This window comes from Lygodium microphyllum, chromosome 24, assembly GCF_053477565.2.
Source record: "Lygodium microphyllum isolate KBCC chromosome 24, Lygodium_microphyllum_v1.1.10, whole genome shotgun sequence".
Lineage (NCBI taxonomy): Eukaryota > Viridiplantae > Streptophyta > Polypodiopsida > Schizaeales > Lygodiaceae > Lygodium > Lygodium microphyllum.
The window spans coordinates 111,208,458-111,352,636 of NC_141158.1; the positions used below are offsets into that span (position 1 = coordinate 111,208,458).

Consider the following 144,179-nt stretch of genomic DNA (forward strand, 5'->3'; position numbering starts at 1 on the left):
AATTCCACCTTAGATTCTCATGATTTGTTTCCCCAATGTTTAGATTCCTCTCTCAAGGAGTTTGATATCAAAGACCTTAGATTATTGAAGTGCTTTTTGGGCATTTAAGTATTTGACACTCCACATGGAATTTGGTTGGTGCAAAGGCAATACTCCTTGGAAGTGTTAGAGAAGTATTGGATGACCGTGTAAACTAGTTGATATACTAGACTAAAATATAAAGTTGGTTGATGATGGATAGTATGTTAAGGATATTACCATGTTTAGAAAGATTATTGGTAGCTTGATATACTTAACCATAACAAGACCAAACTTGAGCTATTTAGTGGGAGTGATAAGCTAATTTATGCAAAGGGTATGCAAGTCACACTTGGATGCAGTGAGGAGAGTGTTGAGATACGTCAAGAAGATAATTAGTTATGCTTCTTCTATGAGAAAGGAATTAAGCCTACATTGTTTGGATGCATAAATGCGAATTGGGCAATAAGTATTATGGATAGGAGACCCCTTGGTGATTATTCTTTTTAGTAAGAAGCAACCCACATTTGCTTTGTCAAGCATGGAAGTTGAGTATAGAGAAATATCATTAGCACCATGTGAGTCGACATGGCCGAGACTACTTCTATGTGATATGGGGATTGTAATAGATAGTTGAGTTATGTGATGGTATTAGTAGCATTATGCTTGCAAAGAACCTAGTCCATCATGCAAGAACAAAGCATATTAAAATACATTATCATTTCATTAGAGAGAAAGTCATGGATGGAGAGATAGACTTGGTACACATCAAAACCAACCAAGTCATGGATATCTTTATCAAAGCATTAGGTAAAGATAAGCTTGAGGACTTTAGAAGTGCAATGGGGTATTATATTTGCAATATCATTTTGAGCTTAAGGGGAAGTGTTGAGAAATAAAACATAGGTCAAGTCATATCCTCTAGTTGTACTAAAGTGAAAAAGAGGTTGTGTAAAGTATCCTTAAGTCAAAATTATCTATTCATTTTGGGAGATACTTATGTGTGCATTGAGAGAATATACGAATGAAGATCAAGATGTAGAAGATGGATTTAGCCTCCATATCTTGTGCCATCTCCCTTTTGTTGTGTATCTAAAGTAAATCTTTTCATTCATGAATACTAGGGAGGATATCCCTAAATTTGTAGATTTGATTTTTATATTGAGATTAAGGAGAATAAGCTTGGCTTGGATTGCTCCTCTTCTCAAAGTGAGACCAAGTCTAAGTAAGTGTGTTTTACTCTACTAGAAAAGATAGAGGTTACAGCTAAGGCCAAGGTGGTGGCCATGGTAAAAAATATGATGCATAGAAAATAGGGGGATGGTCCTTAGGAAGAGAAAGCTAAAGAGAGAAAGGTGTAGATTTTAAGTAATAAGAGGCGACAGTGAACAATGTTAGCATTGTGGTGAGAAATGCCACATTTCTAAGAATAGCTTCAAATAAAAGGTTGACATTAGAAATGGGACAAAACAACAAGGTAATTATACTTCCACCAATAAAAACAATGACGATAAAAATGAGTAACTCTTTTTCATGTAGTATTTAATAATACTACGATTGCTTGTGGTTCATCTAAGAGTTATGTATAGAGACTCATGTCTCTTCAACCACATGACTTCTTATGGAGAGTTGTTTAGGAAGATATGTTATCTAAAGTCTCTAGGATATATGGAGATAGAGAATGATATAGCCCATCCCATTACTCACATCGGAAATGTTTCTTTGAGTATGTAAGATAGTAAAAAATAATAATTGTTGATGTGATGCATGTATTGAATATAACCAAGGACCTCATTTTTGTTGGAAAGATGGTGGAATAAGCATTTCAATTTTGGTTCACATATGACGGTTATTATGTACAAGACCCTCGAAATAGTTGTAGTTTGATTGCAAAATGTAAGCATATTAGCATATTGCTTACTCTTAATGTAGGTATGTCTGAAGTGGATGCTACTATATTTGCACAAGTTTGGGTGTTCTAGCTGACAATGAAATTTGGCATAAGCAGATTGGTCATGTATATGCATAGAGACAAGTGAAAAATATACATTCAAAATAGATTGTGGATGGCTTACCAAACTTCAAAGTTCATAGGATGCATAAAGTATGTATAGCACCTATGAAGCCTACAACTATGAATGGTTACAAGTATTATGTCTTCTTCATTGATCATCATACTTAAAAACTATGGATTCATTTTATGCATAAGAAAAGTAAAGTGTTTACTCACTTTAAATGGGTTTATTTTGTTCTTGAGAAAAGTGAAGTTTTCACTTATTTTACAAGCCTTGAAGCTTTGGTTGGAAGGATATATGGTTGCATATTAAGTACTTAAGGTTGAATGGAAGGGAATAATAATTCTTTAATGATTTCTCTATTTTTTGTAGAGAAATGGTATTTGTAAAGAAATCTTATTCTTCAAAGATAGTTTACATGTAGGTACACTCCTTAGCAAAATGGAGTTTCTTATTGAAAAAACAAGTATATTACAAATGCAATTTGAGAATTGATATATAAAAGAGATTTGCCTCATTACTATTGAGTTAAAGTACTTCCTACTTTCAATATACATTTTGAATAGGATGCCCACATTTGTTGGATATGATATGATACTTGAGGATACATGTAAAAAGTAAAAATTGTCACATCTGTGAAAGTGTTTGGATATATTATTTATATGCATATTCTAGATGAGTTGCATACTATATTGTATTCCAAAGTAGACAAATGCATATGTTTGGGTTACTTCCTTGAGTAGAAGGGATATAACTACTATAACCTTGTTAAATATGAGTTGGGAGTTAACAAGGATGTTGTATTTCATAAAATAAGTAGTTGATATAGTAATATATAGGATACGATTTGGGTTGATGTGCATGAGGCATAGGTGTGTAGAAAATAGGTCAACAATCACAAACATTGAGTAGGCCACAAGAGTCTCCTAGTCATGGGTCTATTAATAGACCTTGAAGTGGTAGATTATGATCACAAGTCGCTCCACCAAGTACATAAAAAATATCAAGGAAAGACAAGGAGAAGGTTGAAGACTCACTCGTTGTTATTTATGTATCATCAAGTTTCCCTCATATTGATGGATTCTAATCGCTTTGATCAAAGCTTAGATTAAGAGTTTGGGATTCTATCTATTAACGCCTCGTGTGTGGAATTGCAAGAAAATGCTACGACACTTGGTAATGATTTGGATACATGCAGGTCAATCAAAGTGAAAAACTGATGCAACAATTGATATATAATTGCTATGTAGCTCATGACTATGCATGTCTATTTAAGATTGTGCAAGATGTTGATCCCACTACTTTTGAGAATGCAATGGTAATGAGCATTGGAATCATGCTATGGATGAAGAAATGCTAGCACTTAAGACAAATGGCACATAAGATTTAGTGCTTTTATCTGAAGGCAAGAAAGCTATTGGTTGCAAATGGATTTGCAAAGTCAAGCATAAGCTTGATGGATCTATTGAGTGCTATAAGGTGAGATTGTTTACTAAAGGGTATATATGTAGGTATTATGATTATTACTATAAATGTAGATGACTTCATTATTTTGGGTGATGGTGAGACAAAGGTAAACCATGTAAGGAGTCTTATCAAGGTTGAATTTGAAATCAAGGATTCGGGAGAGCAATGTTATTTTCTTGTTATGGAGATAATCATGAATCTAGAGGGCATATGGTTATTGCAGAGATAATATACTTTGGATATGCTGAAAAAGTATGGTATGGTTGATGATAAGACAATCTTGATATATTTGGATATCAATGTTAAACTTAGTGCATATGAGGGTAATGCCATTGAGGATGTCACATGTAAAGGAAGATAGTGGGTAGCTTTATTTATTTGATGATCACTAGGCTAAACCTACACTATGTAGGTAGTTTCGAAAGTTAGTTAACGCAGCTTCCATGGAAGTCACATTTGGATACAGTGCAGTGCACATTGTTGTCTTATGTCAACTCTATATTTGACTATACCTTATTCTATGCTACAAGTGCTTCTAGTAGTGTTGTTAGTTGGAGTAGCAAGAAATAGCCCACAATTGTGCCATCTAGTTCCAAGGCAAAGTAGGGGAGTGCTAAAATTGCAAGATCACACGAGGTAGCTTGGCTATTTGAGCTAGTTTGGTGATTTGGAGATACATGTGGACAAGAAGGTGATCATCTATTGTGATAACCCTAGTAGCATTCACTTGGAGAACCTAGTGTATTATGTGTGGAACAAATACATAGAGATCCATTACCATTTCATTAGACAACAGGTTTTAGCAGTGATATTACCTTGCTTTATGATAGCATAAAGGATTAGGTTGTAGATATTTTCACCAAGGCCTTAAGAGATAAGGAGCTCTAGCAATTCAGGACTATGCTTGGAGTGCATGAGCTCAAGCTATATTCTTAGGCTTGTTGACACTCCTCTATCCACTTAAGCATAATCAAAATTTTAAATAGAAATCATTGACAATATCTTATATGACCTAGGAAGCATTGAAATCCCTTATATTTAGTCAAAGGGGGGAGATCCACGATCTCTTTAACCTTCAAGAAGCCATTGACAATTCCATTTCTTAACGCAATGTACCCTAGTATGCAACCATGTTCAAGGGATTCAATGAGAGACCGTAATGTCTACATCTCTCAAAGACAATGCACAACTTTTCTAGTTGTTTCCCCCAGTTGGTAAGTGCTACCCTTGCAATCAATGAAAACTTCATCCCTTTGTTGTGGACAAGCAACCTTGCTCTTGCCATACTGTTTAGCAAGAGCTGTAATTGCTTTAGAGCATTCTAGTCATTGATGTTGATAGACCAGTATCCCTAGCTCCACTCCAAGTCTCTTTGAGAGCATTCTAGTCATTATGTTGATAGACTAGTATCCCTAGCTCCACTCCAAGTCTCTTTGAGAGAGTAGATAGGAATTTCTTGTCTTCCAAGAGCTGTAATTGCTTTAGAGCATTCTAGTCATTGATGTTGATAGACCAGTATCCCTAGCTCCACTCCAAGTCTCTTTGAGAGAGTAGATAGGAATTTATTGTCTTTCAAGAAAGAGGTATTAAAATGGAAGGGGCACGGACCATTCATAGACTAATTGGATAGCACTACCCTGAAGGTACACATTAGAGGAGTGTGATCAGAAGAACAAATATTTTGTAGTCCTCTTATCTTAGTGTTCCCATTAATCCATCATGCATTATGGCTTGCACATATATGGTCTTGTTCGGTAGCGCACCATGTATCCCTTGAATGCCTATTGTGCTAAATAAAGGAGATATGCAATCCATTCCTCCTAACTAAGGTAAGATATTGTAGCTCATGTGAGAAGAGAAGTTGTCCCACATAGCCATTTGTTCCACCATCATGAATCCACTCCCATGTGACATGTTACTTGATCCAGTACTCATATTCCAATCTTCAGTATGGATGGACACCTCACTTCTAGCCTTCACATAAATTTGGCTCCATAATGTAGCTTCTCCTCCCCAACCTAGTCTCTTGCTCCACCAAGTTGTCAATGAGGTTGATTAAGTTGGGCAGTGTTGTGCCTCCAATGGTGTCGATCCTTTTATGTGTCTAGCTTTTTGTGTTGAGTCTCTCTCCTAGTCCTAAAAATTGGGGTTCTTGATCACTCGTCTAGGGAGGATCATCTCCTATTGGTGGGTTCATTCTACTTGTTTTGAGTGTGGTGAAAAGTGTGCGAGTGACCATGTATCCAAATGGGCCTACAAGAATTCTAAGGCTAAAAATTGCAACATAATTGTGCTTGAAGATGTTGATGAGAAATAAATTCATAATCAATTTGTGGGTGTACATGCCAAATTTGAGAATCATGAAGAGATTCTTGAGCAAGGCTCAATTCTATGACCTAACAAATAGCCTTCCATTTGACCTAGGTGGGTATGTACCATTTGGTTCGGGTAGGACTAATCTGCATACTGCTTCCACTACACTTTATTCTACCGCCATGGATGCTCAGACAAGTTCTATGAGCCCTCATACACTCCATATGAAGGGTACTATTCATGGACAAAATGTGTTTATCCAGAGATAGACAATGACAATTGACATAGTTTTGTAAATAAGTCAATTGTTGATAGGCTGAATTGTCTCCTCACTAATTTAGAATAGCCCATAAAAGTTCAAGTAACCAATGGCAAAGAGGAAATCACCATCTAGATGTGTCCACAAGTTCACATATAGTTGGCTGAAAACTATGAAGTAAAAGTGAACTTGATCATCTTAGAAATGGGATCCATAGATGTAGTGCTTGGGTATGATTGGTTGATGACTTTGGAAGGATTACTATAGATTTGTTACAATTGTATATAGAGTTTTCCATTGATAGTCAACCTAATATCCATCTACATGGAATCCATAGTAACTTAAATTTTCAGCTTATCACCATTAAGCAACTCAAGGAGTATAAGAAGCACTCTTAGATTTTCACATTGCACATGAATAAAGAGGTTCTAGATCAATCTAAGAAATCAATTTTGATAAATCAACATTGAAAGCTCTACTTGAGGAGTAAAGGGATTTGTTTCAAGTGCCTAGAGCACTACCTCCCAAGAGAGCAATGGATCATCCTATTGGCCTAGAGTCTCACTTCAAGCTAGTCAATAAGCCAGCCTAAAAATTATCTAAATGCGAGTGCAGGGAATTGGCCAAGCAAATCAAAGATCTTTTAGAGATGGGCTTCATTGAGCCTAGTTATTCACTATATGTTTCACCAGTCTTATTAGCAAATAAGAAGGATGGATATTTTAAAATGTCTATAGATTACATAGATCTAAACAAGATCAAAATGAAAAATAGGTACCCTATTCCCAAAGTTGATGATTTGCTTGATGAGCTCAAGGGTTCTACCGCAAGCTCATAAAGCATTATGTGACTATAACAACTTCTTTGATGACTGACAAGTTGAAGAAGGAAGCTTTCTTTTGGGATGTCATTTTGCAGATAGAAGCTTCAATCAGTTAAAGGAACTCCTCACATCTACTCCTACCTTAGTATGCCCAGACTTCTCTTAGGAGTTTACTATACAGTGTGATGCCAATGGTAGGGGCATAGGGATTGTTGATATAGGTGCATAGTGTCATTGTCTTTGAGAGCCACAAGCTCATAGATGCTTATGAATGTCTATGACCAAAAGATGTTGGCTATCGTCCATGCAATCAAGAAGTGGCACCATTATTTGCATCGCAACCAATATAGGGTCAACGATGATCAAAAGATCCTTAAGTACTTTCTTACTCAGTCAAATCTCACTCCTAAGCAGCGTAGGTGGATAGCTACCCTAACAAACTATGATGTTGACATCACACATACATGGGGCAAGGATAACATAGTAACTAATTATCTTTCTAGGATGTGGGCATCTAAAGTTTTAGCCATGATTGAGCTATATAGTGACTGGGTTGAAAAGCTATAAGAAACTTACATTTTAGATGAAGAGCTCAACCATATATTTTAAAAATTACAGCAAGATTTAATGGAGAAAAACTCACATTTTCAACTTAAGAATGGCCTCATTTGGTTTAATGGCACGATTATTATTTCCTCTTCTTCTCAATTCAAGCTGAAAATGATAGTGGAGATGCATTCTTTGTCCATTGCTAGACACTTACATGTGTTCAAGACCTATGACAAGATCTCCAAGAGTTTTCATTGGAAGAGATTGTGAAAAGATGTGAAGGACTATGTCATGAAGTGCATTCCATGCAAACAGACTAAGAATAGCACTCATAAGCCAAGTGGTTTACTATAGTCATTGCCCATTCCAAAAGAAAACATAACCATGGATTTTATTATTGGCTTGCATATGACTAAAAAGGGATGGAACAATATCTATGTGGTGGTGGATAGACCCACCAAGGCATCCCATTTTATTTCCACCATGAAGACACAATTCATTGCATCATAGGTGGCTGGTCAATTCATGAAGCACGCTGGTCTGTGACATCGATATGGTTTGGACCATGGAGAGGAGGCCAAGGAGGAGGAATTAGGAGAACCGATCCAGTTACATGGATTACCGCATGTGCTTGTAGCGCATGACAAGGACTCTAAGTTCATAAGTAGCTTCTAGCAGGTGATATTCAGCCCCATGGATACTAAGTTGGCTCCCTCTACAACCTATCATCTGACCACAAACTGATGGCCAGATAGAAAGGGCCAATAAGTGGTTAGATACCTATGTTAGACATTCTTGTCATGATGTGCAACATGCATGGAACTCCTGGTTACACTTGGTTGAGTTTTCTTATAACAATTCTACTCGTGCCAATATTGGAGTTTCTCCATTGATGCTTTGTATGGCTATAAAGTGCCCCTTCCCATAGTTCTTTTCAGTGAGAAGATAAACCCTCATGGGAAAGAGGAAATAGAGAGGATATAGACCCTTTTTTGGCACTGTAAAGTGAATCTTAGGAAAGACCAAGGGCAGATGAAGATTGATTTTGATAAGAAGAGGTGTCCTATGGAGTTCTAGGAAGGAGAGTTAGTTTTGTTGAAAGTACCTAAGTTTCACTACTCTATCTTGAAAGATGGCTTCAGTTACAAGCTTTCTCATAAATTTTATGAACCATATAGGATATTAGTGAATAAGAGACTTTGCATATACACTAAAACTATCCTCTTCCACTAAAGCTCATAACGTGTTTCATGTCAATCAACTCAAACCATTTTATGGCACCAAAGTTGATATAGTGGATGAGCTATCTCCCATTGAAAAAAAAGATCTCATAAAATATATCCCTAATAAGATCATAGGACATTGTGAAAAGAAACTTTGCTCTAATTCTATCATTGAGTACTTGATTAAGTGGTAATCCATGAGTTGTCTCCCATTGATGAAGGCCTCATATAGTACATCCCTAAAGAGATCATGAGATAGCATGAAAATAAGCTTTGCTCCAAGTCTATCATTGAGTTTTTAATTAATTGGAGAAGGATTACCACTAAAAGAAGCTTCTTGGAGGCATGATTCTATTGTGAATGAGTTTTCCTAACTTTGAGATTCTTTGGTGGCTAAAGTATAGCTCTAGTTGGCTCTTGGGCCAAATTGGTTGCACAAACATGACCTAGATTGCAATCTATTTTAGAATAGAGTATATTCTGTCCTATTTTTAGTAGAGTGCCATTTACAAAGGCCAAAGTACTCTTTGAGAACTTTGTATCAATGTGTAGCATGCCCCATTTGGACTACCGTATGTAGAGTTATGGCAGTTTTTGTCCAACAACAGGGTCTATTCTTACAAACAAGCTATGTATTGATGACAACATTGGTCTTTTCTTGAAGACTTACGGCTCAAACTCTCTTGAAGACATCCAAATGCTGACGATTGCAGAGAATTCTATATGTGCCTTCATCTCAGTCAAAGATTTGATTTTTCTTATTTATTTTCGTCCATTAGTACGGTTGTAAACAAAGTAGTACTCTGTTATGCCCATACTCTCAGCCATTGCAATAACTTTCCAATTTTGGTTTTGCGGGCAAAGGGATAGAATGTAAGAAGCTGGAAAGAGACATTATTTTAGTATGGTTTATTAAGTAATACCATGCCACATTGGCATAGATATATAAGGTATTGAGACTTGTAATTTTTCACCAATTCATTAATGCAGATTACAGTGACGTCATCTTACCTTCTCTCTCACAACTTTCATGACTTCTCTCACCTCTATTTTATATTTCTAACATTTCTCTCTCATCACTCATTCTCTCTCGTCTTTTTCTCTCTTTTTCACATTTTTCTCTCACCTCTAAGTCCTCTTCTTGATAATTAAGAGATTCACCTTTGATGTTAAGGCATGTTCCCAAGGGGATGCATATTTTAAGTGGTTCTTCCTTAGGCAGTGAGTTGCCAATTATCCTTTTTTGTCATTTGACAATCATTAGCATATGCATACGTGATACCACTATGTGATTATGTAAAATCTACATTAGCTATTTGATAAGTCTATGTGCTTTGGATTATGCATACCATACTACTTTTGAATTTTCTTAATTATTGATTTTTTATGGCTAGATTTCTTGGTTTTACAATTATAAATTTATTGTGGTAAAAAATATTTAATTAATCTATTGATTTTCACACTAACTTATAATTGTGAATGATTCAACCTATACGTAGGTGTGGTGGATATTGGTGGCCTAGCCAATATATTTATTCAATGGATTTTACTTGGTGGCAATTATATGTTTTTTGTCCCTCAAAGATTATGTGCATCATCAACTATGGTATTCAATAAGGGGTTCCAACTATTGAATTCATCAACCTTAAGAAATTAATCCATCTTTCAAAAACTTCTATTTTGCTCAAAATCAAATAGTGAAATAAAGCTAGACATTATGAGAGCAAGTGCATGAAGATATTACTTTGTGAAGAAGACTAATTGTAAAGGGCTTACTTTGAAAGGATGATCTAATACAACTCTAAATGAATGCATAGAGAAAAACCCTCTTTATGCATGGGAGAATATTTTAACGAATCACATTAGACTCTACTTTTCTTTTTACATAAAGTCTGTTTCAATCTAGTTTAGAGAGAGAGAGCTTGGGCTTGAAGACTACTCTAGATACTATTATTCCAAGTCATGCGAGGGTTTATTCTTTTCACCATATTTGCTAGTACTTTTGAGTGCCTGGAGGTTATAGGCTGATCTAGTCAACCTTTGAGGACGAGCTTCAAAGTTACTCTCCCTTGCCTACTTATTAGCCACCACTATGGTTGGATTGAGGCTTTATGAAACTAGAGGATTTTCTAAAATGGTCAACTAATCAGATTTATCACAAAATGGTAGAGAATAAGAGATGGATTATTGATAATGCTAATAAAATTTGGTCTATTCATGACAATACGACTAAATGGCTTGATTGATTGCTTCATCTATGGAAGTCTAATCTTTCCTATCATCAAGGGAAAGTTTTAATACGGAGGCTTCTTATTGGGGGTCTACCCACTAGCAATGTGCTATGGCCTTGCAAGATATCCCATGGAAATGTATTTTTTGTACTACTTCTAATGACACCGCAACTCATCCTTTCATTTCCATGTTTGGGACTTCATTTCCACAATGTGGACCTCGCTATGTGATAGGTTGGAGAATGCCCATCTATTCTTGGGGTCTTGGACAAGATGCCATCCATGGCCAAGTTGTAGTCTCATCATCCTTGCCTCTTTCAATTCATATGATGGACTGGTCTTTGGCACATTTGGCAGACTCATAATGCTTTTACCTATGATTCAGCCTCAAATAGCTGTGAGGTTTAATATTATGGAAAATTTCTTATATAATTTTGGTTGGCATCATAATTGGAGATGTGGTTGCTCCATGTATGGATAGTGTTTGCTCCACCCTTCTACCCAATTCATGATCCTCTTCTTTTGTTTCCCATAAAATTGTATTTTCAAAGCCTTTTGGCTTCATGAGTGTTTGATGTTGGTGGGCTCAGTTGGCCTGAAGGCCTAATGTAAATATTTTAATACATTAATTTAAACTTCTTAATGAGAGAGGGAGAGAGGATCGATCAAATGCTACATGTGCATCTTGCATCCATGGTGCACATAAGTGGTACCAAAGTTGAGCTAAGTCCTTCGGCTTCCAATCATCCAGCATCTTGCATAAAGGCAAGCTCTCAGGATTGCTCACGTTTCACAAGCCACCTTGTAGCAATGGTCATCATACTCACAATCAAGTACTTGAAAATCCTAAAGCCCTCTACTTTAGTATCAAAATCATTGAGTTTTTCCCATCTCCTCCTCATGGAAGCATGCACTATCCAAATATGCTATATCTACACTTTTAGTTAAGAAGTTATGCTTTAATTAAAACTTGATCAAAGCTTTGATTTTTCCCCCTTAACATTCACAATATATTTAGAGCCATTCAACATAGATTTGGAGAGCTTATTAAGATGCTATGTTAGGTATTATTTCTTTTGATTTACTTTAAATTTGGGTATGATGTGAAAAGGAAAGTTGTGGATCCTAGAAGGATTTATAAGTTTTACTTGACATGATTTTATTGGATTCTTAATAGGCTCAAAATATAGACATGGCATTTCTAATACTTAAGCCAACAACTTGGTCATATTCGCCTTCTTCATGGAATTTATAATTGAACAAATCCAAGACACTAATTTAAAAATGTAGGGTTCATTTCTTTAAGTTCTTTTTAACATAGATTTTAATACTTACACATAAATAATTCTCAAAAGCAATGATTGTCATATTTATAACATATATTATCTCTTTGGTGTCTTTGGCAAATGATGTAGAGCAAAAGGATAATAATGATACTGATCACCACAATAAATTCAGGTAACTATAATTGTAGACTTTTGGTACTTCCAATGCTTCTAATTATAAGAATGTCAAATTCAATTGAGGTCATAATTACCAACGCCATTGGGATCCCAATGGCAACTTAAAGTTTTGGAAAAATCCAACTAATTCCAACTCTAAACCATCTATCTATGATGTCGCCCAAAACTACTAATGTAAAACTCAAGCCTTTTGTTGTAAATATTTCTTTTTAGAGACTATCATATCCTATTAATAAGGAGACCGATTTGGAATATATAGGGATCTAGATTATAGTCCAGATTTCAATAAAGAAGAGTCACATCAACACTGAGAGAGAGAGAGAGAGAGAGAGAGAGAGAGAGAGAGAGAGAGAGAGAGCGAGAGAGAGAGAGAGAGAGAGAGAGAGAGAGAGAGAGAGAGAGAGAGAGAGAGAGAGAGAGAGAGAGAGAGAGAGAGAGAGAGAGAGAGAGAGAGAGAGGGAGAGGAAGGAGCAAACAGGGGGTCCCTCTTTACAGAAACAATAGGGTAGGCTGTGTGGTTTCAGATATAGATTGAGAGTAGTAGTGTGGCTTTAGATGGGGATTTGTTACACTTGATCACATCTTCACCTGGAGGAGCACGATTGAGCATGCAAAAATGAGGAAGAAGAGACTCTATTGCTGCTTTGTGGATTTCTATAAAACCTTTGATACAATTCCACAAGATAGACTACTATAGAGGTTCTAGACATTGGAGATCCCGTTGGACATGATTTGGGATATCTATGCACTATCATCAGCCTAGTCACAAGTGTTTGGGCACCTTACTCCAACTCCAAAGAAGAATATATATGGTTTCTAGATTCTGGAGCTACTCATCATATAACTTTTTGCAATGAATGGTTAGTCGACTTCAAAGAGATCTCCACCCCACTCAGTGTTGCCATGGGGGACAAGAGCATTCAACAAGCTCAAGGGTATGGAACAATTCGAGTGGAGCTTCCCTCCAATCACATAATCAGGGTACATAAAGTCTATTATGTTCCCAATCTCAAAAAAAAAAAAAAGTATCAGTGAGCTCACTTCTCAATCCTCTCTCATTGCTCACTTCTACAAAGATCACTGCATCTTGCAGCTACTTTCACCTTCTCTCAAACTTACTTGCCCCCAAACTAGATCGACTTTATACACTTGGGTATTCACTTCTACAACTTCCTTCAAATGCTTCAAGTAACTCCACTTCACTCACAAGTATACCATAGAACACACTCCTATGGCACTCTAGGCTTGGTCATGCCTCTCAAAATGTTCTCCAACAACTTATTTACAAGAAGCTTGTCCGTGGCATTCTACCTTCTCTCTCTAAACTTCCATTTTGTCAAGCTTGTGCTCTCAGTAAGGCCACTAATCTTTCTTATCCCAAATCTTACTCCATTACGACTCAACCACTTCAATTAGTACACTCTGACATTTGTGGTCCAATAAATCCTCTATATCTCACTGACGCAAAATACTTTATGGTGCTTATTGATGATTATTCAAGATACACTATTGTATATTTTCTCACGAGGAAGTCACAAGTATTCTCAAAGTTCCAAGAATATAAGGCAGCAGTTGAAAATAAGCATGAGTTACAACTCAAAGCTCTTCGTACAGATAATGGAGGAGAATATACTTCAAATGAATTCGAAGATTATTGCAAGGCTTTTGACATTCAACATGAGATTACCATACTATATCATCCATAGCAAAATGGAGTTGTCGAACGCAAAAATCATACACTACTCAATACCGTCGCAAGAGCCATGATATCACTAGCTCGTTTGGGAAAAGAATATTAGGAAGAAGCAATTGCTACAGCAACATATATTCAAAACAGGTTGTACTCAAACTCTCTACACAATAATACTCCTTACGGATTGTGGTTTGGTCACCCTCATGACTTATCACATCTTAAAGTCTTTGGATGCACTGCATTTCTTGTCAATCAAGATTACAAATCCAAGTTTTCTCCCAGAGCCACACAACTAATTTTTATAGGATATGGTGAGCCACATGGTCACAAGGCCTATCACTTCTATGATCCAACTGACAAGATCTTTATTTATGGCCAAAGTGCCATCTTTCATGAAGTTAATCTTCTTCCATTCAACACAACACAATGTCCATCTCTCACACTTTATCCTGTCAACGAATCTCCAACATTAGACATGCCTCATACAAGGCCCACCTCAATAGAATCCCCTCCTAGGTCTATCCATACTGAATCTTTACCATTATTATCATACTTATCTCATTTTAGAGGTCCAAAGTTTTTATGTGAACAACCCTCACCTCCAAAATATTTAATTCTTAATGCATCATATCCAACCTTAACCAAAATTTCAAAAGTTATTAATTAGCGTACTCACAAGGAACTCATGCCACCTAACGCCATCAAATCAATTAAAACAGCGCCATTTCAACAGCAACTTACACATTCGCTTCAAAAAATGTTTAATTAAAAGAAAAGCTTAGTCTAACTAAGAGAGAAACTTTTAATTTTTTTAAAAATTTTGATTTAATTAAAAGAGAGAGAGAATCCACGTCCTACACATGAGAGAAAGAGGGAGAAGGGAAGGAGGAATTTAATTAAAAATAAGAGGAAAAAAATAAAAAGAAAGATTATACGTGAGAGAATGGAGGGGGTTTTAAATTGAGAGAGAGAGAGAGAGAGAGAGAGAGAGAGAGAGAGAGAGAGAGAGAGAGAGAAGGGGGAAGGGGTTTTTAATTTTAAAAAAGAAGGAAAATGAGAAGAGCAGAGATTACACGTGAGAAAAAGAGGGGAGGGAGTTTTAATTAAAAAAGGGAGGTTTGAAAAAGATTGTAAGCTTGAAAAGCTCTTTGGAGATTGAGGTTTGGGAAGCCCTCTGTTTTGCTCTCTCTCTCTCTCTCTCTCTCTCTCTCTCCCTATTTTCTCTCTCTTTCAAATTATATATTTCCTCTCTGTCTCTCTCTAAGTAAAAAACTATATCAAAAAAGGTTTCATGTGAAAAAGAGAGTTTCAAATTTTATGGGAGAGCTACTCATCTCTTGACTTGAGGACTCATCTTCTTAGGATGCCTCCAAGAATGTCATACAATAGGAATCATCTAAGTTCCGTTTAGGCTACATGACTAGCATTTGTAGGCCAAGTGCATCATCATTATCCTTTTTTAAAAAGGATAAAATAGGACAACAAGAACCACAATTAAAGGAAGGCTTATTTTTCTTAATCCATTTCTTATGCATATTTTTTCATTATTATCTTTTCTCTTTCTCTCCCTCTCTATATCTTTTTCTATTTCTTCTTCTTTTTATTATCATTCTCATTTTTTTTCTTTTTCTATTCCCCTCCCAAAGTGTATGAAAAACTGTCCAAAAAATGTTAATTAAAAGAAAATTTTAATCTAACTATGAGAGAGAAAGAGAGAGAGACTTTTGATTTAATTAAAGGAGAGAGAGAAAGAGAGAGAACCTAGGCCTTACACATGAGAGAGGGGGGAGGTGGGAGAAAAAAAAGACTATTTTCTTTCCTATTTTCTCTCATCTCCATCTTTTTCTCTTTCTTTTTTTAAAATCCTTTTTTCTTCTAGACCCTACACATGAGAGAGAGAGGGAGGGAGAGGGGAGAGGAATTCAATTAAAAAGGACAAGAAATAGAAAGATTATAGTGAGAGAGGGGAAGGGGTTTTAATGAGAGAGAGAGAGAGAGAGAGAGAGAGAGAGAGAGAGAGAGAGAGGGGAGGGGAGGGGAGGGGAAGAGAAAAGGAAATATTACATGTGAGAGAAAGAGGAGGAAATGGGATTTTAATTAAAAAAGGAAGGTTTGGAAAAGGTTGTAGGTTTAGGAAGCCCTCTCAAGGTTTAAGAAACCCTGTCAAGGTTTAGATGATACAATCTCTCTCTAAGTCAAAAACTATATAAAAAAAGGTTTAATTTTAAAAAGACTATTCTCTTTTCTCTTTCCCTCCCTCTCTCCATTTTTTTCTCTTTTTTCTTTTTCTTCTTTTTCTTCTCTCTCCTTCTCAAAGTGTGTGAAAAACTATGTCCAAAAAATATTTAATTAAAAGAAAAGTTTAATCTAACTAAGAGAGAGAGAAACTTTTGATTTAAAAAAACAATTGATTTAATTAAAGGAAAGAGAGAGAATCTAGGTCCTACACATGAGAGGAGGGGGGAGGGGAGGAGGAATTTAATTGAAAATGGGAAGGGGAAAAAGAAAGGGAGAGATTATACATGAGAAAGTGGAGGGGGTTTTAAATTGTGTGTGTGTCTGTGTGTGTGTGAGAGAGAGAGAGAGAGAGGAGGGGGCGAGGGGCTTTTAATTAAAAAAAGGGAGGGGGAAAAGAAAATGAGTGATTACATGTGAGAGAAAGAGGAGGGGAGGGGGTTTTAATTAAAAAATGGAGATTTGGAAAAGGTTGTAGGTTCGGGAAGCCCTCTGGAGGACAAGCAAAATAATATAATAGTAAGATTACAAATCATGATGCGACTATCATGCCTTTGTCAAGAGGTTACCATAAAAGTGTAGGGTGCAAGGTGAATGAACAACCAGAGTAGAGAACTGTTATACACGCAAAAATTGTAAGGAGCACACCTCATTAATGAGCTCAGAATATGAGAACGTTTCTATTGGAAGAATGGATAAAACTTCCTAGTGTGCATATGCAGAGATGGGTCACAACAACTAGTGCAAAATCTGAATATTTTATTAACATGTTGGCAATTGTTTATAGTGTTATTGCTTTATTAGGGGGGTGGGCAGGGAAGGGTAGGAGAGAGGGAATCAGTGATGAAGTCACTGAGCTCGACAATGTCTGTCATGAAGTGAGCCACATGGCAGAGCATCCTATTAAGAAGGGTCATTAAAGGAGAACAGTCCCATTGGAATTCCAGGGAAAGAAGAAGAAGGTACCAGACTGAACCCTGGATCCTCATTCTTATTTTATGATCAATAGCCACCTCAAAGCAACCAGAGTAGAGTAAAGAGACTGTAAAGCATAACTGAAACAGGTGATCTGCAGCACCGTTATTGGGTCCAATCAAAACAACTTCTCTCTAAGACAGCGTCATAAGCTGCACAAGTGCCAATATGATGCATCAAAATCGTTTACATAAGCACAAAGTACGATCATTCAGGTGAGTTTATGTACCAGAACTGCCATGAGAAACCTCAAGTGCTCTTTTTTGAAGGATAATCAGAAGCCTGATTATATAACCATATGTATAAGTTAAGGGTTGATGCAACAGAAACCCTGCAAAGCATGCCATTAGAATGTTATACCCGTTATGGCATTTAAGAAAAATGATCTCCCTCCCTCAAACAAATCACCCCTCCTACAAGCCTAGAGCAATATTGCGGAAACTCCCTCAGGATTGGACGCCCTCTGGATGAATTTCAGGCCCACACAGTTACTCTTCCGTTGCATACAAGTTACATAAGAGATCTCAACATTCAGAAGCTCATTCAGTTACTCTGTCAGGTCTGGAAAGTCATCTTCCAAAGCCCACATATTATGAAATTACAAGATCACATCATCATTCATAAGAAGTAGCCAGACCACAAAGGATGAGGTGATAGGAGAAACTTTCAACTTCAGCCCAAGTCAAGAGGCTACCTAATTTTGGCATGTGGTGGAAAGCAATTACTTCAACTTAAGTTGATAAAAAGCATAGATTCAAATAATCGCATGATGCTAGAATGTGGTACTAACAGCCTAAAATTATGTACGTCAAATACTAACAACTTGACAGACAACAACGAAATTGTAGATTTCCTAATGGTTATGTGCATGCACTAGACTTCAGTAACATCCAAAATATGATTCATGCATAGAGAACCAAAATCCTAGAATATACACAGCATGAGTGATTCAAGTACTCCATACAAGAAAATAAAAATAGGCATCTAAAGATGCTTCATTCTGGTACCTCTAAAGCTGCTGCAATTTGCCAAGTGCAGCTGTAACAGCAGACGTGCTCCATGAACATGGTCAGGGAACTTGGGGCAGCAGGCTTGAATAGAGTGAAATAGATGATCAATCTCTAAGCAGCAGCCGAAAGAAGGCCTCTTTCATCACTAGAGCTTTGTACATGCGTGCATGCATGCATGCGCAGGTGCACATGCATGAATGTGTGCATGCGTGCGGCTTTTCTGATGACTAGCAAGACATTGTTTTTCATCACCAATCATGCTTCGCACCCAGGGTAACTACCTTCTCCACAGCATCCATTACCTTAATGCTGTTGCTTATAAAATTGTTACAAAACAACTGCTGACAAGTTCTTAGGTGTCATTCATTCTGCTTTACATTAAGCACCAGACCATTTTACACCTAGAAGGCAAATGACTGACAATTCGGCGAGCCATGCCGAGATCTTTTGAAATTGACCCTTAAACCTACAGCCAATTCAAAGATTTCTAAAGCTCTCATGATGCAAGAGAAATCTTCTTGTCCATTTGCAGGTAGGGATAAAAGAGTCATCTGCATGCATGAGCCAGAAAAGTAGAGCCATCAAAAAGTCTCAAGATCTGAAGCTAATTAGATGCTGTTAGATGGTCAAGATAAGACAATGGATGAGTAGCAGTTGCATAAAGCATAGAGCTAAGCAGACATCCCTGTCTCGTTGACTCACCTGAATTCCAAGATTCTGTCAGATCAGATCCAAGAATACAAGTCATTGCTATGCTGATAGAGCCAATGTATGATGTTATGCAATTTTAAACCAAAGCCCGATTCAGTCATCATCTGAGCAGTGAAATCCTAGTGCATTAAATCAAAATATTTCTCCAAAAGTCAATCTGAAGCAAGAAGACATCCTGGTTTGTTAGCATGTCCAATAACAAGATGCACATGGAGGAAAACCCGCCAGATAGTTTCACAACACAATAGAAACTATGGTTGCAACTTGTGGGCAATAGCTTAGGTCAGTAACAGAGGCAGATATGAGGATTTTCAAGGGAGGCACCCTTTCGTCATTGTTGGCAAAACATTTGAGCAGGATCCCCACTCTAGATTAGGTTGCAAGCACAATGGATTCAGGGACATTGTCAGAAACAGGAGCTGATTGCTAGCATCATGGCTTCGTGCATTTGGATTACGAGGTGCAGCCATGCTATTGACCTCCAAGATGTTTCCACTATAGAGACTCTTAATTACAGCAATCAGCAAATTAAAAAAAATTGAAAATGCACACTTTACCACTTTAATCTTAGACATTGGACACCCTATTGGCTCCAAAATTGGCGCCCCTTGCGGTATTTCTTTATCTTATATTGCAAACGGAAGGAATACAATTGAGATCCTCTGATCTCCTCCGCTAATCCAAGTGCCTCTTGCTATCAAAACTGACCAACAAGCCTCCAAACCAATTTGCCCCTTGCTTTGCTTAGGGATTGGCCTTCACCTTGCTCCTTGAAAGACAAATTCAGCCGTAAATTTGATATTCCCTAGCTGGCCTCTTGAATCTCCCTGAAATTTCTCAATTTCAATTGCTAGAATTCGAGTCCTAGGTCCTCAATTTTGAGCATGCATCCCGAGGTGATTGCTAAGTTCTTAATTTTTGCTGTAAATTAGGGTTTATAGCAAAGATTGACTAAAATCTCTTCCTCTGATGGCTCAAACTGCTAGAAACGTTGAGATAACTTGAGAGATAGTTAGGGGATGAGAAAGAATGTTGTAGAGAGAAATTTTAGAGCTTCATCATGGGAAATGCTGAAAAACTGCTGCTGCCTTGCTCAAACAACCATGGAAGCTATCATCTATAGCTTAGGGCCACCAAAAATACTGTTGCTCCCTCTTGTATGCTATCACTTGCACCTAAAGGACCTTTGGCTACTGTTACTTGCTCTTGGAGGCCTCCAAATTGCTATCACTTGCTATAGGACTAGTCCATGGTGGCTGCAAATCACATTAACAATATCTCCTTACTCTCTAACAACCTCCTTCTCTCTCACAATGCTTGGAATAAACTCCACCAGCCCTAAAACGTTTTTCCGGCTTACATAGGCAAGTTTTGCCAAGTGGCAACCTTCTAATCCCATTTTCTAGCATTATCCAAGTTACTAAACTAATTTTAAAAATTAATTTAATAATTATTCTAGTGCTCAAAAAATTAATTTCACCTACCAATAATTAAATTAGCTAGGTCAATTTGTCTTCCAAGTATCCTTGAGTAGTTATTAGCTCTTAGACTAGCATTAATTAATTAATTAATGCTTAGTCTCTCATGTTACCACCGACATTAGTGGCCAATAAATTGGTCTAGGCCTAAATCTGACACTAGGTACCACCTAGTACCTGTCAAACATAACTTGTTACAACTTTTGTCTTTAGCACCAACTAATATCTCGGGGTCTTGGGTCCCACACTATGAAATAATTAACTTGCACCTCACATGTACAAGTCACATTAGCACATTTGATTAACTTTTAATCAAATGCTAAGCAAAGCAATTAAATTTTACGTCCTCATGACAATTACTTCATTTACTACACCATTGTATAAGCATATGCCCTAAAGGGCAATACTAACAAATGTCAAGATGAGTTTTGGATAAACTAACGGTCAAGTGTGATTATTGGAAGTTATCTACTTGGCCTATGCATGTTCGATTGTGAATTGTACAATCCTTTATTATGACTCACATCCAGTTCATTTTTCCCTTATTGTGTGATCCAAAGCTAATTTTATATTTTCATATCGATGGCAATGGAGTTTTTGTCAAAAATTAAGAGGCATAAGAAAGACATTAGGCTTCTAGTTATGAAAAGATCTCCTCACTGAAATTGCATGGTGGATTAAATGTTCTCAGCATTCATTTTTGTGTATTGCATGCAAATTGGCTCTAGCAGAAATTTGCTCATGTATACTAACCTTGCACTAAAATGCTAGCTTTCTTGTAATCATCATACAAATGCATTTGGGGATAATCCATACTCAGGACCGGATTTGGGGGGGCAATTTCAAGGATCTGTTCCTACATGTCCTGTTCTACCAAGTTGGTTGTTAGTTGGAAAGAGGCTCTTTCTCATATTAAATGGATTGGCCAGCACTAAAGGTGATTCTCTTTCATAATGAAATTCTGCATTGAAGTATTTTGATCCTGCATTGACTGTTCTTGAACCAAGAAAGGCTATTTTTTAGCAATGAGAGGCATTTCTAGAGTGGTAGATGTGCTTTCTCCTCAGCGTACTATTATGGCTTTTAAGCTCAATGGATGTCTGTCTGCCTTGGGTCATCATTATAAGCCGCCTGTGAGCCTTTTCAATCATTTCCTAATCTCAACTTTGAAGTCAAATTACATGATTGGAGCATTCCATATAATGGCAAGGGCTATTCTCTTTGTGAAATGACAGCCAAGAGAATATATGCCATATTGCAACCTCAACCTTGAATATCTGAGCATGCCAATGCACTTTGGTACCATACAGTACCCTAGTTCAATGGCGTTGAAGACTTTCAAAAATTTGGGCCATCAAATTGTCACTTAAGGAGCCTCTCTTACTGAGGTGTATGGTTGGTGTTGTGACCTGAGTGTGACCTGTCCCTTCAACTTCCATTCTTGCCACCAAAGGATTGCTTCTACATGTCATAGATGCACTACCTTGAATGAGACCCCTCTATATATGTTGGAGATTTTTTGGATCACAGAAGCTGATTCAGAGAGTACCTACTACTCTCATACTTTACTTTCCTTCTTTCAAATTTGGCAGGAATTTTTTGAGGACTTGGCACTTATCTTCAACATCGGCATCCCTTCCCAATTGTACCTCCCCATTGCATTGCATAATCATCATCATCTCTGTACAAGGGCGCTTGGGCAAGTGAACTATTTGCCCATGAGGGACATTGTTCAAGTGGCACCTACTGCATGCGCATTCTCATCATGTAGCACTCTATTCTATGCATCTCATTGTGGACAGTACACTTGGGCAGATCCTAAACTATCTCTAGTGGTGGTTCTTAACCACCTTACCACCACATCACCATACTTCATCACCCTTTCCCTTGTGCAATGATCTGCATGACTACGTTTGAATCCATGGCTGAGCATAAAAGTATCAAACTTTTTATACCACTGTCTAGGGGCTTGTTTCAGCCCATATAAGCTACATTTCAGCTTACAAAGTAAATGCTCTTTCCCTAGAATAGCAAAGCCTTCTCGTTATTTCATGTACGGCTCTTCATCAAGGTCACCATGAAGAAAAGTAGTCTCCACATCTGAAACGAGCCTTCCTTCTGTGGATGGGTGGTAAATCCCTGATTACAACTTAATTACAGCAGCAAACAATTAGTGCAAATCTGAAAATACAAATTTATCTACTGATCTTGGACAATGTACACCAGGTTGGCCCCAAAATTGGTGTCCCTTTCGGTATTTCTTTGGCTTTATTGAAGAAGAAGTTGATTTACAATGGGATTCTCCCAATCCCTTTCGGTATTCCAACTTTCCTTGCTGTGATGAATCACTAGCAAGTCTTTAATCCGATTTGCCCCTTGATTCGGGCAATCAATAAGCCTTCACCCACTTTGATGGTCCCTTCATTTAAATAGGCTAAAAATAGCTTCAGCCCTGTTCAATCCAAGTCTTGGACCTTCCAATTTCTGGCACGATTTCCAAGGCTGCTGCTAAACCCTAATTTCTGTTGGCAGATTACGGTTTACAACAAAGAAATCTGAAATTTCTTAGCCTCCAAGGGTCCAAATGTTGAGATCTTTGGAGCAAGGCTGTGAAATGGCTGGGAGATGAGAGGGAAAGCTGTACGAGAGAAAATTCAGAGTTTTGTCGCGAAGAATGACTGAAAATCAGTCAAATGCAGCTGTTGTCCTTCCACAATAGCTTGTAGATGCAAAGAATTGAAGAAAATCAGTCATTTACTGCTGCTACTCTATCTCAACAGCCAGTAGATGCTGTCTCCTACTGTTGACTGGTCTTCTCTTATCCTTGGTAGCCTCAGAAGGTCCTCCAATAGCTGCAAATCAGACCAGCAGCCTCCCCTCCCTCTCTCTTGCAAGCTGAATTTATAAAAATGCCTCTCTCCAACCTCTAAAGACGTTTTTTAATTTTGCATGGGCATTTTTGACAAGTGGCAACCTTCCCAAATCGTTTTTCTAGCATTTTTCATAATTAAATATTAATTTTCAGCCTTTAAATACTGAAAATTTATCTAATAATTATTTCGCTACCCTGAAAAATAATCAGAATTGCAAAAAATTAAGTTGGCTAGGCAACTTCCATTTTCGAGTATCTCTGTGCCATCTTTGACCATTAGTTTGGTGTTAGGTACCATTAAACACCACTTCTCTAGTATTACTAACTAACACTTATGGCCAAATAGATGACCTAGGCCAACAACAGGTACCAGATGTACCAAGCACCTGTGCAGCATAACTTATAGTAACTTTTGCCTCTGATATCCCGTGATTTCTTCACGTCTCGAGCTCGTAAATTTACTTTAATCCCAATTGCATCTCACATGTGCAACATTTACTTAATCATGTGATTAAAAATTAATCCACATGTTAAGTGAGGTTTCAAAAATACATGTCCTTATGACAGCCCTTCCCCTTGAAATCTTTGCAATTGTCCTCGATTGCATTGCCAAATGCATCAAAAGCAAAGTACTGCATTGGAATTTTCATAGGGCATCATAGTCAACACAACATTGCACACTCCTATTCAACCATTCCTATGCCCAATATATGCTGAAAATTACCAGCCAACATAATATAGCATAAGACTCACAAAGAATCTAAAAAACATTGCCAGATTATCATGTGACATGTCCATTTCTCATGAGCTCAACTCATTTGGCAAAACTAACTCATAGCATAGCATAACCAAGCATAAAACATGGCTAAAACATCAATGGCATCGTAACATATATTGTTGTCCATGGAACTAGATGTAAACTAGTGAAAACTGAACATAATTTGATCATAAACTCATCACTTACTGATCTGCGAACTGATCACAAAGTGCTGCAAATGTGATCCCAAACTGATAACAAACTCATTGTAAAAACTGATCCACAAAGTGACCATAAACGGTTCTCAAGCTGGGTGATAAAAAACTGATCAGAATTTTATCTCAAAATTGAAGAAAAATTCGTGCTAAATTGATCATAAGCTGATGCAAAAGTATAGTTCCAGTGCCCAGGTGAAACTCATACTCATCTACATACATCTCACAATGACTAGTATACTAAGTAGTGATCTCATGGCAAACATGCTATCAGCGCAGTATCTTGAATGAATGTTGAATACATCCGAGATCCACTCATCCACTACATATGAGAGCTGTCCAAAACTGGAGGAGGGGAAGTGCTACCTCCCCCTTGAGCATCAAACAATACTCCAGACCCTTGCTTTGTTGAACTTGACGGAGCCCGAACTAAAGTTGACTCTAAGTGAAAGGTATCTAGGTAGAGCTACAACAATTGAGGATGGTTTGCCAAGTTATCCTCTTCCATCCATTTGGCATCCATTGGTGAATAATTCTGAAATTTCACCAAGTATCTCCTGGAAACTTTACCTTTGACCTTTCTTTCCTTATGTGCCAAAATCTACTCAGGTACCAAAATCTCATCTAGCTCCTCAACCTTAGGCTGAATTTCAGCAGACATATCCTCTCGCACATCACCATGAAAAGGCCTCAACAAATTGACCTGAAAGGCATTGTGTATCTACCAATGTGAAGGTAATTTCAGCCGATATGCCACATCGTTGATCTTCTCCAACACCTGGAAGGGCCCATAGTATCTCATACTCAACTTCAGATACAATCCTTCTCTTCCTTTCATCTTTTTCAGCTTGCTTTTCAAAACACAGTAATACATAATCACCCTTTGCAAACTGCAAAGCATGATTGTGGTGATCAATTGCCCTCTTTTGCTTCTCTTGCAATCTCTGAAGTGTATATTTTATCTTTGCATAGGCTATATCCAAGTTTTCCACCTAACGATCAACCTCAAAGATCTTATCCTTAGTTTGCAGAATAGGTGGTACCTTCTTGCCACCCTCAACCACCTCAATTGGAGCTTTGCCCGTAGAACTATGCACTGTGTTGTTGTAAGTAAACTCAACCAAGGGCAAATACTACTCCAAATGTGTCTTGTGGTCTGAAACATAGCATCTCAAAAGATCTAACACTATGGAATTTGCTTCCTTAGACTTATCATGTGTCTGCGGATGGAAGGATGATGAGAACTTCAATGTGGTACCCATATTCTCAAACAAGCCCTTCCAAAATAAATTGGTCATCCGGTGGTCTCCATCACTAATGATCGACTCTGACATACCATGATACTTAACGATGTGCTACAAAAACAATCGTGTCATATGATCAGTCTTTATTTTCTTCCTCACCAGAATGAAATAAATCCAAAATAAAGTCCATTGCAATGCTCTGCCAAGGCCTATCTGGAATAGGCAAGGGCTGCAATAAACCCGACATCTTTTGCCTATCATGCTCTACCTTCTGGCATACGATGCATGTCTTAACAAACTGTTCTACATCATGTCTCAAAGCTGACTAATAAAAATGCTCCACTGCCTTGACCGTGGCATCAATACCTTTGTGTCCTGCATACGGAGGAACATGACTTTCAATGATAACTCTAGGCCTTAACTGCTTTGTGACACATAGTCGTCCATGCATCTTTAGAAATCCATCTCTTAGCACAAAGTATTCATGTCTTTGGCCATTGCAAAGCTGATCATAAACATTAGCAAAGTCCAAATCAGCAACATATTGCTCTTTCATGGCATTCAACTCAATGTGATAAACCATGCTAACAGCTGAAATTTGTGGCTTACGCGACAGTGTATCAGCCACAACATTCTTTTAATCATCAATATGTACAATCTGAAAATGAAACATAAAGAGAAAAATTTTCCATCTCATATGCTTCTCTGACACCTTTGTTTGCGTTAGAAAGTACCTCAAAGTTTGATGGTCTGTCTGACCTGTAAAATGAGTCCCCCAACAAATAACGTTTCCATGTAGACAGTGCAGGAATTACAGCCAAGAGCTCTTCTCATAGACCTACAATTTATTTTTTGCACTGTGGAGAATTCAGCTCTCATGAGCCACAAGTCGGCCGTCCTGCATAAGAATAGCCCTTATGTTGTTACCACATGCATCACATTGAACTATGAATGACTTTCTTAGATTGGGCAACACAAGCACAGGATCTGAAGTCATCTTTTCCTTCAACTTTTCAAATGTTGAAATTTCCACTATTGTCCATCTAAATGGCAAATCCTTCATCTGCAAGGCATGCAATGGAGATGCAATTTCAGCAAACCCGCATACATACTTCCTGTAGTAAGAATATAAACCCAAGAAGCTGCCGATCTCATGCACATTCCTCAAAGGTGGCCATGATCTTATTGCTTCAACCTTTGCAGGGTCCAAGCAAATACCATCAGCCGATACAATATGCCCCAAAAAGAGGATTTCATACAAAAAGAATTCACTTTTCTTCTCATTGATAACTAGTCTATGGTCACGTAGTTCATTGAACACAATATCCAAGTGTTTTCTATGCTTCGCCTCGTTCTTTGAGTAGACAATCATGTCATCAAAGAAAATGCCCACAAATCCTCTATGTGGCTTAAAGATACGATCCATAATTTGATTAAAAGTGGCATGGGCATTCGTAGGTCCAAAAGGCATAACAAGAAACTCATACAATACAAAAGATGTCCTAAAACATGTCTTAGGCACATCTTCTGGTCTAATGCATACTTGATGATACCCACTTTTCAGATCTATATGGCTAAATATGGCTGCCCCTTGCAAGCTATCCATAACATCATCGATCCGAGGAATCGGAAAGCGATTCTTTATTGTGATCTTGTTCAAAGCATGATAATCAATGCACATACGCCATGAACCATCCTTTTTCTGCACCAAAAGCACTGGAGAACAAAAAGGAGATGAGCTGGGCTGAATCAACCCTTTTTCTAACAACTCATTTACCATACTCATAATCTCCTCTTGTTGGGCTGCACTGACTCTGTAGGGTGGCTTATGAGATGGGCTACTTCCAAGGATAAGATCTATGCCATGATCTTCTAGCCTTTCAGGCAATAGCTGCCCTGAAAGTTACGAAGAGAAGCAATTAGCATATATTTTCAAAAATGACATGCGATCCTTCTCTAACTTAGACATGTTTCCAACATTCTCACTATCATCTTTATCCTTAGTAAAAACCAAGTACGCTGAAAGATGATTTTTCATTACTTTAGAAATAGCAACTGTAGATACAACAAGGACAGATTCACCTTTCAACTTTACATCAAGTGTGAGTACCTTTCCCTTATGCTTAATAGTGATCCTTTTTTGCACGAGAATCAATCACTGTATGCATACAGTGACACCATGGCGTACCAAGCAATACATCGCAACCCTCAAGTGGAGCAATGAAGAACTCTTCGCTGTCCACATGTCCTTGTATGTGCAACCAAAGCTTTCCAATGAGCAGTGTGACACGCTCTGTATGGCCTTTACATGCCATTCCAACTTCCCCCATGGGTCCCATCTTATCCTCTCTGATGCCTAGACGGGCGGTCAAGTCAGCGGAGATAAAGTTGGCTCATGCACCATTATCAAAGAAAATCAATGCATGTTGATCCCTAATTTTGCCCCATGCTCTGCACAACTCAGTAGCATCATCATTGGGCTAATCACTAACAACATCGGGTACCAATCCCACTAACGTTTTGGACTTCTTTCCTTTAGAATCTCCATGATTTTCTGATTTTCCGACTTGCTGCCTATTGGGACAGCTCCTTGCAATGTAACCCTCCTATTCACAAATAAAATATTTCTTTGCAACCATCAATGCCCTACGTTGTGCCAATGTTTTCAAGCCCTTTCTTTGTTGTTTGGCCTCTTTTCAGGCTGATTTTCAGATCTGTCCTTTTTCTCAGCCTTAAACAACTTTTTATTCGGCTTCTCCCCACTCTCTAGGAAGCCCGAATCCTTCCCACGTACCAAAGCATCGACTGTAACAGCAGTCTCTATAAGCTGAGACAAGCTGGACACGGTGGATTTAATACAAAAATCCTTGATTCCTTTGGGCAGGCCACAGACATATTTTTCCACTTGCTCATGAAGGGGTACGGGGCAATAAGAAGTAATAGGCAACAATGCATCCGAAAACTTCTTATTATATTGCTCCAAATTCTTACATTCCTTAGCATTCAGCTTATTCCAAGTTGTCATGATGTCCACCTCAAAGGTACTTGTCAACTAATTCGATGCAAAAATTTGCTTGAATTGTACCCATGTTGACAGTGCTCATCAAAAGAGTGGACCACCACTGTAATGCATTTCCTTTCAAGAAAGTGGCTGCCTTTCGAATCTTTGAGGACTCCGTGAAGTTCCTCCCCGAATAGGTTGCATCGAACTTTTTAATGAAAGTTAAAGCTTTCAATCTATCTTGTTCACCACTGAAGGACTCAAACTTCACTCCTTTTCTAGCCTCGTTCTTTTGCTCCCCTTTGGATGTCAAGTTGTCATACACTGGCTGCTGCAAAAAGGGTACATTTGCTGAATTTACATCAAAACCAACGCCAAACAAAGCATTTGCATGACCAACATTCATTCCTTGAGCCCCATAAGCATTCGGGGGTACAGATGCAATATCAAACATGCTACTTTGTGCCCCATGCATCAAGCCAATGCTGCCATACATAGGGTGTTGCATATTTCCAACCATATGCAGATACATTGGACCTTGCACACCATGCATTGGTTGGTGCATACCATTGGGATTTGTGCCATATATATCCGTATGCGGTCCTTGTCCAACCAAAGCATAAAAAATCGTGCTTCCACCAAAATATCCTGGCTGCCCCATCAGAACATGCACACCTGGCTATCCAAAATCCATCAGATTGGCACTTCCGTGATGGCCTTGCATTTGCATTCCTTACCTCATAGGTACCAACTGTTTTATTTTATTAGCATCAATGAAGGGCTTGGCATTATCTTCGGTGCATCTTGTTGTTCCGAAGGTGTAGAAGACGTCTTCTTCTTCTTGCCTTTGCTGTCCTTCTTTGAAGCATTCAAAAATCGGGTAAATTGAGGATCCTTTGCCAACTCAGCAAAGAGATTTGTTGCTATCCTTATTCAATTCTTGAATTGGTCATCGAGTCCATCTCACTGTATGAAGGCATACTGCTGTAGTTTCTCAGCTGAGAGTAAAAGTCAGCACTAGCACAAAGCTTTGGCTTGCAATCAGGTGCCTCGGGCCCACGAAATAAAGGGATTGAGTGGTATCCCGGCAATGGAACCATGAAACCAGCCTTCCTTCTATGGATGGGTGGTATATCCCTGATTACAACTTAATTACAGCAACAAACAATTAGTGCAAATCTGAAAATACAAATTTAGCTACTAATCTTGGGCAATGCACACCCGATTGGCCCCAAAATTGGCACCCCTTTCGGTATTTCTTTAGCTTTATTGAAGAATAAGTTGATTTATAATGGGATTTTCCCAATCCCTTTGGGTATTCCAACTCCCCTTGCTATGATGAATCACTAGCAAGTCTTTAATCAGATTTGCCTTTTAATTCGAGCAATCAATTGGCCTTCACCTACTTTGATGGAGATGGAAAATGCCCCAAATTCAATTATTTGCTGGTCGCTCCACTTAAATAGGCTAAAAATAGCTTCAATCTTGTTCAATCCATTCTTAGAGCTTCCAATTTCTGGCATAGTTGCCAAGGCTGCTGCTAAACCCTAATTTCTGCTGTAGATTAGGGTTTACAGCAAAGAAATCTGAAATTTATTAGCCTCCAAGGGTCCAAATGCTGAGAGCTATAAAGCAAGGCTGTGAAATGGCTGGGAGATGAGAGGAAAAGTTGTAGGGAGAGAAAATTCAGAGTTTTGTCGCGAAGAATAACTGAAAATCAATCAAATGCAGCTTTGCCCTACCACAACAGCTTGTAGATGCAAAGGACTGAAGAAAATCAGTCATTTATTGCTGCTGCCCGGTCTCAATAGCTTGTAGATGCTGTCTCTTCCTGTTGACTGGTCCTCTCTTGCCCTTGGCAGCCTCAGAGAATCCTCCAATGGCTGCAAAATCAGACCAGTAGCCTCGTCTCCCTCTCTCTTGCAGGCTGAATTTATAAAAATGCTCTCTAGCCTCTAAAGACATTCTTCAGTCTTGCATGGGCATTTTTGACAAGTGACAACCTTCCCAAATGGTTTTTCCAAAAAATTTTCATAATTAGATATTAATTTTCAACCTTTAAATATTGAAAATTAATCTAACAATTATTTCGCTGCCCTGAAAAATAATCTAACTGGCCAAGAATTAAATTGGCTAGGCAACTTTCATTCCCGAGTATCTCTACGCCATCTTTGATCATCAGATTGACATTCAGTAACATTAAACGCCACTTCTCTAGTGTCACAACTAACACTTATGGTCAAATGGATGACCTAGGCCAACAACTGGCACCAGATATCACAAAGTACCTGTGCGGCATAACTTATAGCAACTTTTGCCTTTGACATCTTGTAATTTCTTTGGGTCTCGAGCTCGTAAATTTACTTTAACCCCAATTGCACCTCACATGTGCAACATTTACTTAATCATGCGATTAAAAATTAATCCACATGTTAAGTGAGGTTTCAAAAATACATATCCTCATGACAAAATCCATCTGATTCAACTCTAAATCCAAGGATGCAGTGAGAGTAAACAAAACACGGAGCGTAGTCATCTTCACCATTGGTGAAAAAACCTCCTAGAAGTCTCTGCCTTCCTTTTGTGTATAGCTCTTAGCAACCAAACGTGCCTTGTATTTGGGCTTCCCATCAATGCATTTCACCTCATAAATCCATTTATTAGGAATAGATTTCCTATCTTTGGGCAAAGATACAAGCTCTCATGTGCTATTTGCATACAGAGACTTCATCTCTTTCCGCATAGCAAGCTCCCACTTTCTCTTGTTTTTACATAACTCTGTCTCTTTAAATGTCAGAGGCTCACCTTCATCAATCAATAAAATGCAATCCAAAGATGGCTGAAACCTCTGTAGTTGCCTTTTTGACACATGTAGACCTTCTTACCCAATGATCTATATTGATAGGAAATGGGCCTACATCCTCAGGTATGTACACACCACCATCTAGAGGCTGGTTTTCAGCATTTTCTTGCTGTTGTAACCTGTTTTCAACATGTTCTTCTTGCTATCCTATTCCATCATGTGCATCAATTTGCTGTCCATTATCTTCTGGCTGTAGCACAATAGGTTGCTGGTCATTTTCAACATCAAAAGGGACAAGATCTTCAGCTAATGGTTACTGAATTGCTGGCTGCTCATGCTGAAATTTGACCTTCTTCTTGTCAAGGTTACCATGTGTAGCATTTTTCAGCAACTTTGCCTCATTAAATACTACATCTCGGCTGCATACTATCTTCCTACCCTGAGAAAGCCAAACTCTATATCCCATCTCACCCTCATCTCCATATCCCATGAAGATGCCCTTGATGGATTTCATGTCTAGTTTAGTCCTCTGATTTATAAGAATATACACAAAAGCATCACAACCAAAGACACGCAAATGGTCATATGAAGCAAGTTTGCCAAACCAAACCTCTTCAAGAATGCCATTTTCCAATGCACGATTGGGAGAGCGATTACACGCATGAACTGCAGTTTTAAGAGCCTCTTCCCGAAATTGTTGCGGAAGATTAGTTGTGGACACCATGCATCTAACTCTCTCACAAAGTGTGCGATTATATCTTTCAACCACGCCATTTGATGCAGGTTTGTAAGGAGCTACTAACTCCCTCTTAATACCATGTATCTCATAAATTTTTTTGAATTCATTAGAAACATATTCACCCCCATTATCAGTTCTTATAGCTTTTAACTTAAGCCCTTCTATGTGGTAACAAAAGCATGAAACCTTTTAAAGGCATCCAACACTTTTTGCTCTTTAATACATATACCCATGACTTTCTACTGAAATCATCAATAAAAGTGACAAAGTACCGTGCACCCCCATGTGAATTAACAGACATAGTGCACACATCAGAATGTCGTAAGTCTAGAGCATTGGACTTCTTAACGACACCAGAGTAGTAAGGAGACTTCACATGTTTTCCATATATGCAATCATTACAAAAGTCAAGACCAGAGCCTTTTACATCAAATCTCCTGGAGGAGAGAACCTGAAGGCCTTTCTGGCTCATATGGCCAAGTCTTTTGTGCCAAAGTTCCATCTATGAATGAACTTCAACAACAGCCAAAAACTTGCCAGATAATGCTTTACAATGCAAATGATATAAAGTCCCCCTTTTGCTATCTTTAACAATCAGCATGGAGCCCTTGTGGACTTTCCAAGATCCACCACCAAAGGTAGTAAAATATCCTCTTCCATCAAGCTGCCCAACTGATAGTAGACTTTTCTTTATGCCAAGTACATATTTGACATCTTGCAAAACCAGCTATTGACCATTTTCAAGGGCCAAGTGAATGGTACCCATACCCTTAATTTCACATGCATAGTTGTTGCCCAAGTAAACCTTGCCTAGGTAACCTGCATTGTATTCAGAAAATGACTCCAAAGAGGAAGTAACATAAAAAGAGGCATTGTTGTCCGCTATTCATGATTGAGACAGCCCATCTTGAGCTAAAGGTAAGGCATCAATTACCTCCTTTTTAGTGATATGCATATTACCCTGCTACTTCCATAACATCTGCATCATTACATGAGGCTGCAACAAGTATCTCTCTAGTATCAAAGAGCTCTTCAATGACCACACTAGATGCAACATTTGCCTTGCAACTTCTTTTATGGGAGAGCTGTCATGATCTTTCTTGTCATCACTTTTTTTCTTTCCTTGTTGTTTCTTTCTTTCTTGCTTTTTACATCCACATTGATAGCAAGTGATATCCTGCTATTTGCCCTTGCTTTTACTCCTGCTTTTGCCTTCATTTCTTGTATTACCCCTCTTTTCTAACGTACCTCTAAGATGATAGGTGTTGGGAATAAAGGCCTTGTGCCTTTAAATGTGCTCGGGTATGAACACACCCTTAGCACTTGTATTTACACATATATATCTATCTAAAAACCTAAAGGTATACACTCGTCATTGTACCTACAAATGTGCACTCTCTCTGCTCTGCTCTATCTCACTCTCTCTATCTCTCACTGTCTCTCACTGCACGTAACAACTGATTGTCTCAATCTCCGTGCCTAACCCATCACTACAAATTGGTATTAGAGCTACGGTTAAGGAGTTCGTACTTCTCGGAGTTCGAGCAGGAGTTGACAAGCAGGTATGCAGGTTGTGAGGTCGGTTTCTAACCTGGCAAGCAAGCGGGAGGCAGTCGGTTACAACAATTGACAGTCGATTGCAATAGCTGACAAACGACAGGCGACCCCAGACGACACACTATAGACGACAACTAGACCAAACGATTGGTCTAGCGTAGACCAATGGGCAGCAATGTGCTGCAGCAGACATGACGGGCAATAGTTGCGACCAGGCGCCAAAAGGCACACGCGACTAGGGCGACACGGCTTCACGGCTATGCTGACGACCAATGGAGCGGGACCAACGGGCGCTGACGAGCACCACCAGCACGGACGGAACCGGCAGCGGGGCTCACGACGCTCTACTGACGGGTCAACGGACCCGTCATCTATTTCTTTTTCTTCTTTTTTTTTTGAAAAGTCCTCTTCCTTCTAATCAAGGTTCGCGGATGCAAGCATAAAATCTCAGATCTGTGCAAAATTGAGCCAAAAATTTGGGGCTTTTCTTGAATTTGGGGATCTCAACACAAAATTGGACAATCTGACTACTCAGAAATTGCAAAGTCGGTGCACATTTGCCTGGGAATTTCGGGGCTTTTCGCATTTTAGTGAAATTCTTTCAATTTCACTGAAATTAGTGCATGCAGGACTTGGAAAATTTCAATATTTGTCCAGATTTGGTGCGAGCAAGATGCAACAGTGATATCTGTCTCTAAAATTGGAGGAATTTGTGACATTTTGTCCCTGACATTTGGGGCTTTTAATGTACATGCACAAATTGGGCTGAAATTTACCCAATTTCTCGACATTGATGCACATTGGACCCCGTGCAATTTAGGGCTTTTGCAGTTTGGCAAAATTTGTGCAGCATTTGGTTAGTTTATGTACATGTAGGTTGAATTCCATGCAATTTGGACATCAACACTTGGTAAAATTTGGGGGTTTTACTGAAATTGCTCTATTTTGGCAAAATTGACTTGTTCTATGCATGACAGAGAAAATGCAGATGTGTGGTTGATGTTTTGAGCACAAAAATTTTGGGACTTTTGACTGTTTGTGTCAAATTTTATGCATGTGGATATATGTACAACAGAAATTGCGGCTAAAATTTGGAGTTTCTCATGTAATCTGATGCATATTCCCTTGGAACAACTGTAATCAGTTGTGGAATGTTGTAGCACATGGTTTGGTGGTTTTGAAAATTTAATTACAGATCTGAAATCTATGCTTCTGCGTGGTCATTTATTGCTGGTTGGTACTTGTTTGTACCTTGGTCACTTGGGTGATAGTTTTGGGCCTGCATTTGTTTACCAAGAAGGCAGCAGATGGCAACCTGATTATCTTGGTTTTGTATGTTGATGACATGCTAATTGCTGGCAGGGATACTCATGCCTTGGATTCACTAGAGCAAAGTCTTCATGGTAGTTTTGACATGAAGGATCTTGGTGATGCAAATCACATTCTTGGCATGCAAATACTCAGAGATAGGTCGATAGGCTTACTCTATCTATCTCAGCAAGAGTATATCTCCAAGGTTTTGCAGCGTTTCAATATGGAGGGGGGGAAAACAATTGGGCTTCCATTGTCTCTATATGTGAAACTCAGTGCAGAGGATAGCCCTACATCTGATGATGAGAAGGCTGAAATGGCCAAGATACCATATACTTCAGCTGTTGGTAGTTTGATGTATGCTATGGTTGCTACACGTCCTGACATTGCCTTTGCAGTGGGAGTGGTTAGCAAATACATGGCAACCCCTGGCAAGAAGCATTGGGATGTAGTGAAAGGTATTATGAGATACCTCAAAGGCACAAAGGAGTTGCACATCTGCTTTGGACAGCAAAAGGCATTTGTTGTTGGCTTTACGGATGCAGACTACGCTGGTCATGCGGATTGCAGAAAGCCCACTTCTGGGTATGTGTTTACTTTCACAGGAGGAGTAGTCTCTTGGATCTCCAAGCTACAAAAGTGTGTTGCATTGTCTACTACAGAGGCAGAGTATGTGGCTGCCACTGAGGCATGCAAGGAGGCTTTATAGCTTTCACGTCTGGTGGGAGAGCTTGGCATCACAGAGTTACCTGTTCTCCATTGTGATAGTCAGAGTGCTATCATGCTAGCATGGAAACCTATCTTTCATGCAAAGACAAAGCACATACAAGTGAAGTACCACTTCATTAGAGATGTACTTGACAGCAAGAGCATTGAGCTTGTCAAAGTGCATACCATAGTTGCACTCGTACGTAGTACAAATTGGTTCGTACTATACGGTATGGTACGAACCGTACCGTACGAATTCGTACAAAAAAACAAGCACTTTTTTTTTTTTTGCTTGCGTGGTTGTTGGTGGTGGTGGTTTGGGTTGTTGACTGTTGTGGTGGTGGTGGTGGTGATTTTGTAGCCTTGATCGATCAACCAAGAAAGGGGATGGAAGCTTGATTAGACTCGTCACTCCTCATACATGTTTTGTTATGATTTATCCTAAAGCCAAAGGCCATACATAAGGTATTCAAGCAGTTCCAAATGTTTCTAATTGATGGCCTATCATTTTTCACAATATGTTAGTGTCATCAATAAATAAATTCAGCACCATTTGAGAATCATCAAGTAGCTTAATCCTATTGATTTTACCTTTGTTCACACCTCATTTTGCACCACCCAACCCAAAGCATTAGTACACATTGCTAATAAAACTAGGCCAGAGGATAGCTTGGCCTAATGTACCTTATGAGAGTACATGAATTAGTGAATGTACCATTGGTAGCTATTTTAGCCTTAGCAATGCCAAACAAAACCATAACAAAATTCATAAATCTTTTACCAAAACCTTTGGTGGTTTGTTTGGTAACTGTTGGTCTCACAGGTCATTTTGGCCTCTTGTAGACGTTAATAAAGCATCTCATGTGATTTCATCTCTCTCTCTCTCTCAACCTTCTCTCTCTCAAGCATACATGCCTCTTATTTGTATGATCATTCATGTATGATGTATCCACTCCTATGTATGTACTTGTAAGTTCTAGCGCATGTTGCGCATGCGGCATATGCCAGAGGTTTTGGCGTGTTACCCTCAAGTATTCATCTTATATACTCCAATAGCATTGCTATTTAGACTTTAAACATTTGTTCTATCATCTATAGTTTAAGATAATGAAGTTAATTTTTTTTGCGTACTAATATCGTACCGTATCTTATAAAATCTTAAGGTACCATTTAGTACCGTATTTTATCATACTATATTGTACCGTACTTTTCGTATCTGACAACTATGGTGCATACAGATAATAATCCTGAAAACAATCTCACGAAGAGTCTTCTAGCAGAGCGGTTTGCTCATTGCCAACAGATGATGGGAGTTGGATAGATATATGTATTTCAGCTTTGTACATACCTAGACTTAGCTGATTTTTTTTTCTCCTCTTAAGGCACATTGCCTTTAGGTGGGAGGTTGTTGGGAATAAAGGCCTTGTGCCTTTAAATGTGCTCAGGTGTGAACACACCCTTAGCACTTGTACTTACATATATATATCTATCTAAAAACCTAAAGGTATACACTCGTCATTGTACCTACAAACGTGCACACTCTTTGCTCTACACTATCTCACTCTCTCTATCTCTCACTCCGCGTATAACGACTAACTGTCTCGATCTCCATGCCTAACCCGTCACTACAATAGGCTAAATCACTGCTTTCTCCACTGGACTTTCTTCTAAACTCCTCATTGAGAATAGAGCCCCTAACACCATCGAAGGTTAAAGCAGGGTTGTTGCTCAATGAAACAACTAGAGACTCCCAGCTATTAGGCAAAGTCATCAACAAGAAAATAGCCTTCAATTTATCATTGAAGGGCTATAAATCAAAGTCCTACAACTGGCTCAAAATCCCTATGAAAGCACTCAAATGCTCCAATGCTGGCTTAGACTCGTCCAACTCCATGTTCACAACCTTTGTAAGTACATCATCAGATACATCCATTTTAATGTATGCAATGGCCTTCTTGTTGAGTCTAGCCCAATCCTCATCTGTCATAGCTGCAGGCTTGACTTCCAAAAGAGCATCATCACAATCCTTGAGAAACAAAATGCCTTGCATCCTGTCCTTCCACAAATCGAAACCAATGCAATCAAACCTCTTGGTTTCAAGCGAGGATTTAGTGTCACTGCTGCTTAAAGCATTTGCAGCCATTTTTCAGCAATGTACCCAAAGATCAATACTAGAATTTATGACAGTAAACAATGAGCTGAATATTCAGCTAATATCAACCCAAATTTTCAGTCAATGAGAGCAGGGTTCAGTCCAAGTGCATGTACAACAGTAGAATGGATGACTTTCAGCAATATAACTGAAATTTCAGTATATACTCAAAGCATACATCACTGCCAAGTGACTTTCACTTTAGCAATATCACCAAAAGTACATCTGTAACAATCCCAGATCTGCAAGTGATCACTAAGACTGCTGCAACATGACTATTCAGCAATACATCAACTCAATGGGAGCTACCCAACATGTGTATTGCATACATATGTGACCAAGTACTTTTGATACACAAAAAAAAACCAAGATTCTTTGCAATTTCTTCAAAATCTCACAAGTGGAAGATAAATTTCATTGCTTACAACACCAAGATTGCTTCAGCAATATTCCCAATGTACATTTTAGAAATAATTTTTGCAAAAATTCTCAAATTTCAGCAAAAGCCCCGAAATTTTACTAACCAATCTGCAGCACCAATTACATTAATACATGAACCCAAGAGCATAAAACAAGAAAAATTAGCAAAATTTGCCAAAATCTTGCAAAAGCCCCAAAATTGTTAGGTCAAAATGTGCACCAATGTCAACAAATTTGACTCATCTAAGCAAAATTTCACTAATATGAGAAAAGCCCCAAAATTTTCGAAGCCAATGTGCGCAATTTCTGCAATTTCCTTGTCAAATTGTCTTGTTTTGGATCAAGGTTTCCGAATCCAAAAAAAAACCCCAAAATTTTCAACCAAAATGGTGTTGTGTGCTTGTGCATGCAAACACCCGATAGAGAAAGAAGAGAAAAAAAAATCCAAATTTTAAACAAACTTCAATTTGTTGACCTGCCCGTCTACCGCTTGGCCCTATCGACCCATCATGCATAGCCTACCTGGCTCATCGCCCCGTCATGCCAGTCAACCTAGTCGCCCTGTTACCTGCGACTTGATACCTGTCAACTGTTACCCACGACCTGCTACCTGTCGACTATTGCCCGCAACTTGCATCAGTCATAAAGACTAGTCGCCCGCTGGTTTTGGTCGCACTGCTCACGACCTACCCCGTCTGCAACACCCAGCCACGACCTATCAACTATTGCCAGTCTCACGACTTGGCACACTCTTTGGAAGCACGAACATTGTAACCAATGTTCTAATACAAGTTTGTTGAGTGTGAGTGCTATGAAGTGCGAGACAGAGATGAGCAAAGATAGAGCTGAGAGCTGAGAAAATTGAATGTAAGTGTACCAATGTGTTGCACCGTACACAAAGAATAAAAATGCATTTATATGTTAGGGTACAAGTAAAGGGTGTGTTTACACCCGTAAGTTTATATACACGGGATTAATGGGAGTTTACAACCAAAGGGGCTTTACACCCAACAATTCCATTATCCTTTGCAGGTCCTAGTAGGTCATTGGGCAACTGACAAGTACCCTTTACCCGATACCTTAGCCTCTTTGGGGTGAAGATTGTCATCACCTCTATAGCATTGGTAGGCCACTAGGCAACCGACGTGCAGCCTTTGTCCAATGCCCTAACTACTTTGGGGTGGGACATCTTGAGATAGCACTCAGCTTGAGCTTTTCTAACAATCACTTTTTAGTTCCAGTTTTGAACCTGAGAGGGTGTGTTACCCTAAAAATGCATTACAAACTAGCTAACTCTTTAAAACATTCCAAAACATGTAAATTACCAAAAGTTTCATTAAATTGGGGTCGGTTCTAGAGGGCTTCTATGTCCCATAAGAAAAACCCTAATTTGGGAGAAGTCTTCTACATCTATAAATAGACAAGCTACCCACCATTAAGCCTCATCCTTGTGTGCAAGTTTCTCACTCTACCATGCAGATTTCATGAAAGGTGAGAAGGATCGAAGCTTGCTTGGAAGTGAGCTATGGCGGAGAGCAAGAGCAAGAAGAGAGAGAGACGCAAATGGAAACTCCAACAGTCACAATGTGTGACCGGGCCTTCCTTTATTCAAATTGTCACTAAAAGAATAAAGAATAAAGTGATGATGACGGACGCTTGCCACTTGCAGTGTGCAATGGTGGGTACTGTCAGTGTAGTAATACACGGGCGGCTAGGCAGAGGCGCCTTTACCCCCAACAACCTCCCACTTAAAGGTGAATCAGTCCCAGTGAGGACTGATAAGAAAAAGAAAAAATAGTACAATGTACACATGTACACTTTTCTGTTACAGGATGAGGAAAAACGTCATCTCATCCAACGCCCATCAATCTCCTGAGTAAGGCAAAGCGCTCAGTAGTGAGGCTTTTCGTTAGCAAATCTGCTGGATTTTCGTTAGTGAAGATCTTGACAAGGTCAACAGACTTGTCCTCCACGACCCCACGTATGAAGTGATACCTCACCTCAATGTGTTTCATCTTCACATGGAAGACTGGATTCTTGGCTAGCTGAATAGCACTCAAAGAATTCGAATGCAGCGTAGATATAGTATCAATCCCAAGGTCATGAACCAAACGGCCCGATCATATGGCCTCCTTGCAAGCCTCAGTGGCCGCAACATACTCGGTCTTAGTGGTAGAGAGAGCCGTACACTTCTAAACCCTGGACATCCAAGAAACAGCACCTCCAACATAGGTAAAGACGTAGCCGGAAGTGGACTTCTTACTATTTGCATGTCTTGCATAATCGGAGTTTGTGTAGCCCACAACTCCTATATCCTAGCTGCCATAGCAAATACACATATTTGTTGTGCCCTTCAGGCATTTCATGATACCCTTTACGGCATCCCAATGCTTTTTGCCAGGTATAGCCATATACCGTGCCACAACACCAACTGCAAAGGCAATATCTGGACGAGTGGCTATCATGGCATACATCAAACTGCCCATGGCTGATACATAAGAGATCTTGACCATCTCGGCCCTTTGCTCATACGTCTGTAAATAATCGGCCTGTGAAACCTTCACATAAGAAGATAATGGACAGCCAATAGGCTTTACGTCTTGCATGCGGAAACACTCAAGGACTTTATGAATGTACTCCCTCTATGAGAGGTAGAGTAGTCCCTGATGCCTATCGCGCTTAATGTGCATACTAAGAATGTGAGAGGCCTGTCCCAAATCCTTCATTTCAAAGCTCTTCTTTAGCTAAGATTTAAGAGCATCCAGCTCATCATGAGCTTTTCCTGCTATCAACATATCATCCACATAAAGTACCAAAATAAGCAATGAGCTATCACGGGCTTTCTTCGTGTAAAGACACGGATCCATAGCACTTTTACTATAGCCTTGTGACTGTATAAAGGCATCAAACTTATGATACCACTCCCTAGGTGCCTGCTTTAAGCCATAAAGACTTTTCTTCAACTTACACACTAGGTGCTCCCTGCCAGGTTCTACAAAGCCCTTAGGTTGCTCCATGTATATCTCATAATGCAAATCCCCATGAAAGAATACAGTCTTGATATCCATCTGGTACAAGTCCAAGTCAAGCTGCACAAGTAAGGCCAAAACCAAGCGTAGAGTGGTCATCTTAACCATAGGAGAAAAGACTTCATCAAAGTCAACTCCATGCTCCTGCTTAAAACCCTTAGCAACAAGTCTTGCCTTATAAGCAGGCTTGGGGTTTCCACGGGTACTTTTCAGCTTGTACATCCATTTGCATGGCAAAGCCTTCTTGCCCTAAGGCAGTGCAACCAAATCCCAAGCCATATTCTTGTGCAGAGAGTCTATCTCAAACTGCATAGCCCTCTCCCAGGAGTGATTGTCACCCCTACACAAAGTCTCATCATAGGTGAGAGGCTCTCCTGTATCTATAACCAAGACATAATGCATCGAGGGCTCAAATCTATCAGGTGGATGTCTATCTCTAGTAGACCATCTCACGGCAGGCTCTGCGGCCGGTACAACATCCTGGCCATGTGTACTAACTGCTGCTGCACGTTGTTCAACTGGCAGGGTAGGAGCACGTGGCTCCTCCTAGAATATAACCCTATGTATCTCTACCGCCTTCTCAGGCTGCCTATGCATCTTGTCTTCATGAAAGACTACAGCATGGCTGCGGATGACTTTCCGCGCTCGCGGATCCCAGAGACGGTAACCCATCTCGCTTGTATCCCCATAGCCAAGGAAAATACATTTGACACTCTCAGGATCCAACTTAGTACACTTGTCTTTGGACATATGGTAGAATGCCTCACATCCAAAGACACGTAGATGCGCATAAGATGGAGGTTTCCTAGTCCATACCTCCTCTGCAACCTGAAAATCCAAACTACTAGAAGGTGATCTATTTATGACATGCACAACTGTACTGACTGCCTCAGCCCAAAAGCTCTGTGGTAAGCCTGTATGGCTAAGCATACTCTGTACACGCTCTTGGATGGTTCTATTTATCCGCTCAGCCAAACCATTTTGGGGTGGGATATAGAGGGCGGTCAATTGATGCTTAATACCCCTCTTGTCACATAGTTGCTCAAAAGTATGTGACACATATTCTCCCCCATTGTTAGTCCTAAGGCATTTCAGTCTATACCCAGCCTGGTTTTCAACACATGCAAGCCATCTCCGAAATACAGCCAAGACATCAGACTTAAGCTTAATGGGGTAAGCCCAAACTTTACGCGAAAAATCGTCAATGAATATCACAAAATACTTTGCACCACCCATAGACTGACAAGGCATGGGCCCACAGACATCCGAATGTACCAATGCCAGGGGCTCACTTATGCGTGTTCTACCAGACTTCTTATGTGTATTCCTAGTCTGTCTATCATAAAGACAATGCTCACATGAATCAAAACACGCGTAGTCAAGGGGTGGTAAGTACTGCAAACTAGAAAGCATTTTCAGTCCCTTCAAGGACATATGGCCCAAACGGACATACCAAAGAGATACATATGGAATGGAATCCACTGACAAGACATGGTCAACAGAGGACCCATCAACTACAAGAGGATAGAGACTGCCAGCTTTGGCACCTCTAACAAGCACAAGTCTGCCACGGGTAATCTTCCAAGCAGAATTCCTAAAAGAAACATGAAACCTAACATCATCAAGCTGCCCTGCAAACATAAGACTGCGTGTAAGCGTAGGTACATGATGTACATCCTGTAAGAGAAAGCTACTGCCAGTAGAGAACTGCAGCCGTACATCCCCAAAGCCAACAATAGCAAGTGACCTATTATCACCCAAGTGAACTGAACCAGAGACAGTGTGGTAGGAGTGGAACCACTCACGGCATGGTGTAACATGAAATAAAGTATCAAAATCCAAAAGCAAGCACTGCGCATACATAGAGTGAACATCGGTCAACGACATAGCATCACAAGAACTAGTCGCAAGTATGTACTCCTCATCAAAGTCATCAGTTTGTACGACAATTATCTCCTCGATTTTCACACAGGATTTCGCAGGCATAATGCTGCGATTAGAGGACTTTTCCTGTACTTTGTCTTTCCCCTTCTCTTTGCACTTCTCATTGCGCAACTCATGACACTGTGGACGTATATGACCCTTTTTGCCGCAATGATGACATGTCACATTAGCATTTCTCCCATGAGACTTGCTGCGCGACTTACCACACGACTTAGACCTAGACTTCTGCAAGTCTCTGCCACGGCCATTCCCACGGTCATTCTTGCCATTACCATCTCTGCCTCTAACAGTCAAAGCATGCAACACAGGAGAGGTATCCAAGTTCTTACGGTTAATCTCTTTCTGCAGAAGAGCACTCTCTACATCAGGCAAGTTCAAAATAGTAGCAGGAGCACATAAGACAGTGCAGGATACATCCCATGACTCACTTAGAGTCCCAAGCAAAAACAATGAAGTAACCTCATCATTAAAGGTAATACCCTGCGAAATCAAGTTCTTGAGAATAGCATGGAACTAGCTCAAATGAGCAGGCATTGTCATATTCTCCTTCATGCACAGGTCCATAAGCTGCTTCAGCCAATACATCCGACTTGCTGGACTTTTCTTGTCATAGAGGTTCTTAATTTTATCCCAAAGCTGCCAAGCACTCTGTGCTTCCTCAACCACATTGTAATGCACCTGTTCAATGAGAGACAAGATGAGGGTGGACTTGCATAACTCATCAAGCTCATCCCATTCGTTATCAGTCATAGTTTCAGGCTACTCACCATGGATCCTTAGTGGCTTTATCTACGATTTCTGCACCAATACCTACTAAACTTGGCTCTTCCAATAGGCATAATTCTTACCATTAAGCTTAGTGATGTTGAAGATAGCACTGTCTGTGGAAGAAGAACCCATAATGCAGTCCAAAACAGTGTAGACAGTTCAAAACTGCTTGTTATTTTCTTCTGTAAATTGTCAAAAATACCACCAAAACCAAGGCAAAATGACCACGAACTGATAGCTAATGATGCTGCCCACTAAGTACCATCAAAAGTACATAAAATTAAGATGATTCAGCATAAAAATTCCATATCAGTCCATACACAACTGCTTGCTATAATAAATTACAGCCAAGTACAATGAGAGTAAACTGTAGGCAAAATCAATGCACTAAGTCAACCACTGATTGTTAAAGCATAACCTACATCAAGCAGGCATAAATCAGCATATGACAGTCATACGGACATTGAGCAAACACCCAAGCATGTCAAACGAATCAGTCAATAAGCCGGCACATCCCCTGTGTAATAGGGCAAAGTGTATACAACACTAGCAAGACCTGACACAAAGAGATGTATGCTTAGGAAGTACGAAGCCCAAATCAGCCCAAGTACATGTATGCGGACCATGGCATATCGACCATGCAACATCCAAGTAAAGAAGATCCTAGTCTTAGAAGACTCAAAGCTCAATAGCATAAACCACCTGCTCAATGTCTGTCAAACATTCAACGATATTCCTACTAGCATAAAAGCCGTATGGATCAAGCCAAGAAGCTCAAGAAGGGTATATGAGAGCACCAATGATGAAAGATCCAAGACCATACATCAATAAGACATCATAAATATATAGGCTTTGTAGTCTCCAATTAGAGCATCCATAGATATCAACTGTATCCCAAATACAACTCTGGCAAGCCAAGAAATATCCCGAGTTCCCAGAAACTAGATGCAAGCCAAGATAAGACACTAGTAACAATCAGTTCCAAACAATGTAAGTAGCATGTAGTAGTGGCATGGGCCAAGCATGTCAAGACCAGTCAGACATAGGTAACATTTATGCTATATGTACATCCAAGACGGAGCATCAAATGCATTCCAAAGTCGAGCTGCTCAAGCTTAAATGAAGATTCGGAACCAAAGACAAGCTCGATGTTGTACCCCGAAGGTCAATACTTCATTGCATATCCCAAAGACATAGCCCGAAACCAATAGACATAACCAAACTGGAGGTAAAATAACATGTCAACCAAGGTAGCATAAATCCCAACCAACAACGAAGTGTCCGCATCCAAATCAAGGCTCAATAGCTCTCAAATAGCATATCCGAGCATAAACCATGATGATCAAGCATCAATACATCCAACAAGACACCCGAATATCAACAAAGAGCATTATGCATAAGCCATCCCTGATAAAACCTTGCTGCCCAAACAATGTACAATAGTAAATCCCTGCATAAATCGAGCTATGGAAGCTCAAACCAAGTCCCAAAGCATCTCAAAACATTGGGCAAACATCCCTAAAGTATTTGGGCATCAAATACCAAGCCTCAGGAGCATCACATAAGCTAAGAGCATGATATTTTCTTGCTGTAAATCAACTCAGATCTTGTCTAAATCGGGTTCTGGATGCCCGAGATATGAGAAAAAATGGGATTTTTTATCTAGATTTTGAAATACGCATAAAAAAAACGTGAGCTAATTGTAGGGCCCGCTGATTATGTTCAGGATAAGGGGGCAAATGGGGACATACAAGGTGCCCAATGAAGCCAAGGAACACCTACAAAGAGCCTATGAGGGCTGGGGAGAGGTGGGAGATAGAATCTTACCTCGTGGGGAAAAAGCCATGGCTGGCATTGAAGCTCCAAGCTCTAGGTCTTCAATCCGGGCTGAAGTAATGCCAGGCCAAGCTCCATGATTAAGCTCTAATCCAAAGATCTGATACCAGTTGAAAGGTGAGAAGGATCGAAGCTTGCTTGGAAGTGAGCTATGGCGGAGAGCAAGAGCAAGAAGAGAAAGAGACACAAATGGGAACTCCAACAGTCACAATGTGTGATCAGGCCTTTCTTTATTCAAACTGTCACTAAAAGAATAAAGAATAAAGTGACGGTGACGGGCGCCCGCCACTTGTAGTGTGCAGTGGCGGGTACTGTCAGTGTAGTAATACACGGGAGGCTAGGCAAAGGCGCCTTTACCCCCAACATTTCAACCATCAGCCAGCCACCATCTGTTGTCTAGCCATCATCGACTGCAGCCCATCACCATCCAGTCCCAACAAGCGGACTGTTTCTAGCCATCGTCTTGTTGTTCTAGATGTTCCTAATGCTAACTTTGCTCTTACTGAAACCAACCTTCCTTCTTGGAATGGGTGGTGATAACCTGATTTAAGAGTTAATTACAGCAATAAATAAATACACATAACATGAAATACACACTTTACCATAACGTTCTTGGACAGTAGACACCTTGTTGGCTCCAAAATTGGCACCCCTTGCGGTATTTCTTTAGCTTTCATTCAATTGGAAGAAGTACAACTTGAGATTCTTCAATCTCCTCCTGCTAACCAATTGCTCTTGCTGTCATAAATGACCAGCAAGCCTTTTGGGTCATTTGCCCCTTGATTCACCTAGGACTTCTCCAATTTGACCCTCGGCTGGCCAAATGCTGCTCCAAATCAATTCGGGATGGACTAGATCCTGAAATCCCTTGATAATCTTCAATTATCAGCTACTGATTTCAGTCTCTTAAGCCTTCAATCTCTGGCATGGATCCAAGGTGGCTGCTAAACCCTAATTTCTGCTGTAAATTAGGGTTTACTGCAGAAATTGCAAATCAACTCACCAAAAATGGCTGAAATTTCCTCCAAATGGCTAAGAATTGCTGAGAATGACTGAGCATAGGCTGAAGGAGATGAGAGAATGCTGTAGAGAGAGAAAATTCTGAGATTTGTCGCGAAGAACTGATCAAAATCAGCAACTGCCCTACTGCACCAGCCTCAAACGGATGCACTAACAACAATAGGAGTATCAAAGACTGTGATCTTCAGGAGAAAGTGCATCAACAGCAATTGCTAGCTTCCCAAGGTCAAGAATATGCAATCTCCATCCCAAAATAGTCTCCAATGACTAGGAAATGGCCCCAAAAGGTGGCAGCAACAGTCCAACACCTCTTCCCAACAGCTCCAAAATGAAAAAACGAGATTTCCCTTTCCCTTCAGCCCTATTTAACCTTTTCCCCACTTGCATGGGAAAGTTTTGCCAAGTGGTAGCTTTCTTGATCCATTTTCAGCAATTTCCAGCCATTTAATTAATTTTCAGAATTAATTAATTCTGAAAATTAATTCAGCCCTTGATCCATGCCCAGAAAATTGACCTTGCCTATCCAAAATTAATTGGCTAGGCCATTTGCAACCCAAAGTGGTCCCATGCATTAATTGACCCTTGGACAAGCATTAATCCATTAATTAATGTCTAGTTCCTAGTGTCACCACTGGCATTTAATGGCCAATTAATGGTCCTAGGGGCAAATTGACACCAAAATTCACCTAGAATCTAACAAGTGTAACTTGTTACAACTTTTGCCTTTGACACCCATCTTTTTCACAGGGTCCTTCGGTCTTCAACTGTGAGAAAGTAGCTTGCACCTCACATGTGCATCTTTTGATTGCACATTTGATTAATCCTTTAATCAAATGCCAATTAAACATAAGCAAAGCATCAAATTTTCACGTCCTCGTGACACTCACTAATTAGTGCACCAGTAGTCCACGTCATCATTGCAACAATTTGCCCCACATTCCCTACCCTAGCTACTAGGCAACAAGCTGTTCTTCACTCCTCCTACTCTGGAAAGACTCCACGACAATCTTCAGCCCTTGATCAGCCATTTCTAGCTGCCATCCTGATCAACCAAGTGCCAAAATTGCTGCCTTTTGCTGCTACCCTGCTAGCACTACTCTAGAGGTCTCCATGAGCTCCAACACACTAGTACAGGCTATGTTTTGCTGCCCGCCCCTCTCTACATCTCTGACTGGTGGATTTCAGCACTTGGGATCCTTCTCTGGTGGATATCACCCTCTGAGATCATTCATTGTGCAGCCTTTGAGCATTCTATACACTCTTTCATTCATATACAGCATTGATTCATTCACTTCAAAATTCTCTTCTTTCTTTGTTTGTGTTTGTGCTTTTGCATTTTGAGTTTAAATTATGAGTTTTGTTTTTAGGGTTTGCATTTATTGCATTAATATCTAAGTTATTGTGTTTTAGTCATGGTTGTACATTCCGTGTTTTCTCTACGCAAACCCTAGCATATCTTCACATACCTTAGGCTTTATTTGTTTTAGCTCTTTTTGATATGGTATGTACTCATTTTGCAGCATCAAGAGGCTCTGTCTTGTCTTCAATCTTGACATTGACACTTGTATCAGCCTCGGCCCTTTTTCATATATACTTCAAGCTTTGCCTACATGTATGGCTTAGGCCTTCCTCTATATAGCTCCTTTTAATGTAGTATGCACTCATTTTGCAGAATCAAGTGACCCTAATATATGGTGCACTATTCATTTTGTTTTTACTAGTGCAATATGATCTGAAGGATGATGCTTTAAGAGTGTCTTTGAATACTTGAGAAGTACTTACCTTAGGACTAAATATTTTTTAATGGGACCTTCTCGTTCCCATTCCCAATTGTATGTGGCTATGAGGATATCCAGACTGTATCTTTCCTCATCTGTGATCAGCATTGTGAGCACAATTCCTACTCCAGATTTTTCGCAGTCAATCCGGATTGATAGGCAATGTCATTGATGGGAGATGATCAGCTGCATTATTGCTTTGCTCATCTGGAATCTGAGATGCAGCCATGCTATAGACCTACATGATGTCTCCAATATACAGTTGGACAACAATATTTCACACTCTTCATGAGAGATTGGATAGACTACAGGGTGACTCAGAGAACACGAGAAGGAGATAAGACTTTTCTATGGACGTGGGATTCAAGCACCTTCTTCCATCTTGAGCCACACATGGTTGGCATTTTAGACTGCTAGGCTGGCTTTTAACTCAGCCCTTGTATAGACTTCCTTCAATGTTTGAATTTTATTTTGAAGCCCTATATAGGGCTCTTATTGTATTAATTTTACCTCAGGTCATTTTTCAAGGGATTCATTATTATAGAAATTTCTCTCCTTTTCCAAAAATAACTCTTCAACTTGAGCCATATTGTTACTCAAGATGGCTTTTCAGTCAGTTCTTATTGATGCACACCTAGTATTAAGGCGCTGGAACCCCTGGTGTGGGTGAGCCATTGGATGATGGTTATAGGCAAGTTGTTTGTCCAACTTAGTTCTCTAGCATGCCCTGTAACAGGCGGCTGCATTCGCACTTCACTTCACAAATCACACAGCAAAGAATGGTCAAACATCTCCAAGGGTAATCAGCAACCTTACACTCAACCTAAGGCCCCATGCTTTGATGCTTGCATACCCACTCAAGAATGTCAATCTTGAAGGATACCCTAGATCCACTACTGCCAGAATTATACCTCTGGCTGGGTTGATCAATAACTGATGAGTTAAAATGTGCAGATGGGATCCTCCATGAGCATACACCAAGGGTAACCCGCTAACATAAGCCCTCCCTTAGCCACCCTTTGCTTGCAAGGCTACTGTAAGGTAAGACTTGAATAGAAGATTGCAGCCCAAGGCAGAGATGCAAACAAAAGATCAGACACCTCTAACAGAGATGCCTTCAGCCTTCTGCTGGACATCATCAATTTATTAAGAGAATATTCAAAGAGCATGAGAGAGAGCCAAGACGCTTTTCTTCAAATGTGAAAGATGCAACTTCCCTTCCTTCGAAAAGAGCCAGATTCATTGGCATCAAAGGCCACTTGTGTGCCTCCCAGCTACAAAGCAGCCAGCTTGGGAGCATCAAGTTCCCCTTTCAGTTTTCTGTTATCCCCATCTAGTCAAAATTGTAGTCCTAACACTTAACTAATATAAACTTAATCCAGCTAGGCGTCATTGTTCCCAACCAAGCAAAACAATCATTGTGTGGAAAACCGTTGCCAACACAAATGATTGTGAGCATGCAAGTTTTTCTTAAGTGATATTTTTATGTGCATCTGAATGAAAACTTGTTACATAATATTAAAATGAAGTCTTGTTAACTAATTTTGTCACAAAATCAACGCAGAAATATAAACTTTATGACAGGACACAACTGATTAACCTCACTAGTACACACTTTGAAAGAGAACTAACATAGACCATGTACTGAGCATGAACAGATGATAAAAAGTACCTGCATGGAAGGAACTTACCATGCTACATACGGTAGAAGTAACTGTCCAGCAAGAGGATTAACATGCCAAAACAGATAAATAGTCACCACAATCGCTGTCCAAAGTGCAATTATCTCAACAAGTGCAAGCCCCTGATAGATGAAAATAATAAATCAATCACTTGGCCCAACACCCAGAGCCATATACTCCAGGATCCATTGAAAACCTCCATGCAAACTTTTACAATCACATTGCTTTAGAGCTCATGCATGCTTTTAGGAAAAGAGAGCCAAACAACAGTTTGGATGATTTCACAGTTACACATATAGGCACTAAGTGAAGCCTAAAATAGAAAGTCTATAGTACACAACAGAAATTAGTGTCTGCAGCTACTGGAACCAGACAATGCTTGAGACACACCTCAATTTTTTAGGAATTTTGCCACAAAGATGGGTGATTTAACAACCCTGGAGAGGATAAATTTTGTTTATTCAAAATATTCACTTAATTTCATAAGGCTATCGTTTCCATTACTAACTTTTCATTCAAAGTTTCACACAACTCCAGGGATTAATCTATTCCTCATGACAATCCGCTCAATTTGCTAGAGTTCATAGACAGTGATTGATTGCTAGTGATCCACCTGCAGTTATGGTGGACTCAAATAATTAATCTACACAGTATCAAACATCAGTACCCTTAGCTTCAGCCTATGCCTATCAAAGATCCACACCTTGGGAGTGTGGGATAGATCCATGAAAATGCATAAATTGTCAACATGATTGGACGAAATGCACATCTTTCATAAGACTATTGTTTCCATTACTAATTTTTCATTCAAAGTTTCACACAACTCCAGGGATTAATCTATTCCTCATGACAATCCACCCAATTTGCTAGAGTTCATAGACAGTGATTGATTGCTAGTGATCCACCAGCAGTTATGGTAGACTCAAATAATTAAACTACACAGTATTAAACATCAGTACCCTTAGCTTCAGCCTATGCCTATCAAAGATTCACACTTTGGGAGTGTGGGATAGATCCATGAAGATGCATAAATTGTCAACATGATTGGACGAAATGCACATCTTTCATGTGGTCCTAACATTGTATTTTCATAGTTTATATGGTGTAAATCCATGCCTACCAATATCATTGTAATATAATGAGATTAAGCAATATAACGAAGTAAATTCCAACTTTACAAGAGTCTAAAGACCATTTCCAATGTCAGAAGTAGGGGCTACCAGGTGTAGCCATCAGAGTGACCTAGCCTTTTTGGGCAATATTAACATTTCTCTACTTGGCATTGTGTTTCAGCTGCCCAGCCAAGTCACTTTCGACTTATGGTTTTGATCCATGTGCCTATATCTTGAGCAGCCTCTTATACTTTAGTCTATTGAGCAATCAAAGTCATGACATGCATTGCTCACTCATTTTATCAGCACTCTTCATCATTCATTACTTCATTTAGTTTCCATGTTTCTGACTTTTGTGTCTCTTTGTTTCTCATACACACTTTGTGTTCCTCTCTACAAACCCTACCCTTTCTTTACATGGTATTAGAGCATAGGTGTCACATAGCTAAAAGTCATCATTCTCCATGAAGGAAAATAAAGGAATTATCTTAGATTCCTAATTCTTCTTCATTCCACTACAACATTCAAGAGATACCATTATCTTCTTCTTAGTTCATTCAAGTGATACCATTATCTTCTTCTCCCCCCGATTCGCCCATTACAAGTTTGACACGCTAAAGTTATGGCTTCTTTTCCAAAGGAGAAGCATGGACCACTGGATGCACCTACTACGGCAAAAACGGTCACTCCATTGAAGCTTGTCATCATCGACCTTTGCTCCCTACATCGTCAAAATACACGCGTCTATCCCCAAGCACTCCTTGTGCCACCTTGTCATTCTAGCTAACAAAGGCCATTTTGCATCGGCTATTGGTTTCTATGCTCAAGGCAATAAGAAGCATATGACGCAAATTGAGCCCTTGCAAGCAAAAAGAAAGCTCTAAGACCTCATGAGACAATAAGCCCTCCTAGAGATCACCACAATGTGTTATAGAGGCTTCCCCCACCTACTTTTGGGTTCAATGGTTTTCACAACCCTCGACTTCGAAATTTGCTCCATCAACAGACAGTGGTTGTTCACCATCACTCTCAACTCCACAGTCCACTCTACCCGTGGCTCCATAGGAGCTACACATTCCTCGTCCCTTGTATGACTCCATGAACACCAACTTTGATGAGGGAATTGAGGAAATCATATGTGATAAATATTGATGAGATTATTCATGATACTTCTCTTGTTTCTACAGTCTTGGCACACATACATGAGTCTTATCAATGTTTCACCACTACACTTTGCTTGCTTAATACTTATACAAGGAGATGTTGATACGTACACACTTGATGCATTGGTGTCATTGTTGTTGCAAGAAGAGTAATCATGGGTGAATCGCTCCAATGTAAGTATGGAAAATCAAGCATTTGCAGCCCACACGGGAACAAAGGAAAGTCATGGCAGCCATCCAACTCAAAAGGCAAAGCCAAATCAACCTCTTCTATGGACTCTTCTGTGAAGATATGCTAGGGTTTGCACTGAAAAAACACAAAATGTACGAACACGACTAAAACACAATAACTTAAGATAATAACACAATAAACACAAACCCTAAATGCAAAATGCAAACTCAAAACTCAAATTGCAAAAAACACAAACACAAATAAAGAGAGAAGGAGAACTCTAAAGTAAATGAATCAATACACGAAATTAATGCAAGGGTGTACAAAATGCTCAAGGCAGAGCAGTGAATGATATCGGAGGGTGATGTCCACCAGAGATGAATTGCGAGTGCTATAACCACTAAGCAAAGCTAAAAGCGTGTTGAAGAGTGTATGGCAAAAAGTGAGTCACCAAAAGTAGCAATCTAGAGGCTGGAAACCGGTAAACACAGCAATGTACCACTGATCGAAAGCTAGAAACATGTATAGGAGCTATAAACAATAGGGCAACAACTGAAGGAAGAGTGTGGCAACCTGCTGGACAGCAAAACGCAGCTGCACCAGTTGTTGGAGAGGGACAGCAACCAATCGATCAACCCCCCAAATTAGAATTTTGTATGTGGAATACAAAAATGCTCCCCGTTTAATAAAAACTTTTGATAATTTACATGTTTTGGGGCTGTTTTAAAGAGCTAAACAATATATAATGTACTTTTTCTCAACACCCCCCCTCAAGCCCAAAACTAGAATAGAAAAGGGATTATAAGAAAAGCTAAAGTCCATTATTACCCCAAGGAGTCCCGCCCCAAAGCAACCACAGCATTGGACAAAGGGTGCACGTCGGCTGCCCAATGGCCTACCAAGACTATAGAGGTGATAGATATCTTACCAACAAAGACCAAGCGATCAACCCAAAGAGGCCAAGGCATCAAAAAAAGGATGCTCATTGACTATCCACTAGCTTACCAAGATCTGCAAAGGCAACTGAAACCACATTAAACTTATTCTTTTTCTTATTCTTTTGAGAATAGATATGGTTTGCGGCCTTTCAAGTAACTATACCCCATAGGGAAAATGTAAAGAGATGGTTAGATCCAACACATCACAAAATATACAAGCTAATCCCACCACTTGAGACTAGGAATTACAAGGAAAAGGGTGAAGAAGTATGGGAATGTGGTGGTAAGACGTTGAAGAACTGCATTGGAGATAGCTCAGATCCGCTCAAGTGTTATCTGCACAATGAGATGTACTAGGTAGTACCCAGTGTCAGATTTTTTGGCCTAGACCAACTTATTGGCCACTGACATTAATGGTGACATTAGAGACTAGGCATTAATTGATTAATTAATGATAGTTTAACGACTAATAACTGCTCAAGGATACTTGGAAAACCAATTGGCCCAACCAATTTAACTATTGGCTGGTGGAATATTTTATTGGATATTAGAATAATTATTAAATTAATTTTTAAAAAATTAATATTCTAAAAATTAATTTAATAAGCTGGATAATGCTGAAAAATAAGATTAAAAGGCTAACACCTAGCAAAACTTACCCATGCAAGGGGGGAAAACGTTTTAGGGGGACTGGTGAAAGTCTATTTCACCATTGTGAAAAAGGAAAAGGTTGCTATAGAGCAAGGAGATGCTACTAATGCGATTTGCAACCAATAAGGATCAGTCCTACAACAGCTAACATCTATTTGGAACCCTCCAAGTACACGTGACAACAACCCAAGGTCCTTCTAGTACAAGTGATAGTATATAGGAGGAAACAACAGCCTTTTTAGTGATCCTAAGCTGTAGATGATACCTTTCATGGCTGTTTGAGTAGGGCAACAACAAATTTTCAGCCTTTCTCGCAACTCTGAAATTTCTCTCTATAGCATTTTCTCTAATCCTACAGTCATCTCTCAAGTTATCTCAGCAAAATTCAGTCAATTGAATCATCAAATGTGGAGATTTTAGTCAATCTCTACTAAAAACCCTAATTTACAGTAGAAATTAGGGTTTAACAACCACTTCAAATGCATGCTCTAAATTGAAGGCCTAGGACTTGAATTCCAACAGCTAAAATTCAAAGAATTTCAAGGAGATTCAAGAGGCCAACTAACCAATATCAAATTTGGGGCTGAATTTCTCTTCCAAGGAGCAAGATCAAGGTCAATCTCCAAGCAAACCAAGAGGCAAGTTGGTTTGAAAGCTTGCTAGTCAATTTTGATAGCAAGAGGGGCCAACATGCTATCCATTATCCAAGATTAAAGTGGTAAAGTGTGCATTTTCAATTTATGTGAATTTTGTACTTCATTAATCAGGTAATTACCACCCTCTCCAAGGAGGAAAGCTAGTTTCACTAGGCAAGAGGTGATGGCAATGGAGTGGCAGCCCAGGTGATTGATTAATGCAGAAAATGTAACCTTTTTCCTTTGCTTTTAATTTGTCCTTTTTGGCAAATGAAGGCTTTGTAAGCAAGCCAAAGAAAGGTTGACCGTTGGATAGAGGCGAAGACGAAAGAGGCCAACCTGATCCAGAATTGGTTTACGTGTTTAAGAGCTGTCATTGCTACCACTTAAAGAAGTGGAGGATTTCATTGGAGACCAAGAGAGGAACAAAGTTGAAGCTGTGAAGATCCAACTGAAGGGGGAATCTTCCTGATTTCTAAATGCTCTGAAGGTGAAGAAGAAAAGGAAGCTGATTGCTATGGCAGAAGATAACCAGGGAACCTGATGCAGAGATGAGGCAGAGATAATAAGGATATTCTCTGATCATCTCTCCAACATGATTGGCACGAGACTGGAGCTGCCTCCTGAGTATTAGCAGAAGCTAGATGCCTTCCTAGAAGTGGAAAAAAGTAACAGTTAGCAAGGAGGAAGCCCCTATTCTCGAGAGATTCTGCTTCACTGAAGAAGTGGATTTTGGGATAAGCAAGATGAAGAAGTGGAAATCCCCTGGCCCTGCTGATATCCTGGTCGAAGTCTTTCAGATACTCTAAGGGGTATGCTCTTCTGATATCTGCTCTGTACTGAATAACATTAAAGCACAAAAAACATTCCCCAAGAAATCAATCAAGGATTGAGTAATCTAATTCCTACAATCGAGGCCATTGACAATGCTAAATGTGGTTCACAAGATCAAGGCCAAGGCTTTTATTACAGGGTTACATTATTGATGGAAAGGAATATCCACCCCATGCAACATGGTTTTATTCATGGCAGAAGGATTCAGGATGTGCTCTGGATTTGATCTCTTCAATAGATCATGCTTTGAGTCTAGGGTCAAACTTTACCCTGATACACATGGAGTTCGATAAATCCTATGGCAAAATCAACTGGCATTTTATCACCAAGGTAATGGGAAGGGTTGGCTTTGGCAGAGTCTTTGTCAAGAGGACCTAAGCCCTCTTCAGGAGATTAGTATCCAATCTACAGAATAATCTTAACAAATGATCAAACTAACTTGTCATTAATGAGAACTAGCAAAAGAGTTATAGATCCCACTTACTACACGATGAAGACCAAAAAATATTGGAGTCCATGCAAAGTTCAAGAGCAACTGTAAAACACAACAGAAGGTTTTGAACCAAACCTTAGGCAATAAAGTGCAAACAATTGACCAAGAGAAAGTTTAGTAATTAAATTTATATCATATAACCTGCACTGCATAAGCTCCTAGTGGAATACTTTGTCTTAGAAATCCTACAAAAAAACAAATAACATGTTAGGACCTCTTGCTTATATCTTAGTACCTAGGGTCTATCAACAAAACAATAAATCCTTCACTGCAAGAGATATAGAAGCATTCTTAAGAGCTCAAAGCTTATTCAGCTGTTAATATCATGTCCTCTTATTACTATACCCATAAGAGCGCAATGAAAACCCAAAATAGCAAGAATTGTGGAAATAACCAAGACTGACAAGTTTATTAATCTTGTTTCACTTGCAAGGCAGGAAAAGGCAAAAAGGACAATCACTCACTCGGGTAAGAATATACCTTCTCCCTTCACATGTTACCTTCTCCCTTCACATGTGATAATGACAGCAACAATAACATGATAATGAAGTTGTAACAGTACAATTCTCAGGCTATTCACAATATACCTAACAAGGGCTTGATTTTAATAGATAAGCACAAAAAAGGAAATCGAAGGATGTATACATTCATGAATGCAGTCCTTATACATATTTTATACAAGCTTTGGGCCTTCCAAAACCATAAATTGACTAAGGATCCATGATGTCACAAGTATTTACACATTAATGAATGCAAATCTCAATGAGGAACTTGTACGCACTTTGTTGATCAATAAGAAAATAGACTTAATTCCTCAATTACTAGGCAATTTATTTTTCTCTTGTACAGCCCTAAAAAGAAAATAAAATGTTTTTCCCCTTGAGTTTTCGTAGAGTAATAGCCTTCAAACTCCACAGAAGTGACCAAGAAGTGTCCAAGTCTCTTTGTCAACATCCTCACCATCCTTGAGCAACCAGCCTTCCATGCCACACACATTAGCTCCACACCTGCAAAAATTGCTTGGTGTAACCACCACAACCTTGGTGACCTCTCCAACTGCCATGACAAGTGCTTGTTGAGCTAAACTTGCATTACAAACTGATTAGCTCTCTAAAACAACCCCAAAACATGTAAATCACCAAAAGTTTCATTAAATGGTGCACGGTCCTAGAGAGTTTCTCTGTCCCATAAGAAAAACCCTCATTTGGGGGGATCCTTCAACATCTATAAACAGCCCATCCTTGTCTTGCAAGTTTCAGCCATCAATCCTCTTCCATTAGCTGTCCAACCCCTAGCAACTGCTGCTACATGGTCTACAGCTCTCACCCAACCTCCCACTATTACCAATGATCAGTTGCCATCATCTTCAAGCAGTTGCATTGCTGCATTTACCAATTTCAACCCTTGAAAATGCTGCATTCTGGTTTCCAATCTGCTGTCCTTCCATTTCTAGTATCAATATGATTTACGTTTGAATCTACAGCAGGTCGTTTTTGTGTTTTCAACACTTTTCTTCATCAGCCTTTGCTCCAACTAGTGGTTACTGCACTTGGGATCCATCTCCAGTGGACAACAAATATTGATGCCTCCCTCAGTCCACTCCCATGAGCCATCGGCTGTGTTGAGAAACCCAATCATTCAGTTCATTTCTCTTCACTCATTCCTCTTGGTTTCACACTTACAACTCCAAAAAGGGTTGGGCGCCCACATCCTAGAGCACCACTCGGGACAGTCTGCCTATAAATACAACACTAACTCCCCTCATTCCATAACTCTCTCAGACACTATCATTCAACCATCTGACATTCTTCTCTCCTCTCTCCAACCTCTCCACTACTATTCACACCCCACAAGGAGGACATTGCAATTTGTGGTTCATGCTCCCAGTTGTCAAGCACCTTGTTCTTCTCTCTAAGAGGTTGTGTTTTGGCTGCAAACCATGTTGGGTTAAAGGCCCTTTATTCACCTCCGTGTATAGTACATGTGTATTATTTAGTTGTACATGTGAATGCACCCTTACATGCCCTAAGTATAGATACATTTTATTCTTTGTGTACCGACACATTGTTAGTACACCCAAAATTGAATCGTACCCTCTCTCTCTGTCTCAAAAGTAGTTTGCATATCAAGTGGAACCTGATTGCGGACCAGATCATAGAAAACTGAGCGCCCATGAGTAACTTGGTCAGAAGGTGAAGGAAAAGAACCAAGAAGGTCTAGAAAATAATTCCTGCACATATTCACAATAGTCTAGGGATCAATGGCCATTCAACCTTCTGGATCCTAGAGTCTAGTCATATTTTCTCAAGCAGGAGATGCATGTAGAGCTCGAAAGAACTTATGAGTTTGACAAGCACTATCTTGCAAACTCTCAGTCAAATTTTGCAATTTGGCCTGCTAATAAGATTTCAACTGAAACTCTTTAATAAGATCAGCCAATCACATCGCTAATGACAGCAGAAATACATCATCTGGAGTGTCCTCCAGCAGAGAATGAACCAAAGCCAGTAAGTCCTCCGTTGCTTGTCGATGCCGCCGACAAAGAGAGGCATGATAGATCCCATACTGCCGAGCAACCCGCTGCACATTAGAGAGCAATTGTTCAAAAGAAGCATTGCCCTCAGAGGCGAAATCCAATAAAAATCTATCAATCAATTGCTGCATATAGTCCTGAAAGATTGAATGCTTCAAATAAGAGGAGTTGAAACGCAAAGGGAGTCTATCAGAAATTGCTTAAAAGGTGCAATGGGTTATGCAAGTATCTCAAGCTGTAGAGGGAAATGGTCCGACAAGACATATTGCTGCAACACTTTCATTTCCAGCATCTCAGGAAGAAAATCATCATCCTGCATGATGTACATGCGGTCCAACCGCGACCATGTAGTTGCATACTACGCAGAATGGAAAGTAAACCCTGTAGAAGAAGGGTGTAGCCAAGACCAGAGATCTTGCTTAAGTACAGCAAGAGCAAACGCATTCCACACACGACTTTCCGAAGCGTCCATCACCGAATGTTCTGATGTGGACTGTGAAGAATCAACACACATTAAAATCCCCCATAAAAAAACCCCATCTGCTAAGTAACAAGGAGGTCTGCAAAGTATTCCAAAGATCCCGACGGAATACAGGGTCATTCACAGCATAGAGGCCCAGCAACCATAAGATCTCTCCTTCAAATAAAACTTCAATCACCACAAAACGGCCATATACATCATTTTTAATAAGAACAAGCTGATATTTCTCATGTACAATCATAAGCACACCAAAATAATGCATGGCATGTGTCCCTGCATAAAACAAGCGAAACCCATGGCAATCCATAACTTTTCCTGCTTCACCGTGACTCTTGTGCTCAACAGCACACAAGACATCCCACTGATTCTCATGCAATACAGTCCACATGGCATGTTGCTTATGGCGAGAACAAATGCCTCACACATTCCACGTGGCTATCTTCATGCGTATTCAAAAAGAAAATCAGGAACAAGGCACAGCTTGCCTTGATTTAACCTTTTCTGCTAGAATGTCAAGAACTCCCTCATCCAAAAAATCAGCTAACACGGCAAAAGAGTTCTGATGGCCAGCTTTAGAGATAGACGGAATATCCACTATCTTGGGGATGGAACGAGGATAACGACAATCCCATGGGGTAATCACATTACCTGTAGTATCAAAAGCCAACTTAGCAGGTGGGCCCTTTGGACTATCCGTATATACTTTCCTAGTAGACTGATTACGAGGAGCAGAAGAAACCATAGTATGAGCAGTATGCTCTGAAGACAACATCTCTTTCCTGCGCATATAAGTACGCATGGAATCTTGTGAAGCATTAGGCCCAGTATCTGCCAGGCCAGCATCAAACCTTTTACCTTTTTTTGCACATATATCTACCCAGTCATTGCCACGGGAATCCAAATCCGAAACATGTTGTTTACCTTTATCCAAAACTTTAGGTGGCTGGGTTGCATCCTGCGCCGGAGCATCAAGCACCATATCTTCCATGGGCAGCGCAACATACTCAACATCTGAAGTCGGTTGCTTCTCTGGGCATTCGGCCATAAAATGCCCCAATTTTCCACACGAAAAGCAATGCCTTGCAAAGTTGCCCCATTTCAAACAAAAGTGCAAAGGATCCATGCCAGAGCAATTAAGACGTAACCAAGCAGGCCTTTTCCTAGCAGTGTCCCATAACATACACAAACGGTTACGATTCATGGCCCTTAGGCTCAGGGGGACCAGAACAGTGGCCACAACGGCCATGGCATCCTTTAACAGTGGCCAATAGACAGCCGGACAATTTTCCACTTCAATCCACACGGGGCATTCACGTTGAAGCAGGCGCTGAAAATCTGCCATTGGGCACCACGGCACAACATGGACCAAACGGTGATCAAAGAACAATGGCAGTTTAGACAGGAGATCAGCACGGTGCTTCTCAGATTTCAACAGCACCTCATAGAAGCCTCTGGGCCTAACAAAAATCTCCTCAACACACTCCCCTTGTAGTAGATTGTGCAACCACTGGTGAATATGGGAAAGCACTGGGATCCTGCCAGTGAAGAAGAGTATAACAGCACGGTCATAAAACACTGAAAATGAGTGCAAGAAATTTTTCGGGTCCACCGTGGCTTCCAGAACATCTTCAGTTCTAGAGTCAAAAAAAGCTTCATGATTATGTTGGACATAATCGCTAAGCAGAGTGTTGCCAAACTCCAACAAATGCTCCCAGTCAACATCCTGAGAATCCACAGAATCAGAGGCAACCTGAGCATAAGAACATTCCTGATGATCCATTGTCTCTTCCAAATTATGCTTGGTGCGTTTGCCCGCAGGCTGGAAATCAGGACCAGGAAGCATCTCCTCTGTGCAAGGAACCAGATCCTCTAGTTCCTCTGTATCAGAATCCGGACCAATTGGTCGATAAAAGCCATATCCAGACCAGCCATGTTGTATCACCACTTGTGCACGTCAGATGCAGAGGCAGGAGCTCACGGGCGGTAAAAACGAACGTAGACCTCTCTCTCCCTCCCTCCCTCCCTCCCTCCCTCTCTCTCTCTCTCTCTCTCTCTCTCTCTCTCTCTCTCTCTCTCTCTCTCTCTCTCTCTCTTTCTCTCTCTGTCAGACGGCTCTGAGAAGACCATAAAAGCCAGAGAAAAAGCAGTCAGAAGAAATGAGCACGAGCGATCCTTTCACCTCCCAACCTTGCCTAGTTTATTGCTGGCCAGACCCATCGTGATCCAATTGCCAGCCGTCAAACCTTGGCGAGTCCTACTATTCTTGGACTCTCTTTGGTTCTAGGCTCCCCTAAACCCCGTTCGGGCACCCAAGAGCCCGGACGGTCATCCTCGTACATATTCCCCTTGATTTACCTTAATGTCACATCAATGTTTGTGACCTTAATATCACATTAAATATCACTTTAATGTCACATTTCCTTCCCCTTAAGAATCGGTTTCGTCCTCGAAAACGATACTTGGAAGGTCTAACTGTAAATTGGGAAACCTTTTCTTTAAAGTACTTACTCGCTCCCAGGTTGAGCTTTCTTCTGAACAATCTTTCCACTTAACCAAACATTCTTGATAAATAATATTCCTTGTTCGTCTATTATGAACATTTAATATTCTTTCTGGTTCATGTGGATTAGATTGGTCATTTAATAGCTCCTCAATATCATCATTTAAGATTAGATTATCCAAATCACCCAGCTTCTTCCTTAATTTACTTACATGAAAAACAAGATGTATTTTACTACCAACAGGTAGTTGGAGCTTGTAAGCCAATTCTCCCACCTTTTTAAGTATTATGAAAGAACCACAATACCTTGGTGAAAGCTTTGGACATTGTCCCTTTTTCATAGTTTTAGTTTGTTCAAGCACCTTAAGATAGACCAATTCTCCTTCTTTAAAGGAGATGTCTCTTCGGTGAAGATCTGCATATGCTCTAGCTCGATTTTGAGCCTTTTTAATATTTTCTTGAGCAAATTTTAACATAATATTCATATCCTCCAAACAGTCTTTGGCTGCCTGAACCTTTTCCTTATGCAGTCCTACTGCATAAGGAGCTCTGGGTTGAAACCCATACATTAACATAAATGAACTATATCCAGTGGAAGAAAGCTTGGCAATGTTATATGCAAACTCTGCTATCGGTAAATACTCTTCCCAATTAGTTTGCCTTTTACTTACATATGCCCTAAGTATATCTTCAAGAATTTGGTTAACCCTTTCAGTTTGCCCATCAGTTTGCGGGTGATCCGCCGTACTCATGCTAAGTTTAGTATCCAATTCCCTAAATACCGCACGCCAAAATTGGCTATCAAATTTTCTATCCCGATCAGAAACTATATTTACCGGAAGGCCATACAATCGGTATATGTTCTCTACGAACAATCTAGCCAATTCTGGTGTTTTAACATCAGTTGAAGTTGGAATGAACCTAGCCATTTTGATTAACCTATCCACAATCACCCACACAAAGTCGTGCCCCCTCTGTGTTCTGGGTAAAGCAACAATAAAGTCCATTGAGATACTCTCCCATTTTCTCGAAGGAATCTCTAGTGGATGGAGAAGCCCTCCCATTTTTAATCTTTCAGCTTTATTAACCTGGCATTTATTACATTTCACCACATAGTCAAGGACGTCCTTATTCATTCCAAGCCAATAGAACTGCATTTTAATAAGACTATAAGTCTTATTAACTCCTAAATGTCCCGCGCTAGGGGTATCATGACACTCAAAGAGTATCTGGAGCCTTATTTCTATATCTTTCAGGACACATACCCTACCCTTGTAGAGTAAATAACCATTATCAATGGTAAAATTCTTCCACTTGAATCCAGTTTGAGCAACCCTTAATGCTCCATTTCCTTGTTGAACATCCTCAGATATTCCTTCTTCAGTAGAAGCACTTTCATTTGGATCCCCATTTTTTATTGCTTCCCATATGTTGGAATATGCCGGATCAACCTGACATTTCCCTTTTAAAGATTCAAGCAAGTTGGAAGTGAACTGAGTAAAACTCAATTCATTAATGATGGGCATTCTGCTGAGTGCATCAGCTGCTATACTATACTTTCCTTTTCTATATCTTATCTTATAGTCAAACTCTTGAAGAAGTTCGGCCCATCTGGCTTTACGCCCGTGTAAATCCGGTTGATCATTAAGCCACTTAATGATTTCATGATCCGATAAAATCAAAAGTTTGACACCATACAAATAGTGCCTCCATTTTTTCATTGCATGTACTATTGCATATAGCTCCCTTTCATAAACAGAATAATTATGTTTTGCACGATCTAATTTTTTGCTTTCAAAAGCAACTGGTCGACCTTCTTGTAATAAGACCGCGCCTATCGCCTTATCACTGGCATCAGCTTCAACCACAAATGGTTTATTGGGATCCACTATTAATAGTACTGAAGCTGTAGCAATAGCTACCTTAAGTTTTTGAAAACTTTCATTTTGGTCTGTTCCCCAATTAAAACTTTTTCCTTTCCCTTTAAGTTGGTCTGTCATTGGAACAGCTATTTTGGCATAATCTCAAATGAATCTACGATAAAGTCCAAATAAACCTAGGAAGATCTGCAGCTCTTCCAGGTTCCTTGGAGATAGCCATTCAATAATTGCCCTTACTTTTTCTGGATCCATATTGATTCCCTCTTTCGAGATAATATACCCCAAATATTTGACCTCTTGTGCAAAGAATTCACATTTAGTTTTCTTTGCATGAAGGGAATGTGTTCTTAACAGTTGGAATACTAATTGTAAGTGTTCCAAATGTTCTTCTCTTGATTTACTAAAGATCAAGATATCATCCAAGAAGACTACTACAAAATGTCCTAGATAGGGCCGTAAAACACTATTCATGAGCTTCATAAAGGTAGCTGGTGCATTAGTGAGGCCAAAAGGCATCACCAAAAAATCATAATGCCCGTATCTAGTACGAAATGCTGTCTTGGGAACATCTTGTGCCTTAATTCTTACTTGGTGATAACCTGATCTTAAATCTATTTTTGTGAAGAATTTTGCCCATTGTAATTGATCAAAAAGATCTTCCATTCTAGGCATAGGGAATTTATTCTTCATCGTTATTTTATTAAGTGCTCTATAGTCAACACAAAGTCACATAGAACCATCTTTTTTCTTTACTAATAAAATTGGTGAAGCCCAAGGTGAATTACTGGGTTGTATAAACCCTTTATTAAGGTAATCCTTAATTTGTCTTTCAACTTCTTGATGTTGTGTTTCACTTAATCTATATGGTGGTTTAGAAATAGGGTGTGCATCCTTATTTATATCAATTGGGTGATTTATATCACCCCTATCTGGTGGAAGGCCACTTGGTAAATCAGAAGGAAACACATCTTTAAAATCATCTAACAAACTACTTAATTCATTATTTACATTCAACTCACAAACATAAGAAAATTGTTGCTTTATATTACAAAAAGTGAAAGTGTTCTGTACAGGAAGAAACCATAACATATATACCTCACAAACTTCGTTCTTTATCAGCTTCTGAACTTCAGTAGAACACAGCAAAGGATTATCAGATACTTCATGTTCACCTTGAATAACAAAAGTCTTACCGTCCCTTTCAAATTCCAGTGTATTATGATGGTAACTACGTTTTAAGGATGGTTCCAATCCCCATAGTCACTCCCTCCCTAGAGCAATATCAACTCTTTCCATGTTCATAATTTGGAAATCAAGTTTATCTTTATATCCTTGAATCTCAATTTCCAAATTGGATACCATTGTATCCCATATTTTATTACCTTGGCCTTGCATCATACGAACAACATATTGATTCCTACTCTTTTGTTGGAGAAGTTTCAATTTTTTGAAATGTGCATAATTTATAAAATTATGTGTAGCAGAGTCATCAATCATGACTCTAACTCTCTTTCCAGCTATCAATCCATGTACTCTAACTAAATCATGTGGCCCAAAAGTAGGCTGCCACATAGAAGTTGACATACAACACTTGTGTTGTACATCCATGCACAAGACCTTTACGGATTTGTACTTTTCATGCCCCTTTAATTCTAAGGTCTGCACTACATGGATTTGTTTTTCTTTTCCCTTGCCCTTGTCCTTATCCCTTCCTTTGTCTTCCCCCTTTTTCTTTTGAGAACAATTCCAAGCAGCATGGTTAGGGGATAGGCAGTTGAAACACAACTTTTCTTTTTTGGCCTTATCAAAGTCATCAGGACTTAACTTTCGCCTCACATATTGTTTCTTTTCAAAAGGTTGTTTTTTACCTTTTAAAAATGGCATTTTCCTTTTAAATTTGCCCACAAATTTTGAGGTTTCCAATTCCTTAAACTTGGGCTCCGTATTAGTGAGACTAGTGAGTGTACCTGGACGCACATTATCTTCATTGATTAATGCAAATTTAATTGCTTCTTCCAGCGTCTTAGGTGAACTTCTTTTTACTTCCTTTTTACAGGCTTTATCTAGTCCCCTAATGAATCCTCTTGTCTTTTGAAATTCATCTATTCCTTCCAATTTGAGGATTATCTCATGATATTCCTCTAAATATGTCAACAGGGGTCTTCCCTTTTGTCCTGGCATAATCCCAATCTTCCCAATTTCTTTCCATTTCATTTTCAGGAATGAATTCTTTTAAAAAGACGGATTTAAATTGAGCCCAAGTTTCAGGTATTTTATTTGCCTCCTTTAAAGTTCGCCACCACTTATATGCTTTGGGCCCCAAAGTTAAACTAGCCTCCAGTGTTTGGAGATGTGGTGGAGTATTTTTAAGTTTATGTAAATCTTCCCATTTTCGGAGGAAATTAAAGATTGTATCTTTATTTCTATCTTTTTCCTCCCCGTGAAACTGAGGGGGTTTCATATCCTTTAGAACTGGATTATCCCTCAACTTGTGATGGGGTTCCTTAGGATCTCGCATAGTCACATCTAAATCTTTCGATGAAGATGGAACATCCGAGTTTTCTATCTTATTTTTATCTCTTTCTAACAATAAAGTTAATTGAGATTTTATTTCAGTGAGTGTTTGAGTTAAAAATTCCATTTGAACCCCCTGAGCCTGTACACGAGCAGTAAGATCATCAAATTGTTCTCGTGTAGCAAAAAATTAGTCCCACTGTTCTTCTTGCATCTTTGATTCATGGGGATCTACCATAGGGTGGTCCCCAGAACTAGAACCTTCCATTACTCTCTCTTTCCCTTTTCCTACCATTAATACACTAGAATTGGAAAGCAAAGATAAAAAATTTGCATACAAAGTAAAGTACTTTCCTGGTTTTAATGGCAGGCAGGCAGTTGCTGGTTTGTAAATAAACCCGAAGAGTAAGGAACAAATTTTGCCTTCCTGGACTAAAATCGTGAAGCAGTGATGCTGGAAATGAAGTTTCTTGACTTCAATCGTGTATCATCTGACGTTTTTTTTCCGTCCGTCCCATGACGTTTTCTGTCCGTCCCACAGCAGTCGCCTTACGCACAGCAGTCGTGTCACGTTTTTTGCGCCTTTTTCACGTTTTGCCTCCGTTGACCACCGTCGGATTACGTTTCGCCTCACGCCTTTCCTTTGCCCGCGACGTGTCACACTTACGTGATGTGGCACAGCACAAGTTACCACTTTGAATAAAGGTCTTTGACGGCGGCTGACAGATGGCAGGCGAAGCTAACGGATGGCGGGCGACTTTAATAGACTGGTGACCTGGCAGACGACGAACAACCTAGCGGATGACGGACAACTTGACAAGTGACGGGCGACCTGACGGATGACGAATCATGTCCCTTGAACCATATGCTCTGATACCAATGTCAGACGGCTCTGAGAAGACCATAAAAGCCAGAGGAAAAGCAGTCAGAAGAAATGAGTACGAGTGATCCTTTCACCTCCCAGCCTTGCCTAGTTTATTGCTAGCTAGACCCATCGTGATCCGATTGCCAGCCGTCAAACCTTGGTGAGTCCTACTATTCTTGGACTCTCTTTGGTTCTAGGCTCCCCTAAATCCCGTTCGGGCGCCCAAGAGCCCAGACGGTCATCCTCGTGCATGTTCCCCTTGATTTACCTTAATGTCACATTAAATGTCACTTTAATGTCACATTAATGTTTGTGACCTTAATGTCACATTAAATATCACTTTAATGTCACATTAATGTCACACACACTCTTTCTCTCTTCTGTACAGAGGCGTTGTCCAAGGACATATTCTGCAAACACAGCCGATTGAACCTGTTTGTTACTTATATGCCTCAGTCGTGGCCTGTCCCGAGGGAGTGTAGATAACGTGTGGGCAGGGCGCAACCCTAGCAGTGCAAGTTCAGGAGAGCAAAACGCAGGACCAACAGGCAACTGCAGGGCCACGACGTTGAGGAGGAGGGCTGACAGGGGACGGCAGGGCTTAACAGGCGACGGCAGGAACGCTAAGAAGCAGGGATCAGGACGCAGGGCCTACAGGCAACGGCCCATAGGGCCAAGGTCTGACGGCGACAGCAGGAACCCTGACACACAGGGCTGACGGGCGACGACCATGAGCAGGACCCGTAGATCAGACGGCCAGTGGCAGGGCGGGGCACTCAAACCTCTCTCTCTCTCTCTCTCTCTCTCTCTCTCTCTCTCTCCTTCAGCTGCTAACATCAATAACTGGTATATCAGAGCCCAAGGTTCTGCACGTTTCCCGAGACCAAGGATAGCTGACAGTGCACGCAGCTCGCAAATAGATCGTCGTGGCATGTGCAACACAAGTCGCGCTGAAAATGACCAGCCTGTGCTCAAAACGACCAGCGGGGGAGTGGGTGCCACCAACAGCAGGGAACCAGTTGGCATGCAGGCGGCTGAGTTTCGTGGCAACTAGCAGCGGGCATAAAGCAGGCAGCGCCAGCACAGGCGCATGTGGCGGACGGGTGACGAGCAAGCAATGCTGCAGGGAGTTGCAATGACCTATAGGCGCACGTGAGCACCAGGCATGATGGCGTGCGACAGGCAGCGGGGCAGGCAACAGGCACGATAGGCAATGGGGTAGACAGTGACAATCGCGTGTGACAGGCGTCAGTCGCCACTCCAACGACACAGCGCGGTGGGTCAACGGACCTCCCCCCCCCCTCCCCCTTTCAGGTTTTTTTTAATCAGAAAAAAAAATAACTTTTCACTTCCCTCTTTTTTTCTCTTTGACCGAGGTTCACACATGGAAGCACATGTCACAAATCTGTGCAAATTTGGCCCGGAAATTTGGGGCTTTTTTCAAATTTAATCCTGTTTGTGCCTGACAGTGACATTTGTATCAAAAATTGAAGACATTGTGCGTGTTGACCTCAATCGAATTGAGGATTTTGTCAAATTTGTCAGAATTTTGCTCATTCAAGTAAAATTTTCTGACATTGAACCCTGAAAAATTGGGTCTTTTCATGTTTTGCTGAAGTTTTGCTCAGTTGGGTCAGATTGACTGACATTTATGCACTGTTGGACCTGGAATTGTGACATTTTGTGCAGAATTTAGTAAATTTCTGCAGTATTTGCCTGTGTCGTGGCTAATTTATGTAAAAACAGCAGAGATTTATTACTATTTGGCGAAGAACGGCAGTGTATTTGCTGGTTCAGCTTGTGCTTCTGCAGCAGTTCAGTGCATTTACTCTTGTGTTCGTGATAAAAATGGTTGCAAATTCTTCCAGTTCTGACATTAAGAGTTTGATGGAAATCAAACGATGGTCAAGGCTTATACCTTTGGAAAGACCGTATGCAATGCATATTGTTCTTAAAGGATTGTGAGGATGCTTTGCAGGAAGATGAACCTGCACAAATGTATGATGCAGATTGGGCTAGAGTTAACAAAAAGGTTGTGGCTTACATAAAGATGGTGTCACTGATGACATTTTGACAGAAATTAAGAACTTAGATACAGGTTATGCAATGTGGGAGAAGCTGAAAACTACCTATGAGATCACCACATCTATTAATCAGGTGCATTTAATGTGCAAGTTGGTGAATATGCGATTGGATGAGTCCAAGCCTACAGCCGAGCACTTGAGTGCATTTACTGGCATTTTAAATCAGCTCAAGGATGCAAATTTGGATTTTGATGATGAGTTGAGGGCGATCTTTCAAATCATGACACTGCCTGATTCTTGGGAGACCTTGGTGGTTTCTCTCAGCAATAACCCCAATCTCTCATATGATGGTGTTGTCAAAAGATGACGTACCAGCGAGACAGTAGGGTTTGCGGGGAGGAACATGGAGTGAACTCGGCAAACATGGAGAAAAGAAGAGAAGAGAGAAGAAACTCTGATGAATGGAATGATGAAGTTCTGAATCATGGAGTGAATGTGATACAAGGAAACAAGGGTACCATAGCACAAGGAAGATAATGAAGACAACCATGAACCATGAACCACGAACCGCAATGTCCTTCTAAAGGGGTGTGAGGGTAGTGGAGAGGCTGGAGAGAAGAGGCGACCGACTAAATGAATCAGCAGTAAAGAATGAGTGAGAGAGTGGCCTATAAATAGGCATAATCACTCTAGGATGGTGCCCCTTTTTGGGGCTGCAAACCCTAAACGCAAAACACAAAAACGCAAAAATGCAAACTGTGGGTGAAGGGTTTCTCAACACCCCCTCTCAGGCCCAAAAAGGGGAACAAGAGAAGAGTGAGGTGGAGATGCAATGCTACATGCTGAAAAATGCTCATGCAGCAAGTTCCACTTGGACAATGTCCCTCGTGGGGAAATTGTTCACTTGCCCAAGCGCCCTAGTACAAAGATGATGAAAACATACAATGCATAGGAGGAATGTTAGACTTTGTGTGGTGCCGAGAACCATAAGGATATGCCCGTACTCAATCTCGGGAGGTGGCTCCATGCTGACCAAGTGACCAAGGCAAGAAGAGAAGGAGGGAGAAGATGTAGAGGATCCCTAAGATCCAAGATTTCCACCGGAAAGGGAACCTGCAGTAAAGAACAATAGACAGAGTAAACTAGAGAACCCGAAACTCAACCTTGGGAGAGAAGCCACTAGTTCCGTGCATCCATGCTAGAAGGAATACAAAGGCCTCCTCACCAAGTCGTGGCTGAACCTTCGAGGTCCTGATCTAGGTGGTACCTGAAGATCCTGGATATCAGTAGAAGAGATGACTAGTCAAAGACAGCCACCCCAAGAAAGTAGAGGATGGGTGAAGAACTTCATGTGGAGTAGGTTCCCCCTCTGAGGTGGGAGGTGGAGGGGCCCCCACTGAAGTTGAAGAAGTAGATACCCCCTCTGAGGGCAAAGAAATAACATTCTCCTTTGAAGTAGATAGGGAATCCAAAAACTCAAGGATCGCGGACTCCAAAATGTATGATGACGAAGGAAGTGCCGTCGATCATGCAAAAGAAGGTGCCGAAGAGCTCCCAGAGGTAGCCTCTTGAACCTGAGTAGTCGAGGGTGGGGAAGGGTGGGGCTCAGAATGAGCAAGAGGTGGGCAACAGTCATTGTCTCTCAATGGATCGGACTGGGTAGCCGAAGAAGAGGAAGAAGTAGAGCAACCACTGTCTCTCGAAGGAGCGGACTGACGAGGAGATGGTATCAAACAATCACTGTCTCTGGATGGAGCGGACTACATATCCGTAGGTCATGGCAGCCATTGTACTTGAAAATAAGATAGCAGACTGCCACTGGCATTGCGACGATCTCCAGGAGGTCGTAGCACCAATCGAGTGCTCAAAAGGACTTAGTGTGTATCGGATGCGTCTTGTTGCCTTGAGCATAGTACTCTGATAGCTGATGCAGAACGGTCTCTATGGCCCAGAAAGGAGAGGTGGCACAAAAAGTACTTGGTGGAAGACGCATATACTCCGGGGGGGTGGGGAGCAAGGGCCAAAGTCGACAGTCTTCAGTGAGATGACCGTTCGTGCCACAGTAGAAACACCCAGTAGAAGGGCAATCTGTCGGGGGAGATGCCATGGTACCGGTGTGGTAAACTGGATAAGGGAGGGTAGGAGGAAAAAGAAGGATATCTCCCAATGCACAATGGAAATGATAGAAAAATCAAATGTTGATGCCGAACTCGCCACCGGTCTTTGTCTTCTCTAATGAGGAGGATCTTTGTGGGTAAACGCAGCCAAGGAAGGCTAGATCTAGTGCAGACGACAGTGCAAGAGAGAGAAAGACTAAAAACGCAGGAAAAACCAGCAGTAGCAATCAATATGCTGAAATCAGCTCCGAACAATGTGTGATAGGCTGGAAACAGGCACCAAACTATTGTAGATAGCAATGGCCAGCTTGGACTGTGACCTCCATATCCGGGGTGTGGGCAGCAAGCTAAAATACCTAAAATCTGCAAAAACGAGATTGTTTTCCGAATGGAGAGTAATCAACAACAGCCGCTTTGTTGTAAACAGTTGCAAACTGCGGGTGGAAGGCTGGAAACAAGTGCCAGATTGTAGATGACAATAAGGGATAACTGAGACTGCGATGTCCTCCGTGAAAGGGGTGTGGGCAGCGAGCTGAAAACACTTAAAACTTGCAAAAACAAGATTTTGATGCAGCGGAAGAAGAAGAGAAGTGGATGCCGAACCCGCCACCGATCTTTGCCTTCACTGGAGTGGAGAATCCTTGCCGTTGTTTGAGCAAATCCAACTCTGATACCATATCAAAAGATGACGTACCAACAAGACAGTAGGGTTTGCGGGGAGGAACAAGGAGTGAACTCGGCAAACATGGAGAAGAGAAGAGAAGAGAGAAGAAACTCTCATGAATGGAATGATGAAGTTCTTAATCATGGAGTGAATGTAATACAAGGAAACAAGGGTGCCATAGCACAAGGAAGATGATGAAGACAACCACGAACCATGAACCGCAATGTCCTCTTGAAGGGGCGTGAGGATAGTGGAGAGGCTAGAGAGAAGAGGCGATGGACTGAATGAATCAGCCGTGAAGAATGAGTGAGAGAGTGGCCTATAAATAGGCATAGTTAGTCTAGGATGACGCCCCTTTTTGGGGCTGCAAACCCTAAATGCAAAACGCAAAAACGCAAAAACGCGAATTGCGGGTGAAGGGTTTCTCAACAGGTGTGAAAGGTTCAATCTTGAATGAAGAAATTAGACGTAAGCCTTGTGGAGAAGGCAGCAACTCAGCTTATAATGTTAGAGGCATGGCTGAAAAGAAAAATGCAAATGCTGGACAAAGAAACAGAAGCAAGAGCAAAGGAAAGGAAAAGAGTGATATTACTTGCTATCAATGTGGTCAAAAGGGCCACAAGAAGCCTAATTGCAAGTATTACAAGAAGGAACAAGAGAGAAAGGGATAAGACAGATGCATCTGAGACAGCCAAATGTAAGGAAAAGGCCAATGTAGCCTTCAATGTAGTCATAGAGGAGCTTTCGGATACAAAGATTGATGTATTATGTGCAGTTGATTATGATGCCCTTGTATATCACATGCACGATATGCAGATTACTAAGGCTGATGTGATTGATGCACTTTTGTCAATTGATGATGGTGTCACTTAGACTTGGATTGTAGACTCTGGTGTCTCTTTCCATGTAACTCCTTGCTTGGAGTATTTCGCTATGTTCAATGCAAGTAGTTATGAAAAAGTATACCTTGGAAATAGCCATGCTTGCAGCATTGATGGGATTGACACTATACACTTGTCTTTAGATAATGTGCAAGAGCTAGTGTTGAAAGATGTCAAATATGTGCCTGGCATAAAAAAAAGTTTACTATCTATTGGTCAACTTGACTTGCATGGTTATACTACACTCTTTGGTGATGGTTTGTGGAAATTGAAAAAGGGTTCCATGTTGATTGCAAAAGGAACTAAGAAGGGCACTTTGTATTGTTTGCACTGTAAAGCTTTGAATAGCAAGTTCCTTGCAGTTGCTGAAGTTGGTTGTCATTTGAAGTTGTGGCATAAAAGATTAGGCCATATGAGCCAGAAAGGACTTGTCACAACTCTATAGAAACAGAATTTGTATCCTTTTTCATTAATTTGTCTATATAATGATTTATTAAATTTGTTTCCTTTGCACTAATTAGATATAAAGAAAAGTGCATTGGAGCTGGCCACTGATGAGTGGTCACAGGTTATGGTAGACCCACATGGTGGGTTAGAGAAAAGATAGTTCACACTTCCACCTATATAGCCCAATTGGACGCCTCTGACAAGAACTCACGCATATCAGGGTTAGACTCGCACACAGAAAGCATTGATGCCTTGAAGTGTGGGCTAGATCCGCCAGAACAGACAGTTACAATCAACAAGATGGCATGACCATGAAATGCTTGTACAATGTGCATGTGTGGGCTGAAAGCTTGAAATGCACATTTCTTTGCATAGGAAAGTCACATGAAGATTCTCATACCGTTTTTGCGATGTACATGGAAAAAGCTTTCATATGACACCCATATTGGGGGGTCCCTAAATTTTAGGAGGTCCCTAAATTTTAGGAGCCTCGAATTAGCCTAAAAATGCTAGTCCTAAAAAAGAGGGATGTCATTCTAAAAATAGTAAATTCTGTACTCTGACTGTGCTTACTAAATTTGGTTGTTTCTATTCTTGATAGCATTCAACCCAAAAAGGAAGGCCATAGAGAAGAGATAAGTGTCAAGACACTTGTCACACAAGTTTCCAAGTGTTCCACCACTTGTCACATCTCATGACATGTGGCTGGACACTTGTCTTGTGCTACTCCACTTTCCCCTTTTGTACTAGCTCTTCCCTCTCCTATAAATAAGAGCTCGTTTTTCTTCATTCAGCATCATTTTTCTTTGCTGTAAACTCATGTACAGCACCCACAGATAGCCAGAAACTGGCCCTATCCATCCCCATCATCATCCCCCACTTCTCCATTATCAAATTCCTCCATATTCCCTCTTCTATCATTGTTGTTTTACAGGACAGCAAGCCTACAAATTCATTACAGCACCTCCTTCTCGAGCTCTTTTTTCCATTTTAGCAACAAGAAGCAAGCCCTATCCATGTACTGCTGATCAACAATGGAGAAAGGCTGATTTCTCCTCTTTCTTCTCTCATACTATAAAGAAATCAGTTCTTATCATTGCAAAATAGATAATGGATGTGTGTTTGTACATCTTTGCATGATCTTGTAAGAGTGAGAATTACTTCTCCTCACTCTCAAGTTGATTGTAACTGAGCTCTTCCCTAAGGGACTTGGGTTGAGCAGAAATACATTCCTTCAGGGGGGGGGGGGGGGGGTTGCCCATCTTCAACCCTCAATCTTGTCTCCATTACTTTACATTTTCATGGCTGTAATTTTGTGAGTAATTTTCATTTTCAGCTTTAAGTGTTCATTCTCTTTTATATTAAATCTCGAAAACAAGCGAATATCATAATTGTTAAGCATACTACGTTGTTCGGGGCATTTACAGTGGTATCAGAGCTTTGGCTCGGTTCTCACCCCAACAATGGTAGTGCTTACAATTATAAGTTTGTTTGTTTTCAGCCCTTGCATTGAGTGCTTGAGCATATTTTTCTTAGAGTCTCAATGGATCAATCGAGTGCTATCCTTCAAGCCATTCAAAGTCTTAGAGAGGAGAATCAGTAAATTCGTGAGCAACTTCTCAAACTAGAAAAAGTTGAGAATCCCAAAGAATTCAAGGAAAGAAGCCCATCTGCTTCAAGGAGACAAAGCCATACCAATGAAAGGAGCCGATCAAGAAGTCCAACTACTTCTAAGAGGTAGTCCCATTCTACTTCAAGACAAAGAAAGAGATCGCATCGAAACTCATCCTCTTCTTCAAAGTCATTTGGCGCCTACTCTGATGGACCCTCTTTTAGTGACGAAGAGTCACACCCTTCTCGTGGAAGACCTCATCATCGTCAAAGGCGTCGATATTCTTCACCCTCGTCTCCATCTTCATCCCCATCAAGCACTTCATCATCTTCAACCTCAAGATCCGGGCATGGACAAAGCCATAAGAAGAAGAAGAAAACTAAGTCACTATCTCAACTTGAAAAGAAGATCAAGTTCAGTATGTATGATGGTTCCCGAAATCCTGATCTTCTTCTGAAGTTTATTCGTCAAATTCAAATTTTGTATGGTTATGACAAGTATAAAGAAAAAGAAAAGATTAAGTTTGCAGCTTTACATTTGACCGACTTAGCCCATACTTGGTGGACGGGGTTGGAATATGATCATGCTGCCCCAAAATCATGGCGGTCCTTTGTTCGCATGATACAAAGCCAATTTCTTCCTATTCATTTCAAAAGAGAAGTAAAAATGGAATGGGATCGGCTTTGGCAAAGGAAAAATGAGTCACTTGGTGACTATACCAAGAGATTTTGGGAGCTACTTTTGAAGGTCCAACATTTCAAGAAGATCAGCAATTAGGAAAAGCTTAGGAAGTTTCAAGGAGGTTTGCATTTTAAACTTCATACTGCTCTTAATCATTATCATTGTTCTAGTCTCAGGAAACTCATTGACCATGCTGAGATATGGGAAATGGAGCACAATGGCAACAAATCATTCCAAAAGAATGATAAGAAGAGAGTAGCTGATGATGAGGAGTATTCAGCCCCAAATGAAGGACAAAAACAATGGCAAAAGCAGCCATCAAATCAAAAGAAGATGAAGCCCTATGCATCTCCTAATGCTTCTCAATTTCGCTCCAATCTATACCCACAAGCAAAGCAACTTTCCGAAGAAGAAAAGCAACGCTTCATGAAAGAAGGAAAGTGCTTTAAATGTGGACAAACAGGCCACATAGCGAAGCAATGTCCAAACAAAGGACAAAGCAAGGTTTCTGACAACAAGCCTAAGTCGTCAGTGAAAATCAATGCTATCAGTGATGCACTTGCAAACACAACTCACACTCCAGAGATGCGCAAATTATTAAAAGCTTGGGGACAGTTGTTTGCAAGGTAAGCAAGCACTATTCTTGATAGATCTTGGGGCGAATGAAAATGTCATTTTCTTGCAATTAGCTAAAGAGTTTGGATTAAAGAATGAAGAGATGGACACTCCGGTAAAAGTTCACCAAGCTTTAAATGCCGATAAAGGTGACACAGTGAAGACTGTGACACCCTACATTGGCAAGCTCAAGTTTCAAATTCAAGGCTACAATGACGAAGATACCTTCTGTATCGCAGATCTTGATGGTTGCGATGTGATTCTTGGCATGCCCTGGAATCATAGAGTAGATTCAACCATCTTCCCTTAGAAAAAGAAGGTAGAACTCACCAACAAAGGCAAGAAGTACGAGATCCAAGCTGGAGTTTCTGGAGACACCATACCTATGGTATGCCATATGCAAGTCTCTAGAGTAATTAAGGATTGTGTTCAATGTTATTTGCTTTATGTCACTGATGTAAAAGATAATATGAATGCTGAAAACCAAGAGCGACTTCAGCTCTTGGAAAAGTATAAAGATTGTTTTTCGGAAGATCTTCCTTATCAGCTTCCCCCAGAAAGGCCAGAAGACCATCATATTGATATTATTCCGGGCAATTCTCCTCCTAATATAGCACCATACCGTGTGAGCCGTCCTCAACAAGAAGAAATCAGAAAGCAAGTCGAAGACCTACTCAACCATGGGCTAATTAGGCCAAGTAGCTCACCATTTTGTTCACCGGTTCTTCTTGTTCAAAAGAAAGATGGCACATTCAGGATGTGCATTCATTATCGAGCCCTCAACAAAATCACTGTGAAGAATCGGTTTCCTATTCCTAGAACTGATGACATTTTGGATCGTCTAGGAGGCTCAAAGGCTTTCAGCCGCATTGATCTAAAGAGTGGTTATCATCAAATTAGGGTAATACCACAAGATGTACACAAAACTGCTTTCCGCACTTTGTACGGTCTTTATGAATTCATGGTGGTTCCTTTCGGATTAACCAATGCACCAGCCACCTTTAATCGAATGATGGAGCGCATCTTTACAGAGCATCGACAATATGTCGGTACTTTCTTTGATGATATTCTTGTCTTTAGCAAGAATGAAGAGGAGCATCATCAGCACTTAGAGATTGTTTTACAATTACTTCAACAAAATCAACTCTTGGTAAATAGTAAAAAGAGTGAATTTTTCATGCATAAAATAAATTACCTTGGGCATGTCATCTCTTCTGAAGGGATTCAGATGGATCCTGAAAAGATCAAGATAATCAAAGAATGGCCTCATCTTCATGATGTACACGAGGTACGATCGTTTCTTGGCTTATGCTCTTATTACCGCCGCTTCATCAAGAATTTTGCACATATGGCTTCTCCACTTCATGACCTTACAAAGAAGAATACCTCTTTCCAATGAAAGAAAAAAGAGAAGGCAGCCTTCACAAGGCTGAAAACAACTCTTATTTCTAGACCTGTTCTTACCATTCCAGATTTGGTAAAACCATTTGTGGTGGAAGCAGATGCTTGCAGTGATTGTATTGGTGCAGTGCTAAATCAAGAAGGCCATGCCATAGCCTTTGAAAGCCGCCATCTAAATGATGTGGAGAAAAGGTATGACATTTATGAAAAGGAGCTCTTAGCAGTGATTCATGCTTTGAAGATATGAAAACATTATATTTTAGGCAATGAATTCCTTATTAAAATTGATCATCAGAGCTTGAAGTATTTTAAGACTCAAAAGCATTTGCAGGAGAAACATGCAAGATGGAAAAAATTCTTGTCTATGTTTCATTTTCAAATTATGTACACTCCAAGGAAACAAAATGTAGTTGCTGATGCACTTTCTAGAGTGCCTCGCATTGCAACTATTACAGTGGCTCATCATGAAGATTTTCAAACGATGAAGAATACTTATGAAGATACTGATTTTGTAGCAATTTGGTCAAATTTACAGCAAGGAGGTTTTCATCCAGATTATTCCATCAAAGACGGTTACCTTCTCATGAACAATCGCCTTTGTGTCACTCTTCCTGTTCGACAAAAGGTGCTTAAAGAAAGTCATGAATCCCCTTATGCAGGGCATAGAGGAAGGGCAACCACTCTAAGTGCAATTGAGCACTACTTTTATTGGCCAACATTACGAAGAGATACACATAACTTCATTGAGGCTTGTCTAGTATGCCAAAAATCCAAGTATGATAGGCAGAAAACTCCAGGATTGTTGCAGCCTCTTCCAGTGCCCAAAGATCCATGGGAATCTATCACAATGGATTTCATCTCAGATATTCCAAGAACACCTCAAGGTCATGATATGATTTGGGTCATAATTGATCAATTCAGCAAGCAATCATATTTTATTCATTCTTCAGCCATATCAAGAAGCTTTTCAGCTGAGGACAGCTGAATAAAAGCCAGAGGGCTGTCACAACTCTATAGAAACAGAATTTGTATCCTTTTTCATTAATTTTTCTATATAATGATTTATTAAATTTTCTTCCTTTGCACTAATTAGATATAAAGAAAAGTGCATTGGAGCTGGCCACTGATGAGTGGTCACAGGTTATGGTAGACCCACGCGGTGGGTTAGAGAAAAGATAGTTCACACTTCCACCTACATGGCCCGATTGGACGTCTCTAACCAGAACTCACGCATATCAGGGTTAGACTCGCACACAGAAAGGATTGATGCCTTGAAGTGTGGGCTAGATCCGCCAGAACAGACAGTTACAATCAACAAGATGGCATGACCATGAAATGCTTGTACAATGTGCATGTGTAGGCTGAAAGCTTGAAATGCACATTTCTTTGCATAGGAAAGTCACATGAAGATTCTCATACCGTTTTTGCGATGTACATGGAAAAAGCTTTCATATGACACCCATATTGGGGGGTCCCTAAATTTTAGGAGGTCCCTAAATTTTAGGAGCCTCGAATTAGCCTAAAAATGCTAGTCCTAAAAAATAGGGATGTCATTCTAAAAATAGTAAATTCTGTGCTCTGACTGTGCTTACTAAATTTGGTTGTTTCTATTCTTGACAGCATTCAAACCAAAAAGGAAGGCCATAGAGAAGAGACAAGTGTCAAGACACTTGTCACACAAGTTTCCAAGTGTTCCACCACTTGTCACATCTCATGACATGTGGCTGGACACTTGTCTTGTGCTACTCCACTTTCCCCTTTTGTACTAGCTCTTTCCTCTCCTATAAATAAGAGCTCGTTTTTCTTCATTCAGCATCACTTTTCTTTGCTGTAAACTCATGTACAGCACCCACAGATAGCCAGAAACTGGCCCTATCCATCCCCATCATCATCCCCCACTTCTCCATTATCAAATTCCTCCATATTCCCTCTTCTATCACTACTGTTTTACAGGACAGCAAGCCTGTAAATTCATTACAGCACCTCCTTCTCGAGCTCTTTTTTCCATTTTAGCAACAAGAAGCAAGCCCTATCCATTAACTGCTAATCAATGATGGAGAAAGGTTGATTTCTCCTCTTTCTTCTCTCATACTGTAAAGAAAGTAGTTCTTATCATTGCATAATAGATAATGCATGTGTGTTTGTACATCTTTGCATGATCTTGTAAAAGTGAGAATTACTTCTCCTCACTCTCAGGTTGATTGTAACTGAGCTCTTCCCTAAGGGACTTGGGTTGAGCAGAAATACATTCCTTCGAGGGGGGGGGGATGGTTGCCTATCTTCAACCCTCAATCTTGTCTCCATTACTTTACATTTTCATGGCTGTAATTTTGTGAGTAATTTTCATTTTCAGCTTTAAGTGTTCATTCTCTTTTATATTAAATCTCGAAAGCAAGCGAATATCATAATTGTCAAGCATACTACGTTGTTCGGGGCGTTTACAGAACTTGATGTCCTTATCTCTTTAAAGAGGGCTAATGGAAAAGGCTCTAAACTTGACTTTTGTAATCTGTCAGTTTGGAAAGCAAATAAAATTTTCATTTTACTCTCGTGTCTCCCGTAAGTCCAATGTCTTGGACTTACTGCATTCTGATGTATGTAGTATGCCCATGAAATCGTTGGGTGGTGCTGCATATTTTGTTTCTTTTATTGATGATTATTCCAAGAATATTTGGGTTTATCTGTTGAAAAAGAAAAGTAAAGTGTTTGTTGTTTTTAAAATTTTTCATGCATTTGTGACCACTCAGACAAGTAGAAAGCTAAAATGCTTGAGAACAGATAATGGGGGTGAGTTCACATCTACTGAATTCAAGTCTTTTTGTGACTTGCATGGAATTAAGAGGGAGCTTACGGCTCCTTACAGCCCTTCTTCAAATGGGGTGACTGAAAGATATAATAGGACTTTATGTGGAAGAGTGCAGTGCATGCTATCCACTCCTAATCTTCCTCATGAATTTTGGGGAGAGGCACTTAAAACCGCGGTTCACATTTGCAACCGCTCTCCAAACAAATCCTTAAATAATAGCATCCTTGAGGAGGTTTGGTCTGGCAAATCAGCCTCATATGACCATTTACGCATATTTGGTTGTAATGCTTTTGTGCATGCTAGAGATGAACTGAGGAACAAACTTGACCCAAAATCCACCAAGGGCATTTTCACGGGCTACGGTGATGAGGGTGAATTTAGCTACAAAGTGTGGTTACCTCAATCCAAGAAAATTATTGACAACCATAATGTTGTATTTAATGAGGCAAAATTGTTGAAAGGTACTTTAGCCTCTAATGAAGATATGAAAAATGTCAAATTTCAGAATTTGCAGCCACCTATTACTTCAAATGATGAGCCTTGTAATGTTGTACCATAGGCTGAAACTAATGATCAGCCGGTTATTTTTGAGCCAGATGATGATGGACAGCAAATAGAAGCACAAGGAGGTCATGGACAGCAAGATAGACTTGCTAATTATGAAAATGCAGGTGCTGATAATGAAAATAAAGGTGCTGTACAGCATGAACAGCATGCTGAAAATGGCATACAGCAGCCAATAAATGTTGAAAATAACATACCTCTAGATGTAGACCCAATTCCTGAGAACGTAGATCATTGGGTACGCAGGTCTACACGCTTAAGAAGGCAACCACAAAGGTATGACCCCTCCTTGCATTATGTGATGCTTACAGAGGGTGAACCTCTTACATATAAAGAGGCCAAGGCATGCGAATTCAGTAGTAAGTGGGAGCTAGCTATGTAGGAAGAGATTAAGTCTCTATATGCTAATGATACTTGGGATCTTGTATTGTTGCCCAAAGGAAGGAAGCCTCTTCCAAGCAAATGGGTTTACAAAGTAAAGACAGTTGATGGGAAACCCAAGTTCAAGGCAAGACTAGTTGCCAAAGGGTATGCACAAAAGGAAGGGATTGACTTCCAAGAGGTCTTCTCACCTGTTGTGAAGATGACCACTCTACGTGTGCTTTTTGCTCTCACTACTGTATTGGACGAGCTGTACCAAATGGATGTGAAAACAACTTTTTTGCATGGTGACATTGATGACAAAATCTACATGAAACGGCCCGAAGGCTTTGTAGTTCCTAGAAAAGAGCAGTTGGTGTGTAAACTAAAATGCAGCTTCTATGGGCTGAAGCAAGCACCACTACAGTGATACAAAAAGTTTGACACCTTTATGCTCTCTCATGGGTTTACAAGCAGCCATGCAAATCATTGTTTGTACATGAAAATGGATAAGATGGCAGCCCCATCATACTTGTTTTGTATGTGGATGATATGTTGCTAGCCGGGAAACGAAAGACTAGCTTGGATGCTCTCAAAGATCAGCTGAAATCAGCTTTCTCCATAAAAGACTTGGAGAATGCAGAGCATATATTGGGCATGAGGATTCGTAGGGATAGAACACAGAAATTATTGTTCTTATCTCAAGAAAAGTACATTGAATGACAGATTTAATATGGCTGAAGCTAAGCCTTTTGGGGTGCCCTTATCTCCATATCTTAAGCTTAGTAAAGCCAACAGCCCAAAAGATGACGTGGAAGCCAACGCTATGAAGGGAGTCCCTTATGCATCAACTTGTGGCTCTCTTATGTATGCTATGGTTGCTACTCATCCAGACATTGCTCATGCAATGGGAGTTATTAGCACATTTATGTCAAATCCTGGAAAAACACATTGGGAGGCTGTCAAGTGTATTCTTCGTTACCTAAAGGGTACACAAAGAAAGTGTATTTGCTATGGGCAAGGTGCACTTAGTTTGCAGGGTTATTGTGATACAGACATGGCAGGTGACTTGGACACTCGTAGGTCCACTAGTGGGTATGTCTTTACAATTGCTGGTGGGGCCATTTCTTGGTGTTCCAAGTTGCAAAACATCGTAGCACTGAGTACTACTGAAGCTGAATACATATCAGCTACCGAAGCTTCTAAGGAAGCTATACGGTTGAGCAGACCTACAGAGAATCTCGGCATGTGCATGGGTACTGCAGTGTTGGGATGTGATAGCCAGAGTGCTGTGTACCTAGCTAAGAATGCCATGTATCATTTACGCACAAAGCATATAGATGTGCAATATCACTTTATCAGACAAATTCTAGTGGAAGATGGTCTAATTACATTGACCAAGATCAAAACACAAGACAGCCTTGCATATGTTCTCACCAAAAGTCTAAGCAAGGCTCAGCATGAGCATTGCATACAACTAGTGGGAGTTGGTTAGAGGTTCACTTCGGACCTTTAAGTGGAAACTTGTTGGGATAAAGGCCCTTTATTCACCTACGTGTATAGTACACGTGTATTATTTAGTTGTACATGTGAATGCACCCTTACATGCCCTAAGTATAAATACATTTTATTCTGTGTACCAACACATTGTCGATACACCCAAAATCGAATTGTACTCTCTCTCTCTCTGTCGCTTTCACTCACCTGCACACTTCTCGAGTTACTGCTCACTCCTCCAGCTATTACGTGCCCTAAGTATAAATACATTTTATTCTTTGTGTACCAACACATTGTTGGTACACCCAAAATCGAATCGTACTCTCTCTCTCTGTCACTCTCACTCACCTACTCACTCCTCGAGCTACTGCTCACTTCTCCAGTTGCTAACATCTCCAACAAACCACGTCTTCAACTACTAACACTCCTCTAGCTGCCTAGCGACCCTTCTCCTCTGCTGGCAATAGTTTTCTCCTAACTGGTTTCAATCTTCCTAGCTGTGTTTTGCTGCCAAATCACTTTCCAACTTCGACGACAGCTCAAACATTCCCTAGGAGGCTACGTTTTCTAGTTCCTTACCTTGTTGTGGCTGTATTTTACCTAGAGGCAGGCCACTCCACTTTTTTTTTCTCCTCTTGAGCACAACTGTTGCTGATGATCTTCTTCCTCAACTTCGACAACCCCTGAGGATTGTGTTTCACTCCCTCTACATCTAGTTGTCCTTTCCTTCATCATTCAACATTTACCCCAATGCCCTGAGATTGCATTTCACTCCCATCACTACACAGATTCCCTACAAGTGCTACCGCCTGACCAGCTAGGACAATGCAGTCCTCAAGCTTTTGCTCCATTGTATCAGGTTGAATTATTCAACATGATTCGGTGTTCATCATTCTTCACTCTTCTTCTTCGTAGTTTCTCAGTTTTTCTTCTCTCGGCATTCGTCGTACACTATGTTTCTCCCTACAAACCCTATTCTCTCTTTGATATGGGATAAGTACATACTGTGAAACCAACCTTCCTCCTCAGATAGGGTGGTAAATCCCTAATTACAACTTAATTACAGCAGCAAACAATAAATGCAAATCTGAAAATACAAATTTACCTACTAATCTTGGACAATGCACACCCGATTGACCCCAAAATTGGTGCCTCTTTCAGTATTTCTTTAGCTTTATTGAAGAAAAAGTTGATTTACAATAGGATTCTCCCAATCCCTTTCGGTATTTAAACTTCCCTTGCTGTCCAAAGTGACCATCTAGTCTTCAATCTATTTCACCCCTTGATTCGGGCATTCAATTGGCCTTCACCCACTTCATAGATGATGGAAAATGCCCCAAATTCAATGGCTTTCTAATCCTCCACTTGAATTCAGCTAAAATTTACCTTCAGCCTAGTTGAATCCAAGTCTTGGAGCTTCCAATTTCTGGCGTGCTTCCCAAGGCTGTTGTTAAATCCTAATTTTTTCTGTAAATTAGGGTTTACAACAAAGAAATTTGCAATTTGTCAACCTCCAAGGGTCCAAATGCTAAGATCTTCACACCAAGGCTATGAAATGGTTGGAAGATGAGAGGGAAAGCTGTAGAGAGAGAAAATTCAAAGTTTTGTCGCGAAGAATGACTGAAAATGAATCAAGTGCAGCAGCTGCCTTGCCACAACAGCATGTAGATGCAACGAACTGAAGATAATCAGTCATTTATTGCTGCTGCCCTACCTCAATAGCCTATAGATGTTGTCACCTACTGTTGATTGGTCTTCTTTTGCCCCTGGCTGCCTCAGAAGATCCTCCAATGGCTGTAAATCAGACCAGCAATTCCAGTGACCGGGTGAAACTCGTAGTAATCTGCATACATCTCACAGTGAGACTAGTATACTAAGTAGTGATCTCATGGCAAACATATTGTCAGCACAATACCTTGGATGCATGCTCAATACATCCGATATCCACTACATACGAAAGCTGTCCATAACTGGAGAAGGGGAAGTGCTACCTTCCCCTTCAACATCAAGCAATACTCTGGACCCTTGCTCTGTTGAACCTGACGGAGCCCGAAAACTAAAGTCGGCTCTAACTAAAAGACATCTAGGTAAAGCTACAACAATTGAGAATGGTCTGTCAAGTCATCATCTTCCATCCATTTGGCATCCATTGGTGAATAATTCTAAAATTTCACCAAGCATCTCCTAGAAACTTTACCTTTGACATTTCTTTCCTTATGTGCCAAAATCTCCTCAGGTACCAAAATCTCATCTAGCTCCTCAATCTCAAGTTCAATTTCAGCGAACATATCCTCTGGCACATCACCATGAGAAGGCCTCAACAAACTAACATGAAAAGCATTGTGTATTCGCCAATGTGGAGGTAATTTCAGCCGATATGCCACATTGTTGATCTTCTCCAACACCTGGAAGGACCCATAGTATCTCATACTCAACTTCAGATACAATATTTCTCTTCCTTTCATCTTTTTCAGCCTTGCCTTTTCAAAACATAGCAATACATACTAACCCTCTGCAAATTGCAAAGTATGTCTATGGCGATCAGCTGCCCTCTTTAGCTTTTCTTGCAATCTCTGAAGTGCATATTTTATCTTTGCATAGGCTATATCCAAGTTTTCCACGTAACAATCAACCTCAAAGATCTTATCCTTAGTTTGCAGAATAGGTGATACCTTCCTACCACCCTCAACCACCTCAAATGGAGCTTTGCCCATAGAAACTATGCACTGTGTTGTTGTAAGCAAACTCAACCAAGGGCAAATACTGCTCCCCCTATGTCTTGTGGTCTAAAACATAGCACCTCAAAAGATCTAACACAGTAGAATTTACTTCCTCAAACTAACCATTTGTGTGCGGATGGAAGGATGATGAAAATTTCAACGTGGTTCCCATATTCTCAAACAAGCCCTTTCAAAAAAAAACTAGTCATCCAGAGGTCTCGATCACTGATGATCGACTCTGGTATGCCATGATACTTAAAGATGTGCTGCAAAAATAATCATGCCATATGATCAGCCTTTATTTTCTTTCTCATCAGAATGAAATGGGCTTGTTTGCTAAACCTGCAAATGATAGTCCATATCCCATCATTCCCTGTAGATGTCTTAGGAAGCTCAAAAATAAAGTCCATTGCAATACTCTACCAAGGTCTATTTGAAATAGATAAGGGCTGCAATAAAACCGACATCTTTTGCCTATCGTGCTTTACCTTCTGGCATACGATGCATGTCTTAACAAATTGTTCTATACCTCAAAGCTAGCCAATAAAAGAAATGCTCCACTGCCTTGACCGTAGTATCAATACCTTTGTTTCCTGCATACGGAGGAACATAACTTTCAGTGATAACTCTAAGCCTTAACTACTTTGTCACGCATAGTCGTCCATGCATCATCAGAAATCCATTTCTTAGCACAAAGTGTTCATGCCTTTGGCCATTGCAAAGCTTATCATAAACATTAGCAAAGTCTGAATCAGCAACATATTGCTCTTTCGTGGCATCTAACTCAGTGTGATAAACTATGTTGACGGTCGAAATTTGTGGCTTACGTGATAGTGCATCAACCACAACATTCTTCTTACCATCAATATGTACAATCTGAAAATGAAACATACAAAGAAAATTTGCCCATCTCATATGCTTCTCTGACAACTTTGTCTGCGTCAGAAAGTACCTCAAAGTTTGATGGTCTGTCTGCACTGTAAAATCAGTCCCCCAACAAATAATGTTTCCACGTAGACAATGCATGAATTACAGCCAAGAGCTCTTCTCATAGACTTACAAATTATTTTTTGCACCGTGGAGAATTCGGCTCTCATAAGCCACAACTCCGCCGTCCCACATAAGAACAATCCCAATGCTGGTACCACATGCATCACATTGAACTATGAATGACTTCCTTAGATCGGGCAACACAAGCACAGGATCTGAAATCATATTTTCCTTCAACTTTTCAAATGCTGAAATTTTCACTGATGTCCATCTAAATGGCATATCCTTCTTCTCCAAGGCATGCAATGGAGATGCAATTTCAGCAAACCAGCCTATGGTGACACAATTCATTGAACACAATATCCAAGTGTTTTCTATGCTCCGCCTCGTTCTTTGAAAAGATAATCATATCATCAAAGAAAGTGCCCACAAATCCTCTATGTGACCTGAAGATACAATCCATCATCCGATTAAAAGTGGCAGGAGCATTCGTAAGTCCAAAAGGCATAACAAGAAACTCATACAATCCAAAAGATGTCCTAAAAGCTATCTTAGGCACATCTTCTGGTCTAATGCGTATCTGATGAAACCCACTTTTCAAATCTATATGGCTAAATATGGCTGCCCCTTGCAATCTATCCATAACATCATCGATCCGAGGAATCAGAAAGCTATTCTTTATTGTGATATTGTTCAAAGCACAATAATCAATGCACATACGCCATGAACCATCCTTTTTCTGCACCAAAAGCACTAGAGAACAAAAAGGAGATGAGCTCAGCTGAATCAATCCTTTTTCTAACAGCTCATTTACCTGACTCGTAATCTCCTCCTGTTGGGCTGCTCTGACTCTATAGGGTGGCTTATTAGGTGCACTACTTTCAGGGATAAGATCTATGCCATGATCTGATCTTCTTGCCTTTCAAGCGGTAGCTTCCCTGGAAGTGACTGAGAGAAGCAATCGGCATACATTTTCAGAAATGACATGCGATCATTCTCTAACTTACACATGTTCCCAACATTCTTACTATCATCTTTATCCTTAGTAAAAACCAAGTACACTGAAAGATGATTTTTCATTACTTTAGAAATGGCAACTAAAGATACAACAGAGACAGATTCACCTTTCAACTTTACATCAAGTGTGAGTACCTTTCCCTTATGCTGAATAGTGATCTTTTTTGCACGAGGATCAATCACTGCATGCATATGGTGACACCATGGTATACCAAGCAATACATCACAACCCTCAAGTCGAGCAATGAAGAACTCGTCGTTGTCCATATATCCTTGTATGTGCAACCGAAGCTTTCCAATGAGCGGTGTGACACGCTCTATATCGCCTTTACATGCCATTCCAACTTCCCCCATAGGTCCCATCTCATCCTCTCTGATGCCTAGATGGGCGGCCATGTCAACAGAGATGAAGTATGCTCGTGCACCATTATCAAAGAAAATCGATGCATGTTGATCCCTAATTTTGCCCCATGCTCTGCACAACTCAATAGCATCATCATTGGGCTGATCACTAACAACATCGAGCACCAATCCCACTGATGTTTTAGGCTTCTTTCCTTTAGAATCTCCCCGATTTTCTGATTTTCCAGCTAGCTGCCTATTGGGACAGTCCCTTGCAATGTGACCCTCCTATTCACAAATAAAATATTTATTTGCAGCCATCAATTCCCTACATTGTGCCAATGTTTTCAAGCGCTTTCTTTGTTGTTTTGGCCTATTTTCAAGCTGATTTTCAGACCTGCCCCTTTTCTCAACCTTAAACAACTTTTTATTCAGCTTCTCCTCACTCTCTAGGAAGCCCGAATCCTTCCCACGTAGCAAAGCATCCGCTGTAGCAGCAGTCTCTATAAGCTGAGACATCCTAGACACGGTGGATTAAATGCAAAAATCCCTAATTCATTTGGGCAGCCCACAGACATATTTTTCCACTTGCTCATGAAGGGATACAGGGCGATAAGAAGTGATAGGCAGCAATGCATCCCAAAACTTCTTATTATATTGCTCCAAATTCTTACATTCCTTAGCATCCAGCTTATTCCAAGCTATCATGATATCCACCTCAAAGGTACTTGTCAACCAATTCAATGCAAACATTTGCTCGAATTGTATCCACATTGACGGTGCTCTACCTTGCATAAAAAAAGTGGACCACCACTGTAATGCATTCCCTTTCAAGAAAGTGACTCCCTTTCGAATCTTTGAGGACTCCATGAAGTTCCCCACTGAATAGGCTGTGTCAAGCTGTTGAATGAAAGTCAAAGCTTTCAACCTATCTTGTACACGACTGAAGAACTCAAACTTCACTTCTTTTCCACCCTCATCATAGTCTTTTGCTGCCCCTTTGGGTGTAAAGTTATCATACACTGGCTGCCACAAAAAGGGTGCATTTACTGAATTTACATCAAAACCAACACCAAACGGAGCATTTGCATGACCAACATTCATTCCTTGAGCCCCATAAGCATTTGGGGGTGCAGATGCAGTACCAAACATGCTACTTTGTGCCCAAGCTACTTTGTGCCCCAGCCATCAAGCCAATGCCGCCATACATAGGGTTTTGCATATTTCTAATCATACCCGAATACATTGGGCCTCGCACTCCATGCATTGGTTGCTGCATACCATAGGGATTTGTGCCATACGTACCCGTATGCGGTCCTTGTCCAACCATAGTATGAAAAATCATGCTTCCACCAAAATATCTTGGCTGCCCCATCATAGCATACACGCCTGGCTGTCCAAAATCCATCGGATTGGCACTTCCGCGATGGCCTTGCATTTGCATTCCTTGACTTATAAGTACCATCTGTTTTATTTTATTAGCATCTTTGGGAGCTTCAAATGAAGGATTTGGCATTATCTTCGGTGCATCTTGCTGTCCCGAAGGTGTAGAAGACGTCTTCTTCTTCTTGCCTTTACTGTTCTTCTTTGGAGCATTCAAAAGTCCGGTAAATTCAAGATTGTTTACCAATTCAGCAAAGAGATTTATTGCCGTCCTCATCTGATTCTTGAACTGGTCATTAAATTCCTCTTCACTTTGCTTGTCATCAGCCTCCTTATGCCCGGAAGACCGTGCATCCTGCCCAGTAGCAACATTTCCAGCCTGTTGTCCATGGTTTGAGCCTTGTCCAAGGTCAGGCATTGCATTTCCTTCATTCCCATGTGAACATTCATATTGAGAGGTATCATCACTGCTCGAGTCCATCTCATTGTTTGTATGAAGACATATTACTACAATTTCTCAGCTGAGAGTAAAAATCAGCACTAGCACAAAGCTTTGGCTTGCAATCAGGTGCCTCGGGCCCACCAAATCAACGGAACCATGAAACCAGCCTTCCTTCTCGGATAGGGTGGTAAATCCCTGATTACAACTTAATTATAGCAGCAAACAATAAATAAAAATCTGAAAATACAAATTTACCTTACTAATCTTGGATAATGCATACCTTATAAGCCCCAAAATTGGTACCCCTTTCGGTATTTCTTTAGCTTTATTGAAGAAAAAGTTGATTTACAATGGGATTCTCCCAATCCCTTTCGGTATTTCAACTCCCCTTGCTGTCCAAAGTGACCATCAAGTCTTTAATCTATTTTTCCCCTTGATTTGGAGACTTAATTGGCCTTCATCCACTTCATAGACGATGGAAATACCCCAAATTCAATTGTTGGCTAGTCCTCCACCTGAATTCAGCTGAAATTCACCTTCAGCCTTGTTGAATCCAAGTCTTGGAGCTTCCAATCTCTAGCACACTTCTCAAGGCTGCTGTTAAACCCTAATTTTTGTTATAAATTAGAGTTTACAGCAAAGAAATTTGCAATTTCTCAACCTCCAAGGGTCCAAATACTAAGATCTTCAGAGAAAGGCTGTGGAATGGCTAGGAGATGAGAGGGAAAGCTGTAGAGAGAGAAAATTCAGAGTTTTGTCGCGAAGAATGACTGAAAATCAGTCAAGTGCAGCTGCTGCCTTGCTGCAACAGCATGTAGACGCAAAGAACTGAAGAAAATCAGTCATTTATTGCTATTGTCCTGCCTCAATAGCCTGTAGATGCTATCTCTTGCTGTTGATTGGTCTTATTTTGCCCTTGGCTGCCTCAAAAGTTCCTCCAATGGCTGCAAATCAAACCACCAGCCTCCCCTCCCTCTCTCTTGTAGATTGAATTTATAGAAATGCCTCTCTCCAGCCTCTAAAGACGTTTTTCAGTCTTGCATGGGCATTTTTCACAAGTGGCAGTCTTCCCAAATGGTTTTTCCAACATTTTTCATAATTAAATATTAATTTTCAGCCTTAAAATACTGAAAATTAATCTAATAATTTTTTCGGTGCCCTGAAAAATAATCTGATTGGTCAATAATTAGATTCACTAGGCAACTTTCATTCCCGAGTATCTCTGCACCATCTTTGACTATCAAATGGGCGTTAGGTACCATTAAACGCCATTTCTCTAGTGTCACCAACTGACACTTATGGCCAAATGGATGACCTAGGCCAACAACTGGTACCAGATACCACCAAGTACCCGTGCGGCAATAACTTATAGCAACTTTTGCCTTTGACATCTCGTGATTTCTTCAGGTCCCGAGCTTGTAAATTTAGTTTAACCCTAGTTGCACCTCACATGTGCATCATTTACTTAATCATGTGATTAAAAATTAATCCATATGTTAAGTGAGGTTTCAAAAATACATGTCCTCATGACAATGTTGCTCACAAGTACGACTGGGGTACTCTCTCACACAATGAGAGTGACCCTTGGGGCTGTTTAAATAGGCTCTGGATGGCTAGGGTTAGAGTTTCCCCTACCCTCCATTAGTCCATTTACACTCATCTACCTTTATCCACCCTTGGATGCAGTGGATTCACATGCCTATCTCTCAACAAAATCTAACACCGAGATCGACCTAGTACCTATTAGGCATAACTTATTACAACTTTCACCTTTGGCACCAACTAATATCTCGAAGTCCTAGGTCTCACATTGTGAAATAATTAACTTGCACCTCTCATGCGCTAGTCACATTTGCACATTTGATTAACTTTTAATCAAATGCTAAGCAAAGCAATAAAATTTCATGTTCTCATGATAGCTCGTGATAGGACTCGCCGAATCAACCTTGAGTATGAGCTCCAAGAGTTCAAAACCAGGATGACCCTAAGGTCAACTCTACCATCAACTTTGCCTCATCAATAGAGCTTTCATCTTTAGGACAACTATATTTGAGCTCCTTGATATAAAAAAACCAATCCATTAATAGGCCAAGATGAACTATTAGCCTAATGGCCATGTTTCTCTCCTAGCCAAGCATTGAGGACTTCAAGTTCCAACATATACATGACTTGGATGCGGTCAAGTGACCTTTAGATGAGAAGCACCTTTGGCACTTAAGACTAGGCCACGTTGGCTATAACTCTCTCTATGACTTGTCAAGGCACCGTTCATTTTTTATTTTCCACATCTAAAACTAGCTAGGGACCTGTGCCACAAGTGGTAGTTAGAGAAACAACATTGCACACCATATCCACCATAATAATCAACTTGTGGAACCAAGGGACCACAAATTAATTCCTCTTGACATGAGTGGTAAATCATCTATACCATCTTGGAATGGATCAAAATATTTCTCTCCTTATGGATGATTTCTCCTATCATATATGGGTGTATTTTCTAAAGAAATAAGCTGAAGCCTTCATCTACTATTCTACCTGCATTGATTAGTCCAAAATCAGATGGTTACACACATTTGGATAACAAGGCAGTGGTAAGTTTGTCTCCCATGAATTTACCAAGTTCTAATAGGAGCTTGGCATCCGACCCCAACTCACCTCTAACAACTTCATTCTTGGAATGGAATGGTGGAGCATAGTGTTGAGCTAAGAAAGGTCAATTACCGATTACCCAAGGTGAATTACCAATTAGACCTTAATTAGCTCTTTTAAAATAGCCCCAAAACTTATTTTATGCCAAAGTTTATGTGTCCCATAAGCAAACACCCAAAATTTTGGGAGGATCCACATCTATAAATAGAGAGGCTGCGCACCCACTTACTCAGTCTTTGTTTTGCAGATCCCCACCAACTAGCGCCTACATCCACTACTATCTACACCCCTCCACCGGCAAATACTTCAGATCGTGGTACAGCCAACCATTGCCTACCTGCCCTGACACCTGTGCATACTGCACTTGCTGCAAGCACACTGATTCCAGCCATTTCGGAGCAGTTTGCAGCTATTGCCAACCTTTGCAGGTTGCATTTTCACTGTGCAGGGTCTCCCAGGGAGATAATCAGCATTTGTTGTCTTATCACCACCATTTGTATAAGTACCAGGAGGCTTCATTTTCATCATCCACCATCCATCTACATCACATTGATCATCCCCAGCCTGTTGCCCATCTTTCAAAGCTGTGGAGCCTGTGTTTTGCAGCTATCCACCTAGCATTTTTTCTACTGTGTCTTGCTGTCACTGCCATTGATCAGCCTAATCCAGACAGTTTCCTCATTTTGATCTGTGTTTGCAGCAGCTGATTGCGTAAGGGGCTGCCTGCATCAATTCAAGATCTGTCAAGAGTATGACATTCCCAATTCATCTATGCCCTGGTCCACTCTAATTTCTAAGACACAGAGGTTCGTGGCTTTGTATTCACCTTTGCATAGTGAGTTTTCAGCATTCTTTCATCTTTCATTATAAATTGCTCTTCACCTTTGAGTTCTATTGTTTATCATTGTGTTCTATCGTACACTTTGTGTTTATCTTCTATGCTCGAATATTTCTTTACATTATATCATAGCTAGGTACTCATTGAAGAAAGCTTAGCCTTGATCTAAAAACTCAAAATCAAAGAGTGATAAAAATGCAAAAGGGAAGATGACTTCAAAAATTTCATCACAAAATCAATCTCCAACTCAACCTATGCTAAGGACAAAATAGGAGTGATATTCACAATTCACTCCCAAGGAATCCAAAACAAGGGGAGATAACACTGACTACTATATACAATACAGGACATATCAAATCTCACGGGCCAAATAAGACTTGATTCTTATGCATCCAACCCAACAACTTCATGAAGGTAAATATGATAAAGTCCCCTTGGATGATATGCACAAATCTGAGGAACTTGCAACATGCGGGATACTAGGTTAAGTCATGAAAAGGATCCCTGCCAGTATATTAACACAAGAAGAGGCAACTATGAGAAAAAATCAGGTTTGTCTTCTTCGAATTCTCCTTCTAACAATGTTAGGACTAACCCTAATGAGGTTGGAATTCATGCTAGAACTAGGACTTAGTCAATTTCCCAAGAAGTTCATCAAGACTGCTGAACCCTCATGGTTGTAAGACATAGAGCTTGATTTTGAAATGCAGTAACATAAGGGTATAACTGAATAGGCTGCTGCTGCCCTTAGTAGCATCACCAAACTGCCTATGGTTGGAATGACTTAGGCCAAGATGTCCACTTCCTTTTTCGGGTCCTCATATAGTGCTGAGTGTTTGGTTGTGTCTAGTAATGTGGACACCAATGTGCTGAGCGGTTGGTTGTTTTAATTACTCTAGACACCCTCATATCCTACAATTCATAAACCGGCATTGTTGTTTGGTGCTTAGTGTTCCATGTGTTCTTGATTGCCTTAGAACATAATCAAGCTTTCTAAATTTTATATATTCTCAATGTGTTATTGACTGCCTGTAAAATATATATAGTCAAGTTTCAACAATTTTCAACCAGGCTACAACTAAGGTAGTGAAGTATGTCTTAAGAAGAAACCAATGATAAAGTCATTTAGCAAACCTCCATGGAGCCAAACCAGCCAAGATGAAACACCCATGAGGATGTAAAGAGCTGTCCATACAACTGGAAAAGCCCAATTCTGCACAAGAAGAATAAGCCAGCAGCGATTCTTAGCATGCAGCACTACCTTGAATCTTGTTCACCCAATTAAAATAAAGAGCTGAAAGATTTGATAAGGCCTTAACAATTTTAAGCATCTTGATTTTTCCATACAAAAATGATGATATACATCCATATCAACAATTCAATAAATCCCACTATGGACAAAGTTGGCTCTTTTGGCATTGTGCTAGCATACAGGAGGTGTCCATCGCGGCTTCTTGAGCTGCTTGTACCAATCTGCAAGGAAAAAAAAACTCCATTTAACAATAACACACACTCTCTCTCTCTCTCTCTCTCTCTCTCTCTCTCTCTCTCTCCTGTGCTGATCTTGACATATAGAGAGGAGCTACTATAGCTTGATATTTTATACATTCATTTTTCAGACATACTAATCTTTAGATGTCAGCCTTATACTAGGATGCATTTTTCTTTCACTTTCATGGTGAGATGACATTGGAGAGAGATGTACTTTGGTCTCATCTCATAGGCCACATTGGCCTTTTGTAGACATTAATATTTCTTTCTTTCTTTCTCTTCTTTCTATAGTGGCTACCCTAGTGATAAGTCACTTATTTTATTAACCCACTAACCCAAGTTCAAATCTGCCTTTTTTAACACCTATACTAAATGACCATGTGGAACGTATACTAAATGACCATGTGGAACGTAGGAGTTGAACAAGGCATTCTGGTCACCACGCGTTCAACTTACCCAATTGAGCTACACCCATATCTCCCTCCCTCCCTCCCCCTTGGTAGGAGTCACAACAAAGCAGTGGCAGAAGAATCTTCCGTAGCCAAGAAACTAAATACCAATGGAGAAGTCCCTAGTAGCCAAGAAACTAAATGCCAATGGAGAAGACCCCTCTCTCTCTCTCTCTCTCTTTCGTGTGTCATGATGGGATCCTACAGGCCAGTTAGAGGACCATCAAGACATCATCTTGTACCTGATAGTAGCATACGCTTGCAGTTCTTAGGATGTAAGCACCAGCATAGTTAGTTGGTTTCATTTTCATTGTTGTTGTGGAACCCAGACAACATGATCAGATGTACTTATTTCTTTGTCTCATAGGCCATTCTGGGTTTTTGGAGAGGTAAACGCATCTCTCTCTCTCTCTCTCTCTCTCTCTCTCTCTCTCTCTCTCTGTGTCTGTGTCTGGATCATATCATACCGCTTTCTCCCCCGCTGGTGAAGAGAGTTCCGATGAAGCTGACGCCCAGAGGCAAGGCAATGCTGAATACCAAGGCTGCTGCTGCACCGAGCTCCATTATGCCGTCTCTGCAAGTTAACTAGCTCGCTGTCTGTCGTGTAACAATAAACTAACTTATCTTCCAATCTTTTCCTTAATATAATTATTAGTAATAAATATAATAAACTAATAAACTAACTTATCTTTCATCTTTTCATTCGGGTAGCTTTTCATCTGCCACGTGTAAATTACCTCTACCACCCAAGATAAAGTGGTGCGACACATGCCTAAAAGAAAAGAGCCAACTTCCAAGGATTGGGAAATAAAGAGTTAAAGATGTGATGGGGATGAGAGATGGATGAGGCATGTGAAGAGTCCTATCATCTATGCTAGCATAAGAAGCTTTTCTTTCTCAATTCCTGGTTTCCATGGATGCATGGAGGAGGGAGGGAGTGCAAAGTACGCTTCGCTTAATTGTTGGGGGTTCCTCAACTCTATTGTGCTGAAAATGATGCAAAAGACTATGGCTAATAGTATGGACCCGAATTTTGTTAATATGGTCCATGGTAATCAAGTGGATATAGGCCATGCCAAGCTTGGATAGTATGGTTTTTTTTTTAATTATTTTGTCTAGAGATGTGAAGAAGGTTCTCAAAGTTGTAGTAGGTTTCTCACTATTCCAGTTTGGATTACTAGTTTGTTTTCCTATTTTATGAGAGGAGTCCTATTGAAGGATGACTTTGAGAAACAGTTTGAAGAAACTTGTTAATCACATGCTTCTTTGCACCAATTTAAGTTAATTGTATAGGATTCTTTAGTAGGATTTGATCTCAAGGTTACAAGTAGGATTTGGAATACGCGTTACCTTACCATATGAACTTCTCTCTTGACTCAACTCTATTGTATAAGGGGCCTAGTATGGATTTCTTTCTTATCTCATTGTATAAGGGCCTATAAGATGGTTAGATGTATAGTCTTTCAACGGCTTGTTTTGGGCATTTATTTCCATCTCAAGAGCACCTACCCTGATGCTAATGTGAATACCCTTCGATAGTAATATCAATCTATTTTCACATCTTAAAAAAAGGTACCATACTTTTGAGGAAATAAAGCACCATCTTCAATTTTAATTATTGTCTTGAGGTGCTCCTATCAATTTCTTAATAAGATATCAAGGAATCAAAGTAGCTAAAAATCTAAATCATCAAAGTAAAATTCCTCATTCTCTTGAGCCATATAGGATGGTGATGAGAGTTTGTGGGGACAACCCACTAGCAAAAGGAAAACAAAGAATAATAATAATCTAAAACTATAAGCCTTAGTGGTTAAAAATACTTGAAGCCTTACTGTAGCTATCATTTTTCAATCAAGTGTCGTCATTCTGAGCCATCAATGAGTTCATAACTTTCCCTTGATGCTCCTTGTAATCATCAAGTACTAGTCTCAAAGACTTAAAGAACCATTAATAAATAAACCTATAAATCATCGCTTATAGCCTTTCAAAAACTTAGACATCAAGAGTTAAAACAAGTTGGACTAAAGTATATCGGATTCATCAATCTTGAACCAATAAAAATAATAGATAAAGAATATAAAAAAGACATAAGTTTATAAATAGGCTATCATCAAGATAAGAGGAGGAAGTGCAATGTGCTATGGTCTCATTATGCCTTGGGCTCTTCACTAATCAGCTCGGTCACAAAATGCATAATTGACCTATTTACTGCCTCAAACTCATCAATCTCCATCCTAGCATACACTTTAGGGCCACCTTGAAGAATGAAACCAGTCAATTTGCTACCACCTTGAAAACCAAATAATAATCATAATATTTAAGGTGAGCCTTATAAAGCTTCATCAAATGCATGGCAATTAGGCCAAAGATTCTCCAATAACTAAGGCCTCATATTCAACAACTTGTTTCTCCAATCATCCCAAACTACTAGTGTGAACCTAAGACTCACCAACATGCCTCTCAATAAAATTTACCACTACTTTCTACCTTGGAATTATCAATCATGATGAGAGGCCCATATGCTCCTATCACAAGAAAACACAAGGTTTAATACATCCTATAAAGAGAGAGGGATGGCTTCCATTAAATAGTTCTTGCTAGATTAGTCTAGTTATCGTAACTCAAGATAGATAGAAGTTACCTTTAGAGAGGAGTCACAATTGTTAGGAGATGGTTATATTGAGATTAATAACTATAAATGTAGCTATTATTTGTTCCTCTCCCTAACATGGTGAATCCCATATGGAAAGCAAGAACACATGGAGCTTGTTCCCTCATAGTGACATGCTTCCCTTTACCTACTATTGTGCTCTCTTACAAGTACCTTACTTTGTATACCATGATGTTTCACCACTCACTCATGCCATGCAACAATTACTCTACTTCAAACCCTTTCAATTGATGATATATACATACTTCCTTCCAATAAGCACTTTTTGATCAAGGTGCCAACTGACATCATCTCTATTATCCACATTTTAAGTTCATCCTTCGATAATCACAGCTCTAAATAGCCAAATAGGCCATGATTGATCCTGCTAATCATAAGTCTACTAGTCAAGATTGCATTCTCCCCCTTTAGACAACTAGCCCACATCATAGCCCTCTGCTACCCAAGTTTTGATCAGACAACAACCCATGCCATAGCTCTCTACTACCCATGTTGAATGCTATTGCCTAGTGAAGACATCTTGTTTTCCATGATTTAACATGGCACCAATAGCAAAACATTCTCTTGCTACCCCTAGTTACCACCATGATTGCCATGCCAACAATGATTAGATAGGCCCCAAAATGGCCCATGCTTCCTCCTAGTTTGTCCATTGGTTGTTGTAGACAACAGAGATCAACGGTCCACATGCTCTCCACCAAAATCACCATCTACCTTGACCCCAGCATCATCCTCATCCACAACCTAAAGCTTCATCAGTTGACCCTCCACTTTCATCACCATCTTCTTCCCAAAAGTTAGCATCATATTGTGCCCCTACAACAACATAGGTATCAAGCTAACATTCAACAAGAAGTAAGAGGATTTGGCCTTAAGTCCAACATAGGAGGCCTCAAGGGAAGAAGAGCATCATCAATGCCAACAATCATATGTATCCCTACATTTATTGGTATTCCCTATGCTCTCTTCTTTCTCCACTCTATCCCTACATCCAATTGTCCACATTGGCAACACTACAAGTAGAGAGAGGAGGAGCATCTGAGAAGAAGAGTGAATGGAAGAGACCTATACAAGGGGGGAAGAGCCGCCACGAGTAGAGCTAAGGGGAGCTTTATTTGTTACAAAAAATGGTTGAGCAAGAAGAAGAGATTATGGGGAAAAGTAGGAGAACAAGAATGAAACCATAGTGGTATGAAAGAGACTTGATTGATTGATAGTAAAGCAAGTACATTATTTTAAAGCTAGAACTTTCTAGCTTGGACATACACCTCACTCTTTGCTTATGGGATTCAGTTACATGTTCCTCTAGCACATGTACCTCTAGCACCACACATATATTTTAACACCCCGCCTTGGTGCTAGCTTACCCTCTAGATAACTACACCTAAGGATGTAGGTTGCCCCCCCTAAATTCCTATTAGGCCTCTAGCTCATATAGTGTCAAATAGAGTATAGACAATTTAGAAGAGAGCTTCAAGACATTCTTTTTAGAGTTTGTTTCCTTACAAAATTCTGTCGTCTGGCTCCAACATTCTTTCTCGGTGTGTCCAAACTTGTCCAACAATCTTGCTCTTTGTGTCCACTTCTCCTACATATCCTACAAACAATTTTTTAAAAGGACCCTTTGTTGTAAAGTGTAGTTATTATGGGACTCAATGTAGAGTCTTGGGCTTTCTCCTTAAGTTTATTTTCTTACTCATATAAAGTGGCTTCAACTACATTGAGTTTTCTATTGGGTACATTCCTTAGTGTTGCTACCACATGCTCGTAATCTTTGTTAGGTTTATCCACACTATTGACGAGCACTGCAATGGCTTCATCTTCTTCGATATGTTTGCCTATTGAAGATACCTATCTTTTTAGACTTGTAAATATGTTTATCAATTATGTTAGGGAATCATATTGGTTTCAATCAAGCTTGAAAAAATCCATTTTCAAATTAAATTTAAAGTTTTTTGCTCAAGAGCCAAATATCTTATCCAGCTCATCCCATGCCTCTTTACATTTTTAATTCCTGAAATCTAGTATAGGAAATCATCAAATAGACCCCAAACTATTATCCTAAGGGCTTTGTTGTTTTTCCTCTTCCACATTGGCTCATTAGGATCTTCAAGATCTTTGGGAATCTCCCAAAGGTCTTTCCTCATCAGATGATACATGGTTTTCATTTTCTAAGTGTGGAAACCATTGCCATTAAATTTTTTCACTGCTTTGATTTTAGACATTTTGGGAGTGGAGAGGTCTTACCAATGACTCGCACGGCAATGTCTAACTCCACTTTACAAAAAGATATATTATGGGAGCTACAAGGTAGGTTTTAAGATGAATACTTGCATACAATAGCATTTTTATGACCTTTTAGGTGCTTGTGGTTATGACCTACATTTAAAAGAAATAGATTTCTAAAAGAACTCGAGTGTTAATGCAAAACTACGATGTGAATGGGCTTTTGTACAAACGAGTTTTGAACCTTTCAATGTGAGTAGAGGCTAAAAGAGAAAATCAATTTGGTAATCCCTTGTGAATGGGCTTTAGTATAAACAGGCTGTGAACCTTCCAATGTGAGCAAAGGCTAAAAGAGAAAATCAATTTGGTAATCCCTTATGAATAGGACGTTGGACTAACTAGTTTAGGCGTGAAACATGCTAAGAGTAGGGGGTTAATTGAGCCTTTGATGTAAGGCTTAAGAAAGAGATAAGATAAATGAACAGGTTGAGCATGTTGTTGAATTCAACTTTGATGTGGCATCTAATTTGTGGTGGCCGATTTGATGCAGAGGTTGTCAAATTTAGATTTGATGTGGCATTTGATTTGAGGTGGTGGATTTGATGAGCAGGTCACCGATTTGCTACGATAACATCAATCGGATCCAAAGCATGATAAAGTCAAAGCTTCAAGCTCTCTCTTCTCTTCCTTTTCTCTTCTTTGTCTTTGACACAGAGTAAGTAGCCCCCCAACTTATCTTGAAAGAAAGCTCTCAACTTCTATGGAAGTAAGCCCCTTAAACATAGGGCTTAAACAGCCCCCTCATGAAAGTAATGGTAGCCAAAAGCAAATATGACAGAACTTGAAACTAGCCTTCCAATGATTGCAACCATCTTCTTCTTTTCAATGGTAGCCTCGAAAATTGCTTTAAGTATGCTAATGAGCACAAGAAAGGAGATATACCTCTTCCTTTGAATGGCAACCGCTTCACTTCAATCAGACTCCACACCCTTTGCAAACCTTCATTCTAAGCTTTGGACTTCTTGGATAGCAATATCTCCAATGCTTGAGCTCTCAAATTTGACTAGCAGCTATGGAAGCTTCCAAAACCTCACAACCTCTAGGAAAGAGGCTCTAATACCATGTTATAAAACATGGTTGAGAAAGAAGAAGAGATTTTGGGGGAAAGTAGAATAACATTAATGAAACCATAGTGGCATGAAAGAGACTTGATTGATTGATAGTGAAGCAAGTACATTGTTTTACAACTTTCTATCTTGGACATACACCTCACTCTTTGCTTATGGGATTTTGTTACATGTGCCTCTAGCACTTGTGCCTTGAGCACCATACATACATTTTAACATTATTCAACCCAACCCTTATAGAGGTAAGGCACTTACTCAAGGTTTATGCAAGGGATTTATGCATCTCTCTATTTGAGGTAGTTGACTGCATTTAAAGAAGAGACCATGGGGAGGGATGGGACCATCTGACAAGTTGTGGGTGAGGTGCACTACATGTGTTACATATATTAAATTCAAGCTATGATAATTTTCCAATTTCAAATCTTAGGTTGAGTTTTGATTTTTTTTTTTTTTTTGTCTTTGTGAGCCCTCCATTATGCTAACCTCACAATAGAGCATTGGCAACCTCCACATACACAATACTAAGTATTCATGATGGATTAGGCTCTTGATTAGTCCCTCCTTCCTTTTCTCTCTTTGGTCAGGACCTACCCTATCCACAAGGAAGGATTGATGGGCAGAAGGAGTAAGGAATGAGGCACCTCAAAGTGCCCAAGTATTGTCCCACCACTCATAATAAATCAACAAACAGACCCTACATCCTAGTTGCTCAAGTGCCATCCCACTACTCATAGTAAATCAACAAACAAGCCTTGTATCCTAGTGCACATGCACTTGCACTAACACACCCATGTGTACTGTGTTCCTAGACTCGCACTCACATTGTATGCATACCCATAAGCACATTGTACACTTTTGTAATAGCATATGTATGAAAACATACAAGAGGGGAGAGAGGTGAAGAAACCAAGAGCACACACACAAAAGCAAAATGGAGACTTGAGCACATAGAGAGATAAGATTGATATCTTCTTCACTTAAAAGAACTAAGTCTACAACATGATAAAAGAATAATATGAAAAGTATCACAATGTATATACATGTGGTCACTAAGTGTGAGCCTGCTAATGAAAGAAGAGGTGGCATATTGAATGTGCCATAACCAAGGATGGACTACGTGGGTGTATTCTACCTATAGAATCACTAGTGTATCTGTATGTCGATCGCCTAATGTGCTAGTGAGTAATATCTTACCACATCACCAAGGCACATAGTAGATGCCAACTCATGTAGATCTCAACATCTTAACACCCCCCTCGAGCTCAACATGAGCTCATGAACTCCAAGCATAGTTATGAAACATTGAAGCTTCTTAGCTCCCAAGGCCTTGGTAAAAATGTCAAAAAATTAATCATTTGTGCTAATATAAACCAAGTCAATATAACCTGCCAGAACCCACTTCCAAATGAAATGGTAATTGACCACTATGTCTTTGGTCAGCACATGATACACTGGGTTCTTGGCCAATTGAATGCTACTAATGTTATCACAATAGATGATAACCTTCTTGTCCACTTGCATCTCCAAATCACTAAGTAGCTTGCATAACCAAGCTACCTTACATGTTGCAATTTGTACTAGAAAAGGTGATTGTTAACTATTTCTTACTGCTCCAAGTAACAACAACATTGCTAAAGAAAAATATAAAACCACTAGTAGGCCTCCTGTTTGAAATACTATTGTTCCAATTTGCATTTGTGCAACCATGCAAGTCCAATGGTATGTTTGCACCATAGAACAAGGCATAATCCAATGTGGACTTGACATAACACAATGTGTGTCACACTAGATCCAAATGTGACTTTTATGGAAGTTGTATAAACAGACTCTCCAAACCAACTGTGTAGTTTAGGTCTTGCCTAGTGATCATCAAATAGATCAGGCTACCCACAATCTTTCGATACATATTGGCATCCTCAATCAAGTCATCCTCATGTGCACTAAGCTTAGCGTTAACATCCAAAGGCATAGAAATAGGTTTGCAATTAGCCATTCCATACTTCTTTAACATATCCAATGCATATTGCCACTGTGACAACCACATATCCTCTGGAGTCTTAATTATCTCTATGCCAAGAAAATAACAAAGCTCTCCCAAATCCTTCATCTCAAATTTATTCTTGAGGAGACTCTTTACATGGTCAATCTCTTTCTCATTATCATCCATAGTGATCAAATCATCCACATATATATTAATGACCATAATACTTGCATCACTCTCACATACATAGAGTGAGTTATTAACTTGTGTTGTGCAAAACCCAATGTTGACAAGATATTTTACTATCATGTTATGACATGCCCTAGATGCTTGCTTCAACCCACACAAGGCCTTATGAAGCCTCCATACATAATTTGGATGACTCTTATCCACATAACTAGGTGGCTGCTCCACATAAACTTCCTCTTGCAACTCCCCCTATAAGAAGGCATTCTTAATATCCATTTGATGAACGATCCAATCTTTTGATGCCACCATTGCTATGATAGTTCTATAGTGTCCATTTTAGCCACTAGAGAAAAAGTATCCTCATAATCAATACCATGAGTCTGCACATATCCTTTGGCAACCAATCATGCCTTATAGTGCTCAATAGATTCAACTAACTTATGCTTGACCTTGTAAACCCATTTGCAGCCAATTACTTTCTTGCCTTCATGTAAAGGCACCAACTTCCATGTGTCATTCTCCTTAAGTGTAGCCATTTCTTCATCGATAACATGATCCCAATACTCATTATCCATTGCATTCTCAAAACAAGTGGATTTTACATCCTGCACAACCTTAGCTATGTATGCATAGTGATGAGGTACATAGCTATCATATGTCAATTGTTGCATTGGATTTCTTACTCTACTTGACTTGTGTGGACTTGGATTACTATCAAGTGCTTTAGTATATCCTCTTATTTCTTCTGCACACCAAGTGTTTTAATAGATGGAATCCCAAACTCCTCATCCAAGCTCTACTCAAAGCCATCTAAATTAACAACAACATAAGAGGAACTTGATGATACATCTCTCATAATAGGTGAGTCCCCAACTTTCTCTATACCTTTTCTTGACATCTGTGATATACTTGGTGGAGTAACCTATGACCTCAATCTACCACTCCAAGGCCTATTAATAGAACCATGACTAGGAGACTCTTATGGTCCACTCAATGTCTATGACATTGTTGACCTGTTTTCTACATAGTGACAACACCTAGAACCAATGCTACTATTGTAAAATTTTTGGCAAAATTGGGTCGCAATTGGCACATTATTACCAAATTTTTACATTAATTTAATGCAAATGCGGTGCTTGTTATTGCTGTTTTTGAAAGTCATGTCTCTGCAGTCTGGTCAGGAGATGTCGATACAAGGAAGTTTTTGTATGGGAGAAATGTAGTGCTATAGATGAGAACTGATAGATTTCCTTGGTGAATCCACAATGGAAAAGCAACTGTTTTGTAACCCAATTCTTCTAGCTCCATGGGAATTAACATAAAGGTTTTCCACTTTTCCACCACTCTCCAACATAGCCATAGTTATTAAACTCTCAAATTTTCCAATTTGGGTATGCCCATAACTACATTACAAAAAAAACCCTCATCTTTTCTTTTCAACAAAGAGCATCAAACAAAAACACATTTACCCCAAAATCATTGAGCTAGTTTTAAAATACACTACAAGTCCAATAAGGTCTTCATTATCAATGCAACATGTATTAGAGGGCCTATGTATTTCTAGCATGACGACGATGAGTGTATTCTTTGGGAGATCTAGCAGAGGCCGTCTTTCTCTTAAGTTATGGCTACAAGCGTGAAGAAGAGGAGAAGATTAGTGAGTATGAATAGACAGGTCTTGCATGTTGATGGGCTCTCTGTGTGTGATTTTGGAACCAAACGGATTAAGTTAGAAGGATTTTGCCATGGCTACGAGTTAGGAGGGAACTCCTATGGAAAATGTTGTATCAATTGATATAAAAACCATAATAATGTATTTATTAAGGTTTAGAAGGGGAGGCCAAAGGAACAATTTGTTCTATATTGCATCGAAAACATTAATTTACATTTGTGGAAATTTTGTACAGTTTCTAGACCTTGACACTATGTGTCAAACTAGTCTCTTGAGCAAGGGTGGTGAAGGCATTGGGTGTCGAGCAATGCATCCATCCAAAGATTATTTTGCAATGTGTAAAAAGGGTTTTCACCCAAATGTATATATCTATAAATATCCTTCATTGGAAGAACATAAGGGAAGGGAAGGAAATGAATTAAAAGAAATTTTGGATATTAGTTAGAGAAAAAGAGGTTGTTGGAGGTCGTTGGAGAAAGGAAGGGTCACGAAGAAGAGGGGGTGCCATGAAAAAAGAGGACATCATCTTCATGAGGCCGTAATGGTGAAGAAAGGGAGAAAAAAACAAGAAAATTAGAAGAGGGAGCGTCATCCTCGAAGACTAAGGGAGAGAGAGAGAGAACGCTACTATTCTGCTAATCATCGCCATGACTTATTCTAGAGCATGAATCACTTCAATCATTGGCAATCTATCTCCTCATTTTTCCTCTTCAATTCACCACCCTTTTCTAACCCTTCAATTACTAAATATGGAGATAGCATAGTAACTCAATTCTTGGCAATGGCAGCCTGTTACATAAGCAAGAGGTAGAAAAAAAAACAAAGAGATGTCATCTTCAAGACAAAGAAGAGAGAAGGAATTGGAGAAGAGGGAGAGAGGGAGTTTGTTGAAGAAGGAGGAGTCGTGGAAAAAGAAGGGGGCGCCATCATGCTACGATGAGAGAGAGAGAGAGAGAGAGAGAGAGAGAGAGAGAGAGAGAGAGAGAGAGAGAGAGAGAGAGAGAGAGAGAGAGAGAGAGAGAGAGAGAGAGAGAGAGCAAACATGATGAAGAAGAGGACGCCATATTGAACGCCATCATTGAAGAGGGGAAGAGGCTTTTGAGCCATACCAAAACCAGAAAATGGACAAGGAAACAAGGAAATTGTAGTTGGAGAGGGCAAGAGGAGAGAATTGAAGCCAATGCCTCTCCCATGAAGATTGCCATGCATTCTCCTCCAATCTCAAATTGGAGCTTCAATGTACCCCCTTCTTCTAAAGTGATAGGGTAGGAGAATTGTATGTTGCCTTCCAAGTTCTCTAGTTTGCTTTTGATTCCATGGACAAGTGATGGAGATATTGAATTACTCTCCTTTCCCCTCTTAGTCGTCAACATGAAACTATGGAGGCTAAGCTCTTAAGCTTGAAATTAATCAAGATTAAGTCTTAAGAGAGTTACAAGTGGCTATTCCTATGGGAACAAGGCAATTCGAAAATGAAAACTCAAGGAAGAAAAAATGATGAGCTCGCTGTTTGGAACGACTGGATAGACTCCCCTTGGTTAGACTACAAAGGACACGGCTCCCAAAGACGCAATTACGACTCTTGTACTTTACGTAAGTGCTTTAACTCGATTAACATAAAAAAATAATTTTGCATAAATATTTATTTGATTTAAAATTATTATAAAATGTATTTGAATCTCATTTGCAACTCTGGATAGTTTTTAGAATTTATCTAGGTTTGATTTTATATTTAAAAAATGAAAAATAGTAAAAATACTTTAAAATGGCTAAAAAATGGTATATATAAATTTTATATTTTATAAAATATAATATTTTTAATAAATTATATAATGTTAAAAGTATTTTAATTTTTTTAATTTTTAAAAGATATTTAATATATCTTAAAAATAAAAAATAGTTATTTTGGATGAACATTACAGTAATTTTAAATAAAAATCATGTTTTTAATTCAACAAAAATTAGAATCTTCTATAGAAAACCTAAGAATATAGTTTTGGATGTTTTATGAAATGTTCTTAAGTACAGAGAAAAAGAAAATTAATTTGATATTATTACTTTGAATATTATTAATATAAAATATTGTGTGCCTAACTTTATGCAAATTAAAAGTATTGACAAGGTATTAAGTTATACCATATTGGACAAGGAAAAAAATTTTAAAAGAAAATTAGAGTTTATGGATTTGAGGAATGTTAGTTGATTTGATAATAAAAGGAACTAGATAGAACTATTGGGTCTATGCTCTGAAGTTAATTCCTCAAGGGATAAAAAACCTAGATTTAGTATTTTAGTGTCTAGTACAGAGATAGAGATGAAGTGCGAGAATATGCAAGTTTATTGAGTTTTCAATATTAGATTAGTTGGACTACTATGAATGAGTGTCGTAAATATTGAGAAAGGCTAGAATAAATCATAGAAATTAGTTATTAATATCACATATTCAATTCAACAACTCCTAGGAGTTGGCTTGACAACCTGGATAAAAGTGACTTGGTCTTTGGCCGGTCACATAGCCACACTCTCGTGCTCATCAACCCTAACTACATTCTATGCATTACTATACTAACTACTTATTTCATAAAAAACAACATCCCTGCTAACTCTCAGCTCAGGTGTAATAGAGTTATAACATCTATATCCCTTCTGCTCAAGAGAATATCCCACAAATACACATTTTTAAACTTTAGGATTCAATTTACCATACAACTTATCAAGAATATACACATAAGCAATAAGTCCAAATACTTTCAAATTATGGGATTGATTTGACTTTCTACTTGTAAACTTCACTTCAGGTGTCATACTATATACATCATCAATGGTGGGTGTCCTATTCATAATGCATACAACAAGTAGCACCTACTTCAACCCAATAATAAGGTGATAATTTTTTTTCTAAGATCAATGCATGAGCCAGCTCTGCAATATGCCTATTTTTTCACTTAGCAACTCCATTTTACAGTGGATTATATCTACATATATAGTGTCTATGTATAAGTTTTTCAGTAAAAAATCAAAAAACTTATTAGAGAGATATTCTTCCCCTCCATTCGACCTTAGGTATTTAATATGCAACCATGTCTCTTCTCAACCAAAGCCTTAAACCTTTGAAAGTGAGCAAACACCTCACTTTTCTCATGCATAAAGTAAACCCATACATTGCAAGTATGATCATCAATGAAGGAAACATAATGCTTGCAACACAGGGGATTCACTAGTAGTAATAAGGAGACATCACCTACGTGCAAGTAATATATGAAAATACCCTTTATCTACCCCCTATTTATGGGACCTTACCTCATAAATTATACCTTCCTTCTCTTAAATAACCCCCCTCTCTTACACTCACGTGGTACCATATGGTAAACCCTAGTGGATCCCCCGGGGCTTGCAACCACTCAAAGTGCAGTCTTTGTAGGACCCTACACATCAAAATGTATCAATTTAAGTGGCTTTTTACATACATGATTTTCATGTGGAAATACATGACTTGTTTGCTTTCCAAATTGATATGCTTGACATACTTTATGCATCCCATCAACTATAAACTTGGATAAACCATCCACAATTTGTTTTGATTGCATATATTTTAATCATTGTGCATTCACATGACCAATTCTCTTATGTCAAATTACAATATCAACCACCACAATTGAACCTCGTGCAAACATGGTAGCATTCATTTCAAACAAGCTTACATTAGAGTAAACAACACATTTTACTTTTGGAATCAACTTGTAATCATTTTTAAGATCTTCTACATAGCAACGATCACATGTGAACTAAACATGCAATCGCTATTCCACCATCTAGCTTATGGAACCCAAATTTTTTGTAATATTTGGTACATGTAGTATATCAACCAAGTACTTAGTTTTATCATCTTGCATACTCAAAGGAATATTTTCAACGTGAATAATGGGGTGAGCTATATCATCCCTTTCTTCCATATAGCCCAAAGACATTGGACTATGCATCTCTTTAAACCACTCTCCATGAGAAGTCATATGGTTAGCAACATGTGAATCTACAATTGCTACTACTGGGTGCATAATTACCTTGCTACTTTTTCCCATTTTTAATTTCAGTATTCTTTTTGAAGTAGTTTTTAGAAATGTGGCCTTTCTGATCACAATGTTGGCACTCCCTACTATCACAAGAATTCTGTTGCCTATTAGAATTAGCAACTTGGCCTCTTTGACTCCCCCTTCCTTGGGACTGTCCTCCTCTATTTTGTTGTGCATCATGACTTTGACCACGATAACTACCTTAGCCTCTACCACATCCTCTACCTTTATAGTAGAGAGAAACACTTGTTTAGACTTGTTCTTACTTTGAGAATAAGAGGAATCTAAGCCAAGCTTCTTTTCCTCTAGTATCAACATTGAAATCATTTGCAAAATCGAGGATATTATCCCTTGTATTGATATATAACTTGAAGCTCTTGAATTCATCTCCAAGTCCATCTAAGCATGCATACACAACTTCATCATTATCAATTGCCCCATTGATAGATCGAAGAGCTTACGCAATACTCTTAATCTTCAAAGCATAATCACTGATGGATAGACTCCATCTATTCACTTGGTTTAGCTCTAACTTGAGCTTTAGCTTTTTGGCCTTTGTGTTTACTTCGAACAGGCTTGCTAGATTCTTTCATGCAATAGTGCGAATATCAGGTTCCTGCAAATAACCCACCATGCTATCTGTGACACTGATAGATAACCAATACATGAATTTACTCTGTGTTTGCTTCCAATCTTTCCTAGCCTTTACGCATTTTGCAATTGCATTTCATGAAGAACTTTAAGTGCTACTACCATATCTCCTTCAATGTAATTCCAAACATCTTTGCCCTGTAAGAAATTTGTCATCCTAAACTTCCATGTAGGATAGTTGTTATTATCAAGCTTATTGTTGACAATCTAGTTGAAGTTATCAAATATTTTGACAAAACAAACAACCTTGCAAAAAATTGCAATTTGCAAGCAAGCTAATACTAGGTACACAACAACTAGACATGCAATCTTTTTTATTGACTGCACAACAATAACTGAAATCTACAATTGTAAATGCCTTATATGTCTGCAACCCAACAAACACTTGAAATCTTACATGTTTAAATCTATAACATGTGTACATGTAAAAAAACATAGTCGAAATTGCAAGATAACCAAAAACTTCTATCGAGACCACTTGAAATCCAAAACGGAGGCCATAATGAGCTAAGATACCAAAAATCACAACGAATTGTCCTAAAGGGCTTGGTTGTAGTATATACACTATTCTTCTTGCTCACAAAGTTTCACTACAATCAGAGATTACAACCTTGCCAGTCACAGGAGCCTCATGTGGCTATAACCCAAGGCAAATTGAGTAAGGTGGAAGAGCTTATTACCCTTTGCTTGCTTCCATGCTCCAATTCCTTTACCTTAGCCTTTGATTAAGCTCCCGCCAACTGAAGGATGACTCTGATACCATGAAAACATATAAGAGGAGAGAGAGAGGTGAAGAAACCAAGACCACATACACAAAAGCAAAATGGAGACTTGAACACACAGAGAGATAGGGTTGAAATCTTCTTTGTCTTCTTCTTTCTTCTTCCACAGAAAAGAACTAAGTCTACAATATGATAAAAGAATAATATGAAAAGTACCACAATATATATACACATGACCACTAAGTGTGAACCTACTAAGGAAAGAAGAGGTGGCATATGAATGTACCATAACCAAGGGTAGGGACTTCGTGGGTGTAGCCTAGTTGTAGATTCACTGGTGTATCTCTATGTCGATTACCTAATGTACCAATGAGTAATATCTTACATCACCAAGGTGTATAGTGGATGCCAAATCATGTAGAGCTTGATATCTCAACAATGCACATTTGTGCACTCATTTTGCACCTTAGGACAAACCCTAGTGCATTACAAATTACACTAGTGCACTATCCTTAACAACACTCATACTATAGTACACTCTGGATCACTGTATATATCTATGCACACACAAAGAGCCTCTCTTTCTTCCTTGGCAACCTCAACACCCACTGTATTCACAAGGAAGGGCCGAGGGGGAGTAAGGAAATATGGTGAGACCTTGCTTGTGCACTCACTGTATCCAATTCTTGGCATTGGGACTAGCACTATTATGCATACTAGCATTTGCATGTACACTTCTATACTCTTGTGCATATATATGTCCACACTCTCACCCACTCTAGGTTTGTTTTTTATAAACTTACATCCAACTTCACCTAGCACACTTGTATGTGCTTATGCTCACTTGAGTACACTAAGGTACGCTTGCATTGACATTGGCACTAACACATATTAACATTGGCACTAGCATGTGTACATGAATGCATGCATGCACTTGTGTGCACTCGTGTATACTTAAGTGCACCTAGGTGTCCATGTACTCAAGCATGCTCATGCATGTATGTGTACTTGTGTGCACTTACATGCACTTGTCCATGCTTGAGTGTACTTACACTTGCACTCGTACATGCACTTGTACTTGCACATAGTCCACCATATGCATTACACTTAGAACTGCACATCACATTACACATGAATCACATTGTACTTCCATAGTTGCATCTGCATACATTACATGTGTGAAAGGTAAAGGTAGAGCTGAGTAGAAGGACACAAGCGGAACTAAGGATTATTGTAGATGAGAGAGAGAGAGAGAGAGAGAGAGAGTAAGTATGTGGGAACTCCAACATTCACAATGTGTGATTAGCCTTCCCTTATTGAAATGTCACTAAAAGAATAAAGAATAAAGTGACAGTGATGGTCAACCGCCACTTGCAGTGTACAAGTGTGCAGATATTGTCAGTGTAATGAATACATAGATGGTTAGGAACAAGTGTCTTTACTCTCAACAACCTTCCAATTAAAGGCTAATGTGCCCCTAGTGAGGAGAGAATAAGAAAACAGTAACAGTTGTCGTTGCGAACGACCTTCCAAGCTTGTGAATCCCATAGGTGATAGCCCATCTCACTTGCATCCCCATAATTAAGAAAGATGCATTTCACGGACTTAGGATCCAACATATTTCACTTTTCCTTAGGAACATGGTAGAAAGTCTCACAACAACTAAAGACATGTAAATAAGCATATGATAGAGGTTTTCCAAACCATATATCCTTTGCAACCTAATAGTCTAGAGTAGTGCATGGGGATCGATTAATCAAACGTATGGCATAAGTAACTACCTCAGTTTAGAAGTGTTATAGTAAGCCGGCCTAGCTAAGTATACTATAAACTCACTCCTAAATCATCCTACTAATGCGCTCATCCATAACATTCTAGGGTAGGGTGTATGGGGTGATCAATTGATGCTTGATACCCCTCTTATCACAAAACTCTTCAAGGACTTTAGATGCATACTCATCTCCATTGTTAGATTATAGGCATTTTAACCTCTATACTCGGATTGGTTCTCAACAAAAGCAAGCTAAAACTGAAATGTAGCCAAGACTTTTGATTTCTCCTTAATGGGTTATGTGAGTAATCATCAATGAAAGTAATGAAATACTTGATGCCACCTAAAGACTTGTGGGGCATAAATCCACAAACATCAAAATGAACAAGAGCAGAGGCTTACCCATGCGCATAATTCTAGACTTCTAATACAAACTATGGGTCTACATGCCATAAAGACAATGATCACAATAATCAAAATACTTATAGTCAAGGGGTGGACGATACTACAAATAGGTAAGCATTTTCATTCCCTCACATGTGATAGTATAATCACTGCCAAAACATGATCAATGGACCTAGATACAAGTAAGGAATAAAGAGTGCCAAACTTGGCACCTTATGCCAAGACAAGATTCTACCATTCTAGGGAGGGGTGTAGGGGGCAGTCAATTAATGCTTAATACCTCTCTCATCACATAACTACTCAAAATCAGTGAGACATACTCACCCCCATTATTTGCCCTTAGGCATTTCAGCCTAAGCCTAGACTGGTTTTCTACCAAAGCAAGCCATCTTTGAAAAATTTCCAATACATTGAACTTTTGCTTTGTGGGATAAGCCCATACTTTACGTGAAAAATCATCTATGAAAGTAACAAAATACTTTGCACCACCCATAAACTAGTGCAGGAAAAGTATTCTGAGTGCAACATAGTACCTGCAAAGTCTAGTGTGAAGATAGAAGAGATTAATGTCTAGCACCTGCAAAGTCTAGTGTGAAGATAGAAGAGATTAATGTCACGTAGGCCACTGATTGAGATGACGATTACATACTTGTAGCTTCTTCATGCGATGCCTCACAGACTTCTAAGATACAGTCTATGATTGCGCAGTGCTGGCTCTTGGATTCGGGGGAGTCATTTCATGTGACACCCTGTAGAGATTGGTTTCATACCTATTGTATTATGTCTAGTTCTGTGCACCTTGGTGATGACATGTCTCTTAACATTGTGGGCATTGGAGATGCTAGGCTGCAATTTCCTTCTGGCAGCTCTTTTGTTTTGCATGATGTATGCCATGTACCTGCGTTGGCTCACAGCCTTATGTTAGGAGAACTTGATGATGTAGGGTGTCTTTTGGAGACTCTACATGGGAGATTACTCATGGCAGGCTTGTACTTGCAAGAGGTGCCAAGTCTGGCAGCCTCTATCCCTTGTATCTAGAGCTACATTGGATCATGTTTTGTCTGTGGGTTCTATTCCCCATGTATCCCTTTGGCATGCTCGTTTGGGGCATATGTCTCTTAAAGACATGAAAATGCTCCTTGCTTTGCAATATCTTCCACCTTTTGACTCTTCGCATTTTGATTCTTGTGATCATTGTTTGCATGGCAGGCAAACTAGAAATATGCATAAAAAGTTTGGTAAGAAATGCATGGGTGAGCCCTTAGCTCTTGTGCACTCAAATGTATGTGGGTCCATGCCCTGTCAGTCACTTGGTGGGGCAATGTACTTTGTTACTTTCATAGATGATTACTCACGTAAGGTTTGGGCTTATCCCATAAAGAGAAAATTTGATATCTTGGACACATTTTAGCATTGGCTTGCATTGGTAGAAAACCAGTCTGGGAAAAGACTGAAATGCCTAAGATCAGATAATGGGGGTGAGTATGTATCACGTGCTTTTGAGCAGTTTTGTGATGAGTGGGGTATTAAGCATCAGTTGACTGCCCCTCACACCCCACCCTAGAATGGTATGGCTGAATGCATGAATAGGACCATTCAAGAAAGGGTCCGTAGCATGCTTAGCCAGGCTAGCTTGTTGCAACACTTTTGGGCTGAGGCAGTTACTATTGCAGTGCATCTCATTAACAGGTCGCCTAGCAGTGGCATTGACTTTTAGGTTGCAGAGGAGGTAGGGGTAGGCAAACCCCCCTCTTATGATCATTTGCGTATCTTTGGCTATGAGGCATTTTGCCATGTGTCCAAGGACAAACACAATAAGTTGGATCCTACGAGTGTCAAATGCATTTTCATTGGCTATGGAGATGCAGGAGAGATGGGTTACCATCTATGGGATCCGCAGGCACAGAAAGTGATCCATAGCCATGATGTCATGTTTTATGAGGACAAAATGCATATGTAGCGTGAGAAAGTGGTTGAGGTATGTAGAGTTATCTTTTAGGAGGAGCCACCTACTCTCGTTTAGCCCACTCCATGGCCAGCTGGATAGCGTGTAACATCACCTGATGCTCATGGCCTAGATGCTAGATATGCTGATGCTAGACAAGATGTTGGTCAAGCAGCAGAGTCTGGGTTGAGGCGTTCTACTAGAAATAGATGATCTCCTGATTGTTTTGCGCCCTCTATGGATTATGTACTGGTTACAGATGCAGGAGAGCCTCTTACTTATGATGAGGCTATGGGTAGGGGTGATTGTCACTCTTGGGAGAGGGCTATGAAGTCTGAGCTTGACTCATTGGGATTTGGTTTCCTTGCCTCAGGGTAAGAAGGCTTTGCTATGCAAGTGGGTGTACAAGCTGAATAGTACCCCTGGACACCCCAAGCTAGCATACAAGGCTCGATTGGTTGCTAAGGCATTTAAGCAAGCACATGGTGTTGACTTTGATAAAGTCTTTTCTCCTGTGGTCAAGATGACCATCCTACGCTTAGTCTTGGCCTTGGTTGCACAACTTGACCTAGACTTGTACCAGATGGATGTCAAGACGGCTTTTTTACATGGGGACTTGCATGATGAGATTTACATGGAGCAGCCTAAGGGCTTTGCAGACCCTAGTAGGGAACAACTAGTGGCTTAAAGTAGGTACCTAGGGAATAGTATCATAAGCTTGATGCATTCATGCAGTCACAGGGCTATAGCCGTAGTGTTATGGATTCGTGCTTGTACAAAAGAAAGCTCGTGACAGTTCTTTACTGATTTTGGTACTCTATGTGGATGATATGCTTTTAGCAAGGACAACTCATGAGGAGTTCAATGCTCTTAAGGCTCAGCTCAAGAAGAGCTTTGAGATGAAAGATCTAGGACAGGCCTCTCATATACTTGGTATGTGCATCACACGAGATAGATCTCAAGGACTCCTCTATCTATCGCAGAGGGAGTACGTACATAAAGTCCTTGAGCGCTTTCGCATGCAGGATGTTAAGCCTATTAGCTGTCCATTACCTTCTCATGTGAATGTTTCATAGACCAATTGTCCATAGATAGATGAGAAGAGGGCCGAGATGGCCAAGATTCCCTATGCATCAACTGTGGGCAGGCAATGTCTGAAAATTCTTGGAATCTTCGATTCTAACAAGGATTTACACTCTTTAAAGCTCAAAGGATCTTCTCCAACAAGACATTATAGATTCATATCAAATCAGTGGATTCTCTTGATTGCATTGGAGCAATCTTATTGATCGGGATAGCTAGAAATTATATGGGAGCTTAAACATGGCTTTATGAACTTCAATTTTGATCCATTGATCAGGGAGGTCAGTCATATATATATGTATGTATCACGTGAGTTCAATGTAAGGGATTTTTTAAATACCATTTGTACACATTTTTTAGACATAGAAGGGTCCCATATAAAGGGTTTACTTATAGATTGAATAGAAAAGGGTTATATTTTATTAAAGAAAAATTTACAGATAAGAATATTTATAAATAGGCCTTGAACGAACATGATATAGAGGGTATACATATAGTGAATTACTTGGGATTGACGGTGGCTTATGCTGAATATTGATTGGTTGGATTCATCTACTACTCTTCATCAATATTAAAGAGGTAATTCTATTGCTTTCAGCTTAATCTCTCTTTTCATGCAATTGTTGAACCAGTCCTATTGTTCAAAAGAGAGATTGAGTATAATAGAACCTCTTAATTCCCATTGAAGGATATGTAGAATTCAGTCTACGACCGATTATCATTACTTGATGAATTTATTTCCTGCCCATTCAAGTGTTAATGTTGAATTGATTGCATAAATGCTACTCATTGCCTACTTAACTTGGATTGGGTGATTGAACATTGATGCTATAGGATTGAAATATGATGAAAATGGTAATGGGAATATTGTAAAAGCTGTGAATCATTGCAATTTCCTATCCATAGTCCTTTCAATTTAGTCATTTTCCAATACCCACTTGCATTTCATTGAATAATTTAAAGTCTTTTTCAATCAATGCATAGCATCCTTGTTTGATTAGCCATTAGAATGTACTTGCCATGTTGATTCCCATGAGGAAAAGTGGATACTAGGCGAGTTGAAAAGACAAAAGAGAGGTGACTCACCATTCCCGATTATGACCTTGAAGGGGTGCAGAACCCAACTTGAGGTGGAACTTTGTAGACCCCTCTTGTCTCAGAGCCCTTGCAATTTTCAAACTTAGGTGCAAATACATTCCCCATTTTTAGAGTTTGGTAGTAGTACATCAGTGATCAACCATAGGTGGTTCAAGGTTCCATTGGAATCAGATTGGAAGAGGTGTAGGGCATCTCCTATTTTTAGGATACCTACAGGTAGTGGATAAAGTTTTTACATGCCTTACAATAGGTATCTACCAATCTATAGGTTATCATTGAGCCCTACAAGTGCCCCATAATCCTCTTCTAGTTGCTATAGTGGTTTATAAGGGATTTCTCCACTCAAGGTACTCCCACAGTGTCAAATAGGGTACTTATAGGTGGTGGACAGAGTGAATGAAACTTGTGTTCAGACCCGAAGATTCAATTACAAAAAATTATGTCCGAATCCAAATTGAGAACTTGATATCTCCATTTGAAGAGGGGATCCTAAGGTTACATTTGAATTAAAAATTTTGGCAATCCCATATCGGGAGCTCAAGTTATTGCTAATTGCTGACACTAGGTATAGTGAGATAGCACCCAGACAGCATACATGGGGACACTGTTTGACATCGTTCCACCCAAAGTATCCAACTAAAGTCCATATCTTTTGAAATATATGTATTCTCATATAATAAGATTTTCATTGAGATATTAAGCATTGGGATTGGTGTTATATTCTAAGAGAAATAGGGGATTAATTGACAACTTGTCTACTATTACAACGCTGTCTCCTAATGGCCAGGAATAAGAAGAAAGGCCCCATTATTGAAGCATTGAATAATGGTGTTAGGGACTTTCAAGAGGATTAAAATTACACAAATGAGTCCCATAATGTTGAACAAATAGGTGAATATTTAAGCATTGGTGTTGCTTACAGAACACACCAAGGATGGGATGACATACATGAAGTGCATGCAGTGAATGATTACCTTTTACTGTCAAAAGAGTTGGGACATGTCAATGAAGGCCTTTCTAAGGATTTGAAGACTTTGAATGAAGGCTTAACACAAATAAATCAATGTTTATTGCAAGGAATGGCAAAAGTAACAAATTTTTATTCCAAGAACTCATCTCAGCCATAAAGGAAATTGGGAGCAAGCCACAAAGGGAACCTCAAACTATTGAAGATCCACATGCAATCCCGTTTGTTGGTAATCCTTCCCATCTAAACAAAGAGAGTTCTCAGTAAGCCATGCACACTTTTGAAAGGGAAGAACCATCTAGAATGAGGGGCAACCATCACTCTTCACAAATCCATGGCATTCATACCCAAGGCCTCAATTTAGCAGCCTAAAAGATAGTCATAGACATGAAGGGGAACAAGAAAACAATCGATGGGATAATGAATATCATGGATGTGACCCCTTCTATAAGACTTTTTATTATCAGCTCTCAAATGTACAAAAAGAAAATGCAGTCAACAATCAAGTTCATGAAGGTGGAAGGTATGATGAGCGAAGATCACCCTGGGACATCCCAAACCAATAGCATGTTCCAAATGGTCAACCCTCATCTCATGGTTTTGGGCCACCTACTTTTCGAAAAAAATCATGGAATAAAAAAGATTCATGGAGGCAATATTCTTATGGCCAACCATCTTACAATGAAAAAGAATATAAGAAAAGATCAATATCACTAATTTCAAAGGGGATAATGCTTCACCTTCGAAATGGGAGGAGTGGATTAATAAGCTTGAATTGTACTTCACCCTTTATTCTAGAAGTGAAGAAGCCAAAATTTATTTCACAGCTCTATCTTGAAGGTTATGCCTATACTTGGTGGCGTTACATGTACAAGATTGGGCAAAACTTTGTCACTTGGAAGGAGTTCAAGCAAGCAATGATTGATGTCTTTGTTTCTCCTTTGGAAAAAGGAAGGCTCCAAAGAAGATGGTATGCATATGCTCAAAGAGAAATGTCAGTTAGAGACTATTCCAGCACCTACTTGAATCTCTCTATGTATGTTAAAGGCATTTCAGATTTTGCTAAGCTGAATAAATACATGCCGAGAGGGATGCCCACTTAGGGTACACCTCCAATGCCAGGGAATAAAGGAAAGAGAGGATATATTAGAATAGAGAGAAGGCCCTCACCATCTAGAAGCCCTAATTTCAGGAGAAATAATAGTGCAAGAACAAGTGAAGTACATTGGAGATGTGAGCAACTTGGTCACATGGCTAGATTTTTCCCAAATGAGCAGAAGAGAAAGGATTATGTTAATTTATGTTCCAAGTGTGGTTGTGAAGGCCATTATGAAAATAATTGTTCAAGGGAAGGTACATTTTCACAAAGCCAAGATAAGGGTAAAGATATTACTAATTCAGCATAGCAAACTTTAGTGGAAATTCTAGAGGCCTTGGAAAAAAGATCAACTAGGAAAAAATATGTCACTTTTAACTTAGATGTAATGTTTGGGACAATCACACATTCCGAATTGAATCTAGCAATTATTTTAGAGAAGAAAAATGGTATGGGGTTGCATGAATGTGACAATGATGAGATTGGGACTCCAATGTAGGAGAGTCTCCTTTTTTGTCTTGACCTTGCCCTATCATCGGAGGTAGGAGCTCACCAACCAAAAACATTACATGAGGCCATATAATTGGTTGAAATTTATTCCTTGAAGTACAAGAGAGATGCATAAAATTTCCAACAAAAAAGGAGTATGGGCAATGATATTTCTAGTCACTCAACACCCTCCTATATAATCTTTAGATGGATTTGGGCCAACAATCCACCTTGACACCCATTGTTGAGGGTTGAAATGACTTGATTTTTTGGCTACTTTTTGTTATTTTTGTGGATTGAATTGTTGATTTTTTAATAGATTTTATGTAATGATTAGTTGTTTTAAAAGTTTTTGAGAGTGTTTTGGATGAGTTTGATTAAGCTTGAGAAGCTCATGATGTTTTATAGTGGAGATATGATATTCTGACATTTTCTATTGATGTTTTGATAATGTCTGATTATTCTTATTGAGTCTCCTGAGCTTCTCTTTCGCTCTGTTTTCTTCTATATGAGAGGTTAAAATGATGATTGATGAAGTTTGAGAGTTTTTGGAAGCTTATTGATTGATTCTTGATGGTTTTGAATGATTTAAGTTGAGCTAAAGGCTTTTTGATGACCTTCTATACGGTACTGTAGACCCTCTGTTGACCTTCTATAGAGTCTCTATCTCTGTTCTATTTCTATTATGTATGCCTCTATAAGTGTGATGTGGGATGAATGTGTAGCTTGGGAAAGTTTTCCAACCTCAGTAAGAGATGAATACAAGTTCAAAATAGCTCAAAGAAGCGGAAGAAGTAGCTATTGAAGACTCAAAGTAAATACTAAAGTGATAGTGACAATATTGAGCTACAATGGGACATTGTAGTGGCTCTAGTGACCTTTCATATCAGACACACCTCTTGGGAGGGGTATCCACGGCCAAATAGGGGTTATGGAAGATTATTCCTAATTATCCCATTGTAGTATTGAGAGAGAGCATGTATGAGAGAGAAAGTGTGTCAGAGATAGCAAAATCTATGTAAAACAATGTATCTATGAGTGAGAGATTGTGAGAGAAAGTTATGGAACCTTTGAACAATAATAATATGTGATGATTTCCATTCAAAGTGGTGTATTCTCTTGTGTCTTTGTGGTATCTTGATGAATTCTATGAAGAATATGAAGATCATAATCAATTTTTCTCAAGTTAAAGTGACGGGAGATATGTTTCTATGAAGCTGTATGAAGATTTTTTATTTTTGGTGTTGTTTTGCCTTGGTGTGGTCACATAAAATATGAAAAAGATGTTTGTTGATGATACAAGATAGATTTTCTTGTAATAGACTCCCCGTTTTCTTGGTGTTCCTCTTGGGACTCCATATTTTTAGTGCCAGTTCAGGAAAATTAACATCAACAAGCATCACAAAGATTGAAAATGAAGGAAATGGCATTGTTGAAAGGAGAAGAATTCAAGGGATACTTGCAAAGTTACTTCTACTACTAAAGAATTGGAGATTCTCATTGTGCTAAAGCCACTTTCTATAGGAAATTCATCCCACAATGGCAAAAGTATATTACCATCTTGATGCAGGCTCTATGTGGTGGACTATTTTCTCTCCCTGTTGAAGCAACAGAGGTGTGCATCTTGGTGGCAAGTTGCTTAGGAGCAAAGTAAAGTGTAGAAATAGAGAGAATGACCATCCATGGGAGATTTAGCATTCATTGAGGAGTTTCTACTAGACATCATCAAGTGGAAAATTGTGATGAATCTTCAAGAGTCATGGTCAATGGAAGTTAACACAAATAAGAAGAAAAAGAGTTGGAATCTATTCATAGATGCTCAACAGCAAGATACATGGGACGCTTAATGGCACCACAACGATACTCAGAAGAATGAGTTTTGATACCTTTAGAATTGAATATCTTCCCCTCTATAGTGGACTAAAAGCTAAATTCAAAGACGTTGAGAAGAATGAAGTAGAGGAAATGTTGGAAACAAAGTCCTCCAGATATACTGAAGCCCCTCTGGTTCTATTTTGTTGAGTACAGACAAAATGGTGGAGCTAACTCCCTGAGGAATGACGCAATTAGGAGGCAAGCAGCACTAGAATGAGTCCGGAGGTACATGAGAAGAGGGAATGAAAAAATCAAAGCTGAGAATGAGCTAGCAGACAGAAGCCTTCTCCTTCGATGCCCTTGCAATACTCTTTATAGAAGTCCCCATGGTGACTCAAGGTCCCCTTCCTAGTCAAATCCATATTGGAAATATTGTTATGCTAGTGAATGTAGTCCTGTTGCCCATCTTTAAGGGAGAGTATAATGAAGACCCTGATCTTCATGTATTAGAGTTCATGGTAGCGTGTGTGGCTAACAATGCCAAAACCCCCAAGCATTGGTTGTTAATATTCCCCTCCTTTTTCAAAGGCACAGCATTTTAAGTGGTATAAGAGACAAGCAACATGAACTTTTAGCACATGGGACACTAAATTAAAGTGTGAAGGTCTTAAAGAGCGGATAAGAGAGGAGTTCATGAACTTAAGTCAAAACTTAAGTTAGTCCTTTGGTGAATGGGTGGAAGCATATGTCTCTAGAATGGAATCCATACTGAAGAGATGGACCAACCATCACTTAGATGAAGGCATCCAAAAGGGAGTTTTTCTTAGAGGCCTACAACCAAAATTTCATATGTTTGTGGAATTGAGAATACTAGTCAATATGCAAGCTGTAGTGGAAGGTGCAAGACTGTATGTTGAAGTTGAAGCAAGGTTGTCGATGACCTCAAGAAGAGGAGTCCTACCTCCTCCTATGCCAGGAATGGTATACCCACCAAATGTAGTCCTAGTAGGGACAGTTCCCTGCCTATACTCTCAAATGCAAATAGTGCCACAGTATAGTGCACTAAATCCACAGTGGCTACCATAGATTACAATACCTCAAATGATGGTTCAACCACAATAAAAATGGCCTCAAATAGCTCCCCCAATGGCAACTCAACAACAATAGTGGAATCCTACCGACTAGAACCAACAACCCCATTCTCAACAATAGCTTTGAATCAAAATCAGAACCGAGGACCCCTCTAAATCAACCCAACTAGTCTATGCAGTGATTACATAGGCTTCCCAAAACCCTACTGCAAGTACTCCGAGAGGAGAAATTTTGAAAGACTACCTATCCAATTCAGTTGCAAGCATCAAGAAAGGAGTTGATAGATATGATAACAAAATAGATGCAAACACTAAAGGTGAATACCGCCAACATATCCAATCTTGTGAGAGGTGGAAGAGAAGTGATGTGTTCTAATACATGGTGTAGAAAGTGCCATCAATGAGAGATTTAGCCACTGAATATACCCAAAAACCAACCATCCCTAGAGTCTTTTGTTAGTATTGTTTAAGGAAGAATGTTGGGGGTAAAGGTGCCTCCACCTAGCTGCCCGTATATTACTACATTGACAGTACCAATGCCTACACACTACAGGCAGCAGGCACTCATCACTGTTTCTTTATTCTTTATTATTTTAGTGGCAGATGAATAAAGGGAAGGCTGGTTGCACACTGTGACTATTGGAGTTCCCACTTTGTGACTCTCTCTCTCTCTCTCTCTCTCTCTCTCTCTCTCTCTCTCTCTCTCTCTCTCTCGCTCTTGCTCTCCTGCCATAGCTCTCCCGTGTAAGCTTCGATTATTTCCACCTTTCAACTGGTATTAGAGTATGGTTGCTCGAGCATTCGAGCTTGGTCTATGACTCCTTCAACATTCATTCAAATCCCTACACCATTGGTTCTCACTCTTGGCAGCCATATTTGGACTCCTTCAAGCTTTGATCACTCCCTTGCTTCCCAGAGCACCTACCCGACCCATTTGAGCACTCTCAAGGCATTGTTTCAAAGGTATTGGAGCTCTCCTTTGTTATTTCACTTTAGTCCAAAGGTTTTGTGAAGCAAGGCATCCATGTCTTCTTGCTTCTTGTGATGCCTACACTCTACTGATGACTTTGCACTTCAAGAGGGAGTTCCAGGGGGTCCTTGACTACCCCCAGCCTTGCCTTGACCTTGCCCAACCCTTCCACAGGCCCTAGATCAGTTTGTGAAATTATGTGACCTACAGAAGTATCTTTGTTAGCTTAACATTGATATTCTCTAGCTACTCCAGTCATTGGGCACTTGGATAGGTCTTATTTGATGCCTAGAAGCATACTTGGAGCCTGACATTGAAGCATTGAGCATTAGTATTGATTTGGGTCCTATTTGGCACTGTTTTGGGACTATCAAAATAGTCCACATGCTATTATAAATAGTGTTACACTGACATTTGATGCTACAGCTTGGTTGACATTGATATTTGATGCCAGATTGGGTCCCGAATGTTAGGGGAATATATGCTTATTGATTGGCCATTGATATTTGATGCCTGGTTGGGTCCCTGAATGTTAGGGGAATGTATGCTTATTGATTGGCCATCATTTGGAGCTAATTTAGTGGCTTAAAATACACTAGTAAATAATTGATGTACACTTCAAGGTTGAACCTTATTTAGTCACTTTATGCTTTGCCTATTGGTCATATGGGTGCTTCCCATGTATTTCATATGACTATTGGGATGCAAATGAGGTTGAAAAATGCTTTAGATGGTTCCAGAATGTATTTTGAGCCTTGTTTGATCTCTGTATTGGTTGGCATTTACTTGAAATTGGTCTACATTGGCATGCTTTATGACAAAGATTATACCTATGGTCTATGTGTGATCCGTTGGTACATGCTTGATGCTTATGTTGTCTACATATGGTAGTTACATTGTTTAGACTTGAATGCTACTGGCACTTTGTTTGGGCTTGACTCTAGATATTTTGGAGCTCATTTTGGTCTTGCTTTGGCTCGTCAGAGATTGATTGGGATTGTCTTCATGACATTGGATTCTATCATTGGATATTTGACCACTCATATGCTCTAGATGTCTTACTGATATATGATCTTGGTGGATACTCTATCACTGGTGCTCTTACATGCTTTGTTTGAGCTTATTTGCTTGACACTTATGGCTTTTGTGCTAGTGGGAGCATCTTTATATGCTTATCAGACATTGAGAAGTGCGGATTATGCATATTGAGCTTTTGGATCTTTGAGACCGTGATCTCCTCATGGATGATGTATGGTTGATATACCTTGGTTCATGTAGATGTACTTGGGCTAATTCGATTTTGTATTCACTGAGGAGATACTGACTTGTGTCAGGTCTTGGCAGTGGTATGTACATTTTTCCCTGTTAATTGGGGAGTATTGACTTTATTGATGGACTTTGTCTAACATGCTTGGGCGTGTTGGCTCATGTCAGTTTGACTATTACATGCTTGTTTATGCCTATTTGATGCTAGTTTTGCATTGAAAATCAGTGATTGACTTTGAATATTGGGTTTTGCCTACTATCAACTCTCATTGTACATTGTTGTCATAAATTATAGCAAGCATATATCTCTGGACTGTGATGTATTTTTCATGCTGAATCATCCTAGTTTGATGTACTTTTGATGGTACTTGGTGGGCAGCATCACTAAATACTCGTTTCTCACCATTTTGCCTTGGTTTTGGTGGTTTTTTTGTCTTTTTTGTATTTACAACAAGCGGTTTTGAATTGTCTGCATTGTTTCAGCTTGCAGTATGGCATCTTCTTCCACTGATAGTGCTATCTTCAATATCACTAAGCTTGATGGTATGAATTATGCCTATAGGAAGAACCAAATTTGGTAGGTATTGGTGCAAAAATTGCAGATAGAGCCACTAAGGTTGAGTGGGCAGCAGCCTAAAACTATGACTAATGATGAATCGATGGAGCTTGATGAGTTATGCAAGTCTACCCTCATCTTGTCTCTCATTGAATAGGTGCATTACAATGTGGTTGAGGAAGCATAGAGTGCTTGGAAGCTTTGGGATAAGATCAAGAACCTCTATGACAAGCAAAGTCCTGCAAGTCAAATGTATGGGCTAAAACAACTTATGGATCTCCGCATGAAAGAGAATATAACCATGTCAATTCATCTAAGCCAGTTTCATGCTATTCTTAATAACTTGGTTTCGCAAGGCATTGATTTCAAAGAGAATGTCACTCTGTTGTTTTTGCTTGGAACTCTTAATGAGTCTTGGGATGTATTCTGCACTGTCTTATGTGCTTCTGCCACTACTCTGAAGGTATCTGATGTTGAAAGCTCTATTGTGCAGGAAGAGATAAATTGTAAGAATTTGGATGCCTCTCATGTGTCTCATGTTTTGACAGCTAGAGATCGATATGATGGAAATGCAAATAATGAATGTGGTAATGACCGTGGACGGGATTTGCAGAAATCTAGATCCAAGTTGTGTGACAAGTCACACAATAAGTCTCATGGGAGAAATGCAAATCTGGCTTGTCATCATTGTAGGAAAAAAGGCCACAATGTCATGAATTGCGCAATGAAAGGCGCAAAGACAAGGGGAAAGAGAAAGTGCACAAAAAGTCTTCTGATCATAGCATAGTACCTAGTAAGTCATGTTAAAATTGAAGAGATCAATGTTATGAGTCTCGATGATAGTGATGGGGATTATATCCTTGCAGCAAGTTCATCTTGAAAGGTGAGAAGGATCGAAGCTTGCACATGAGAGCTATGGCGAGAGAGCAAGAGCAAGAAAGAGAGAGACAAGAAATGGAAACTCCAACAACCACAATGTGTGGTCGAGCCTTACTTTATTCAAATTTTCGCTAAAAGAATAAAGAATAAGTGATTGTGACGGGCGCCCGCCACCTACAGTGTGCAGTGGCGGGTACTGTCAGTGTAGTAATACACGGGTGACTAGGCGGAGGTGCCTTTACCCCCAACAACCTCCCACTTAAAGGCAAATTTGCCCCAGTGAGAGAGAAAAAAGAAAAGACAGTACAACATATACACATGTACAACAGGATGAGGAAAAAGACGTCATCTCATCCAATGCCCATCAATCTCCTGAGGAAGGCAAAGCACTAAGTAGTGAGGCTTTTTGTGAGCAAGTCTGCACGATTCTGCTCAGTCGAAGGTCAACAGACTTGTCCTCAACGACCTTGCGAATGAAGTGATACCTCACCTCAATATGTTTCGTCTTCGCATGGAAGATTGGATTCTTGGCCAACTGAATGGCACTTATAGAATCCGAATGCAATGTAGGCATATCATATGTCATACCAAGGTCTGCAATCAAACGGCCTAACCAGATAGCCTCCTTGCAAGACTCTGTGGCTGCAATATACTCAGCCTCTATAGTAGAAAGGGCCGTACACTTCTGTGCCATTGACATCCAAGAGATAGCCCCTCCAACATGAGTGAACACATAGCCAGAAGTGGACTTCTTGCTATCTGCATATCGTGCATAATTAGAGTTAGTGTACCCCACGATTCCTGTATCCTGGCTGCCATAACAAAGACACATATTTGTTGTGCCTTTAAGGTACTTCATAATACCCTTCACGGCATCCCAATGTTTCTTGCCAGGTGTAGCCATATAACGTGCCACAACCCCAACTGCAAAAGCAATATCTGGATGAGTGGCTATCATGGCATCCTGTGGGACCTCATACCCTCTGCTACTAGGAAGACCATAGCTTTTTGAAGCAAGGGCATGCATGGATTGGCTCAAAGGAACCCTAACCCTAGGCCAAGGACCCAACAAGATGGTACTGAAGTTATATGGATCACAAAAAGGTAATGGATTCACTTCCATTAAAGTATTAATAGACTCTTCTAATGAAGTATCAGATGGCACATCGGAAGCCAAATAAGTTGTTAAACAGATTTTTCCCAAGAAAACAGAGGCACAGTCTCTGATAGTAGGCACTATAAGCCAACTCCTGAAAGAAGCAAAGTATTTGACAATGGGTGAATACCTCCTGCTTGAACCCGAATCGACTTCTGAAGTCACCTCTAACAGCAAGATAGAAGCATGGATGTACTGTTCTCCTTGTTACATGGCTGTAGTAGAGATAGAGCCAGAGATAGAGACAAAACCAAACACAAAAACAAAGACATAAACATATGCAAAAGCAGAGGCAGTGGGCATGACAGAGAGTCTGTTCTTTTCTTACAAAGCCCCCACAAAGGCAAAAATAGAGTTTGAAGAGGATGGAGAGGACATTGCAAAAGAAGACTATGAAAGTGAGCTGGAAGAATCTATCCTACCCATAGGAGGCACAAATGAGGAAGAAGTTCTAGAAGCCTTAGAATCAAAAAATACCATGTTGTTAGATAGAATGACTTTGGTTTTGGATTGGCTAATGGGTTGCATCATATAAAAACATCCATAAGAAATGGATTAACCATAATAACCCTTTAGCAAGTGCCTCTTGTTGCTCTAATCCACCCTTCTCAAGAGAGGATGATAATGATGCACCTTGCCAACAACCCACCAACCTTGTAGCCCAACCAGAACTCTGAAGGTTCTTGTTATGTGATATTCTTGGATGCATCTTCAGAAGATGAGTCCTCAAGCCAAGAAGTAACTAATCCCCAAACCAAACTGAAAATAGCAATGATACCCTTTCATCTTCCCAAGGAGCAAGCTAAGTCTCCACCAAAAGAAGAAGTCGGTTCTAGTGGGAGGAAACCACTCCCTTGAAGGAGTCAGATCTCTATCTGAAGTAGTCCGTATAACCTTCATCCATGAAGTGGAAGGAGAAAAGCAATTAATGTTCGTGGATACTAATGGTACTGAACGTCACCTAAAGGTGGATGTCAGTCTTCCAGAAGAAGAATTGTCGATTTTGCATGACCTACTTAAGGAGAACTTGGATGTATTTATATGGCCATACAAGGACTTGAAGAGGATTTATCCTGCAGTGTGTCAAGACAACATTGACCTAGAGCATGATGCCAAGCCTGTGAAGTAAAGGTAGAGGCGCATGGTTCCAAATTACTCCACCCTCGTGAAAGCTGAATTGTTGAAGCACTTTGAAACTGAGTCTATCTATCCAGTGGCCAATACTAAATGAGTTTCACCCATTGTGGTCGTATCCAAGAAGAATGGAAAGCTGTGAATATGCATGGACTTCTGAAAGTTGAATTCCAAGACTAAGAAGGATCATTTCCCTATCCCTTTCACATACCAACTCTTGGACACAGTGGTAGGTGATGAGCTCTATTCACTCTTGGATGGATTCAGTGTATACAACCAAGTCTAGACTGCAGAATAAGATCAATCCAAAACAACTTTCACAATAGAATGGGGAACCTATGATTACAGAGTGATGCCATTTGGGCTCCGTAATGCTCTTGCTACCTTCCAATAGAGAGTGATGATGGCCACATTTCAAAACCATCTGCATGATTTCATTGAGGTGTACCTAGATGAGTTCTGTGTCTATAGCCTAATCCGTGAGCATTGGGGATATCTAGAGCAGTGCTTTGATAGATGTTGAGAATATGGGATCTCTCTCAACCTTGACAAATGTGTCTTCGGAGTCTTGTCAGGAGTTCTTTTTTTCCACATCATTTCTACACAGGGGATAGTAGCAAACCTTACAAAGATTGAGAAGATTGTAGTTTTAATAGTGCCAACTAACCTCAAATAGTTGAGGGGATTCCTTGGCCATGTGGACTATTATAGAAGGTTCATTTTCCACTTTGCAACAAAGGAAGTCCCCCTTGCATAAGCTCTTGTGGAATGATATAGAGTTTACGTGGACCACTGATTGTGACAAAGCATTCAACACCCTAAAGTAGTGTCCAATTGAAGCACCCATCTTGCAACCTCCTGATTGATCGAAGGAGTTTCATATGCGTACTAATAAATCAGTCAAAGGATTAGGTGCATTCTTATGTCAAAAAGGCTCCTCGAAGTTAGATCAACCTATCTATTATGCAAGCCAAAAAGTAATTGACAGAGAATGAAACTACACAGTGATAGAGCTCAAATGCCTAGTCATGGTGTTCGCCTTGTAGAAGTTTTGACACTATCTGCTATCGACACATTTCAAATTCTATGTGGACCATGAGGCCCTATCCTTCTTAATAAACAAAGCATATGTGAAGGGAAGAATGATGAGATAGTTCCTTTTGTTTCAAGAGTTCAAACTTTGAAGTGGTTACCAAACCTAGATGTTCCCATGTCCTAGGTGGCTGATCATCTATCGCGGATTCTTGAGAGCAATTAAGAAGAGCAGGATGATCTGGACCTTCCTGATGCTTCCCTCTTTTGAGTCAAGATTGTAACCCCAGTGCTCTGTACAAGAAAGGCAAAGATGAATTCCTACGTAGATGTATTGCAAGAGATGAGATTGGAATAGTATTGAAATCATGTTTGATGAGCCCTATGGAGGACACTTTTTAGGAGAAGTGATAACCGGAAATTCCTTGCTTGCTGCAGGATATTGATGGCCAACCCTCCACAAAGATGCCTATGACTATTGCAAATGTTGTGATACTCGTCAATGAATGGGAAAGCCTACCAAACCTAGTGCTATGCCACTACAACCCACCTTTCCTCTAAAGCCATTCAAGAAGTGGAAAATTGATTTTGTTGGCCCCATTGATCCGCTAACTAGAAGGAAGCAGAACATATACATTTTGGTCAATGCTAAAATATGGATTAAACCAAACTTTAAGGACTATGCTACAAAGTGGTGTGAAGCCAAAGCTTTGAAGTGGGATGATGACAACAACATGGTATTGTTCCTGTACAAGAACATCATCACCCGTTTTGGTAGTCCCCTCCTAGAGCTAGTACGTGATAGAGGTACACACTTTCTTAGCAAGATTATGGAAAAATTGATAGACTTGTATAAGATCCGTCGTCATAAGTCCACACCTATTACCCTGGTGCCAATGGCCAAGTTAAAGTTACCAATCGCATCCTCTACTCGATCTTGAAAAGAACGATTGTTGCACATCACTGTGATTGGGATGATCGACTTATAGAGGCCCTCGAGGCATACAGAACCTCCCATAAGGCTGCTACAGGACAGACCCCTTTCCAGCTAGTATATGGTATAGAAGTTGTCTTCCTTGTTGAATTGGAGTTACCCTCTCTACACATGGCTATCAAAGAACACATAGGTGATGACGAGTCCTTGTAGTGCCATCTCTTGCATTTGGAATGTCTGAATGAGACTCGTGGGATAGCCCTACAGTGCATGGAAGCCACACAAGCTTGAAGAAAGGCTTATCATGATAGCTTCATCAAGCAGAAGAAGTTCAAGGAGGATAACTTAGTACTTGCTTACGTTTCAAGATTTCTCAAGTTTCTAGGAAAGCTTCAACAATGATGGATGGGCCCCTATAAGGTACTTTCTGTCAACCCTAATAGCTCAGTCCAAGTGTGGACAATTGATACTTCTGATGATCCCTTCTTAAATTATATATATATATATATATATATATATATATATATATATATATATATATATATATATATATATATATATATATATATATATATATATATATCAGGCATGGAAGAAAAGGACTTTGGTTTCTGCCATGTTGACCTATTCTTTGAGAAAATGTGGAAACACCCTTGAGAGTAGGAGAAAAGAAAAAAAAAACAAAATCAAAATCGTTATGGGAGAAAAGGAAGAAATTCCCTATCATAACAAGCCTCATTCCAACAAAAGGTGGCACACACCCTTGGACGGGAAGCTAGATGTGAAAAAGGTGGTAACACCTTGTAGTCCAGGATAGCTGAATCACTAGTAGAATATTTCCAACAATCATTCTAAAGCCACCTTCCTTGGTGCACTAAATCCTGCAAACCCATTAGTGCTTTTGACTCCTACAGCAGCAAATACAATTTTTCTAGCATGCTATCCAAGTATCAGACTTGTTGGCTACCTTCTTAGGTACGTCTCTTCATCAACTGCCTCGAGTTGACATCATCAACCAAACGAAGCCAATCTCCATCGACAAAGCTTGAGAGATGTGAGCTTTCATCTTAGCTAGATGGGGATGTGAGTATGGGCTGCCATATGTATTCATCAATAGAGCGTGACAGAGGGTGGGCTGAGTGCCCACCCCTTGTTCTTTATCTTCAAAGGAGAGGTAAGATGTGTGAATGAAGTGTTGCATGTGCATGGGATGGGCCTCTCAATGCACAAAGCATGATATGTTCCTGTGCACCACACTATAAGGCTCCCTAGCCTTCCTTCTCACATCGTATGCTGGCATAAGGCAGGATGCACTATTGCACCATCGATTGCGATTAAGGCATACAACCTTCGTACAAGTAGCTGTAAGGATTACATTAATGAGGTGTGACCAACTCAATTGCCCTCCTGTAATTATCAACAGAGCGTGAGACAGAGGGGGAGTTGAGCTGATTGATTTTCCCTTCATCAATTGCAAGGTGAGGTTTGAGAGACATTATGACCATTGGAGATAGGTACATTCTCATTTCCCTATACACACACAAAACGGGCCTCAGCTATCACTACATACACATCATTTTGTTTGGTGCATTGCACTACAAGGCTCCCTAGCCTTCCCTCCTTCTTGCACCTATGCTAGATGGATTGGAACACACTAATGCACCATCAACTGTGTATGCTGACATACTCCCTCTTAACCATCCCTCTTGTCAATTTCTAAACCGGGCGTGAGATATGGGTTTCAATCCTTCTCTTCGAGTGACATGAGTCACGGGGCGGGTGACTGATCTAGCATTCCAACATGAGTGACTGTCAAGATTGAGTGATGTATACTTTACCATCAACAATTCAATCAACACTTCATCAACAATGCTATCTCCTTGGGTGTTGTTCCATGGTCTTTGCCCTACTAGACGAGTGTGATATGGCGAGTTGTGGTACCTCTTGCCAACAATTCTGATCCGTTATGATGGTTCACCTCAAACATATACGAATCGGGCCAAGTTTTTCTAACCCTACCCACTTTTTATTACAAGATTTGACCATGTTTTACGTATGGGGACGTCCTAGTATGAGTTGTAATCATGTGTTAGGACCCTGTTGATTTGTCAATCTGATCTATTAAGGTTTTAAGTGTGGGGATGCATCCCTGCCATTTGTTCTACCTACCCTCATGAAAACATCCCTATCGGCTGCTTTATGCATACCATGTCTTGCTCTTGCCCTGATGGGGTCCCTTCACCACCCACTCGTCCTGGGGCCATTCCTTGTCTGTTTGGCTTTATACTTTGTTTTGCCACTTTTTCATGTGAATTATCCTATGTTTTCCAAAATTAAAATGTAACCTTACAACCCCGTTCATTCCTTTGAATCGGCCACTTTTCCTTTTTATAGCCCTCACTTTCGAGCCACGGTTTATGAGTTATTAATTTTTGAAGAATTTTATACGCTTAGGATGTATTTTCATGCAAATGTACTTTTTGCTTCAAAATAGTGATCTCATGTGATAGCTTCGATTTACCCCTTTCCCTTTACATTTTTCCTTTTTATTGCTCATCATTTTGATGCATGGTTTGTCTGTTATTATTTTTTTGGTATTTTCAAGTTTCCTCATGGGTATTTTTGGCTCTTTTTCCATGATGTGAACCTGTTCTATTCACCTTAGAATTCAATTATGATTAGATAGCATTGTCCACTTGCTCTCTTGCACAAATTTTCTTTTTTCTCCATCATGTTCCAGCCCACTGATTTTATGTTATTAATTTTTATGTGTGTTCTTTTGTCCATTTTTCCTCTTTTTTCCATGTGAATGCCTGTTAACACCACTGGAACTATGTTCTGACCTAATGACCCTGTACCACAAGTTTCCCCTCATGTTTTTTCTTTTTGTTGCACTCCATTCCAATTTACCGATTTTCTCATATTAATTTCTGAATCCATTTTCGTCTGTCTTTTTGTTGTTTTTTCCATGAGACCGTGCCCCACTGCCCACCAAAACCGTGTTCTGCCTTCCCCATCTTGTTTGTCACTTTTCTATATGCATTTTTTGTTTCCATTCTTCTTTGTTTTGACCATTGGTTTTTTTCGTAATTTTTATGCATATTTTCAAGTGTGTTTTTTCCCTTTTTCACATGCAAACAAGTCTTCTCCTTATCAAAATTGTGTTCTGATGTGACATGCCTAGCCATCATCTCATTCTGAATATTTTGGTTGACGTATTTTTCAGTATTAAATCTCGTGTGTTTTTGTTGTTGGCCCAAAATTTTTCATTTTTTCCATGTGAACGCCCTTAAGTGTCCCTAGATATCCCATTTCACTTTTCTGCCCTCTTCTTTTGTCCTCCAACTTATTTTTCATTTTTTTCATTTATTTGATGCTCGATTTATTTGTTATTAATTTTTCCATTAATTTATGTTTTGATGTTTCATGTGTTTCTGCGAGAACGCCTGCAATTTCGTGATTTCCCGCATGCCAATGTGTCTGTCACAATTTTCTTCCCTCTCATGCGTATGCTTCGGTTGCCATGTCGACCCTACCATAGCAAATCCCCCCCCTCCCTAGCTCACATTCGTGTGTGAGATGAGGAGGGATCTTTGTTAGATATGATCAATGCCCCACCCTCATTAGGTACTACCAATGATCCATGGTGCTCAAAGTTGTAAGGCCCCCATTATGAGGAGAAGCCAAGTGTGAGCCCGGACATTGGTGGAGTCCTGACTTGTATATCAGATGAGGTCTATGTGACCGGATGGCAAAAAGGTGACCATTGTGGGTCTAATCTTTGGGTTAGACAGAGTGGTTAAGCTGGTAGCAACTCGAGGCACATTGCATTGAGTTGCGTGGTAAGGGAGTTAAAAGGGGCCCCTATTGTGGGGTCCGGGGGCCGCGGAAGCGGCCCCTGGCTGGGGGGTCCCAGGGGATATTCCCTGGAATATTCCCTGGCCGACTAGTGGAGGCTCATATGGTAGGTCGGTCAGCAGGCCGACCTAACGACCTTCGCGGGCTATAAAAGCTAAACCCCTTCGCAGCCATCTTACACTCATCTTTCAACCAGTCAGAGTTGTTGTTCCAGCTAGCCTTAAGCTCTTCACCTATCTTCTGTCTAGATCGCCATCTAAGCTTCACACAGTGGAAGCGCACGGGTGGACAGAGCCATCTTTGTATCAGTTGTTTGAAGTTAAAGAATTTACTGATTCTCCTCTTATCTGTTGTGTACTCTCTATCTCTTTCTCAGATTCTGTTCGCTGCGCCGTGTAATATTTTACAATCTTCATTTTCTTTATAAAAAGGAAAAACGTATATTAACTAAAATAATTTTAACAATTCATTTAACAATGAAAAAAAACAACCTCCCCCCACCCCCTCTGATAAATCTACACTTGTTACGCACTCAACACGGCACAAAAGGTAACACGATATATGAGCTCAAGGTATACTCTTGTATTATTCAATCCAAAAAGCGGGACAACATAGACACATCCCAGGACTACACCCTTGTGACACTGCACATAAGAGGGTTCACCACTGGGTATAGGGAATCACACGTAGAGTGGAAACAAGGCAGGGCTTTGAGTCACTACTACTCCCTATATAGGTGCATTCGGTAGCAATGGCATGGTATAGCTACAAAGCCCTTACACTCACCCCCGCTTACTGGATTGCTGTCCTCAGCAATCTAAAGGTAGCGTTTATTATTTGACTCATCCGGGGTCTTAACACAGCTTTTCCTAGCAAGTTGGTTAGTGTCTGCCGGTCTAAGGGGACCGCGGGATCTTAACACAGTCTATAGTATCAGACTAGCTAGTGTCTGCCACACTAGGACTTAGGGGTTTTAATACAGCCTTTTCTAGCAAGCTGGTCAGTGTCTACCTATCTAGACTGGAAAGTTGGGGCTTTGTTTTTGGAGTTATTTGATGATTGTTACCATGCGGGTCCACCCTTGACTTGATTACATTTGAGGAGTGGAGGCACATTGGGGTCTATGATTGAGAACCGCATTGTTTTTTTGATTTTCTGGAGAGACTCAAGGGTCGTTGGAAGGGGCAGGGGGGTTCTCCTCGAGCCAAAGGACGAAGGCATCCTTTCCGCGTTCGCGGGCCTCTGCTTCTAAGATCCAAGTGGCCTCCTTGAGTGGACGCCCAGGCCACTTGGTGAGGTATTCGGGGAAGTCTCTTTGTTCCTAGCATTGGAGGAATGCTTCTACTTCGAAGGGACCATTGGAATGGAGCATTGGTATGCGCAGTCCCCATTGGTTGTCGGGATAGAACTTGCGCAGAAGACGAGCATGAAATGCATTATGAACACAAATACTGTCTGGCAGGTCTAGTTTGTAGGTGACTTCGTTCAGCACTTGAGTGATTTGGTAGGGTCCATAGTAGCGGTGATTGAACTTGGGGGTCATGTTTTTGGGAAGTGACATATTCTTAGAGTTAACTAGGACCATGTCTCCTTTGGCGAATAGTCCAGCCTTTCTCTTCTTGTTTGCTTGCTCGGTCATGGTGATCTTGCTCTACTCGAGACTTTGCTTAGCTGTTGCATTTCAGTCTCTCCATTTCTTCAAGAATTCTTCTGCATCTTGATCTTCCACTTTGGCCGCTCCGGATGCTAAGTCCAGTGGGGTAATGACTTCTTTTCCTGTGGCTAACTCAAAGGGGGTGTACCCCGTGGTGGCTGAGTGGATGGAGCTATTATAGTAGAATTCCAAGACATTAAGGTACAAGGCCCAATCTTTCTGGTCCACTCGGGCATAGCTCCGGAGATAGTCTTCGATGCCTTGGTTGACTCGTTCTGTCGATCGATCTGTCTCCAGGTGGAAGGATGATGAGAATCTCAACTGTGTTTCCAGGGTCTTGAAAAGTTCCTTCCACATGTCACTCATGAATCTTCCATCTCTATCTAATACAATGGCCAGTGGTAAGCCATGAAGTTTGAATACATGTGGAAGAAGAGGCGTGCTACCTCCTTGGCATTCAGTGGTGGTTTGGCCGGGATGAAGTGGGCCTGTTTGGAAAAATAGTCCACCATGACAAAGATGATTGTGTACCCATGGGACTCAGGTAGTTCCACAATGAAGTCCATGCTGATGACGTCCCATGGGCGGTTGGGTACTAGTAATGGTTGTAGTAGTCCTACTGGTCTTGATCGTGGTGCTTTGACCAATTGGCAAGTGGGGCAAGTTTTGATGTAGTCTATTACTTCTTCCTTCATATTCAGCCAAAAGAACTACTTCCTAAGGGCCTCCAAGGTTTTGCTTTACCCTTTGTGGCCTCCAATTTTGCCATCATGTATCTCATGCAGGATGAGTTTCTTCAACTCCAAATTGTTGGGGATATACAATCTCTTGCCTAAAAATAGGATACCCTCCTCTAAAGTGTACATTCCATGTGGGGTCTTCTCTGCTTCCACATCTCTGATTATCTTGTGCATTTCTTGGTCTTGCTCTAGGGCCTCTTTGACTAGTTCTATGAAGTTGCTGCTGACCACATTGACAGCTTTCAGGTTAGTTTTTCGACTCAAGGCATCTACTATCTTATTAGTGGATCTGGGTTTGTGCTTAATCTCTAGGTTGAATTTGGCTAGGAAGTCTAGCTAGCTGGCTTGCTTTGCCGATAACTTGGGTTGAGATTGGAAGTATTTGAGGGAGATATTGTCGGTGAAGACTATTGTATGCTTGTCTTGAACATAGTGCTTTCATTTTCTAAGGCAGTGGATGACTGCCAACATTTCCTTCTCATGTGTGCTCCACCTTGTTTCAGCATCGGTAAATTTCTTTGACTCATAAGCAATGGGGTGACCTTCCTGTACTAGTACACCTCCTATGCCATAGTCGGATACATCTGTAGAGATTTCAAAGGGTTTGGTGAAATTCGGCACCCTTAGGACGAGAGTTTGGCTCATGCACTTCTTCATCTGCTCAAAGGCTTCCTGTTGTGCGTTCCCCCATGTAAAAGAGTGATATTCTTTGGTGAGGTGGGAGAGGGGAGCAGTGATGAGATTGTAATCTTTGATGAATTTCCAACAAAATACTGTGAAGCCAAGGAACTCCCGTACTTCTCTTATAGTTTTCAGTACAGGCCATCTTTGGATGGCTTCCACCTTCTTAGGGTCCACTTTGATTCCATCTGCTCCTACAATAAAGCCTAAGAACTCCAACTCTTTCATTGCAAACTCACATTTTTCAGGCTTGGCATATAACTGATGCTGCTGCAGTTTCTCAAAAACTCGGCGTAAGTGTTGCTTGTGCTCTTCTAAGGTTTTGTTGTAGACTAGGAGGTCATCTATGTAGATAATGACAAAGATATCTATCTCTGGTCTAAAGACTCCATCCATGAGGCCACAAAATGTGCTTGGCCCATTGCTTAGGTTGAATCCTAATACTAACCACTCAAAACTACCATATCGGGTGAGGAAGGCTATTTTTGGGATATCTTCTTAGGCTATGCGAATTTGGTGGTATCATGATCTAAGATCAATACAGCTGAAGTATTTGGCCCCGTGCAGTCTATTTAAGAGGTCTTCCACTAGGGGCATGGGGTATTTGTTTTTTATGGTGATTTTGTTAAGGGCCCTATAATCTACACAGAGTCTAAGTCCCCCATCCTTCTTCTTTACAAATAAAACTGGGCACCAAAGGGGGATTTGCTAGGGCGAATGAACCCTTGTTCTTCTAGTTCATGTAGTTGCTTCTTCAATTCCATGAGCTCAGTGTGGTTCATGCAATAGGGAGCTCGGGCCGGTGGGCCAGACCCTGGGATTAGCTCAATTTTGTGATCCACATCTCGCCTGGGTGGTAGACCCTTCTTCTTGCTGGTTACATTGCTTGAGTCATGGACACATTTCGTACTACTATGTGTGCCAATATGCCTATTGATGGGCTCAAATTGTAGGATGTAGAGGGTGCTCTCTTGAGTAACGAGGTTAAGGAAAAGAATGTAGATACTTTTAGCATCTCTCATGATTTGATGGTTAGAGGCAATAATAGTAGGAGTGGTAGTAGGAGTGGTAATGACTTTTGTGGGAGAGATTCTCAGAAGTCTCATTCTCAATCTTGTGGATAGTCTCATAGTAAGTCCTATGGCTGTAAGTCCGTATCATTGACTTGTCACTATTTTGGAAAGCAGGGTCATATTTGACCACAGTGCCATTAAATACATGATGAGATAGGTGCAAGAAAAAGGGAAATGATAAAGTGTAAGAAAAGAATGATGAGCTCAATATTGTTCCTAGCAAGTCCATTGTCAATATTGAAAGGATTAATGTCGTGCTGCAGAGTGATTTTAATGATGACTACATACTTGCAACTTTTTCTCTTGATGTTTTGGATTTGATTGATGTTTTGCCTACCTATTCTCAATGTTGGTTTCTTGATTCATGGGCTTCATTTCATGTCACCCCTCATCAAAAGCGATTCCACTCCTATCGCAACATGATAGGATCTATCTAATTGGATAATGACCTAGCATTAGATATTGTTGGTATGGGAGATGTCCAATTGTAGTTTTCTTTAGGCAATATGTTTACTTTGCATAATATATGCCATGTCCCTACTTTGACTAAAAGCCTACTTTCAGCTGGATAGTTGAATGATGCTGGTTATGCTATCTCTTTTGGTGATTCCTCATGGAAGCTTGCATGTGGGAATCTCATCTTGGCGCGAGGTGCCAAGTCTAGCACTCTTTAGCCCTTGTATTTGGGTTTTCCAACCATGTTTTGGTGGTGGTTGTAGTATCACATGCATCACTATGGCATCGCTACCTTGGATATATATCATTAAAGGGAATGAAAATGCTTACCCGTTTGTAGTATCTTCCACCCCTTGACTATAAGTGTTTTGATTCTTGTGATCATTGCCTTTATGGCAGGAAACCTCGTAAATCACATAAGAAATTCGGCATTAGGCATATGGGTGAGCCTCTAGCTCTTGTATCTAATGTTTATAGATCTATGCCATGCAAGTCATTAGGTGGTGCAAAGTGGTATGGCTGAGTGCATGAATAGGAGGATTCAAGAGCAAGTCCATAGTATTCTTAGCTGGGTAGGGTTACCACAACACTTTTGGGATGAGGAAATTACTATTGCCATACATTTGATTAATTGATCCCCATGCACTACTCTTGATTATCAGGTTGTAGAGAAGGTATGGTATGGAAGGTCTCCATCATATGCTCATTTGCATGTCTGATTATGAGAATTTCTACCATGTTCCTAAGGACAAGCCATTAGGGAAAATACAGACTCAAAAAGGACCCTTTAGCCTAAGAGTTAATGACTCTCCTAATGTGACAAGAGATTTGAGGTGGACCAATGGGAGAGGGGGTGGTGTGCACATTTTATCGACTCCCTTTTTCCCCTTATCTCTACTATTTATAGGCTTGTCTCCTTATGTCCCCTTTTATCTCCCCCTTTCTCCCAATTTTGCCACCCCATGTCGGGTGGGTCCCATTGGGTATCCAAAAGGATGACCAAAAAGTTAAAAAATTTCTCCCTCCCCTCCAAGAATGGTTTTTTCTCTCCAAAACCTCTTCTTCTGACATGTATAGTTTTAAAAAAATGCATTTTTTGGTGTCTTTCTTCCATGCTTTCAGTTTGGTCATTCTCTTATCTCCATTCCACAAATCTTCTTTGCTTTCTATGCTTCCATCTTCTGTTAGCCATTGCCACACATCACCTTCCATTCCACAATTTTTCTCCTCTTTTTATCCTCACACAGCCATAGCCACATATCCCCTTGCTTCTTCCATCCATAGCCACATAATACCTAGCCTCTCTCTTTCTTTCGAGCATAGCCATAGCCACATAGCCCCTATAGTCTCCCAGCCATAGCCAACCATCACCTAACCTATTCTCTTTCTTCCATGGTAAATTTCTTTCTCCGATTCCACAAATTTTCTTATATTTATATCCTCACACAACCATAGCTACACATTCCTTCTTACTTTGATTACCATTCCAATGGCAGTTACATGTCAACAAAGACATCGTGATTCCATATCTGTTGTCTATGTACACAATACAAAGGATTAACATGGAAAACACAATACAAAGGATCGACATGGAAAATGGAAAGGAGCATTGCTCAAGAAGGATTCATGGGTCTCCATGCAACCTTCAACAATAGGGCCTCATCAAGTTCGTCGTCGTGGTGTACCACAAAATCATTGGAAGTGTAGAGTGCTTGGGTTTTGGGAGACTTGTGATAGTGGTCTTGTCTCATTAGTTTAACGTGTGTATGGTGTGAAGGACTTGAACTTACCTCCTAGGACTACTCAATAATTTTTCCCCTTGAATTGTAAGTCATCGCTTTTATGTTCTTAACATCTCATATGTTTTTGAGGTTTTTACTTCTTCTCCTTTCAAACATTTTTCCTTCGAATCTTATTGAGGATTAGTTTGTAGGATAGGTGCCCTTAGAAGAGTAGCAAGCCCCCCAATCATTGAGTTAATGTGGACTTGACCAAACCCTCAGAGGTTACCATTGATGCCGAGTACGAAGTAAATGTATCAATAGTTCATTTTTAAACACTTTATTTTACTATGTATACTATTTTGAGTGAACTTCATATCAATGTAGGCCATGCTTGACATCAATGCTTTTGTAAGTTGCCAAAAGGGCCAGGGAGCATCTAGGAAGGATGCTTCCATAGGGCACTAGATTTGGTCGGATCCCCATTGGTGATATAGTCATTTTCCATGCCACCATCACCTCAGACAAATGGGCTCAACTCTCTATCATGAAGGCCTTGTCAAAAATGTTGTGTGCATCCACCATCACCTCGAATGTGCACAAGATCATTCTTGTTAATAAAAAGGAGTTGATGAAGCACATTTTTGGTACAAGTTTGCATGGAATGATACTACATGCTGTGGGGATTGGCAAAGCCATAGGAGCCAACCAAGCCACCATGTAGGAGAGCATCAAGGTAGGGTTGCTGCCAGAGGCCAAGAAGAGATGGAAACAAGCCCATGAGAAAATCAATTGCCTAAAGATGGCCTAAAACTTATGTTGAGCTTTAAGATTTTAAACATAGCCCTGTAAACAAAATCCTTTTGTACTTTGCACTATAATATAAATATATTTCCTTGCAATCTATCTCTTGAGCATATTGTCCATTTTTTAGTGTTCAACTGTGATAAGATTGAAGCATTTTACAAATTGACATCATGTGATATCGATGTTAATATTTTTAGAGTATGACAGATGTGAGAAATATAATTAAATTATCGTCTTGCATATTCATGTGCCGTAGTATCCAAGGCATCCTGTATTACTCAAATCACCTTTTTGATGGCATTTTTGGGCTTTTTGAGCCAAGACTAAGCACTCTAGCTATCAAACCACAAAATTTGACTGAATTTTTTTTAAAAAATTTCCCTATAATTTGTCACTTGTATGACACATGCTAACTTGTCATTCAATAAAGCAAAAAGGTTAACTAGACCATTGGCTCAATAATCAATCGCTCGTTCTACTTAATTATCAAGTTTTCAATTGACATTGCAAATTTCATTACAATATCATGCATAAATACAAAATGAGATAATCAAGGCACAATAAAAAGCAAAGGTTTTTCATTACTTGTCAAAGTTCGCAAGATACATTGCATTGTAGTGTATCACAAAAACTCTAGGCCCTTGGCAGTTCTAATGTCTCTCGCCTCTTATCTATCTAGCTAACTACATGTCTCTTTACATGATGGTCACCCACTTGGCATGAATCACGCATAGATATGCATCCTCAAAAAGGGCAACAAGGTACATTTCTACAGCTTCTTGGATATCCTTCACTGCAATCCCTTGCATGTGAAATTGATATTTGTAAGAGTAAAGGATTTCCTTCATTAAGTGTTCAAAGGGCACTTCCTTATCAGTAGGCCCATGCTATTTGGTACTTGGAGATCTCCCTAAGAGCCGCTAGGTGATAGTTCTTCCTTTGCTTTATAGCCTTTTCTTTGGGACTTGTTTGGTTGGGAATCTTAGTGTGGTTGCCATCCTTGTGCTTGTTGGGCTTGGGATTGGGACTTGGGTGCATGTTACTAGTTCTAGAACACAGAGGATGGGTACTAGAGGAGGAGGAGGAAGTTGTTTGGCTGACTTTGTTTTTAGCTTGGGACATTGCATGTTGCCCTTACCACCTGTTGAGTGTCCCTCGGTTGCATCTTCACTAGCCTTGGGCCATTCTATCTTGTCCTTGGGCCTATTGATGTTGTCATCAATCTTGCCCTTTTCATCATTATTTCCACCTTCCTTAGTGGTAGAGGCATCACCCTCATTGTTCTCCATCTCGTTGTTGTGAGCTTCCACATCCTCGCTTACTTCTTTCTCTTCCAAAGAGTCTTCTTGTGAGCTCTCTTCAAAGTCTCCAAGGCCAATTGAGAGATGGTCTTCGAGCCTTTGGATGGATGGGGGGTGAAGGATATGGAGAGAATGAGGTTGTGTTGCTATTGGAGTCACCCCATTGGCTAAAATTAGGGATCTCTTTGCCTTGCCACGATGGAGAACTGAAACCTTGTCCTTGGCCTTGGCCTAGTAGTGGATATTGTTGCACAATTTGCTTGGTGCAGGCCATGAGGTGGATTGAAAAAGAAGAAGAGAAGACAACAAAAGAAGTATGAAATAGGAAATGAACTAAAATATATCTATTTACATGAAATCTATGTCGAGACCTAAAATGGGCCCGTCGACACTGGCTCTCTAGCACTAGCCGCGGATGTCTAAGACACACAAGACACACCATACGGCCTCGTGGCCAGGAGCATCTAAGGCTTACACTACACTAAACTCTAATATTGATTTTGCATTTGTAATAGGACACAATCCAACTTTTGCCTTCCCCTACTCCTCAGAGGGAGATCCCATACACATTGGTATAATGTACCACGTATCACATACGTAGGAGGCAACCTCTCGGTTGAAACATCATGGCCTCACTGCAGCTCTCCTACATCAAGGGGATTGGCCCCAAGATGTGTTGCTTCAACATAAAGAACAAGCGTAGAAGCTCCACTCTTTGATTTATCAAAAAATCCAGGAGTTGATGTTTCCTAACTAAACTTACCCCAAGGGACCGCTTGTCTAACCTATGGCAAGGACTTCCTCATACTCTCAGCGTTGGTCAATATTTGGCATACAAGTGCTATGCATCTAGGATTTTATACCATGTGACATGCAAAATGCAAGTGTGGATGCCTATTGTTTACAAACATTTTATTCTAAAAAAAATAAGCAAAGTGGATTGTAAAAATCAACCCTTCAATGATTTTCAATCTATGTGTTTTTTCTGCGTTGCTAGAGACTAGCACTGAGTTTCCTCGTGCTACTAATCTCTTTAAACTTAAATGATTAATCACCCTATATGATATGCACAAACAAAATATCAGACTTTACTTCATTTTTAGCACTTAAACGCTTCCACAACCCTTCTTTTTCCCCTACCATTTATAAGTTGCATCGTTGCATATGTGTCGAGTTTCTTTTTTTTTTTCATTTTTAGTGTATAAAAACACACTAAAACATTAAAAAAATGATGAGATGAGGCTATACCTCATGCCTCAACCTTGCTAAATATTCATGAACATTAATCATATTTTTTCTTAATTTTTAAACCACAAAAACCCATTTTTATCTCATTTTTTATATTTTTTCCTATTTATTTATTCATAAAAAATAGTCTATTTTTGATCTATGATTATTGACTGACTATGATAGTTGAATGATGTTTTTATCAGAATTTTACTCCATGCGCATCTCTTTTCCCTACCCGAAACCAACAAAATCTTTATTTTTACTCTAAAAATGTGCTTTTTGGGCTGTAATTTAATTATTGTGACTATGTATCATTAAGGTTCTGCATTTCTTTTATGCACAACCCTCAATCATGATGCAAAAATAATCCAAACAAATTTTTGTTCCATATGAATTTCATTTAGCCCATCAAACATAAAGAAGAAGGAAATTTCCTTTGTAAAAATGAGGCATACTGCTTATGCATGTGTTGTGGGGTTTTTTATAATTAGTACGGAGAGCCCATGAACTAACCAGTGATCATCCTTCAATGTTGAACACCTTCCCTCAGCCTCCTCTTGATCTTGGAGCAATCCGATGACAAGCATCCTTAAGCCCCTTTT

General features: G+C 39.9%; 1 protein-coding gene across 4 annotated transcripts; it reads right to left on the reverse strand.

Annotated features, from left to right (window-relative positions):
- Positions 1-17,031: 17,031 nt before the first annotated feature.
- On the reverse strand, positions 17,032-95,690 carry LOC148015527 (uncharacterized). Of its 4 annotated transcripts, none has more exons than XM_087664979.1 (8): positions 95,528-95,685; positions 94,553-94,593; positions 94,255-94,333; positions 56,439-56,482; positions 56,289-56,339; positions 50,309-50,331; positions 17,494-17,595; positions 17,032-17,416 (listed from the first exon to the last, which is right to left on the reverse strand). In XM_087664979.1, the coding sequence occupies exons 1-7, from the start codon at positions 95,622-95,624 to the stop codon at positions 17,514-17,516; spliced, it is 417 nt and encodes a 138-aa protein (XP_087521105.1). In that variant the 5' UTR covers positions 95,625-95,685; the 3' UTR covers positions 17,032-17,416; positions 17,494-17,513. The 4 variants fall into 4 exon arrangements, with proteins under 4 accessions (XP_087521105.1, XP_087521103.1, XP_087521101.1 ...); XM_087664977.1 differs by having other exon boundaries at positions 17,032-17,358; positions 50,309-50,421; XM_087664975.1 differs by having other exon boundaries at positions 17,240-17,416; positions 50,309-50,421.
- Between the last annotated feature and the right edge of the window lie 48,489 nt (positions 95,691-144,179).

Excerpts from the sequence above, each read along its gene's own strand:
- LOC148015527 (XM_087664977.1), bottom strand. The coding sequence starts at position 95,624 with ATGGAGCTCGGTGCAGCAGCAGCCTTGGTATTCAGCATTGCCTTGCCT. Across the intron at positions 56,483-94,254 it reads GCTGGTTTGGCTCCATGGAG|GATTTCTAAGACAAAGTATT; the intron begins GTTTGCTAAATG and ends GTTTTTTTGTAG. Across the intron at positions 17,596-50,308 it reads CTTCTACCGTATGTAGCATG|GGTTTCTGTTGCATCAACCC; the intron begins GTAAGTTCCTTC and ends CATGCTTTGCAG.